Source organism: Medicago sativa, chromosome 3 (assembly GCF_051527215.1).
Source record: "Medicago sativa cultivar Bolivia chromosome 3, Bolivia_mono, whole genome shotgun sequence".
NCBI lineage: Eukaryota > Viridiplantae > Streptophyta > Magnoliopsida > Fabales > Fabaceae > Medicago > Medicago sativa.
This window is the reverse complement of record NC_140751.1, coordinates 2966657-3110835: the sequence shown is the minus strand read 5'-3', so window position 1 is coordinate 3110835 and position 144179 is coordinate 2966657. Positions and strand designations below refer to the sequence as shown.

General features: G+C 34.6%; 10 protein-coding genes, 3 long non-coding RNA genes and 1 other non-coding gene across 18 annotated transcripts; 4 read left to right on the top strand and 10 right to left on the bottom strand.

Moving 5' to 3' along the window:
- Positions 1–19172: 19172 nt before the first annotated feature.
- On the top strand, positions 19173–20266 carry LOC146934935 (uncharacterized). Its single transcript, XR_015033055.1, has 2 exons — positions 19173–19379; positions 19728–20266. It is a non-coding gene; the product is annotated as an uncharacterized LOC146934935 (long non-coding RNA).
- A 6083-nt stretch (positions 20267–26349) lies between these two features.
- Positions 26350–29435, top strand: LOC146934934 (lysine histidine transporter-like 5). Of its 2 annotated transcripts, XM_085750182.1 has the most exons (8): positions 26350–26432; positions 26543–26763; positions 27286–27678; positions 27830–28226; positions 28410–28515; positions 28646–28737; positions 28825–28893; positions 28985–29435. In XM_085750182.1, exons 1-8 carry the CDS (start codon positions 26421–26423, stop codon positions 29081–29083), a joined length of 1389 nt encoding a protein of 462 aa, XP_085606308.1. In that variant the 5' UTR covers positions 26350–26420; the 3' UTR covers positions 29084–29435. The 2 variants fall into 2 exon arrangements, with proteins under 2 accessions (XP_085606308.1, XP_085606307.1); XM_085750181.1 differs by lacking the exon at positions 26350–26432 and having other exon boundaries at positions 26495–26763.
- A 4243-nt stretch (positions 29436–33678) lies between these two features.
- On the bottom strand, positions 33679–41260 carry LOC146934933 (S-adenosyl-L-methionine-dependent methyltransferases superfamily protein). The gene is made up of 11 exons (XM_085750180.1): positions 41052–41260; positions 40887–40967; positions 39899–39977; positions 39488–39629; positions 39295–39364; positions 38882–38946; positions 38721–38799; positions 36279–36366; positions 35543–35607; positions 35333–35422; positions 33679–33922 (listed from the first exon to the last, which is right to left on the bottom strand). The coding sequence occupies exons 1-11, from the start codon at positions 41184–41186 to the stop codon at positions 33809–33811; spliced, it is 1008 nt and encodes a 335-aa protein (XP_085606306.1). The 5' UTR covers positions 41187–41260; the 3' UTR covers positions 33679–33808.
- A 1818-nt stretch (positions 41261–43078) lies between these two features.
- Positions 43079–48882, top strand: LOC146934932 (Thioredoxin family protein). Of its 2 annotated transcripts, XM_085750178.1 has the most exons (10): positions 43079–43336; positions 43547–43585; positions 45163–45286; positions 45624–45685; positions 46101–46168; positions 47033–47082; positions 47266–47335; positions 47428–47551; positions 48072–48188; positions 48610–48882. In XM_085750178.1, exons 1-10 carry the CDS (start codon positions 43112–43114, stop codon positions 48706–48708), a joined length of 978 nt encoding a protein of 325 aa, XP_085606304.1. In that variant the 5' UTR covers positions 43079–43111; the 3' UTR covers positions 48709–48882. The 2 variants fall into 2 exon arrangements, with proteins under 2 accessions (XP_085606304.1, XP_085606305.1); XM_085750179.1 differs by lacking the exon at positions 46101–46168 and having other exon boundaries at positions 45624–45738.
- Positions 48883–49483: 601 nt separating this feature from the next.
- On the bottom strand, positions 49484–50487 carry LOC146934931 (uncharacterized). Its single transcript, XM_085757559.1, has 2 exons — positions 49744–50487; positions 49484–49513 (listed from the first exon to the last, which is right to left on the bottom strand). The coding sequence occupies exons 1-2, from the start codon at positions 50485–50487 to the stop codon at positions 49484–49486; spliced, it is 774 nt and encodes a 257-aa protein (XP_085613685.1).
- Positions 50488–56148: 5661 nt separating this feature from the next.
- Positions 56149–57483, top strand: GXM2 (glucuronoxylan 4-O-methyltransferase-like protein (DUF579)). The gene has a single exon (XM_085750171.1). The coding sequence runs from the start codon at positions 56428–56430 to the stop codon at positions 57322–57324; it is 897 nt and encodes a 298-aa protein (XP_085606297.1). The 5' UTR covers positions 56149–56427; the 3' UTR covers positions 57325–57483.
- A 431-nt stretch (positions 57484–57914) lies between these two features.
- Positions 57915–59769, bottom strand: LOC146934929 (uncharacterized). The gene is made up of 2 exons (XR_015030079.1): positions 59173–59769; positions 57915–58381 (listed from the first exon to the last, which is right to left on the bottom strand). It is a non-coding gene; the product is annotated as an uncharacterized LOC146934929 (long non-coding RNA).
- A 22111-nt stretch (positions 59770–81880) lies between these two features.
- On the bottom strand, positions 81881–83127 carry LOC146934928 (beta-galactosidase-like). The gene has a single exon (XM_085750170.1). The coding sequence runs from the start codon at positions 83042–83044 to the stop codon at positions 82103–82105; it is 942 nt and encodes a 313-aa protein (XP_085606296.1). The 5' UTR covers positions 83045–83127; the 3' UTR covers positions 81881–82102.
- A 7455-nt stretch (positions 83128–90582) lies between these two features.
- Positions 90583–91727, bottom strand: LOC146934927 (beta-galactosidase-like). The gene has a single exon (XM_085750169.1). It carries the CDS (start codon positions 91639–91641, stop codon positions 90700–90702), a length of 942 nt encoding a protein of 313 aa, XP_085606295.1. The 5' UTR covers positions 91642–91727; the 3' UTR covers positions 90583–90699.
- Positions 91728–98945: 7218 nt separating this feature from the next.
- Positions 98946–100192, bottom strand: LOC146934926 (beta-galactosidase-like). Its single transcript, XM_085750168.1, has one exon. The coding sequence runs from the start codon at positions 100107–100109 to the stop codon at positions 99168–99170; it is 942 nt and encodes a 313-aa protein (XP_085606294.1). The 5' UTR covers positions 100110–100192; the 3' UTR covers positions 98946–99167.
- A 9801-nt stretch (positions 100193–109993) lies between these two features.
- On the bottom strand, positions 109994–112182 carry LOC146934925 (uncharacterized). The gene is made up of 2 exons (XM_085757558.1): positions 111450–112182; positions 109994–110061 (listed from the first exon to the last, which is right to left on the bottom strand). Exons 1-2 carry the CDS (start codon positions 112180–112182, stop codon positions 109994–109996), a joined length of 801 nt encoding a protein of 266 aa, XP_085613684.1.
- A 5601-nt stretch (positions 112183–117783) lies between these two features.
- LOC146934924 (uncharacterized) lies at positions 117784–124136 on the bottom strand. 3 transcript variants are annotated; one of them, XR_015030077.1, is made up of 6 exons: positions 123748–124136; positions 123473–123642; positions 122971–123131; positions 121900–121960; positions 121316–121417; positions 119434–119693 (listed from the first exon to the last, which is right to left on the bottom strand). It is a non-coding gene; the product is annotated as an uncharacterized LOC146934924 (long non-coding RNA). The 3 variants fall into 3 exon arrangements; XR_015030078.1 differs by having other exon boundaries at positions 121316–121410; XR_015030076.1 differs by lacking the exons at positions 119434–119693; positions 121316–121417; positions 121900–121960 and adding an exon at positions 117784–118003 and having other exon boundaries at positions 123748–124133.
- A 1219-nt stretch (positions 124137–125355) lies between these two features.
- Positions 125356–126597, bottom strand: LOC146934923 (beta-galactosidase-like). The gene has a single exon (XM_085750167.1). The coding sequence runs from the start codon at positions 126518–126520 to the stop codon at positions 125579–125581; it is 942 nt and encodes a 313-aa protein (XP_085606293.1). The 5' UTR covers positions 126521–126597; the 3' UTR covers positions 125356–125578.
- A 2458-nt stretch (positions 126598–129055) lies between these two features.
- LOC146934922 (small nucleolar RNA R71) lies at positions 129056–129161 on the bottom strand. Its single transcript, XR_015033819.1, has one exon. It is a non-coding gene; the product is annotated as a small nucleolar RNA R71 (small nucleolar RNA).
- Between the last annotated feature and the right edge of the window lie 15018 nt (positions 129162–144179).

The window sequence follows — 144179 nt, the reverse complement described above, 5'->3', positions numbered from 1 at the left end:
AATTAAAAGACTCAGAGACAATTTTTAAGATTTGAACAGAATTTTGACACTTGAAAAGACTAAAATGCCCCTAGGGGCAAAACTGACTTCAAAATGACTTCAAATGCAATTTTTGAAATGGATTTTGACATAGAATTGAAATAAGGACTTATTCAAACTATTTGAAAGGACTCAACCAAATTTTTAAAAGACTGAAAGAAATTTTAACATAGGAAATGACTAAAATGCCCCTAGGGGCTAAACTGACTAAAAAATGACTCAACTGATATTTTTGAAATGAATTTTGACATGAGATTGAAACAAGGACTTATACAACCAATTTAAAAGACTCAAACAAATTTCAAGAATTAAAATGAGTTGAATGCAAGAAATGACTAAAATACCCTTCTATGTGAATTTTGCAAATAACATTGAAATAAAATGCAGAGAAAGATGTAATTGATCAGAGACATATCAAATGGCTTGTAATGCAAGAAAGGAAAAATTGAATAAGTATTTTTAGGTCAAAATTAGGGTATAACAGTTGGTGGTGAAAAATGGAAAAGGGTATATAGAGAAATACAAGAACAAAGAAGCTATACAAACACGTGATGTTTTCACCGTTTGGGGGATTCTGCAATTACTGAGAAAGTACCCTGGTAAAATTCCAGACTTGGAACTCATGTTTGATTGTAGAAAATTGCTGTTGACACATTCCATATGGCTGGGACACACATGTAAAATACCCTTTTACCCCCTCGGCAGTTAACTGCCGAGGAATTTGAAATCCGGCTGCAGTTAACTGCCGAGGAATTCCTCGGTAGTTAACTGCCGAGGATTTCTGAACATAATCAACACGAAACAGAAGCAGTTTCCAATTCTTTCTTTGTCTTCAAACACATCCAAAACCACCCCAAGTGCCCTTCAATTTCGATTTTTGAGCAAACTCAAGTGCATCATCTCCATTTAATCACAAGTAAGTATCTTGACTAATTTTTAATCATAATGTTAGTTTGTGTAGGTTTTTTTTAAAAAAAAAATTGGTAGTTTGCATGTGGTTAGGGTTGATGTTGGAATTGATATTTAGATGATTGCATGTACTTTATAATTGAATGTAGGTGTTGTGAATGTTGTTTGAATGAGTTTTAAGTACAATGTGGTTTTGAATGATGTCAAATTAACACAATTTGAGTTTGTTTGAAACTTTGCACACAAAGTGTTTGAAAAAATGCCCAAATGAGAATTGTATTGATTTTTTAGTTAGTTATGTACTTAGAGATAAATGTAGTTGATGGAAATGATGTTTAGATTATGTTTAAGTCAAATGTGGTTTTAGAATGTGATGTCAATGGTTTTTAGAATGTGATGTCAATGGTTAGAATGTGGTTTTAGAATGTTATGTACTTAGAGATAAATGTATTGATTTTAATGAAGTTTATTTGTTAAATTTTTGTGTAGATATGTCTAATCAAGAGCCACCGATTGATCCATCTAAAATGATTGGTGGTAGGCGTGCGATGACTCAAAGCCACCGGAAGGAGAGGCAAAAGGGGCACATCCCAAAGAGGGGAAGAGGTCGGAGGGCGGATGGTTCAGGGACTTCTCAGGCATCTGAGGCTTCTCAGGCGCATCCTGAACAGTCACAGGTGGTTGACCCGACCCAGGAGGTGGAGTACCTGAACTATCAGGATCACCATGATGTGACTGATGGTGGGTACGATGAGCAGTATATGCCAGAGCCGCCACATATGCCAGGGGAGCCAGACGAGGATGACATTGCTATGGCGGCTGCCCCGGAGGTGTTGCCTACGGACGCTCCCTTTCCTGGAGGACCGCAGGACATATCTTTGCTTCACTCTTATGCCAATCATGTGGCATTGCCGCTTTGGTATAATAAGGATGACGTAAGTATTTTTTTTTTTTTAAATGTTCTTTCTTTATGTTTAATTACGTGTTTTTTATATGTGTTTTTTTATATGTGTTTTTATATGTGTTTTTTTATATGGATGACGTAAGTAAAAACAAGTATGTGTTCTTTCTTTTAGTTAACTTTTATATATGTTTTTTTTAATTCCTTTCTTTATGTTTAATTATTTTCTTTATTTTTCCTTTCTTGATTTAAATTGTTTTATTTATATGTTTAGATTATATGTTTTATTTATATGTTTTATTGATATGTTTTATTTATATGTTTTATTTATATGTGACTTTCTTTAAATATGTTTTATTTATATGTTTTATTTATATGTGACTTTCTTATGTAAAGTATATATCTATCTATATATCTTTGTAATCGAAACTTGAGTTGTTCTTAGACCTTTATTGTATTGAAGTTTCATCCTTTAAAAAGCTTCTCAACTCTGATTAAACATTACCCCACGATCTTTTACAATAATGGTTAATTCCAATAATTTGACTTATTTGGTGTTAACGGATCTTGATTATACACACACAAACACACAAGATCACTATAACTGTAAAATTCTTACGGTATAAAATTATCATTAATTTATTATAGAAAAAATAGTTGTATATCGTTACATGGTAAAGGATATGATTTTAGCTGAGCTATTTGAAGTGTATCATGATTGAATGTTGGTAATCAACAACTCTATTCAAAATGTTATTTGCGAGATAGATTCTTTAGAAGCCATCCATCTTCGTTGACATTTGGAGCACTCGCATAATCATTTATACACATTTTTGTTGGTGAAGATTTTTAATTTAAATGAGCAAATTCTTAATATTTCTTTCCAACATGTAATTAGAAAAGCACCAGATGTGTGAATTTTTGGCCAAGCTTGGGCGATATTCAAGGTTAGGTCTGAGCTTTTGGCAGACTTCTCCATCGAAGTTAAAAACAGTGTTAAGGCTTAATGCCCCAACATGAGCATTTCTAGTTTTTTTCTTCTTCTTTATTTTCTTTGTCATTTTACCAAAAAAATATCACTACAACTCAATACTACTTTTCTCTTAATTTCATTTATTCAATGAGATTCCAAACAGATCTTTGTGCAGAAAAATAATAGTAGGGTGGAACAGGACATCACCACTGAAGAGGTTAATGTGGAGAAAGATGTTATTAATGTAGAAGATAATAATGAAGAGGAACATAGAGTGGATAATATCACTGCATCAGAACTGTTGAAGATGAAAGGAAAGGCAGTAGTAGTTGCTGACAGTCCTTCAGAGATCATGAAACAGCAGGACAATGAGCTTGAAGGAGAGTTGAATTTGGTTTTGCAGAAAGATAGAGATGAAGAATTGGGTATAGATGATGTTAGTTCCAATGAATCCTTTGTAGAAGCTACTCAACATCTAGCAGACTCTCAATCAATGGAAGATGAAGAAGAAGAAGAGCACATTCCAACACCAGAGAGAGTGCAGAAGGACATGGAATTTCTCAATAGTTCTTGGGCAAACATGGTGGATGATGTAGCAGTTGATAACAGTCTTTATGAAGGACAAATTCCACCTGCAATAATTCAACAAAATATAGATAATGAAGGTTTCCAGTTACAGATTTCAAAAGGCAAGAAGAAAGCTCAAAAAAAAGTTAATCAAGCTAAAAAGGCTGAATACACTACCAGATCAAAGGTTCTTCAAAGAACTTCCAAATGAAGAGTCTCTATTGGAATGCAAGGGGATTGGCTAACTCCCCATCAAGGTTAGCTCTCAAGAGGCTTATTCTTCTGCATAAGCCTGATTTTATATTTATTTCTGAACCATGGATGGATTTCAAAGATTTTCCTAGAAGGTGGTTGCTTAATTTACATCTTAAGTTATTTGCAGTTAATAATAGAGTAGATTTACTTCCAAACATATGGTGTATTTGCAAAATTAACCTAGACCCTGTAGTTTTAAATTCTGATTCTCAACAAGTGTCTTTCTCTTTGGTTGATAATGGCAAAACTATTGCTTGCTCAGCAGTCTATGCTTCCACTAGTTACATATCAAGAAGATCGCTTTGGAATGCTTTATCTTTGCTGCAGTCTCAATATGGGATACCTTGGAGTTTTATTGGCGATTTTAACTGTATTTTGGGGGCACATGAGCACAGAGGAAGGGTCAACCCTGCTAGGTTACCTATTCAAGAATTCCAAAATTGGACAGACTCAAACAACTTGATTCATCTACCCACTAGAGGAGCAGAATTTACATGGACAAATGGCAGAGGTAGTGGAAGACATACTGATAGGAGACTTGATAGAGTGATTTGTAATCAAGCTTGGCTTGATATGTGTTGCTCTCTTTCAGTTTCAGCCATAACAAAACATCATTCAGATCATTTCCCCATTTTGTTAGAGTTCAACCTGTCAGAAGTAGCTTTTGCCTCTCAATTTAAGTTCTTGAGAATGTGGTCCCTGCATCAGGATTGTAAACAACTTATTCAAGACTGTTGGAACGACACAGTGATTGGTTGCCCTATGTATGTCCTCAATTTGAAGCTGAAGAATTTGAAAGCAAAACTTAAAGTCTGGAACAAAGAAAGTTTTGGTAATGTGCATGAATTTGTTAACAAAGCTGAACAAAAGTTATAAGAAATACAAGACAAAATTCAAGAAAATGGTAACACTGATGCTTTATTATTAGAAGAGAAAGAGGCTCACAAAGTTCTTGATACAGCCCTGAATAGACAAGAATGCTTCTGGCAAGAGAAGGCAAGACTTAATTGGCACTTAGAAGGAGATAGGAATACCAAATACTTCCATAGAATAGCTAAAATCAAAACATCCTCCAAAGCCATAACCTCCCTCCAAGATGGTGAACAAGTGATCACCGACCAAGCTCATTTATCTGATCATATAGTAAATTATTATAAAAATCTGTTTTGTACTAATGTTGTTTTGTAGGAACAGTCGCTTGCAGATGAAGTCATCCCCAATCTCATCACAGACGAAGTAAATACACTGTTAACTATGCTTCCTTCACATCAAGAGATCAAATCAGCAGTGTTCTCTCTAAACAAGGATAGTGCTCCAGGACCAGATGGGTTTGGTGCTTTTTTCTTCCAAACATACTGGGATATCATTAAAGAAGATGTAGTGAAGGCTGTTCTAGAGTTTTTTACTTCTAATTGGATTTTGCCAGGTTTCAACTCCAACATAATTGCATTACTTCCTAAAACTCCAGATGCAACATCTATTGACCAATACAGACCCATAGCAATGGCTAATTTTAAGTTCAAAATCATTTCAAAAGTCATTGCTGATAGGTTAGCCACAATCATGCCCAAAGTGGTTTCTGAAGAGCAGATGGGATTCGTTCATCAGAGAAACATCAGAGACTGCTTATGTATAGCTTCTGAGGCTACTAATCTCTTGCACAATAAAGCTTTTGGGGGAAATCTTGCATTGAAGATAGATATCACAAAGGCCTTTGATTCTCTAGATTGGTCATTTTTACTGAAAGTTCTCAAAAACTTTGGTTTCAATGAAACTTTTTGCAACTGGATACATACCATTCTTCATTCAGCTTATCTTTCAATTTCTGTGAATGGAAAAGCTCAAGGTTACTTTAATTGCTCAAGGGGGGTCAGGCAAGGTGACCCCTTGTCCCCTCTTTTATTTTGTCTAGCAGAAGATGTTTTGAGCAGAAGTATTTCAAAACTGGTTCAGGAAGGTAAACTTGAACTCATCAGAAGCTCTAGACACCATTCAGTTCCATCACACACTTTCTATGCGGACGACCTGATGATTTTTTGTAAAGGAAAAATGTCTAGTTTGACAGCTCTTAGTGAATTATTTCAGAGATATGCCCTCAATTCAGGTCAAATCATAAACAACTCTAAATCTACTATTTATTCTAGTTCCATATCTAATGTTAGATTAAACAGAATTGTCCAGCTGCTCAATTTCAACATTGGCACTCTTCCCTTTAACTATTTGGGGGTTCCAATATTTAAAGGCAAACCAAAGGCTGCACACTTACAACCAGTTGCAGACAAGATCATGTCGAAGCTATCAGCTTGGAAAGCCTCATTGCTCTCTATGGCTGGCAGAGTTCAGTTAGCAAGATCAGTTATCCAAAGTATGATGATGTACATCATATCTCTTTATTCTTGGCCAGTTTCTCTCATTAAACAAGTTGAAAAAAGTGTCAGAAACTTCATCTGGAGTGGGGACAAAGATAAAAGAAAACTTGTTACTGTGAGTTGGAAGAAGCTTTGTAGACCAACAGCTCAAGGTGGTCTTAACTTAAGATCTCTTCAAAGCTTGAATGCAGCAACCAACCTGAGTCTTTGTTGGAACCTTCTGAACTCAGATAAGTCTTGGGCAAAAATGTTGAAAGGTAGAATCTTAAGGAATGGCAGGGTGATTCAGCACCATATATACTCTTCCATCTGGAGTAGTATCAAAGAAGAGTACACAGTGATTTGTGATAATTCAAGGTGGCTTATAGGTAAAGGAGACAATATAAATTTCTGGAATGATTGCTGGACATGACAACCTCTTGCTGAGATTCTTAATATTCCATATCACATTCGTTCTCATTTAACATCATTAGTGAGTGACTATATTCATGAAGGAAGATGGCATTTACAACCTCAGTTACTTCAAACTTTTCCTATGCTGAGGCAACTGGTTCAGCAAATCACAATTCCTCTAGGGGATCAAGCGGATAGTCTGCAGTGGAAGCATATCAAATCTGGTGAGCTTAGTCTAAAGGAGGCATACACTTTCAAACATCACCAATTTCAGGAGCTTCAATGGGCAAAGGCTATTTGGAATGCAGATGTCCCTCCCTCAAAAACAATGTTCATTTGGAGATTGATGCATAATAAGGTCCCAACAGATGAAAACCTTAAACAGAGAGGCTGCTACATTCCCTCAATGTGCAGCTTATGTTTAAATCAAGAAGAAACTTCTTTCCACTTGTTTTTCAATTGTTCTTACTCAATCAACATATGGTCATGGTTAGCAGTCTCTCTTAATCTTACTTTTAATTTTTCTTGTTTAGAGGATGTGTGGAAAATCTGTGATTTATCTTGGTCCCCTCAATGTAAAGTAGTGGTAACCTCAGCTTTGGTTAATACTTTCAATACTATATGGCATGCTAGAAACCAAGCTAGGTTCACTAAAAAATCCATACACTGGAAATCTTCTATTTCTATGATTATTGCAAACACAGCTTTAGCAGGTAATACAACTAAGAAAACCTCTACAAGATCCATCAGAGACTTCACAGTCATCAAGAAATTTAATGTTTCTGTGCATCATCCTAAGGCCCCTATTATAAAAGAAGTGATTTGGTATCCTCCTCCACAAGATTGGATAAAATGCAATATTGATGGAGCTTCTAATGGCAACCCTGGGAATTCAGCTTGTGGAAGGGTTTTCAGGGATCATGAAGCCAATTTTTTGAGTTGTTTTGCTGAACCTCTTGGTATCACTACTTCCTATCTGTCAGAACTGAATGGTGCCCTTAGAGCTGTTGAAATAGCTCATCAGATGGGATGGAGGAACCTTTGGTTGGAGACTGATTCTTCCTTGGTGGTAATGGCTTTCCAATCGGATAGTCAAGTTCCTTGGATCATAAGAAATAGATGGAATAATATGAAGATCAAATGCAAACAAATGAATTGTTTTGTAACACACATTTATAGAGAAGGAAATGAAGTAGCAGACTGTTTGGCTAATCACGGGTTGACATTGTATAGTTTTACTTCTTGGGTAGACATGCCTAGTTTTATTGGGGCTTCTTTTGTAAAGAACCTGCTTGGTTTGCCCTCCTTTAGGTTTGTTACCTTTTGATTTGGTGGAGTCTTGGCTGTGTCCCCTCCATCTTGTTTTCTCTTTCTTCCAGTAATATATATTTTGGTAGGCTAGCTCCTTGCTACCTACTCTTTTGCAAAAAAAAAAAAAAAAAAAATGAGATTCCATCCGTTTCTAATTGTAGTGAATCACTTCACACATGTTAATACACAAATTTACTTATTAATATCTATAATTATATGTAATAATTTTTTTATAAAATTTGATATTTAAAAAAAATTCGAGACAAATCGAACAACATAATCGAACCTGAGACCTCGAGGAGGAGCACATTCACAGGTTCCAAGCCAATACCAACATGACAACCCAAGTGGGTTAATCGAACAACATATTACTTGCTAACATTTGTAGTTATATATTATTTAAAGGGAAATGCTAACCGGTGCCCCCAGGACACTGGTTAAGGATATAAAAAAGGAAATTATACAGTAGTTAATGCATTGAAATTGTGTAATTAATTTATAATAAAGTCAAAAACAATTCCCATAAATAATTCCCTTTTATGATACGCTTAACCAGTGCCCCAAGAGCACCGGTTAGCAGGACCCTTATTTAAAACTCATGGTTAAAGTAAATTACATGGATAATACACTTATAAAATTACGGCAACATATATTTTTGAAGGAGGCAACATATATTTAAAAACGGGGATTAATGCATGGGTGTGTTCATTAACTCAGGAGCTAAGTGCCAATGTTAATCAAAATGTTTCTACTCAACCTTCCAATGACGTGATCCCTCCAAAAAAATAAAAGTGTCACAAAGTATATAGTTAATTTTATTTTATCTTTTGTATTTTAAAAAAAGTTATTTTATCTTATTTATTAGATGGCATTGTGGCAGTCCCCTTTATGCCCCCACAAGAAATTGTGACAAATGTTATTTTTGAAAAGGGGCAGGATGTTTTCGGTATTTCTTTATTGATAAACTAGTCGAGATACCCGTGCTACAGCACGGGTAGCGCGGCTTCGCCGCGCTGTATGGCCGCGGCTCCGCCGCGTGTCACGTATCGGTTGCGTTTGGCATAATGATTTTTTTTTTGTCTATAGTGAAAATATGTAAAGTAGTTAAAGCATAATAATGTATATATTGACCAAATAAAAAATGACAAAATAATTAAATTTTAATATGAACAAATATATATTAAATTTTAGTATTGACGATATTAAAAAAGATAATAAATAAAAATAATCATAGATTTTATTTACTAATATGTTTTAGTGTGAAAAATACTAATATGCATCCCGTGAAAAATCATAATTAATGTATTATATAATATTGTTATCGTAAAATATATTTCATAAATAAACATATACTAACATATTCCCATAAAAAAAAATACAAAAAAAAATACAGTGAGATATATTTTTGTTAATATATAGTCCATACACTCATATATATTTTATCAATATATTAGATTTCATAAATAAGAATATACTAATATATTCCCTTAAAACAAACATATACTCATATATATTTTTATTAATATATAGTTCATACACCCACATATACTTTATTAATATATTAATAAACTTAGGCAGTCGCGGTGTTTAAATAGAGATATTAAAAAAATACTATTTTTTTGAAAGATTAAAAATACTAATTAAAACTGATAACTCGTTATAGTTACTAAAATGGGTCCCGTGTTACAATTGTACACTTCAACGGGTTTTTTATTGATACATTTAAAAACAACAACGGGTTTTTTATTGATACATTTAAAAACAACGGAAAAAATTGAAGTATGATTAATCATAGTATATTATAATTTTTTTGTTTGTTTTAGTATTGATGATATGAAAAAAGCTAATAAATAAAAATAATCATAGATTTTATTTACTAATACGTTTGAGTGTGAAAAATATTAGAAAGATGAGAACTTAGGCAGTCGCGGTGTTTAAATATAGATATTAAAAAAAAATACTAATTAAAACTGATCAATTGTTGTAGTTACTAAAATGGGTCCCGTGTTACAATTGTACAATCCAACGGGTTTTTTTAGTGATACATTTAAAAAAAAATAGAAAAAATTGAAGTATGATTAATCATAGTATATTATAATATTTTTCGACACTGAGTATTGATGATATGAAAAAAGTTAATAAATAAAAATAATCATAGATTTTATTTACTAATATGTTTGAGTGTGAAAAATTAGATTAGTGTTTAAATTGGGTCTCGTGTATCAATTATACACTCTTTGGATAATTTTGGTAGTGGAAATTTTATAGGGAGAGTTTTTTTTTTCTTTTTATAATATCTTTATAAACTCATAGTTCATTTTATTAGCAAATATCAGAATTAACGCTCAAAACTGAGTTATCGAATCAAACGGAAGTATTAGGCAAGGACAATACAATAGATTTGTCGGTGGTTAAGTTTCTTATGTATTTGTATAACTTTGATTAGTGTTCAAATTGGATCCCGTGTATCAATTATACACTTTTTGGATAATTTTGGTAGTGAAGATTTTATAGGGAGATTTTTTTTTATAATATATTTATAAACCCATAGTTCATTTTATTAGCAAATATCAGAATTAACACTCAAAACTGAGTTATATCAAACAGAAGTATTAGGCAATGACAATAAAATAGTTTTGTTTGTCGGTCGTTAAGTTTCTTATGTATTTGTATACCTTAGATTAGTGTTCAAATTGGGTCCCGTGTATCAATTATATACTCTTTGGATAATTTTGGTAGTGGAGATTTTATAGGGAGATTTTTTTTTTGTTATAATATCTTTATAAACTTATAGTTCATTTTATTACCAAATATCAGAATTAACACTAAAAACTGAGTTATCGAATCAAACAGAAGTATTAGGCAAGGACAATACGATAATTTTTTTGTCGTTAAGTTTCTTATGTATTTGTATACCTTAGATTAGTGTTCAAATTGGGTCCCGTGTATCAATTATACACTCTTTGGTTAATTTTGTTGGTCCCGTGTATCAATTATATAGTATTTTTTTATAAATTCTTAGTTCATTTTATTAGGAATATATAAATAAGTATTCAATTAATATTATTAAAAAAAACTATTCAATTAATATTATTTACCAATTTTTCTCATTTACTACTCCCATCTTATTAACCTTTTTTTAAGAAAGAAATTCTAAAATCTGTAGAGATAACAAAAAGATTTTTTCCTTAAAAAAAAAAGATTTTTATATTTAACATTTCATTAATTAATTACAAAAGTAAATCATTTCTATTCTCTCTCAACACACTGTTGCCCTTCTATCCCTCTGTCTTCCTCGTTTTTCCATTTTCCTCTCTGACTTCACCCCCAAAATCCACACCTCTGGCCACCAAATAATCGTTTTCGGTCATCTTTCTGCAAACAAAACTCATATTTTTCATCCTTTCATCTTCCACTACACTTCCATCCAAAATATAAGAAAACTCTTCATCTTAGAATTATCTACGTTGTTTAGAATTTGTTTGATTTTTTTGTTTGGATCTTAAAACTTTGTAAAGCAAAAGTTTAGAATAAGATATTTTTTATATTAAAAAAGCATTTTTATGTTGCTAAAAAAAAGTAGAAAAAGAATAGGACAAAACTTAGGTGCAGTACCCTAAGTCCTGTTCTTGCTGTTCCCAATTAAATAACTACACGTGTACTCTATCCTCAGTTTACATCTCTTTTTGCGCTAAAATTATCAAAGGCATAAGAAAGCTTTTTTCCAAAGGTCCATGACCATGAGTGTTTGATAACATAAGAGAGTTTCTTCCAATCTTAAATTATGCTAGACTCTCATCATGATCCAAACCGACAAAGCTGTACTGTCGACAAATGTAAACCGCACCTGTAAACACCATGGTTTCCGATGGAGGTTGTTAATGGGTTGTACAAATTTCTTTCGGCAAATCTATGGTTATTATTAATATTAATTTATGGATGGTTCCAAACATGACAAATATATTAAGGTTGTGTGAATTGAACTTGGCTTGTTCATAGAGTTTGTTGTGGAATGAATAGCGGTATCCAAAGGGTATATGGTGTGTTAATGGTGGTGAGTTTCCATCTCATGGGTAAAACTTGAAAGTGTTGCTTCAGTTAAGAACCTGTGTATGGTAGTGGTATTGATTTAATTTAAGATGGATAGATGGTGGAATCAAAGTCTATTCGCAGAGCAGGAAAGGAACAGGAGGACACTATGTGGCAGGTGGTTGTTTTGGATGGAGATAAACCGTGTAATTTTTTGGTGAATAAGAGATGATGAGTACATCTTTCAAAAAAAAAAAAAGATGATGAGTACACGTGTAATTATTTAATTGGGAACAGTAAAAACAGGACTTAGGGTACTGCACCTAAGTTTTGTCCGAAAGAATATCATGTATTTTTTTTCTTCAGCAATTTCTAAATAAAAAAAATTATGTTGCACCTTTTTTTTTTTTTACTGTTTTTGTACTTTTAAAAGACTACGAATTTAAAATTGTCAAGAACATATGAACAAAAAGTTAAATAACATGAAGTTAATTTGCTGAATTTTTTTTAGAGTAATGTGAAGTTACCTTGCTTAATAATTTGAAGAGTAATGTAGTGTTGGAAAACAAAGTAGTTTATTGTAGAAGAACATAACATGAAGAAGAATGAATATTCTTTTAAAAAATTACATTTGTTAGAGAATAAAGTAGTTTGTTAAATACAATATGGAAGAAAAAATAACAACATACCTGTGTGTTTCTTCTTCTTCTTCTTCTTCTTCTTCTTCTTCTTCTTCTTCATGTTTGTTGATAATATTTTTTACTGCATAATATTTGTTTTGCATAAAAAATAAGTTCAATTGATTAGAAAAATATAGTTGTTGATGAGGAGAAAATATAGAAATTATGTGTGAATTTGAATTTTGAAATGGAAAGAAGAAAGGTGGGAAGATAAATATGATCCATAGTGTATTAGGTGAATTGGGAAGTGCATTTTGAGAAGTGAAATGATAGATAGTGTGTAAGTGTAGTAAATCAGCACCATTGGATCTTAAAAAATCTGAAAAGTAAAAATATAATATAATAAGTTGAAGTTGTTAAGAAGCTGCCATGTGTTAAAGTTCTGTACAAAATTATCAAAATAACCTTGAATTGTGATTAATGAAAAAAGTTAAGGTAGGGGCAGTTAGATAATTTTGGTAGTATCTTCTTTTCATATATTGTTAGTAGAAGCACGAAGACTTCGTTCTTTTTTTTTCTTCCTTCAAATAACTTAGTGACTTGAATTTCAGTGGGTGTTTGAAGTTTGGACCCAACTCCTACGTATAACAATGCATTATTTTTAGCAACTAAGTTATTATAACATCTAGGAAGATATTTGATATTAGAGACTGAGATAAATTCAAATAAAATAGAAATAAAATGAATATGATAAAAGTTGAATTCTTTTCGAACCTTTAATACAACAACTTTATAAAATATAATTCAATTATACGACGAAAAACAACATTCTAATTTATGACTCTAATTGTGATTCGGTAACAAAGAAGCTCTACATTGAATTGTTGACGAGTAGTCCGAACATACTTATCAACTTTTCAATGTCAAGCTAGACTTGAAAAAATCACCCTAAACATAGTGAGCACAAAGACTCAAAGACTCAGTAACATAGAATATAAAATGTATTGGATGTTTTCAGCGATGCCTGGTGTATTAGACATGGAGAAAATTCTCTCGTTTATATCACTAAATAATAAATTCTTATACCTATTAAACATATCACAAAATAAACAATGATTTCTATACATAGGAGCCGATATTCTTAAGTGAAATGTAACAGTTAATCACTTAAGCTGGACATTTAGGATTTGCCTTGATTTCTATTGTTGCTCAGGTTTGCCCAGTGTCATTTATTTAAACTAAATACTCATGATTTGCCTTTTCACTAAATTTCCATTGTTTCCCAGATTTGCCCTGCAATATTATATCTAACTGAACACTCAAAATTTACCTTTCTACTGGGGATCCATTGATACCCAGATTTACTCTGCAGTGTTTTCTTTAACATAATGTCAAAGTACTCTGTTTACTGGTTAACATAATCAAATCCCGGTGTCTACCTCACAATTGTTATTATTATTAGCAACTAAAATCTTTACCCTATCTACATATGTTTGCAACATATAGTAACTCAATCATTTTTCATGATACAAGACATTTTCATGTTAACCGTGTATGTCGAGTAACGTTGTTACAATAATATTATAGTAATATCTTACTACTTAGCAAACCAACTCAACATCATCATAAATAATACTTCAAAGTCCTAAATTCTAATCTAAGAATGCTCACTATGAGATAAATGTATTCGTAATCACTTCATATAAGTTAGAGCATTTATAATTATAATGTCACATAAGTACTATTTATGTAATGTTTATTTATACATATAATGAACTTCCTTCAAAAAAAAAAAACTAAAAATGAACTAATTTTAGTATCTAAGAATAATAATGAACTAAGTTTAGTATCTAAAAAATATGAAAGCTCATACAATCGCACATAATTACTATCAAAAAATTAGAGATTTACTCTGGAAATTCAAGTTATATTATTCTAATTTCTCAATTTAATTTCTATAATTCCAAATTTATCTTATCCCTTATATTAACCCTAAATCAAACACATGCAATCCTTTATTAGTAAAAGCCCTAGTACACCTAGAAAGATTTAGATTTTGGGTTAAGACTATGTTATCTTAGATTTTATCCAAAAGAGAGATGGTTGAATCCCTAATTTTAGCTTTATTTTGTAACTTCCATGATGACTATAGCTTATTCAATGGTGACTTCCCCTTTTTCATTTTGTAGGTCCCTCCCTCCCTCCCTCCCCCCGTTCCGTTCAGCACCTTTCAATTAAGGGTCATGTTAACCGGGGGCACTGGTTAAGGAAGCTAAAAGAAGAAATTCTAAGTTAAAAAAGACACATTTTAAGCTTTTAATGCATTGACTACACAACTATCAATACAAATATTACTATATTTGCTTCCTTAACCAGTGCCCCGGGGGCACTGGTTAACATTTCCCTTCAATTAAAGGTTTGTTTTGACTATTTATTACGGGGTCTCTCTCTCAATGTCTCTTGTTCTTTCTCCTTTCCGTTCAGCACCTTCTTTCAATTAAAGGTTTGTTTTGACTATTTATTATGGGGTAATTGGATGGTGGACTTTTACTAAAAATCCTGTTTAGATATAGTAGTTCGGAAATTTTACCATGTACCCTAACATTTATACTTTAACCCCTACAAACCATAGAAGATTCCAATTTTACCCTTTTTATTAATTGACTTAACCCCCACAAAATATTTTCATTTCATAATAGTCTTCCGGTAACTAAACTTTTTTATGTCGGAATACTAAAAATTTCCGAAATTAAAAAACTGCAGAATGTGAAGGCAACTCAAACTCAAACTCAAGCCCTCAAAATGAAAAGCAAAATAATGTACCCAACAACAATTTGTTGTGGTATTTATCCAAAAATCAATTTGTTATGTTAACTAAACAAATAGACAATTAACATGTTTCCATTAACACCATATTTATAACCTTGAGAATTGAAACCTTGAGAATTGAAACGATACAATTATCATCATAAAAATCGCTAAAAAGAAAATCATTTGAATGATTTATACTGTTAATTGTCATCGTGTTATCGAATACAATATGTTGAGCTGAGAATAAGGAAACAAGTGTTCTCCAACATTCCATTATTTTTTGCTTGAAATTGATTTTCCACATCTAGATTCAGATGAAAAAATAGTGGGAGAAGTGGTGGATAGCATCGTGGTGGGGCATTCTTGGATGAAGATGAATTGCCAATTATGGATTTTTTTTATTTGACTTTCAAATTTGCAATTTAGCCAAAACTTCTCAAAACTATTTTGATTCATACTTTGGGCTAATATTTCAAGTTTTTTCGGAAAATTTTATTCAATTCTGGAAATTTTTATGAACCTGAAATGTTTTGTGGGGGTGAAGTCAATTAATCAAATGACAGAAGGGATAATATTGGAAATTTTTATGATTTGTTGGGGTAAAGGTATAAGAGTAGGGGTACATGGTAAAATTTCCTAGTAGTTCCACTTAAATCACATTCTTAGTTTTGGGTTACTAATCAAATGGGTTTGGGTTAGTCTAACATTTTAGTTAGTCTAGTTTTCCAACACTAATCCATATGTTTAATGTGGGTAAGATGACAAACATGATAACATTTTTTTTATAATATCATATTTTTGGTACACACATAATAATGACAATATAAGATATATATATATCATATTTTAAAGATGAATTTATCGTTGTGAAACAATTGCATTTTTTTTTCTTCCAAATTATTGTTTAATGTAAAACTAGATGGGATATGATTAGAAATAAAATATTAGAGAGAAAGTTGGGGTGAGACTTGGTAGGAAAGATGGTTGAAACTAGATTTAAGTGGTTTGAACATGTACAGAGAAGACATGTAGATTCTATATAGTAAGCATGATAGATTAGATGGAGACAATTCAAATCACTAGTGGTAGGAGAAGAGATAAAAAAAAAAAATCATAAAAAACGGTCAAGAAGGAACTAAATATTAATGAGTTGGATAACGACATGGTTAGTTTTGCAATGTGCAATCATAAATCAAAAGTTCATCAAAGACACCCTCTTGTATTTAGCAAAAAAATCATGATATCCATCTAAAGGCCAACAACCCGCCAATAGAAGATCCATGACTTCACATTCTCATACTATAACCATCGGGACAATAATCATCCCTTATGTGTGTACCAAACCAAACCATGTGAGATTGAACTCTTGAATCAAAGCTACATCAAGATTGCATTTCATCACACTTGTAAGAGGCTTTGCTCCATTTCATCTAATGTGCTTTTGATGCTATTTTTGTAGTTCGATGAAACACTACCCATGAGTGTTATAGAAAGAGTCGGTCCAACGTAATTTAAGGTCTTTAAGAGATCATATATATATTTATATATATATATTTTTATTGAAACGACTAAATATATTATAACAAACTCAATACCCAAGCACAAGATGTATAAAGCCGATAACATAAACATCATGGCACTATCTGTAAAGAAAGGAGAAAAAAAACACCCACAACCATACACCAAATCTGCCAAAAAAAACAAGCAATGAACACGAAATCGTATCACATATTCACATGACCCCAAAAATTAACAACACCCGAAACCAAAAAACCCGTTGACACAACCCTTAAAGGTTGGCTGAAAAGCCTAAAACCTAGGGTTCCATCAGATACAATTACCATTCAAAAAGGATTCATTTCAAGTGGAAATTTGATGCACAAGGGATTTTGATCAAGTCAAGAAAGCAAGTGGCAACTTCTTCCATTCTTCCCTTGCCAGATTATTCTACTTACTTTGTGGTTTAAACTTTAAACTGACGCGTCGGGCTTCACCATGGGGGAGATTTTATCAAAGCAGAAAACATCTCATATCTTATCTTATTAGTTATTACAATAATGTCTTTTGTCCACAGTCCACAGATGGACATTGATTCTACTTATCCTTGAATCACATGTTATTACCAGTAGAGTTAAGTGTTGGCGGCAATATTTGTTGGGTGCTTAGACGGGTCATATAAGTTTAAAGGAATTATTCATACAAGTCATTGAAATACTTGAACAACAACACTACCTTGCTAAGTTGTTGGGTACAAGTATGATATACAATACAAGTTGAGAGCGACCAGCATTGTAGTTTTTGCTTTTTCTTAATATGTTCTTGAAAGACCCTAGGGTTTTCAACTTTTCATGATGTATTAGTCACAAACAATTCATTTTTCGAGGATCCCAAATCTGAACTAGCCACTAAACGATTTTTCATTACATGTGTGCCAAATTATAGATTAATTCCATCTTCATTACATGGCTTTAGCGTCAATGATGGGCTCTTAGTTTGCCATGGTAGGATTTGGATGAGCCCTACCCCTAAGTCACATTTTAAGCTACTACTCATGCGTGAATTTCACGAGACCCCGATGGTAGGCCATATTGGACTTGTGAATACAATGAAAGGCCTATCAAATATTTTTCAGGGACAACATGAAGCAAGAGGTTCAACGTAATTTATTCGGCAATATGCAAGATTTGTCAAAAAGCCAAGTATAGCACTATTACCATCTAGATCACTTCAAACATTGTTGTCGTCTGGACAAGTTTGGAAGAATATTTCTATGGATTTTATAACCAACTTTCTTACATCTCAAGGATTCACAGTGATCTTTGTGGTGTTTGATGGCCTCACCAAGAATATTCATTTAGGAACCCTCTCCTCAAGCTTCTAATTAATGTCTCTATCTGCATTAAAGTTGATTGTGTGGCAAACCAAGATAGTCAACTTGGTATTTAGGACATTTATTTTAATGATTCTTGGCCCCTCAATTTATTATACACTCCATTACCTTCTCATATATAGTAGGAATTATTTAGCCATTATAATTTTATTTCTAATAATGACATAAATGACTGTTTTATCTGGCAAGACAATCTAGATGGTGTTTACTCTGCATCATTGGGTTATAAATGGCTATTACAAAAGTAGAGAACTTATCAAAGCACTAAGTATTTTTTTTTTTTACAAAAAACAAACGACATTCATTCATTCAAATTGATAGAGTACATCGATGCAATGCAAATTTGTTAAAAACAAAAAGGATGAATATGTGAACAAACTCACATCATCAATGTTAATGGCATAAAACGGTAAAGTACATAAGCCTACAAATATGACTATATTAAAATCTCCAGAATAGTCATGCCTCCGGATCTGCAACGTTGATGACGCCAAAGTCATTGGTTGGATCTGCACTGGATCGAAGCTGATCTGACAATCTGAACCGAACAAACACCTGAACAAGAGGGAAAAGACGACTAACGTCGCATAAAGACGACAAACAAAACAACGTCACACTAAGACGACGAAATCACAAAAGGAAAACCTAATTCGACGTGAAAATCACTTATTTAAATAAAAGGGAATGAGAAAAACGATTTAGAGGGGTGATTTGGGGTCAAAAATTGACCCTAAACCACCCCTATTTGGTGGATGAAGGAGAAGAAATTAGGGTTTCAGCTAGGGCTGACAATGAACTGAACCAACTCGAATATAGTTCGAAATTCGATTCGGTAATTAATACGTTGAACTTGGTTCATGAACCAAATGAGCCGAACTTGAGCTGAAAATTAAGTTCGTTAATTAAATGAGCTGAACTCGAACTATAGATAGTTCGACTCGTTTGGTTCATGAGTTGGCTCGATTATATATATAAATATTAGTTTTAAAAACTTTTATGTATTTTGGTCAAAAAAAACTTTTATGTATTTTGGGCAAAAAAAACTTTTATGTATTTATTAAATGAATTAAATATTAAAAAAACTTAAGTGCCGTTCCATTTGCCTTTTTGTTTTTTACGCATCTAGTTCCATTCTCTAGGAAGTGGAACTTTAATTTTATTGGCCATAACCTTCATTTCCTTTAATCAATATTCCATTTTCCAATTCCACCAAAATAGAAAACGTTTTTTCCTCTCGGATAGCAATAGGCAAATTCAGCAAGTGGCAAAGCTCAACCAAAAGAGACAGTCATTTCTCTCCTCTTCTCTAGAGGTATTTGCTTCTAATCAAGTTTGTGTTTATTTACCTTACTTTTCTTAGTTTGTCTTTGTTCCGGTGGTTTTCTTGGAATACTTTTGAGTGATTTAGTGTAAAATTTAGGTTGGTTTGTTTAGAGATTTTGGATACCAATTGTAGTATCTATGTTCTTAGATTATTGTGGCTATGCTTTATTGAGCTACATACAATGGTTAAATTCTAAATATCAATAGTTTGTTGTATTTTCTCTTTTTAATCTATGTATTGATGTGTGTTTGATCAAAATGGTGTGCTTGTATTAAACTAGTTCTGTCAATTTTTTATTTGGTTTAACTTATTCTCTCAATTTTTTTTTGTTAATAGGTAGAAGAGAGGAGGTTCCCACAAATAGGTCCCTCGGTTTTTAGAGTATGAGAGTTTGTTTCATGGTCCCTGAGTTGTTTGTATCGAGTTTGTGCTTTTGTTTAGTTTGTCCTCTTTATTATTGGAATAGGTGTGTTATGGTGGTTGATTGATAGCGTTCTTGTTTTGTAATTTTCTTTTCAATGATTTTAATCTACTTTCTTTCTCATTTGTTGTTTAGAATTGTTGTTGCTTTGGAGTCTACATCTTTTGTGAAGCTTGTTGTTGTGGAGTAAAGATTAATTTGAAGGCTATGGCAAATGCAGTTGTAACTGATACAATTTCTCTTGAAGGAGCTAGCTATTGGAGTTTTAAAGTAGAAGAATATTTTGAGAATGTTCTTGGTTCTAATTATTGAATTTTGTCGGCTTTCTTTCTTTTGTAACCTATATCAATTTTTAATTTTCTATATTTTTGTACATATCTATACATCTTTGAACTTTGTATGGTTTGAGTGTATCCTTTGTATGTTTGGGAATTGAGACCATTGCTTTTATTTTAATTCAATTTTTGGATTTCAAAAAAATTTAAAGGCCAAAGATCTATAAAATTTGACTTTTTTTTTTGAGATAAAAAGACTTTAAAATATGTGATTCGAGCAACTGAACTGAACCTAACGAGCCGAACCGAGTTGTTCACGAACTCGTACCGAGTTGAGTTCGAGCTTAAAAAAAGTTTGTAACGAACTCGAGCCGAGTTTCGAGCTGAACCAAATCTTATCGAATCGAGTCGAGCTCAGACAAGTTTGATTCGACTCGGCTCATTTCCAGCCCTAGTTTCAGCTGACGGCTCACAAAAGTGAGAGGGGGAGATAGGAGGTCAAAGCACTAAGTATTGGAATTTGAAAGCTCCAAGCCCCGTAAAAAATTAATTTTTTTTTTATTTGGTGCGTTTGTCACCAAGATATTCCTACCATGTCTATGTTGCATCATAGAAACTTGTCCCAATCAAATTTGTGCCCTAGATGTTTGTTTAGTGAGGAGTCCATCATCTATTGTATTAGAGATTGTATAGTCGCTAAGAGGATTTGGGAAGCATTGAGTTTTTCAACTAAGTCGCTGAATTCATTCTAAATGTAGAGATAGTTGTCTTGGTGATCTGGGCAGAGCTGGATTTGGAGGGTTGATTCGAAAAGGGGATGTCAGTTGCATTATTGGCTTTGGTTGCTTCCTTGGGATTTCTAATAATACTTTTGCTAAATTTATGGCAGTATACCATGGTTTGAAGATGGCTAGGAATCTTGGATACAATCATATAATTTGCTACTCTGATTCTCAAGCTATGCTTGATCTGATTTTCAAAGATCACAATCCTTTTCACTTTTATGCTTTGACAAAAGTGGGTTCGACCAATGATGATGAATTAATTGTTTGGGAGGCCCCTCCTGAAGACTTGAAGACAATCCTTTTGTCTGATCGCCAAGGGTGTTGCACCCTTGAGCTTAGTTTTTTTTTTCTTCTCTATTTTTGGTTTTTCTTTTTTCTTCTTTAGCCAATGTACCAACAAAAAAAATTGCATCATAATCAATTCTTCCAAGTAACATAATCGATTAAGGATTTTTTTTTGAAGGATAATCGATTAAGGAATGAAAATAAGCTCCACACAATTCGGACATGCTTCTTAATAATTGAGTATGCCAAATATACTCCCTCCGTTTCAAAATGAGTGTCGCTTTAGCCAAAAAAAAATTTTCAAAATGAGTGTCGCTTTCAGTTTCCAATGCAATAATAACTTTTTCTTTTCAATTGTACCCTCCAATTAATACTCTGCACACTACTTCCAAAGTATTACTTTTAAAACTAACCAATAGTTAATAAGGATAATTTGGTAAAATAATCATTCTCTTTCTCTTAATCATTGCATTTCTTAATATGTGTGTAAACACCTAAAACGACACTCATTTTGAAACGGAGGGAGTAATAAATAATCAGCTTTGACCAAGATAGGAAAATACTAGAACTTCTCGATGCATGCTATAAGTATATTTTTAAAAGTTGTACTTAATTATGAATTTCTCATAATCAATAATAGTTTTTCTAATAAAAAATATTTTCAAGCAAAATCACATTAAGATGAAAATCATTATGAGTGTATAATTTATTAGGTTAAATATGTTTTTAGTCCCTATTAATATACCAACTTTTCATTTTAATCTCTCTAAAATTTTCCTTCAACTTTTAGTTCCTATAAAATTTTCAATCACTACTTTTGGTCCCTATTTTTGAGTAAAATTTTGTATTTTTTTTAATGAAATTATGCAGAAATGTGTAAAATATTGTAAAAAAAAAAATCCCATAAAAAATTAGAATTTTTTTAACAAAACACAAATTAAATATGAATTTTTAACCATAAAAAATATAAAAATTCATATTAAATTCATGTTTTGTTAAAAAATTCTAATTTTTTTTGGGAGAGATTCTTATAATATTAAGATTTTTTCTGCAAAATTTTATTTAAAAATATGAATTTTACATATGAGTTTATTTTAAAGGAGGGACCAAAAGTGAAGATGAAAATTTTTTGAAGGACTAAAAGTTGAAAACAAAATTTAGAGGGACTAAAAGGAAAAGTTGACATATTTATTGGGAACTAAAAACATATTTAACCCTAATTTATTTTCAAGAAATATTTTTCTAGTATTCACACCTAAGGATCCTAAAATACATGGATTGGATTATACAAGTAAATAAACTCATAACCTTGTTCAAAAAAAAAAAAAAAACTCGTAACCCAAAACATGAAAACTAGATCTTCTTTTCCGCTTTTTGCACTATTACTTTGTAGTTGTTACATTTAATTATTTACGTGTCTTTGTTTGAATATATGAAGTTTTTTTATAGTTTAAATATAATAATATTTTTAAATTGAATAATTTAGTCATTTTACAAATATTTAATTTATTTCCTAAAAATTATTTAATTATCGTAAAATTTCTATTACATAAATTAACATTAACCATTGCAAAAATCAATACATTATTTAACTACTCCACAAATGAACGAATTGTTCGAACGAAACCAAATTTGGCTTCTAGATTGAACAATTTTTTGCAAGAGTTTACTTACATCCCCACCAAACTTTGAATTTTAATGCGTTCATTCTCCTAAAAATCAAAGGGTTAGCAAAAAAAATACATTCCTCGATCAGAACTCAATTTTTTTAAATATCATAGTCAATTTATGATTTTTAGATAAAAAAAATTATGGCAAGTACCGTGAAGGAGCAATAATTGACTATTTGTTATTAGTTTTCCCAAAATAAAAATATATTTAACTTCTCTTTATTATAAAAAATAGAGTGAACAAAAAATGAAGTATTATTTAATTTAGGGTTAATTATGTTTTTGGTCCCTACAAAATGTCGACCTTGTAAGTTTAGTCCTTACTTAATTTTAATATCATTTTTAATCCCTACAAAAAATTTCTGCACTCAATATTAGTCCTTACTCAATCCAAATTTGTTTAATTTATGCCTAAACTCTTAAGTTTTTCAACAATTTTTTTACAGGCGTGTTAAGAACGTTATTAAAAGGTCCTCCGAAAAAAATATCGCAAAAATTTGATTTCTACGTCCATATTTTTGTTACTTATATCTTAAACTTTTGTCGTTTTAAAAAATTCATATTTAATTTATTTCATGTTAAAAAATTATAGATTTTAGTAAATGAACCGTTCATAATGTTCTAAACTTGTATAAAAAGAATCGTTAAAAAATTTAAGAGTTTAAGGATAATTAAACAAAATTTGTTTTAGCAGGGACTAAAATTATAAGTAAATTTTTTTTTGTAGGGATTAAAAATGCTATTAAAATTAAGTAAGGACTAAACTTACAAGGTTGCAATTTTGTAGGGACCAAAAACATAATTAACCCTTTAATTTATAAACAAATGTCAACAATGTTATCTGGAATGTCCCTTATCTTACCAACTGAACAACCTACACGAGACAAATAGAGTGATATTTATTGAAGAAAAAAAAAAGAAATAGTGACAATAGAAAGAAAAAAATAAATAAATATCTGCAAAATAATAAAATATGGATGAAATGTACTTGGTTAGAAGATGTTTTAATAAAGTAGACTTTGAGAAAGCATACGACTCTATTGATTGGGGTTATTTGGATGAGGTGATGTTGAAAATGGGTTTCCCGACTCTTTGGCGTAAATGGATAAAAGAGTGTATTGGGACAGCTACAACATCGGTCTTGGTGAATGGGTCTCCAACAGATGAGTTCTCTTTGGGTAGGGGCTTGAGGCAAGGTGATCCTCTATCGCCTTTTTTGTTTCTTTTGGCTGCGGAGGGTTTTGATGTTTTGATGAGTGCTTTATCAGTAAACAATTTATTTTCGGGTTACAAAGTGGGAAGCATCCAACCGGTTACGGTGTCTCATCTTCAATTTGCGGATGATACATTAATTTTGGGTGAAAAATCGTGGGCCAATATTCGTGCTTTGCGGGCTGTTCTTATTATTTTTCAAGAGATGTCTGGGCTTAAGGTGAATTTTACGAAGAGTCTTTTAGTCGGAGTGAATGTCCCTGGTTCTTGGTTAGCTGAAGCAGCTATGGTATTAAATTGTAAGGTTGGCTCAATTCCGTTTATGTATCTTGGGTTGCCTATTGGTGGTAATGCGCGCCGGTTAGCTTTTTGGGATCCTCTTATTCATCGCATTAATTCAAGACTGTCGGGGTGGAGTTCGAGATACCTGTCTTTGGGTGGTCGGTTGATTTTGCTGAAGTCTGTCCTGTCATCGTTGCCTGTTTATGCTCTTTCTTTTTTCAAAGCTCCATCAGGTATCATTTCCTCTATCGAATCTATTTTTAATAATTTTTTTTTTGGGGGGGGGGGGGGGGGGGAGTGTAGACCACAGGAAAATTACTTGGATTGATTGGCAATCTATTTGTCGGAGTCAGGAGGTTGGCGGTCTGGGGGTAAGGAGAATGAGGGACTTTAATAGAGCGTTATTAGGAAAGTGGTGTTGGAGGTTGTTGGTGGAGAGGGATAGTTTGTGGTTTAGGGTATTGGAGGCTCGGTACGGAGCGAAGAATGGTTATATTTGTGAGGGTGGCCGTGAGGCTTCTAGTTGGTGGAGGGACATTGTCGCTTTTCGGTCGGAGGACTGGTTTTTAGATAATGTCAGTCGGTTTGTTGGAGATGGTAAAAATACTATGTTTTGGACAGATGTGTGGTTGGGAGGGATGTCTCTTAAAGATAGATTTCCTAGACTTTTTGAGTTGTCGTTATTGAAAGGGGAGTCTATTTTTAACATGCACGAGTTAGGGTGGGGGTTGGAGGGAGAGGCTTGGAGGTGGAGGCGGAGGTTATTTGCGTGGGAAGAGGAGTTAGTAGGGGAACTTAGGATTTTACTCCATAATGTATCTTTGCAGGTTGATAGAAGTGATAGAACGCTGTGGAGGTTGGAAACTTCTTCTGTGTACACAGTTCGGAGTGCTTATAATTTTCTGAATGTGAATTCTTCTGTTGATATTGCGGTGTCCGCGTCTTCTTTGTGGCATAAGGAAGTTCCTTTGAAGGTGGTGTTATTTGCTTGGCGTCTGTTTCGTGATAGGCTTCCTACCAAGGATAACCTTTTCCGTCGACAGGTTATTGACTTTGATGCTCAGGCTTGCGTTGGTGGATGTGGGGAAATGGAAACATCTTCTCACTTGTTTTTACATTGTGATACTTTTGGGTCTGTTTGGTTCTTTATTCTTAGGTGGCTTGGTTTTTATTCTGTTATGCCTTCTGATGTATCAAGCCACTTCAATCAATTCAGTTTTATTGGTGGTGCTTCCAAGTCAAAGAGATCTATTTTACAGGTTATTTGGTTTGCAACAGCGTGGGAAATTTGGAAAGAAAGAAATAAGAGGGTCTTCAATGATAAAAAATGCACTATTCAGCAGGTGGTTGACAAGATTAAGTCGTTAACATTTATTTGGTTGAAGGGGAAATATGTTAACCTTTCCCTCAATTATCATGGTTGGTGGCTTAATCCGTTTACCATTTTAGGCATTGGTTAATTGTTATTTTCTCTCTTTTTTGCCCGCTTTTGCGGTTTGGCTTTGCCTTGTAATTATTGTCTTTACTCTGTTTTGGATTCAGGTGTTTCTTCCTTAGCACATCTTGTGCTAGGAAGGCCTTTTTGATGTGGTAATACAATTTCATTTTAGCCTCTTAAAAAAAAAAGAAGATGTTTTAATAATTGTTGAACTTTTCAATATCCCTATTTTGTTGGAACAGATAGAATACTTATTTATCTCGATAGCAAATACTTTCATTTCATTTTTTTTTATTTATTTTCTTTTTATGGTATTTAATCCACTACTACAATCTCAAATTTAGCACCTATCGATCCTCTGAAATCGTGAAATACTCAATATCCCTATTTTATTGGAACTTAAATATTTGGCATTTGAAAAATATGACATATGTTTATTGTGTTGGAGTTTGATGAAGTCACAATCCCTATTATGTCTCAACCGATTTGATTACATCATTGCCATAATCCATTCACTATTATTTCTCTCCTTTAAGTGACTAATTCAGCACTCACAACCTACCATTGCTATATATACATACATTATGTATATCGATAGAGAACTATCACTTCCAAATCTCTTACAGTATAGTTTAACATAGAATTATCACTATAATTCAGCATGGTACTATTGGTAATGTTGATCAATCAATATCTTTACAATTCAGTACTACTTTCAATTATTCAATCATATATATGTGTATATGTGTGATTTTTAATTTGTGGGCGTGTTCATTGATTCAGGAGCAGAATGCGAATGCTAATCAGAATATTGGTCATGATGTTGAAGGTCAAGGTGGTGAGGCTACAGGGAATCAAGGTGCAAATCAAGAAAATCTGGAAAAATGGTTGCCAATTAGTGCATCTAGGAAAGCAAAATGGTGGTATTCAACCTTCCATAATGTGACTGCTATGGTTGGTGCTGGTGTCCTAGGGTTACCATTTGCTTTATCCCAGCTTGGATGGTATTTATATCTTAATTCATTCAATTTCATCACTTCAAACTCTTTAATACTACTGCCTAGGTCACTTACTGAACACCATTGACAAAAACACATTAATCGAGAACATGAGTTAAGGATGTAATCACGTGTGTCGGTGTGGTGTACTAACATATAGACACTTGTAATAATTTGAGAAAATTATTGAATATCATCACATGTGTGTACAGTTGTCGTATTAGTGTCGGATACAATAATAGAAGTGTCTGTATTTTGGGCTTGCTAGCTATCTAAAAATGTAGCACGGACACATCATATTGAAAATTAGTGTCCGACAATAATGGCACGAAACTTTCACATGTAATTATATTCAAATAATTTTTTTTTTTGCCATATTATTATTAGTGTCCATGTGTCAGCGTCATTTCATGTATCTATGTTGGTGCATCTTAGTTAGCTCGATGTGAATTGAATTAAGTAATTAATTTGATGTGAAACAGTATATACTAATTAAGTTTTTTGATCGATATATTTGTATTTGTATAGGATTCCAGGGATTTCAGTGATTTTAGTGTCATGGCTTGTGACATTTTACTCACTATGGCAACTAGTGCAAATGCATGAATTGGTTCCAGGGAAGAGATTTGATCGATACTTTGATTTAGGAGAACATGTATTTCAAGGCAAAGTTGGATTCTGGGTTATAATGATACAACAATTGATTGTTCAGGTTGCTTCAACCATTGTGTACTCAGTCACCGGTGGAAAATCACTGAAGAAGTTCTGTGAAATATTGAATCCAATAATGCCAATGTTTGATGAAATTAGACAAACATATTATATTTGCTTCTTTGTTTGTATACAGTTACTCCTTTCACAAATTCCTAACTTCAATACTTTAAAAGGAATCTCGCTGCTCGCGGCATTCATGTCTGTTTGGTATGTGTTGATCAAATTTAGTTTATGCAGTTTAAAAAAATTAACCTAATTGCCTTAGTGACCGATAATCGGTCGGTAAGGCAATTAGGTTCGATCGGTTCGTTAGAAATACAAAAAAATTTAAGCTATGTCTCTTGTGATGGTTTTGCAGTTATTCGATGGTGGCATTTGGGTCGTCAGTTGCAAAAGGAATTGAACATCATCCAACTCATTATGGTGTTCGATCGCACACTACTCCTGGGAAGACTTTCGATGTATTTAATGCACTTGGAACAATAGCGTTTGCCTTTGCCGGACATAGTGTGGTTCTAGAGATTCAAGCTACATTACCCTCTACAGAAGAAAAACCTTCGAAAGTACCAATGTGGAGAGGTGTTGTTGTTGCATACACCATTGTTATTCTTTGCTATCTTACGGTTGCTGTATCCGGTTTTTGGGCATTTGGAGATTTGGTAGAAGATGATGTACTCGTCTCACTCGAACGTCCTCCATGGGTTATTGCTATTGCTAACTTGATGGTTTTCTTTCATGTTATTGGAAGCTATCAGGTGATTCGAACATTTTCTTATCATCACGGTCTCTCTTATTGAATTTTATTCATGATATAGTAGTAGGACCGACATGATTTCACTCGATCATAAATGAACAAAATTTAAGTCACTATATATCATCAATGTTAAACAAATATTTAATAAGGTTATACAATAATAATTGGTTTCTTTTTGTTCAAGGTTTTCGCGATGCCAGTTTTTGATACGCTCGAGTCTTGTTTGGTGCAAAAGTTTCATTTCGAACCCTCAAGGACTCTTCGTGTCGTTGCTCGAAGCATATATGTGGGTAAGATCAATATTGTGTTAAATACATGACATTTTCGTGTCGTTGCTCGAAGCATATATTATTGACAATAAATTGAGTTATTTATGCATATGCATATTTAATTTAATACGAAATTTTCATTTCTTTACAGTTGTAGTTGGATTAGTTGCTGTAAGCTTCCCATTTTTTGGAGGCTTGTTAGGATTTTTTGGAGGACTAGCATTTGCAGCAACATCATATATTGTAAGAATTAACACTTGTTATTGAATATGGTTTGAAATATTTCATGTATTAGTGTCTTCTTACTAAATTTGGAATTACTTGATACAGATACCTTGTGCCTTATGGCTTAAGGCTAAAAAACCAAAAATATGCAGCTTTCATTGGATTGCATCAGTGGTACATTTTTTTTTTAGCTTATTTAAATATGGTAATTAATGTTCATTGAAAATAATCTATGTATCTAAGTTATTTATTTTTTTTGTTACAGTTTTGTATCATTCTTGGCGTTACAATAGCAGTTGTTGCACCCATTGGAGGAATACGAACAATTGTTGTTTCGATAAAAACTTACAAGTTTTACTCATGATGATGATGATTAGAAGGTTAATTAAATGATGTTCTATGTATTCTTTTTAATGACTAGAACATCATTTGATAGAACTTACTAGTGTTTTTTTTTTTTTTTTAGTTTCTAGTATGTTCGGCAGAAATTTTAGCTGCCTAGTTATTGATGAGATTTGTAAATTATTAATTAATTCTAGATTCTATGTTGGCTTGGCAAATGTTATGCTAACTATGGGGATTAAGGTTAGGTGTTATGCTAGTTATTATGGAAAGAAAGGTAAGGTAGGAGAGACATATTTTTTGTTATGGGTGGTGTAGGAAAGACATATTAATGATGTATTTGCTTTCAATTTGTAATGGAAATATTTATTTTATGCTTTGCTTGTAATCAAGTCAAGCAATGCAAGTTTTTTTTCACGATAAATTGTGTTGAAAATTGTCTTTTATTTTATGTTAGATATTTCATTGTGTTTTTTAAATAATAAACTTGTTTGTACTAAAATTTGAGAATTGATTACATGAAACAAGAGAGCACATAGTTCTCGTATGTATGGTGAGAGTGTATCCCAAACAACTTTTGTACAATTTTCTTTGATATCTAAACCAACTATGGATCAAAGGTTTAATATCTGACTCTTGAATATGAAGAAAATTTGGTTGAGAGAAATTAAGCACTTTTGTCAATTTAAATTTAGATGTTCTATGCCTAAAAAGAGTTGGATGAGTACCAAATTAAAAAGTGCTTAATTTCTAGTTAAAAAAAATTAAAATCCAACATAACCCCAAAACAAATCAAGAAAGAAATATCTGAAGCACATAATATTCAAAGAAGAAACAAAAAATTATTTCATTTTTCCTTAAAAAAAAATTATTTCATTTTGGAGCAAACCAGATAAGGTAGTATAAAAATTTGGTACTGTATCATATTCAGAGAGATTGTAATTTTAAAAAAAAAATTGTTCAAACATTTTTTTATCACCATGCTTTAGATTTGAGAATTCCCCATGAAATTGCGCCACTTGATTGTATCATAAAAAATCTTTCAAATCGTTTCAGGGACTAATTTGCATTTTCATTAAAGACTATCCTGTCTGCGATTGCCTGAGTTGTGGAATCGATGATCCACAAATGCACTAGGTTATTGCATCTCTCCCATGTAACGAAATTTAGGCCATTTTCTTTGTAAATCTTGATCAATACTTCAACAAACTTGTATTTGTTCTTCGTTATCATTTCTCTTTTCATCTTTAACGCCCTCACATGATAGTTTTCCCTCGGATGGAGGATATACACAAATTTTTGTAGGATTCTCTAACGGATGGATGTAATATGGATTAACGGATTAAAAATTGTCTTGAACAAATGCACGATGATTTAAAATTAAATTATGATTCTTATTTTGGTTGTTTCTCACCATGATGCTAGAAAAGAAAGGGAGAAATTCTTCATATCTATGCAATGCGGAAGCAGAGCAAGTTCAGCCTGATCTTATACCATCAAAGTATTTTTAAAGCACATTTTGCACAATAACAAGAATTCAATGAAATCAGAGAATTGACTCTTCTTGCGCTCAATATGCTCTAAAAATACTTTGTTTGACATACAAAACCCTAATATGTCATCCCTAAACTCATTACCTCGTCTTACTCTATCTACTATACACAACTTTAAAAAAGGAATATTAGATAATACAAGCAAAAAAGAAAAAAAAAGTAAATGTTTTAAGAGTTTGTTCTCAATTTTAAGATTGTCTTATCATTCTTTTGTTGAATTTTTTTTTGGATTTTGTTGTCTAATATGAGATTCTTCTTTTCTTTTTGTTGGTGGGACATTGCAATAAAATTTGTTATATATTTTCTTTCTTTCAAATAGCCTAGTGACTAGAAATGTGAATAAGTAGGGTGTCTGGGGTCTGAACCCCGACCCATGCATATATTATCTAATGTCCATCTCCAACTGAGAAACTCACGGGGACAAAATTTGTTATGTATTTAACTCATTGTTTTATGTTTTTCCATATTTTCAATCTTATTTTAGCAAGCCATTTTCTCAATAAAAAAATCAATTATTTTTACATCTTGATTACATAACGAGTCATAAGAATAATATAAGTTTTTAATTTATTTTTCGAATAAAATATGAGACATTTGTTTCACAATATTATGCTTTATTCATTGGTAATACACAAACTTTTGGCACTATTAACTATTATTTATATCTTCATGTAAAAAAACTAGAATATATATTTTAGGAATTTAAAAATATTTTTGTTACTAGTATATATCTTACATTGTTTTACGAAAAGCTAATTAATTATAAATGTGTTGAGTTTTAAGTGTGAGTGGTTAAGTTTCACATACGTTTTGTTTTTGAGTGGGGCTCAGTTGGTTTGAGCTAAGAGTTAAGAAATTGGAGAGGTTTGAGCCAAGAGTTAAAAATTGGAGGTTATGGCTTCAAATCCAAAGTGAATTCTAACAACTAATTATTAATATTTGTCATTAAAAAAACTATAAATGAATGCAATGTTGTTGGATTTATAAATAAAGAATAGGCTTAATACATCATTTAATCCCTTAATTTATTTTTGGTTTTCATTTTGGTCCCCTAACTATAAAGTGTCTCAATTTGGTCCCATAACTCTTCTGCCATTTACCATTTTGGTCCTCTCCGTTAGTTTTTAACCTTAAATGTCTTAGGTGAACCAATTTGTAGGTGGTCTACCATAGACTTTATTAAATGTTTTAATTTTAACCATTTGATCTTTTTTTAAATGAAGATTGTTGGATCATAGAGGGTACAATGAACATCTTTTTATCATCATCTTCAACAAAATTATAATCTTCACCATCATCTTTCCACTCTCAATTTTTTTTTCTATTCACCAACAACAACAATCATCACCGTCACTCACAAACCAAACAAAAACCCAGTTTCTTTTGTTTCTCAATTCTCACATATCTTGTCTTTCACCTTCTTCCTCTATAATTGGATACCTTTAAAAACACAACAGTTATGAAATTTAGTTTGAATTGAATCCATTAGAAATAAAAGCCACTCAAATGTCAGAACCGCAAATCATATAAAATTTAATTACTACTTTGATTTTGTCTCTTTTTTTGGATCTTAAATAATTTTTTTTTTTTTTTGACAAAATGGATCTCAAATAATAGCAACCATTAAATCTATAGTTTCCTTATTAACTATATTCTCTTTCCTTTCCTTAATAAGATGGTTCCCTTGTCTAATGGGTTTTGAGAATACGTCGTTGTAGAGATTCTATGTTGATGATGAGTTTTGTAGTGATAATGGATTTTGAATTTTAAATGGGTTTTGAGAAATTGATTTTGTTTTGTTGATGATGATAGAGTGAGAGGGTGTACGATTTTTTGTGTTGCAATAAGTTTTTTTTTTTTTGTTTGTGTTTTTTGGTGATAATAGATGAGATGAATTTGGGTTTGATTTTATGTGTGTTGTTGTTGCTGTGCAATTTATTTTAGATGATTGGGTTTGATTTTTTGTGTTTGTTGTTGCTGGGATTGATTGGGTTTTTTCTGATTCATGTTGTTGCAAAATTGATGAAGTTTTTGATGAAGATTTGATGATTGGGGTTTTTTTTTTGGTCAGGATTGATGATTGGGTTTTATTATGTGTTTATGATGATTTATTTCTATTAATTGTGTTGTTGGTGGCTGCAATGGAGGTAGAAATTGACATGGGTATCAAATTTGAATAATCAGAGAAAGATTAGGGAAGGAGAGGAAGAATAGGAAAAATTAGATACGGGTGGTTCACCATAATATACTATGAACCTGCAATCGAACGGTTATAATGATATTAAAAATATTAAACATCAAAAAACTAACGGAGAAGATCAAAATGGTAAACGGCATAAGAGTTATGGGACCAAATTGAGACACTTTAAAGTTAGGGGACCAAAATAAAAACCAAAAATAAGTTGAGGGATCTAATGATGTATTAAGCTAAAGAATATTAAGATTTTAGGGAAGATGTGTTGTCTCCCTTTCTGGTGGTCCTAAAGCATTGATATATTTTTGCTCTCATCACTCCTCCAAGCTCCCTAACCAGTGGTACCAGAGTCTTGGTTCCACTTGGTGGGCGAACAGGAGTGAGATCTCTATGTTTGGATCAAGTATGGGAGGTGTGAAATCACACTTGAAAGGGAGATTGTTGAATTTCAAGCGTGAGTGGTTTCTAGCATTACTTACGAAATGGTTTCCTCTTTCAATATAAGATAGATCACCTATATATCTAAAACGTTAAGGTTTCAGATGGAGATGTGACATCTCCTACTTTTATGGTTCAGAGGCTCTACGACAAAAAATGTATTCATCAATCATTTTGTTGTTGTTGTTGTTAATTCCTGACTTATAATAATAATAATTGTTGTTGTTACTACTACTGCAATGCTAGACTAAGTATATTTAATGGTGAATTGGTGAATTTTGAAGGGAAAAATATATATCAAGTAAATATAATGTACTGTGTAATAAAAAATGTTGTGTATCAAACATAACAAGCACCAACATTTGATATCTTAGAAAGAAAGAAAAAAAGGTACCAGCATTTGATATATAACATACTAATGAAGAGTGCTCATCAATTTAAATGTCTTGATACATAAATTAAATTAAAACTTTGATATACAACCGATACTGGGAAGAGTGCTCATAAATTTTATTGCCTTGATACATAAGGGAGAGAATCAAGTGAAAGGAAAAAAAAAAAATCAACTCTGGTTGCCAAACTGCTTTTGAATATCCTTGAAAGAAACAGTAGCTGATCCTCTTCGTTTTGGTTTCTGTTGAGAAGAATGTTCCTTCCACCCCGTCATGTATATAACCTATATAAACATATTAATGACCATATTGTTTATAAATTTTTTTGATAGGAAAGGCTAATTTATTAATGATAAACACCACCAGCGTCACACGTTACAATAAGCTGTACGCATAGGCAGGAACATAATCAACTACGGTAATATGAAATTGAGTTGAATGCCCATATTGGACAAGCATATGAGCACAACAATTTGCCTCTCTCGGAGCAAAAGAAATGGAACACGTCTAGTCTTCTACTATGAAGTAGAGTATGAATTTCGTTGAGAAGAAAAATCAATGGAGTATAAGTGGTATGGCATTTCGTTGATCATATTATAATTAGTAGTATAAACAAAACTATAAGGTTATTATTTTGCATCACAACATCCTATGCACAAGACATATTAACATATTCTGGTTCTCTGTTCCCTGATTTTGTCCTTCCATACTTAAACCCTGTTGTATAAAGATTCATTGTTGGTTTATGGCTGATTAAATTTTCAAGGAGTTAAACGACCGGGTTTAAATATGGAAGGACACAACAAACCAACAACAACCAATCCTTATCCCACTAAATGGGGTCGGCTACATTGGTCAAATTACGCCATAATGTTCAATCATAAACCATGTTTGGATCCAACTCATTAACTTTATGTCAATTAAATTTTCATGGAGTTTTTTTTTTTAACTTTAACAAGCAAAGAGAGTAGAATATTCTTTTGAGCATTTTCATATTCCCTAAATTATTTGTGTGTACTGAACAGAATGTTTGGAGCAGGAAGACCAAGAATTGGTCCATTGACCATAATCAAACCTCAGAAACCTGGTGTTCAATGGCTCAACCCATGCAAACTGGTCCCAGCTGAATTGGTTCAGTTTCTTTTGGATATAATGGCCATAAATACTGTTTTCATATCTAACACATGCTATACTGATCTAAAAACTAATAGCAATTTTACGATAGAAAGCATGAAATACTAGATTTCTTAAGGTACTTGAATCAAAAGATGTAGCAATAATCATCATCAATTACACGACTCAAAAGGATTGGAAGAACCCACAAATATGAATGTACTTTATCTTTTGTCCTACTCAAAAATAAAAAGAGGAAAGATTGTTGTCCCTTTGGTCATGATGTGTACTTTCATATTTTTTTTTGACATTGTATGTGGTATGAAACAATTTGATGATTTGATCACGTTAGAGTTAGAGATATAATGTCCTTTTCCATGATTTTACTTTGATATAAATCTTATTTACTGTGTAAAAAATACATGTACTGAAAAAACCCAGTTGAAAATTATAAGCTTGAGCCACTCTTCTTACTGGTTTTTGGGACTAGTCTGGTTTCTAAAACACTAGTGTTATAAAGATAGTTTTGATAAACACGTCTGGTTTTCTTATGCAAAAAAATATGCTTCTATTTTGATTACCTGGAAGGTTGCAGGTACAGTGCCATCTTCTGAAGCAAACATTGAATCATAAATCGCTGCAGTTGCTAAGGCTGTGTCCCGCTTCAGGATCTGTTTCATTTATGCACAACTTCATTTCAAGATTAGATAAAACAAAAACCAAGGTTCACCATTTGATAAAATGAAATTCTATTCAGCAATCATTGGTATGAAAGAAAAGAAAAACTTTACCGCATTCATTTCGGAAAGTGCATTTGTTTCACCCATTGCACGGAGATGCTCTATAAGCTCGAGGGCTGCACTAAGAAGAGATGAGAACCGTTACAAATATGAATCACAAGAGTAAGAAGGTTATTGAAGTCATATATTATAAAGAACTGGTGACAACTTGAAAGAATCTTATTATAACTTAGGCTAAACTGTACTTTTTGCCCCTTAAGTTTCAAAATGTTGCAATTTTGGCCCCCTATTAAAAAAAATGGCAAAAGTGACCCCCCATGTTTAGGGAAATATGCTCTTTTGACCCTTTAACATAAGGGAAATATGCTTTTTGACCCCTTATCTTTAGAAAAAGTTGCAATTATGGCCCCTTTTTTTGGGACACGTGGCCTCTTCTCAGCAATTTTTGGACGAAGGGGGTCAAAAATGCTATTTTTTTTAATAGGGGGCCAAAATTGCAACATTTTGAAACTTAGGGGGCAAAAAGTGCGTTTTAGCCTATAACTTATATAAAGCCACCATACTCCTTATGACCATTATTTACTTCCTATACACCTATTTCGTCAGCACTAAACACAGCCCTGCTCATATCACGACAATTAACTTCTAATTTGGTCATCAACCATAGCTGGAATTCCAAACTACGGAAGTATCTCAGTAGATAAACTTTGAGGAGATCTCAAAACTTGATTAATTCAGGTCATGCATTTACAATAATTCAATTATAGAACCAAGTTGAAACACTCACCACTTGGATATTTAACTGTATACTCATCAACATCAACACCTGGAAGGTTGAAACCTGCCCTAGTTAAAAGATTCCCAGCATCTCGAACCTAAAAATGGAGGACAAAAGGGGCTCTCAGCTGAGGCTTCCAGCTTTATATTTTTACTCATAAGAAATACAACTATTCTTTACACGCATTAAAGTTAAAACTAGCCAGATTAAGCAACAGATCATAAAAAGGTAAGCAAGACTAATATTACAATGAAAGATACTGACAAACAAGCTTACGCAAAATTATATTTTGATACACAAATTTGAGAACGAATTGTGACAACTTAGATGGTTAACGCATCAAAAATATGTGATTAATTACGTTTGGTAGATGGTTAATGAATATAACTAGGTGCTGCAACTCATTAACCATCTACTGAACGTAATTAACCGCGATTTTGAAAGTCATTCACCATGATATTGATGTGTTCAAATCTATGTAGTCAGTAGCATATAGCATAGCATAGCAGCTGACCCCCAAAACACTATAGCTATGTTGAATCTAAGGAAATAATATAAACATTTCATACAGTACACATATGATGATGTCTAAAAAATTGAATAATACACAACTAAACGCATACTCATAACTAACCATCAAAGTACATTGGTACTAATATTCAGACATAATATAATGCAAAACAGAAAGTAAGTTTTAGCCTACAAGGCTAAAAAATAAAACAGAAAAACAGTGAACAAAGAATGTTTAAAAAAAAACAGAGCACAAAGAATGTTTTAAAAAAAACAGACCACAAAGAAAGGATGCGCAGAGAAGAAAGGATCAGGGAAGAAAAAAAATGGTTGCAGAGAAGAGCGAAACTTTGTAGGAGAGAACAGGGAATGGATGCAGAGAATGTGAGAATGGTTGCAGATAAGAGAATCAGGTGGTCGCAGAGATTTCCTTTAAAGCAAAACTGAGCGCTGCATATATGAAGAATGGTCATGATAAGTGATACTCCCTCTGTCTCATATCAGGTGTCCCATTTGGGTTTTACACGGGTATCAAGAAAATTATTAATAGTGTTGATTTCAATGGTAAAACATGTTTCATTTACTAAAACACCAATCATAGTTAGTGAAGTAGTTATAGATGATTGAAGTGCAATAAATAAGGGCATGTTAGTGGAAAAGAATAATAAATGTGGTATTGGTATTATAAAAGGGACAAATAATTTGAGACAAAGAAAATTAGAAAAAAGCACACCTATTGTGAGACGGAGGGAATACTTAAAAAATTACAAAGGTGAAAAACTCAAAATAACCCTAAACAGTTCAAAACCGAGGAAACTTCTGACATTTTGCATTTAAATTACTGAAGTTGCTTCTTGTCGCGTTTCTGGTTCACGCCATATCTGTGATTGTCCTGCCATGAACAGCGCTACCACCACAACCCTAATACTGGATATGACACCGTATTGAGTAGTGTATGGCTGCCGCGGCAGCCGTGATTCACTAGAGGTTCAGATATACATGATATTCATTGACCACGATTTGTGTTCTCAGAAAATCAAGGTTAATGATGTTCAAATCAAAACGATGGTTAATTGTGTTCAATGGATGATTAATTAGTTATGACACCTTGTTATCTTCATTAATCATCGACTAATGTAATTAACCATGTATTTGAATCCCACTTGGGTTGGCCTGGTGGTGTTTGCTAGGGACCTTGGAGTATTCTCCTCCTCAAGGTCTCAGGTTCAATTCTCCCCGGTGCCAATCTGGGTGTGCAGTTTAGCTTCTTCAAAACAAAACAAAAAACCATGTATTTGGACTGTGTTAACCAACTAAATTGTCCCATTTTGTTTCAAATAACATAGCTCCAAACTAATTGCTTCTAAACTAAGTTCATTTTCAAACAAAAACGTGAACTTCATTTTTTAAGAGTGCCAACTGACAAGGATTGGTCATCATTTAATATGACATTAAGTTAGCTATGTTGTTTTGAAAAAAACAACTTTATTGCATTCTGCAAAGCTTACAATAACAATGCAGCGAACTTGTACACATCAATCCCCAGAGCTAAGCTCTCACGAGGAAAGTGACATCGGTTTCTACTAGACACCCAAAAAGTTCCCCATAAAGATTACTATGGGATCCCTGTAAATTCCCGCTCAGCCAAGGTAAGATAACTACCTCAGAAAATTCAGGTAACAAAATGACAGAACAGAATTACAACCTATTAAATGATAAACAAAATTAACTGTGTAACCGATCTTCACTAGTTAACCCACCCCTGTTTACAAATCCTAGATTTCCTTGTCTACACTCTCCAAGTGTGGGTCTTAGTATTATGAATCGGGGGTCTAAGTCTAACAGAACCACACTATTCTATTTGAAAGAAACATCATTACATTCATTCAAAATGCTAAGGATCTTAACTACTAAATAAATAGGTTTTGCAATAATGCATACCTGTGCTAAAGGTGAAATTCGGGGACTGATTCCTCCTTCACGTTCCATTTGTGCTATAGTACAAGCTATTCTGAGTTCCCTGATAGCAGCACAAATGTCATAAAAAAGCTCCATACATACATTGGTGTTCCAAATAAATCTCAAAATATAGTAACAGTCACTTTAATGTTTCTCCTCCGAGGATAGCTGCTAAAAATAGGCCATCAGGCTTCAATGCCAACATAGACTGCCAAACAGAAATATCACATTAGAATAATAATATATGACATCATAACTGAAATTTGGATAACGTGAAAGAAAGGAGATTTGCATATAAAAGTTTCGTATGTACGGCTAAAAGCAAAGACATACAGCTGCACTTAAGGTGCACAAATTCCACTAGATTGCATTTGGAATAGCCGAGGTCAACCTTTATCTAAGATAGAAGAAGGAAGTGATAGAATAAATATTGCCACCATGCATTTTTCTAGCATCATTTGATGCTCTTTTTGAGACAATAACAGAAAACGGTGAAGTCAAATACAAATCAAGCCAATAAGCACATCAATGACCACAACAGTATAAGAAAGTTTACTTGTATCATTGCTCCTGGCAGATCATTAGTCCAGTGTAGCCCCAAGCAACTAACAACCAAATCCACTGAGCTGGAATGATACATGTAACACAATTCAAAAGGAAAATTGTAATATCAAACCAATGTCAAGTGTAAAATCATCATTACACATTAAGCATAAAATTATAATTAAATACAAAGCTAACTCTTTTACCTTTCTTTGATAGGCAAGAATTTTTCGTCACCAACCACAAATGTCGTCTCAATGGTTTCATTGTTAGATGCAAGGTAATCATTTTTACAACGCTGTACCATGTCATGGGATGCATCCATGACAATGAGCTTCTCTATGCCACCTGGAATCAATCATTTTCACAATAATGTCACCCTACTCAATTAGTTGAAAACTGAAAAACATTCCACAATTAGGTACTATTGGAGCAAAAAGCAACACACTCTCTGTTACCATCTTTTCAATACTCTAATAACAAATCATGAGAGTAATGTTACTCATTTTCAAAGTGGTGACCTACATGAAAATAGTTGTGTTGCTGCTACACTACAATTTTAAAGCGTGGTACTACTGCAATGTAGATTAAGGCACTGGATGAAGTTAATTCATTACCGCGGCCGCGAATAGAACGTGTGACAGCTTGCAATGAGCCTCCCAAACATAAAGCTGAAGGAAAAGTCTTCTTACAATCCTAAACAGAAAACACAGATATTAATTGAAGTAGATAATAGTAATATAATGTTTGTTTTAGTCCTTCCAAATATATCATTTTTTATGAAGGAATAAAAACAAACAAAATTTTACAGGAACTAAAAGCAAAAATCTATATTTGTAGGACTAAAAGCATAATCATACCATAATAACATAATGGTTTAAACACGATTTTAGCCATTGGAATTATTGTGTTTTTTGGTTTTACACCTATAAGGTGTTTTTGTTTTGATTCAAACCCTACAAATTCAAAATTTGTCTGTCTTTTACGTCAACTTATTGGGCATCTGACCTGATTTTTATTGGATCCTGATGACGTCTATACTATGTTTGGCAAATCCCATTTTAGCTTATAATATATGTCTTATAAGCTCATTTAACTAAAAAATACATGTTTGGCAATTGTCACTTTCTCGTGAGCTTATAGTTTATAACTTATTTTTACTAGCTTATAGCGTTTTTGATAAGCTAATTCAAGTAACTTATGGGCCTGTTTGGATTAGGCTTATTTTAAGCTTATGCAAATAAATAAGTTTGTATGTTAATTTATAAGTTCTCACTAACAAAAATTGTTTCTTTATAAAATGTTTTTTCATAAAATACATTTACAAACTTATGAATAATATACATAAAAGCTAACTTATTTGCATAAGCTCAAAATAAGCTTAATCAAAACCAGCTCTTAAAGCTTATAACTTGTCAATATTTATCTCAATTCTTCTACCCTTACAATCTTAATTGAAAAAAGATAAATTAATTAAATATATTATTTCATATTTATAATCTACTTCAGACAGTTAATTTTACTAAACTAGTTTATTAGTTGTTATTCAGAAAGATAATGGAATGAGTAAGGATAAGGAAGGAAGGAAGGAAGGAAGGAACTTGCCTGCAAGCGATCTAGTAGATTATCAGCAACGGTGTGAAGTAAAGGATCTGTTTGAGGCATTAACCATGCGGCACGATCACGCTGCATCAATTACAACATATATCATCAAATCAATCTAACGCAATGAATGAAAATGAATTTAGAGAGAGAGAAAGGTACACCTACCTGTTTGCGTTTGAGTTGGCGATCGAAGATGTTAAGTTTAGAGGTTGATGTTGTTGAGAAGAAAATAGGAGCAAAGAAAGAAAACGGTGACTTGGTTTTGCGGCGAAAGAGGGAGAATAATGCTCCTCTCGTCATTTCCACTTTGCAGAGACACAGAACAATCACTGTTCATTTCTTCCACATTCTCTCATCCCACTTCTTCTACTCCTTCCTGCAATGCCATATACGCCTGTTTACTTTCAACTTTAATTTTTATATTTTATTGATTTTTTTTTTTTTTTTAAGGAATTGATATTTTTTTTTTTTGTTATTGTTAGTAATTTTGATAAAATTAGTTGTTTTTCATATTAACACTTTTAATTATCTATTATTATTTCATATTAGTTGTATTTTATTATATATACAAGCAAGCTTAACTCAGTTGGTAAGAACAATGCATAATATATGTAAGGTTTCAAACTCCGACCACTAAAAAAAAATACGCAAGCAAGAGTATATGTTTGAATTTCAGATTCCTATTTATTTATCTTAACATAATGGAATTTTAGTCTCAATATTACTGAGAAAACAAACATAAATGTTTTATTCATCTCAGAAAAAAGAAAGAGAAGGAAATAAAAATAACTTTTTTCTACAAAAGCTAAGAGTAAAAATGAACTAAGGGAATATTTTCTCATGTATTATACATAAGTTCATTTTATAAAAGTAATAATAAGTAACAAAAAATGGGAAAAGCCTCCCCATGGCTCAATCAAGTGTAATGTTGACGCAACTTTTCTCAATGGCAACTCGGTAATGTGCTATGGTTTTTACTTTCGACACTCTTCAAGTCATCTTCTTTTTGGTAAGTCCGATTTCAAACTCTTGTCGACCACCGTCCTAGAAGCTGAGGCTATAGGTTTTTTGGAATCCCTCAGAATGGCAATCTCCAAAGACCTACGCAATGTTGCTTTTGAAACAGATAGCAAACTTTTGGTTGATTTACTAGGAAATACTAATCTTCCACTCAACGAAATTGGTGATTTAGTTTCAGAATGTAAAACTCTCTTGTGAAGTAACCCTGACTATGTAGTATTGTTTGTTAGGAGGTAAACAAATAGTGCGACTCATAACATTGCTAGAGCTGCTCTATCTAATCCTAGCCCCCATGTATTAGCTTGTACTATCTGTTTATGAATTAAATGCAGTAAGTTTGTCTTTGCTAAAAAAAATAAGTTACAAAAAAAGAAAAATATGACATTGGGGTGAGGATCTAGTTGATAAAAAAAAGTGATTTTTAAGTACACATGACATGATAACGTTCGTGTGAGCCTGTGAAGCACGGATACAAGATACGATATGGATGCGATACTGCACTGATACGGTAAAATTTCAAAAATCAATATATGATACGGCTAAGATACGTTAATAAAAAAATTATATAATTAAATGTACAATATAATTATAACCATTTTTTTAATATGCAAATATATTAACAAACAAAAGAAATCAGTCATAGACTTGTAGCACATCAACATAAATATAAATAATATTGACGATTAAGAGAGTGATGATTAGTCAATTACATACACAATATATCCCAAAAAGAGCACCATCTGTGTTATACTATATCCGTTAGTGTTATACTTTATCAATCCAAAAAAGAAGCACTATATCCAACAAAGAACACATCAGTACTCAAGAGTTAAGTTATTTTAGTTAACATTAATTGGGAAATATTGGGACAGGTATCGGTGCATGATAATTATCGGATACTCTCCTGATACGTATCGGGAAGTATCAGATAATTATTTTTTAAAAAAATAAAATTTAATCTTCGGATACTCTCCTAATACGTATCAGGAAATATCGGACAGATATCAGTACATGATATGCAGGGGATACGATATGTCATCCATTTTGAAGTATCGGGGCTTCACAGGTGTGAGCCTTTATATTTCAAATTACCCAAACTAACCTTTGGGAAAGGAGAACAAAAAGAACTAAAAACAAATATAAAAAATATCTTGAGAGACTTGTTGTGCCTTGTGTTGTGTGTCCCGCCCCCAAAAAAACAGAACATGTCCTTCCACTGCACCAACTCATGCTCAGTTCCCAACACTCTCTACGGCATAACTTCACCCAGCATACCAATTCCAAGTCTTAAACTCAAATGCAAAACCAATATTAACAGATTCAAAATTCTTGCAAAATCAAATTCAGATGATGCACCACAACAATCCACTTCAAGTTCAACTCCTTCCTCCTTTCTCTCCTTTCTCTGTCCCTTGCTCAAGCTTTTCTCTGTAACTAACTCTTTCTTAACTCTCTATGCCTGAAATGCAAATTCCACCAAATTAAACTAATTAGTAGTTAAATTTTGTGTGTTTTCTGCATGACATAATATGTTTTAGAATATAGTTTATTTTTCTTATTCATACATACTACTACATTGATTATCTTCTCTTCTTTATTATTTGTTGCTACTGTTTCTCATCTAATGATTTTATTGGCAGGGAGGAGATCCTTCTAGACAACGTAATTTTGCTTTGGAGGTGAGTTAACCCTTTTAACAATCTAAGAAATTTTATTTTGTAAGGCTCTCTTTGCTTTGGTTAAGTCTCACATCGTTTGTCAATAAGTAAAATGTTAAATATATAAGGGAGATACTCGTATACATAATGCCTTAAGGTTTTAGGTCGGAATGTGGCGTCTCCATCCAGGAGCATTGGCCTGTTTTTACTCCTGCGCGCCTGCGGATTCCCCAACAGTTTGGGAGCAGGTTTAAGAGGGGGATGGGAGGGCTATGAAATGTTTCTACAAATGAATGGAGTATGATTGAAATGCTATATGATCATATATCATGATATTCTTTCAATTATTTTAAAATATGAAGTATATGTTAAAACCCGGCGATGTTGTATGGAACAAAGTGTTGGACGGTTAAGAACCAACACAAGAATAAAGTAAGCGTAGCGGAGATTAGGATGTTATGTTGGATGTGTGGTAAGACTAGACAAGATAGGATTAGAAATGATGACATTAGAGAGAGTTGGAGTAGCAACTATAGTGGAAAAGATGGTAGAAAATAGTCTTAGGTGGTTTGGTCATGTGGAGAGAAGACCTGCAGATTTTGTAGTAAAGAGAGTAGATCGGATGGAGGATAGTCAGATTACAAGAGGTAGAGGAAGACATAGAAAAACTATTTGGAAAGATTTAGAGATTAATGAGTTCGATCCAAATATGGTTTATGATAGACATTATGGCGTAAATTAATCAATGTAGCCAACCCAACTTAGTAGGATAAAGCTTGGTTGTTGTTGTTGTATATTAAAATATGGACTTAGCCCTCTTAAAAAACCCTTCCAAACCGACCCCAATTTTTTTGTAACCTCTCTTGTTTTGCCCTTTTACGATTTTAATTAAAGGTTTAAATACTATTTTGGTCAGTCTATTTTGTATGGATTTTGGTTCCTTGGGTCTCAAACTGTCTGACTTTTTTTTTTCCCAGCTATACATTTTAATACTAAATTTTGATGATGTGGATAACGTGAACATATATTTTAATACTAAATTTTGATGATGTGACATTGTCTAGGTCGATTCTCACTTAACAACAAACATCCATTTCATCGAGATATACATTAATCTACATCGCAAAAACAGCTAAATTTGTTGCAAGACACTCTCTAGTTGCATAGGTGGAGAAAATGTCACATAAACATTTCACTTGCCACATCATAGAAAACCAGTCCTAAATGCATAGTTGGAGAAAATGTCAGATATTTTGAAAACTGAAAGAACAAAATCGTGAATGAGGGAAAATACAGAGAATAGAAATTATATTTAAGTCTTAATAACTAGTTATTGGCTTTATATGCAGTACTACTTTGTTAGTAATCCAGAGCCCTTTTGTAGTGCTATTGATATTTTTTTCTGAATATGAACTATTGGTATTAAAATCATAGCAATGCACTTTACTTTATCACATGTGTATTTAGTAGTACATGTGTTGTAAACGGCTTAAATGTTTTATAAAAACTATAGGAAGAATGAATTTTTTGGCCAAAATATTCTAAAACATTTGCATGCACCGTGTAACTGACTAAACCTCTTTGAGTTTTGATGATAGCTAGCGACATCTTCCTTGGCCAGCACATCAAGGTTTGCATGGGGAAGAAAATCTGTAATTGAAAGTGCATCGAGTAAAGGGATAGCTTCAGAACCTCCTATTAGTTTGCAGCTTTTTGAATTTGGTATGTTTTTGCTACCGAAGAATCCTTGGTGATGCTATTGCTAATAACAGGCCAACATTTTTTGTATTCTTCTTTGACTTAGTTATTGAAATTTGTCAACATTCCAGAAGTTAATTTATTTCTTTTTTAGTGCAAGCATCAGGCTTGGTCTAAATGTTGATATGCAATATCATTTTAGAAGAAGTTTCATTTATTAGTACTACAGCTGAACCTTTATTCAAACTAAGATTCTCAAACTTATAAATTTTTTGTTTTTTGTTTTTGTTTTTACTACTATTCTTTTATCATTGAAGTTTTTAATTGTCCTTTTTAAATCTTTCATACTATTTGTCAACAGAGGCATGCCCTTTTTGTAGAAGGGTACGGGAGGCCATGACTGAACTAGATCTTTCTGTCGAGGTTAGCCGCAGATTCATCGTATACACAACATTCAATATCTATTGTTCTTTTGAGTGAGTTTTGTCTCTCATTTGAGCACTATTATTCAATATCTAGTGTTTTAGCTTTTAAACAATTTAATCCTTATGCTATTAAGTATGAAACACTGACAAAGACATGGATACAAGACACGACATTGACACTTTTATTCCCGTAATAATTTGAGAAAATATAAGTAATTGGATGTAACCACATGTGTCAGTGTCGTGTCGGTGTCCGACACTTGAAACACCTTCAATCTGAAGTGTTGGTGCTACACACCAATTTCAAAAGAATTTTATTGAGTGTTATACTTACCTGTGACTTGAGAAATGATTTATGGTTGACTTATGGCTATCAGCTCCCTTAATATTACTACTGTTGGTGTTATTAATAGGTTTATCCTTGTCCTAAAGGTTCTGTAAGACACAGAGAGGTGGTCAGAGAAACTGGTGGCAAAGAGATGTATGTTGTTCTTTATGATAATTTTCTTATGTCTTTTCATCTGTTGAGTGTTTCTGATTTTATTGAAGTATTGTCGAGTGTTGAAAAACAAAAGCTGTTTTTTTGGGGGTATCTGTTAGGAATCAGAAACAAATTCTGAATTTCCAGAGAGATAAGAAAAAAGATAAAGGGAAAACATGAAGAATACTTTATTGTGTTGACAATCTCTTCTTCCAAAAATACTTTGTGATGGAATGGAGTGGATTTAAATGGAATAGAACGGAGTTATCACTCTATGATGGTGCCATGGTAGATTACAGTGGCGGATTTTATGACAACTTCCCTGGCCAATTTGTGAATGTTGGCTGCAAAATGGCATTTTATGGTGGGTTTTGGCTTTCCTCCATTCGCAATCGATAACACTAGTTTCAACCCATTCCCTGCAATTGACACGCTGATTTCATCATTCCCTTCCACATCATTCCATCCCTTACCGCCAATCCAAACATAACTGAGCCCTTTCTATAGTTGAGCTGATACTCAGTTTCCAAATGATAAAAATTCAACGTGTCGCCTCTGCTGCCCTCTCCCCTTATTAAACTCGTTCTCTACCTTTAACACTAACCACCCAAAAATAGCCATTCTAACTAACTATTCTCAGGGCATATCAGCATCTCATCTCAAATTTTTAGATTTCATTTTTTTATTTTATATGCTGATTGACCCTGGAATAACAACTTCAATAGGACTAGCATCTTGATTTCTATTACGTTTTTGTTGCATGTATGCATTTTCAACATACTCATTCTTGGTGTAATACGTTCTCCTTATCTTTTAAAATATTTTGTCTGTATAAAATAAGTCATAATGTTGTCCTTTTTGTAGGTTTCCTTTCCTCATTGATCAAAATAGTGGTGTTTCCATGTATGAAAGCAGTAAGTAAGAAAGGATGCTTTCTCCTTATTCTTTCTACTTATATTTAGTGGCATTGCCATAAACCACCTTCATTTTCATAGTTGTTTACTAGTTCGGATTAGTCCTTCTTAATGGTCCATTTTAATGATTTTAACTAATTCAATCCATTGAATGTTGTGTACTTTCTTGGTTTCTTGTTGTAGGCGATATTGTAAAATACTTGTTCGAGCGATATGGAGAAGGGAGAAGTCCATCATTGGGACTTTTAGAGAGGTATACATATTTTAGGGAGGAAAACTGAGTTCAAATTTCATATGTTGATCAATGTTTGATTTATTTCCTCATAATAACTCACTCTTGCGCAGCACTATCTTCACTGGATGGATGCCAACAATTCTACGAGCAGGTAGAGGAATGACATTGTGGGAACGTTCTAGGGTTGAACCTCCTCCTAGAAAGCTGGAGCTGTTCTCCTATGAAAATAACCCGGTAAGATAATGTTCTTCTATCTCCAATTTATGGAGGAAATGCAAACATGTAGAGGACTTTGTCTGTTTGGTTTTTTTGGACAAAAATTGATTTTGAATGAATCGGAGTTGAATGTGAAATGATTTATGATTGGATACGTAAAAGTAAGTTAAAAAATAAATTTGAGTGTAAAAATCACATTTGGAGTAACTCAAACATGTCAAAATCAATTTTATGTGTCTCAAATCACTTTCGGCTCTCCCTACCGTGAAACCAAACGCACACTTTGTCTATGTGCTCAACCTTGGGTTCTTTATCATTCCTTTCAATTGAACCTTGATCGAAAGAACACATTCATATAATATGCTCATGAGATGCATTTGATTTGTAACAATGGGGTTAGTATTTAGGATCATAAGATTTGCTATAATTGTCATGGTTTGACCCATGCCCGAGTAGAATCAACTATCTTAATTTCTCACTTTGTTTTGGGGTATATTTCTTCTTCTAACTTTATACATTTCAAATTTCATTTTTCTAGAATGCTCGTATTGTGCGTGAGGCATTATGCGAATTGGAACTTCCTTACATTCTTCAAAATGTAGGAGAAGGATCACGACGAACGAAGTTACTCTTGGATGCTTCTGGATCCAAAGAAGTAAGAATTTATTTGAACTTAAATTGCATATAACTTAAATACATCTTTTGCTTATTTTCCAAAGTTGGAAATTCTGGTTTTTTTTTGCCGGCATATCACTACATTTGTACCGTACTAGGCACCCTTCTCAAGGATGATTTGGCTTTGTAAAATACATACAAATGTGTAACAATCTATGACCTTGTTGAAATCCACTTCCTTCATTCTCTTATAAATCATGTGTTATAAACTCTTACCTTTTTTATTGAAATTGAACCATTCATTTTAGAAGAACTAAAGTAGAAACCAGTTATGTTTAATAATTGTTGAATAATACTTGGCACTTATTCCGTATCTTGCTAGCGTTTTTCTGATATTTCTTGGTCATGCTCTACTTTATCAATTTAAATCCTTACATGAATATGAAAGTGGTTCTCTGCAGGTTCCTTACTTTGTTGATCACAACACTGGATTTCAATCTGGAGACTACAAGATGATCTTACCTTATTTGTTCGAAACCTATTCGTCGGATAATTTATAGTTTCCACTTTCTTCAAACGAAATTTTTTGTTCTTTCAAATCACCACAAAGGCTATTTAAAGTTGTATTAATATGTGATGAACAAAATCACAGGTACGTAAATGCAATAGAGAGTTGTAAAGAACTGATTATTCAAAATGGTTAAGTTGAATGCATCTCTTAACAGTGTTTCCTAGATATTCTTGTCAGATTATTTTGCCACTTGGACTAGTTAAAGCTTTTGTTCAGGGACTTAGATCAGTGGCTATATTGTGCCAAAAAGAAGGAAAATTATGACAACTTCAATTATGAGAGTCCTACAGAACTCTGTACCATTTATTTAGTGTATGTTTGGTATTACGGGGTGGCTTGCCGAAATCATGGTGCCTCAATGTGGTTCCAGCAGACTCACATTTTTTTTTTTTTGCTTAAACTGGGTATCTCAATGTGATTCCATCGAACCTCGTGGAATTTAAGTAGACGGCAAACTCTCTTTAAGAATTTTAATGTTGTTGCATGTCCAATGTTGGATTCGAACCAGGACCTTGATTAAGGCAAAAGAGACCCGTGTCATTTCATCTAAGGGATCTTGGATTATTCTAGCAGAATCACCCTGATATCAAATATGCACTTATTCCTTTATCATTAACATGACGCAGATCAGAAGTTAGGTATGCCAAGTGCCATAAATTTTTTTTTTTTTTGAACAAGCCAAAATGGAAAATATTATATCACCAAAGATGGTTCATCTCGCACAAGATGTGCAAAAGAGAACCACCCACCAGAAAAAACAACAACTAGATGTCTGGTGCCATAAATGAGCACTCCTGAAGAAAAACAGAACAAAACAAGGCTACAATAAAACACCCATACAAAGTAAAGGGTGCCGCCACCAGTCGTGGTAACTAAAAGCATAAGTAGGCTTGTTTGCCTTTAACCAAGAAAAAGACATCAATTTAATATTATCTACTAAATGATCCAAAGTAGCAATCTTCTGATTAAAAATCCTGTTGATTCTTTCCTTCCAAATAACCCAGACCGTAGCCATCCAGATTACCGATAGAAAAGAGTGAATAGCTCGCGTGAATCCCGCCAAATGGCAAAACTGATGAAGATGATCGGAGATAGACGCCGGAGCAATAAAAGAAATGCCTAACCACTGACAGATACGATGCCTAACCACTCCAAAATGAGGACAATGAAATAGGAGATGGTCCACAGTCTCGGTAGAATCACAGCCAGTAGTGCAAGAAATGTCGTCGAAGGGAATGATGCGCCGACGGAATAGGTTGTCTTTAGTTGGAATTCGATTGCGGAGAGTTCGCCAAACAAAGATAGAGACCTTTAGCGGAGCTTCCTTCACCCACACATCATCGAACCGACCACGCTCGGTAGGCACGCCTTGCGTCGTGAGATAAGCATAAGTACCTTTCACAGAGTAGCCATGCAAAGGGTCCAACATCCACCGCCACCTGTCAATAGTATGGTCCTGCAAAACAACATTATGCAACAGAGATGCACACTCCGATACCGTCTCCTCCTCCCACACCAAGAGACGTCTCCTCCACTCCCAAGCTCCTCCACCAACCACCCATCCCCTGCTCTCCATTTGCTGCACCGTAACCCATTTATCAACCGCCAAATCAAAAAGTCGAGGGAATTTTACCCGTAAAGGCACATCCCCTACCCAATTATCTGACCAAAAGAATGTGCTACCTCCTCCCCCTACAACCCTACGCACATTATCTTCAAACCAACTCCCCTCCCACAGCCCCACACCACGGCGGATACTAGTAATCATCCGCCACCACGAAGAACTATCTCTCCCACCCTCCTTCAGCCGCCCCCTTCCTCCCCATATCTAGCCTGCAAAACTCGATACCATAACCCCTCCTTATTGACCAATATACGCCAACACCACTTCCCTAACAAAGAAACATTAAACTCCCTCAACCTCCTCACGCCTAGTCCACCCTCCTCCCTCGGCAAACAGACAGAGTCCCAGTACACCCATGAAATTTTCCTAAAATCCTCACCATGCAAATGTTTGGATTCAAATCTAAGCTTTTGCATGTCTCCATCTTGTTTTTTTTATTTTTTATTTTTTTTATTTTAGATTTCTCACTTTCATGTTTCATACTCTTGTTAAAATAACTGTGCACTCATAATTTGGTTTGGTTGCGCGCAATGCTCTTTATTTAAGGTTGAATTGTCCTTGTAATACTCAAGTATGATCTATACATGAAACAATATCTTATCAAACTTTATTTATCTTCCCATCAAAGTTTAGATTAATCTAAAGTCATTTTTCATTGGATAACGGTAGGTTAAGACAAAAATTATGTTCATTTGAATAATTTTTTGTACATGTTTGTTTCATCTTTACCTTACCATAGTAAAACTTCGAAGTAACACTTAGAAAATACCAATTAACCTGGTTTGGTTCAGTCAAAACTAAAATGATTGTTGTGAATTCCGGACTCAAATTTCACACCAATACAAACTATGATGTGTGGAGCAAGTATCAATGACAACCAACAACCAAAATTAACCACAAGCAACAACAACAATATAAACCTAGTCTATAAACCAAGTGCATAGCAAAACCACAATCCAACCAAGGAATAAACAAGATAAAGAGAGTAAAGAAAAGATAACAACACCAAGAAATGTTCACCCAGTTCGGTCCAACTTGACCTACTCTGGGGGAGAGATTGATCTCTCCAATCCACTATCAATGAGTTCTTACAAAGAGATACAAATGAGTGACAAGAAATTAGCTTCAACAAGCTCACAAGAACAACCCTAATTTCTACCCATTTTCCCAATCTCACCAATGAACAAGACACTCATGAATTTTCACTCTCCCAAGGTGTTTACAATTGTTTCCCAACACTAGAATCTAACCCCCAAAAGAGAACCAACCCTTAGCCTTTGATTTCACTAAGGATCTTCTCTTTTTGGTTTCACAAGACTCACCCATGTTGCTTACTAAAGACTCTTCACTCATGTGTTTCCCAACCCCATGAATCTTCCCCAAAAGGCACCAACCCTTTTCCCAAGAGCCCCCTCTTTTGGTTCTCCAAGATTCACATCTTGAAGCTTTGAACCTCACCCAAAGACCCTCAACCTTTAGTATCTAAAACCCTAAAAGTTCCCTCCTTTGGTTTCCATGAGATTCACCAAGCTTACTCAACAAAATGGGCCATGGAGTGCTTAAAACGTGTTTCAGATCTGTCAAAATCGTGTCACGTTTTCCAAAATCGTGTCATGTTTTCCCTTCAGAACCAAACATGCATTCGGCATCAGAAATCGTGACACGGTTGCCAAATCGTGTCACGATTCTTCACTTTCATGAAGACTCAATTTTGAGTCATATACCAACAATGATAATATGAAATACAATTCCATTAACTTTGACTTAATTAGAAATCTTTTGAGAAATGTTCTAGCTATACTAAATTAGAGCCGTTTGATATATTTTATGAAATACTTCATCCATTTTATAATGAGCGTCAATTTTTGTTCATTTGATACACCTAAGAAAAAAAATCATAAATTATAGAAAGATAACAATTTTACCAAATTATCCTTGTTAAACATTCGTATGTTCATAATTATTATAAGGCTAAAATGTGGTATTGGTCCCTGCAAAATGGGCTAGTTTTGGTTTTAGTCCCTGCAAAAAAAATTATAGTTTTTGGTCCCCGCAAAAATAGGCCAGTTTTGGTTTTAGTCCCTGCAATTTTTTTTTTTATAGTTTTTGGTCCCTGCAAAAAATTTTGTTTTTGGAAATAGTCCCTGACCCCAATTATGTGATGATTTGTCACTTTTGTGCATATGTGACATATGTCTATACTTAATAAAAAGAATATTATTTTTTATAATTTATATAACAATAATTATTTTTTAATTAAAAAATAATAATAAAACAGATACAATAATTATTTTTTAATTTATAAAAGTGACAAATCATCACATAACTGGGGTCAGGGACTATTTCCAAAAACAATTTTTTTTGCAGGGACCAAAAACTATAGAAAAAAATTGCAGGGACTAAAACCAAAACTGGCCTATTTTTGCAGGGACCAAAAACTATAAAAAAAAATTGCAGGGACTAAAACCAAAACTGGCCCATTTTGCAGGGACCAATACCATATTTTAGCCTTATTATAAATGCAAAGTAATACACACACATAGATAGATAGATAGTATTAAGTGCGATTAATGTAAATAAAAAAGTCACATAAAATAATTTTGTATAAAATGTTATGTAATATTTGAATTTTATATATTGAATATTATTCTATATTGATTTTTCATTTAAGTTTGTTTAAAATTAAATAAAAATATATAAATCAATTGATAAGCAAACCATATTTTTTTTGTGGTGGCCGAAGTTCGAACCCCAGACCTTGCATATTTTATGCATTGTCCATATCAACTGAGCTAAGCTCACGAGGACGATAAGCAAACCATGTAATAAAAATCAATAAATTCATTTTTGCACTACAAAACATGAAATATTAATGATTATTCTAATGGATTTGTTATCTATAAATATATATTTTTGAACGAGGTTAGTGGCGAAATTCGTACATACAACGTGCAGAGAAATGAATTTTTGAAAAATGTCTGTTTTATCTCGTATTCCAAAACATCTATCAAATGTTCTTCTCGTATTTTAGCATGTGAACTATACTCTCTCTAGTCTCAAGTATAAGCGACATTTCACATTTTACGTTCATTAAACAACCGATATAGTGTACTTCCGAGGTGTTTATTAAGAATTGTTTTAATTTGTGTAATTTATTATGAAATTAATTACTAAAAAATTGCTATAAATACACTTTATTTAGGGGCTATAAATACACTTTTTTTAAGGATATAAATACACTTATTAATTAGGATATAAGTGGTCAAAGAAATTGCTCTAATAGTAAAATTTAGGTCAATTAATTTTTTTTTGTTGACAAAATTAGGACAATTAAATTTATCTATCCGTTTTGACGAATTGGTAGTTTTAAAGAAACTCATTATGTCAGTCAAGAATAGGTTGGACTTAAATTCTTCACTTTTAAAATTAATTAAAAGAAACAGAGAGAATTAGTTTTTTAGTGAGAGAAACTCCAACTTCTCTCTAAACTTTCTTTCTCTTTCGTTCATCGAGGAGGGGTGGTTTTAGGTTATTTTTTGACCTAGAATCACCCCTCGACATCTTTTTTCCCTTTTCTTTCACTCTAAATAAGTGGTTTTCACATATATCAAGTTTTTTCTTTTGTGTTTTTTTTTTTGTGATTTTGTCGTCTAAGTGCGGCGTTGTGTTGTTCGTGGTCTTGTGCGACGTTTGATTTCGCGTCTTGTCGCGCTGTTTGTTTATTTTCTATTGAAAGATCGGCATCAGTCAATTACAAATCCAACCAATGATTTGGGCGTCAACGTTGAAGATCCGGAAGCATGTGAATTTTGGTGACTTAAGTTTTATCATATTATTTGTAGGCATTTTGCCGTTTTATGCTATTAACTTGGGTGTTGTGAGTTTGTTCGCAGATTCACCCTTTACGTTTTTAGCGATGTTCGTATCTGATGTAATCTATCGATTTGAATGAATGAATATCGTTTTTTGTCAAAAAAAAATAATTTTGAAAACGATCATGTCAATTATTTATTTTTTGACCAAACGATTATGACAAATTAACAACGGCTAGACAAACAAGACATATACTCTTCGGTCACTATTATAAGCAAAAATCACTATTTTAGATTTATTCATTAAATAATGTATGTGGTTTATAATAATGATCATATACATTATTAATTGAATGAATTTAAAATGTAGATTTTTGTTTATAATAGTAAACGGTAGGTGTATTTATTAACTCAATTTTCAAAATAATTGTCTTTTATCTCTCTTACTTTTCATCATGTACTATGAAACTACAACTTACACATATCAAAAGTACACATATAATACAACTTACACATATCAAAAGTACACATATAATTTAAGGATCAAGTTAACAATTACTTTATCTGGTCATATTTATAAATAAAAAATAACTTTATAGATTCATTGAATAACTAATATATCTATTTTGTAAATGTGACAGGGTACATTAATATTAATGAATTTGAAAAATTGTTTTTTGTTTGTAAATGTGACCGGAGGAATTATTTTTTTTTCACGTAATCCGGTGACTGAAAATTTATTTCTTAAAGTGAAAAATAGGTAATATGAGGTTCAAACTTCGAACCTTATATATAAAATATAATATTTTTTTACCAATTGAGTTAAGTTCATTAGACTCAGGCTAACAATTGTTTTAATGACATTATTTAAGAAAATCTAACCAGAAAATATTGTATCAACAAAATAATAAATTCATATTTATACAAAATTTGTCTATTTTAATTTATTAAACAATACTCTAAAAATACTTGTTATAACATTTCTCAAAATCAAATTACATCACCATGTTTCACATCAAAAATTTTGATATTCTATCATTTCTCTTTTCAAAACTAACAAGTCACTTGAAAAATACTTATTTGATCATAAACACAAATAAAAATGTTTAAACACACATAAATAAATAAAAAATTAAAAAGATAGTTGAATGATGTGATTCAATTATTTCTCTTTTATTTATTTTATTTATGTGAATATGTCAAAATATTTTTTATTTGTATTTGTCTCTTTCTTCTTGTTTTTTTTGTGACAAATCCTCTTTCTTCTTATTAAATGGGATGGGATGATTGCATTGCACGTGAAACATTCCATTTATTATTGAAAACAATCGAAAAAAATATTATTATTGTTATCCACCAAATTTAACTAATATTTAAAGAATCAAATGTATTCAGATCTTGTCGATAAAAAATTACACCCAAGTAGCTTTCTCGTCATAGTCATGGGGCCCAAATTTCGTTCCTTCATATTTAATCAATAAAATTATTAGAATTATTAATATATTTTCCAATTTATACCATATCACTTGTACTCACTTTTTTTTTTTTGAGAGAAATCACTTGTACTCACTTTGTCACCTTACAATGTTGCCACTATTATTATCTTTAACATAAACTGTATATACAGTTGAGGTAAAATTTTTTACACCATCACCCATCACAATAAATAGTATATTCAACTTTTAGTTTTTTTAAAAAAATTCCACAATTTTTTTAAAAATAATTCAAATTAAAGTCAAATATTTTCAATTACCCGACATTTATAATTAATTGAAGTAAAAAATATTATTTATATTACAAAACAAAACAAGTTAATTAAGTTAAGGATAAGTACTATGATATTCTAAAATTTTGTAACGTACATTCATTTCATTTTATACTATTTTTTTACATTTAATTATTTTAAAATACAAAAGAATTCTCCTTGAATTAAATCTATATAATACACCATGACTCCTCCACAATCTCCAAACACTACCAAACGTTAGGTGTTTTATTCTCACCAAATGAATACTTTAGTAGGTGCAATCCAAACAATATATGACACCTCAAAAGTCAATATCATCAATCCTTTGCTATGAGCTTATGATTCTTACCCATTTCCTTCACTTTACTCTCAAGCAAATTCATATTTTCAATTTCCAACAAACACCTCTCTCACATAAATGTTCAAAATAAAACTCATATGATATATCTATCTCTCAAACCTTAATAGTTGAGATCCAAAACATACATTTTTTTTTCCTTCTATCAAAATAATCAAATTGAAACCATGAGATCCAAAACACAACTCTCATCCAATCTCAAACTAGTCATTATCTCTCTTGTATTTCTCTTTTTCTTCATCATGCTATTCAAATCATCCATTTTCTCATTTTCTCAACCACTCACCACAACTTCAAACACCAACGACCACTCAAAAATCTCATCACAAGAAACAGAAAAAACCACAAAATCTGAATGTCCTTCACTCCCTATAACACCAACATGCACAAAAAACCCACCATCATTAGCCAATGCATTAATCCATTATGCAACAACAAAAATCACCCCTCAACAAACCATTCAAGAGATCTCAGTCTCAGCCAAAGTTCTTCAAAAAAAATCACCTTGCAACTTCTTGGTCTTTGGATTAGGTCATGATAGTCTCATGTGGACATCATTGAACTACGGTGGCCGGACCGTTTTCCTTGAAGAAGACAAGACATGGATTGAGCAAATCCAATCAAAGTTCCCAACGTTGGAATCATATCATGTTGTGTATGATACAAAAGTACATCAAAGTGATGAACTAATGAAAATTGGAATGGAACAAGAGGATTGTAAAAAAGTTTCTGACCCAAGATTTTCAAAATGTGGATTAGCACTTAAAGGATTTCCAAGTGAAATTTATGATGTGGAATGGGATGTGATCATGGTGGATGCACCAACGGGGTACTTCGATGGCGCGCCGGGGAGGATGAGTGCTATTTATACAGCTGGTTTGATTGCTAGGAATAGAGAAAATGGTGATACTGATGTGTTTGTTCATGATGTTGATAGGAAAATTGAGGATCAATTTTCAAAGGCTTTTCTTTGTGAAGGTTATTTGAGGGAACAAGAAGGAAGGATTAGGCACTTCAATATACCAAGTCATAGGGCACGTTTGGGTAGACCCTATTGTCCATGAAATTGATTTTGGATCAGATCTCATTCAAACATTCAGCTATTATTAGTTTAAAATCATATGTCTTTGTTTTTTGGGATTTTATTATGGAATTGATTCTTATCTTTTTCATGTTATTATTAATGGAGAATGGAATAATACATGTTATTATAAATTTGAAGACATCTTTGCACTTTTAGTCTCTCAAGTATGCGATTTTGCTCCCATTTTTGAGTGATTTTAACATTTATTTTTTTTGAAGGAAGTGATTTTAACATTTATGTTTTCTCCTTTTGTGATTTGGTAATTTCCTTCCTAATTTTTCTCCAAATTTACATACAAGTAGAGACGGATCTAAGATTCAATTTTTGGCGGGGGCCAAATAATAGTATCAAAAAAATTTGCAGGATTGCTGCGCAACCAACCCAAAAAATGGCGCTGGGCTGGAGCGCGGCAAATTTTTGCGGCATAGACACTAATACATTTAAATTTAACTAGATAGCCGACCCGTGCGCCGCACGGGTCTGATGAGCCAGAATAAATTGATGTACTTTGTAAACAATCTATGTTGGAATGGAAAATTAAAAGTGACATCAAAACGACAAATTTTAACGGAGTCATGAAATCACAAATTTAAGTTAGAGAGAATATCGTATCACAAATATAAAAGTACATATATAAACTGTTTTTAAAGAGTATTAAACATTTCGAAACACCTCCTCATACACAACATTAGATGTGACATCTACATCTTCACCATCTTCATTGTTAATCAATATCTTCAGTCTTTCTCTGGATGTGACTCTTGAGACAGTAACATACAATTGTCCATGTGAGAATACGGATGTTGGGAGATACAATCCAACATGTTGCAATGATTGCCCTTGACCCTTGTTAATAGTCATGGCAAATGAGAAGGCTAAAGGGAACTGTCTTCTTTGAAATTTGAAAGGAATTCGGATGTCTGAAGGTTGCAGATAAACGGGGAATATATACCTTTTCTCCAATGTTACTACCAGAAATCATTGTGTATGTGGCCATCAAATTAAACGTTTACTCATTCAAACCATTGCATAACCACCTATCAAGACAAATAAAACTTAACAAATAAATTTATTTGTTGATTCATAAATTAGATCAAATCAGGGAAAATAAAACATAATAATTGATTGAGAGATTTAAATTTAAAAAAATTATAAATGATAAACTTTGGAATAATAATTTCTGCCAATTACAAATGAAACTGTAAAAAAAATTGATTGAGAGATTTAAATTTAAAAAATTAAATATATAACATTTATATGAAATATACTATTATCAAATTTTGCTTCCTTACTTCTTTATAAAAAAAAAAAAAAAACCATGTTCTAAAAGGAACTCATATAGCAATCAATGGCACCTAAATTGTTCACCATGTTGCATCATCTTCTTTGACGTAAAGAAGACAAACGTTTCAAATGAATTTCTCGCTAATAAAATATGTTCTCTCAAAGATTATTTATGATTATTAGTTGTTTAAATAATACTATATGTTTTCACTATAATAATTTCAGACTTATGCTTGGAGATACTGTGTTTTTTGCAATTAGTTGCTAGGCTTCTGCATTAAGGCGCTGTGTTGTATTAGAATTATACATGCAAATAGAATGCCAATACATATAACCAAGTAGTGATACATAGCTTGAAAATTGCAACTTTAATTAAATAAAACCGCTAATTCATTACATTGACAACTGAAGCATATAATGCTTGATTCAAAACTGAACAACAAAATTAAAATACATTTGCAAATGTATAAAAAAAACAATTGGCATCATCATACAGTTTAAATCGCATTAAATTATTAAATTTAATTAAGTTACAGTTCCATACCAGGAAACCTTTGGTAACATCATACTCAGTCAACCTCTTACCAAAATCTATCTGCATATCATTAACGTTGTGATGGTAAGACAGAAGAGAAGTAAAAGGAGGTAGATGGTCATTGAAGGTGAGCTGAACACTTGTTCTGTCAACAGCAAAACGCATAGGAGGATAAAAAATAGGAGGCTTAATTGTCTTCCCAATCTTACACGTATATATAGCATGAGTGGAGAGTGGAGAGATATAGATAAATTCATGCATGTGAAACAACAAAGGTTTCAAAACTGATTGGTTTGCATGGGGAAGGAAAAAGGACGGAACTAAAAGGCTAGAACGTTCTTTGTATGTGACGCTCCAACAAACACCACTATCACCAAGGCTGAGTTAATGCTCCTGAAAAATAGGAAAAGAAAAAACAGAATTCAATGCAAAGCTTAAAATTCCGAAAAACAGGAAAACAAAAAACAGGATGCAATGCAAAGTTTATGGTTCAAATTCAAACTTAAGGAGGGAAATATTTTTAGGGTTGATTAGCAATTAATTGTAGGTGATTAGAGGGAAAAATTAGGTTTAGTGATAAGCTAGACCTAATAAGCTTTAAGAGTAAGTGATACTAAAATACCTACTATAAAAAAACTAAAATACCTAAAAAATTACTCAAAGTAATATATTATATTTACTTTTTTTTTGAAAGAATAATATATTATATTTACTAAAATACCATAACATATACACCGTCCTGTCACTATTATAAGCAAAAATTAACATTTTAGATTCATTCATTAAATGATGTATATAGTCTTTATTATAGACCACATACATTGTTTAATATAGTCTTTATTATAGACCGCATACATTGTTTAATGAATGATATAAGCATCCAGATAGTAATAACAATGTTAGGCCCTGTCACAACCTAAGTATCTAATCTAGGGTTGCGTTTACTACAAAAATAAATCTAAACTAATAAAACTAAATAGCGAACAGAAAATAACTAAATAAACGACATATAATTAAATAATTATCCAACAAAATAAATAGGAGTTCATACTCTAACCTATAACTACTTAGTTACACATGGTAAAAGATAAAAACATACCCTAGAAAAGATAAGAGAAAATATAACTCCTTGGCTCCTAGAATCGCCTTCCTCTTGAACTGCTCCAATTCTGAACAAGAAATTATGAATGAGGAAGGCGATATTTATAGGGAAAGTTTCCAACTGACTTGGGTTAAAAACATGGAATTCCAGGGGTGAAAAAGTCACAAAAGCGACTTTTTTCGCAAGTTAGAAAGCGCAAGGCACTTTTTCCATGCGCCTGGGCGCATTAGGCTAAAGTAGCCATGCGCCAGGCGCTTTTCTCATGCGCTATGCGCTTTTTCAACCGCCCAGGCGCTTCAGTGTAAATTAAGTGATGAAATGTCTGTTTTCTTCGCCCATTTTGGTGTTTTATTCAATGTAAGATGTCTTGGAACTTGGGAACATAATTTCTCCCTCTGTAACGTTTTCTGAAGCCTCTTGAATCTTCAATCTTCAACTTCCCAAGGACAACATAAATCTTCGGATGTCTTGCTTTGCCGATTTGCATGATTTCTTCATGAATTACATCAAAAACACCCTAAAATTGCTATGTTTCAGGAAAACTCTGATTACAGACTCAAATATAGAAAACGTTACAAATGTATCGAAATCATTGGCAATTGCTCTAATATTCCTTTGTTTTGCTGGTAAAACCTAGGTAGTTGGTTTGATTGCAGAAACAGTAAATAAATTGATAAAAGTTGTTTTGAAAATATAAAGAGAGATGAGACCAGGTCTTTCGAATCCTCTAATTACTAGTGTTTGGTAAACTACACCTATTTCCTATGAATATTATCTCTAGTTTTACAATGATTAACTAAATTAGTTCTAATCAATCCCTTGTGTAACACCCTATTTCTATTAAAGCGATAAAACACGCGAATATATAACAAATATTCAAGAAATACACGCTACGTCTCATCTAAACAACAACCAGCATGCATATATAATAATAATAATATATATATAAAAGCGTCATGTGATGATATCTTCATGGATATGGATCAAGGTATCTTAGTTTGCAAGAAAAGCGTCATGATAGAAAAGGTTTGGGCAAAGGAAGCAAGTGAAGCAAAGCTAGGGTTTTTGCTTGGAACTTGTTGATGCTTCAAGATTATTGTTAGGTGAGTTCCATAGACAGTTTTCCCACCCTTTGGGATTATGATTATGCCATGTTAGATTAATATGAAGCTATGAAAATTCTAGGGTTATGTAAGATGCTAGTTGCCCCTTTTCTTGCCATGCATACTAAACATGTTAATACTTGCCATATGAATGTTTTACAAGTATTCTATGATCAAATATGTACCAAAATGCTTAGACACACTTGGTTTGAGGTTTTTGGGTCAAAAATACCATTTTTAAGTGTTCTGGACTGTCATAACTCGTCGGGGCGAGCTATTTCTCGCCACAGCGAGCAGAACAAGGCAGAACCAAGGTTCTGCTCGCCACCAACTCGCCATGGCGAGCTGCTGCTCGCCTCCCCCATGACGTTACTCACCTAGGCGAGCAAGTGGTGGCCTCTGGTCCTACTTGCTCGTTCCGGTCAGTTTCGTTGTTTTTCGTTCCAGACTTTCTTATGCAGTCTTTTATGAAAGGAAACCCCTCAAATCAAGGTCCTAAATGGTATTCAATGAAAGCAAGACTATTATGATATGAAGCAAGTATTAGACATGTTAGTAAGGCATGGCATACGAGAGAATCATGTCATGAATCGGGTAGCAAGTTATTCATTAAGCAAGGGAAAACTAGAGCCTCGACATAGTTGTCGAGAACTAGCAAGATAGCAAGAATCCCTAGAATGATAAGACGCGAAGCATGTTGTCTTCGCACATGATTAAGAATGAGATAACAAGCATGCTAAGTTGTGGTTTGATTAGTTGATCACTCCACCATGATTAAGAATGTACAAGCATGAACAAGTAAAACTTTACCATTAATCGGATCGACCAAGGTTCCGAGGTAAACATGTAAGCATGAATAGGTTAATCCTATATGAACGACAAGACTATGATTAATATTATGTAGGTGGCATGTCTCTTGCTATCCACGCCAGGGGGATACAAGGGGTTCTCATAATGAGAACGATTCAAGCCGTAAGGGACCCGCATGTCACCGAGTAAATAAGACGTAGGTGTTCGTGTCTCTTGTAATCCACATCAGGGGATACGGGAGGTTCTCGACTCAAGGGGAACGGTTCAAGCCGTAAGGGACCCGCACGACATCGAGGGAGTCCGATGTACGTACATCGGTCATGATGGGATTGTTCTCGGGGTTACTCCACCCGGGACTCTCCGAAAAATGAATCAAGATAATAACTGTTTGTTCAACGCTAACATAATAATGAATGAACTTATGCACGATCGTGTAGCTTATGTCATGATTAGGTTTATGATTATGCAATAATGATTTCATGTATGAATAAGTTATAAGCAAGAGCACTAGATGCTACAAGTAAGTACAAGTCATGAGTAGAGCAAGTAATGAACATGATACCGATGACGATCTTAGGTTTCCCCTAATCGTCCGGTTTAGAATCGTGTCATGATATGTTATGTTTAGGCCTCGATACGTAGAGCGTATTCTTGGCAATGCGGTCCTAGATTCCCCCTCGACCGCCATGACATGTATAGGAAGTGAAGCCTATAACAAGTAAGATGAACCTATGACGGGTCTAGCATGCACTACCGTCTAGGAAAGCATGACCACACACGTATAATCAACCGTCAGGTTGTATTGTAGACACGTGGTGACCGTAGGTTTCCCCTGAGGTTACCTATAACCTAGGATTTAGGGGAACTCACTGAGACATTATGTCTCATCCCAATCCTTATTTGTTTCAGATATCAGGTTGGACGTCAAGGTAGTAGCCGAATGGATTATTCAGCAGGAGCTCGTTCATACCCGAAGCATGAATAATATGGATCTCAAGAATGTATTTATTTTAAATCAGACAAGATATGATGTATTGATATTGTACGAACGCGTTTTGTTGTATATAAATTCATTCGAAGCTTTTATGTTGTATATTTTAATGTATCCAGTACTAAATTCAACGCACATGCTAGACTTTCTAGATACGTCTAGTATAGGTGTTACAATAACCCCACCCTTTTTAGCGGGCATATTTATTTTTATGAAAAAAAGGTATGCAAAGAATTGAATCGGGTAGCACATGAAAATGTCATTTTTTTTAAAGTCGCTAACGCCATTGCAATTTTTTTTATAGCAGTTTATTTTCATTATTATTTTTTCTTTCAATTACCACATAACGGTTCCTTTTTATTATTACTAGACTTTCAACCCGTGCGACGCAAGGGTCCTATTGACAGTTATAATGATCAATAAGTTATGTTTGACATGTGTCATGTATGTGTCTATTGAAAAACACAAATGTGATTATTAGATGATTGTATCCATCATGTGCAAATTTGCACATATTAAGAAGTTTAAAATAATAAATTTGTATTTTTTTAAACAAAATAATAAGTTTGTATTGAAACGTACATTTTATATTAAATATATAATTTTTTAATTAAAAATATATTTTTCAATTTTTTTTTTACTTTTAGTTGTTTTAACATGTGAAATGTTGCACATGTTAGACAAATCCTTATTAGATATACAATATAGCGATAAAATGTGCCTTAATATGTCCTTCAACGACATATGAATCGTACCAAATTTGTAACGTATTTGAAAACATAATTTATTAAATGATTTGCTTGCATTTGATAATAAAAAAGAAAAATAAGAACTATTACCTAATTTAGAGTAAACCCAATTTATAGCCATATAAGAAATGAAAATGGTAAATAAGCACAAATTGCATCACAATAATTAAAGTTCGATTAAAAAATGTGGTCAAATTGCAGCTTAAAAAACTGAATAAAAACTAATTATTTAGAGTACAAAGTTAATAATACATATCAAAAACAATTATATAACCTGGTAGATCATTATCTTTGCCTCCTTGCTTTAAGTTGACAACAAAAAAACTGAATTTGGATGTTCTTTTATGGAAACTGTTCGATCCGAATATATAAGTATATATCTATATGTATTTATTTATTTTACATGTGCTCATTCTTTTTGCACTAAATACACAAAAGAATATATTTATTTTTTTTAAAAAAAAAACTCAATGATTGCAAGTCCTTTTCAAAAACTCATAAGTTGCAACAAAACATGACACTACAACTTAAAAGTGTAAACATTTAAAAGCATTCATACATAAAACTCAAACAAATTTTGTGTCTGGCTTACAATCTTAATAGGAATGATTATTTATAACATTTTTTTCTCTTACAAATGCTACATAACATGAACAAAGGATAGCAAATATGACAAATATTGGCTTTACAAAATCAGGTATGTTATCAAACATCTCTTTTGGATGGTACTATATGTGACAGGTAGGTCATTTGAAAACGAAAATGCAGATAAAGATAGCATCTTTTGAGGGAAAAAAATCTCTTTGGCAGTGAATGGGGAATTTTGTGACATTTATGGCAGATTGGATGTCCATCATGGCTACCTCTTATGTAAAGGGGTATATTTTTGTTGTTATGGCAAAACAAATCTATGTGTGTGTGTGTGTGTGTGTGTGTGTGTGTGTGTGTGTGGTACTTGAAATAAGTCAATTGTCCATTAAGCTCATTCATTTCGTGGTCCTTATAGGCATTCATCACTAATAATGATACTTAATGTGCATGTCTATTTCCAATGTTAATTAATTATTTTGTTATATAACTTCCAAAAATGGTTTGAATGCCATTAGTACATATTTATATCGAGTTTGTATATTCCAATATACAATTAAAACACACATTCATTTGCATTAAAAGGATTTAACAGTCACAATTGCTTTTAAATGAGAGTCAAAGGATATTATGAATGATGATAGGAGTGAATTTTTGAATTTCAAAAAATGGATGATGATTAAGATAAGAGTTTATGAGCATTTAATTTCTTTTAAATGAAAATGTCAAACAGATGAATGATTTGAATGAATTAAATGCAATAGAAGAAAGTCAGATCGGCAGGAGTGAAAGGTGCGTGGGATTGAAACATAAATTTTCAAATGAACTGCTGATTAGGATATGCATTTAATAGAAATTAATGCTTGAACATTGGAGGGAAAATATTAGGTTAAGAATTAGGAAATGCAATTGAATAAATTCAGATCGACTGATTAGGAAATGCTCTCAAATTTGAAATAAATTGCCGTAAATTATTTAATGAATGACAAACAATTTGAAATGAAATGAATTTATTGCGTGTTAAAAGGGTGAGAAGGTCAAACCTGCGAATTAACTGCGTTAGAATGGGAGGGAAATTTCTAGGTTAGATTTAAGGTTAGCTTAACCAGACAAGCTTTAGTAAGTAAGAAAGTCAGATCGGCAGGAGTGAAAGGTGCGTGGGATTGAAACATAAATTTCAAATGAACTGTTGATTAGGATATGCACTCAATAGAAATTAATGCTTGAACATTGGAGGGAAAATATTAGGTTAAGAATTAGGAAATGCAATAGAATAAATTCAGATCGACCAATTAGGAAATGCTCTCAAATTTAAAATAAATTGGCTTAAATTATTTAATGAATGACAAACAATTTGAAATGAAATGAATTTATTGCGTGTTAAAAGGGTGAGGAGGTCAAACCTGTGAATTAAATGCGTTAGAATGGGAGGGAAATTGCTAGGTTAGATTTAGGGTTAGAGTTAGCTTGACCAGACAAGCTTTAGTAAGTAAGATTTTTCCTTTCGGTTACCACATAGCAGTTCCTTTTCATTATTATTTTTTTCCTTTCAATTACACATAGCAATTTCTTTTCCTTTCATTTTTATATATCTAACGGCCTTTGCGGTTATGACCAAATTTTGGTGCAGACTTTTGTATATATATTTTCTATTGATTTGTCTTTTTTATAGCAGTCCATCTTTTGTTTTTGTTGCTTTTTGAGGTAGTTTGATAACATAATACTGAATATAACTATAAAAGTAATAATATAGTCAATTTCATAGTTATATATGAAGATTACAACAGAGGTTAATTTCTTTTCAATATCTATTCCACTTCCAATCAATTTAACATTCAATTCATTTAGTCTTCTAATTTCAATGCACAAGAATTTTAGTAGATATTTTATTTTATTTTTACTAAAAATGACTTAATTTTACCAATGACATATGATATTCACGCACAATGAGCTCAATTATCCCACTAACAAAATCTTTTATAGATCATAATGTGCCTCTAATTTGCAAGTAGAAACTGAAATTTGAAGAGAAAGATGGATGAGAAACAAACCAATGAAATAAAAAAAATTATCCTCAAATCCTAACTCCCTAAGGATAAATATTTGTCGATGTGTAGAAATGAAAAATAATGGATAAAGAGTGGGAGAAAAACAAATGATCAAGAAATGGAATGGAGAAAGAAATATGAGAAAGAGGCAAAAAAAAAAAAAAAACAAAGGGAAGAAAGATAAATGAGAGAGAGAAATTGAATCATGACAAAGTGATATGTGGAAGAGAGATGAACCTGAGATGTCAAGGAAGATTTTTCAATGGGAATCAAGGTTGCAATGACCATTAGTAAAAGTCAAGGACAATCACTTAAACATGTTGGAGTATATCATCCAAAACCAATATTCTCATATGGTCAATTATATGTTGCAATTTCAAGAGTGACCTCAAGAAAAGGTTTGAAAATATTGATAACCAATGAAGATGGTGAAGATGATACTGTTACATCAAATGTGGTTTACTGAAACAGCATTGATAACTAAACACAGAATTTTTAACACAAAAAAGATACCATGGACAATTTTGACATTTCGTTTCTTAAAAAAGGGGTAGTTTTGTAAAACCACACACCCTCTTCTCCCTCTTGTCTGTGTATGTGCTATTCTCTGTACTCTTCCACCATCTTGTGTCCTCACTACCACCATCCTCCCCGGCCACGATTCTCACCACCACACCCTCCATCCTATTCAATAACCACCACCATCGTCGTTGTCCTTCAAATCCGTAGAACTGACAGCGATGACGATCTCCCTTACGTCGGCGACCTCATGTGTCTTCATCAGCCACCATCACCACCATCCTTACCATCGTCGTCGTCCTTTAGATCGGTTCAGATCTGGAAATATCATGTCGTCGTCAACCTCATCTTCTACCTTACACCGTTGAAGATTCGTTCGCGTCACTGATTGCCTCTGTCTCGCAGCCGACTCTGATCTCACAGTGGTGGTTCGGTGAGTGGTTTTCGGTGAGATAATTCATGGGTGAGATAAGTTGCAGAGGAGTGTAGAAGAAAAGAGGGAGGGATGAGAGAGAGAAAATTGAAGATAGAGAGAAAGAGAGTTGCAGAAGAGGAAAAAAGAAAGGAAAAACGGGAAAATACGGTGTCAGTATTGTGGCCAAAATTTTGTGTCCAATTATCATTTTTCTTACTGAAAACATAGTATTAAGTATTACATCAAACCTAACCCGTGCGTCGCACAGGCGTAGGTCTAGTCATATGTAAAACCTGTAAAATAAAAACCTTCCTTTGACATAATTAATTGAGTACACATGGCTAGATTTAATAGGTGTTGGGTTATTTACCCATAATTTTTTTAGTGTAATCTAGGCCTTACCTTAAAATTATAGTAAAATCAATTGAAATTTAATTAATAAAAATTTAATTAAGAGATGAAGATATCACACAATTGTCACATTTTATATAATGTGGTAACTGATGTAGTTTTTCTACATGTCATATAACTATGTACACGTGAGTATATATAGGATCGTTTTCCACAGGGAGTTGCGTTATATCATAAGCGTTTTCACAATAGTTCACATTAAGGGTTTGGATATAATTTGTTTGTTTGTAACACTATATCCACAATTGACATAAAAGTAAAAACGAGAGGGGATCGAACTATTTCACTTGCGGTATAAGATAACGAGCAAGCATAACAGCAGCAATCTCTCGATCGATTAACAGACTCTAGCTTTATAACCAATATTATTACAATCATTTCTACAACATCCTTCGTGTCCAAAGCGACATCATTATTTCCAGGTTAGCGTTTAAACATTCGTGTCCAAATTCCTTAAACGATAACAAAGTCGATCGGATAACTTAATCGACCGTGTCCAGCCTGATTAAGTATCCGAAAGCATTAAAATCTTGATTAAAAGTAATTATCAAAGGTTTACAAACTTGTCAAGAGTGATAAAACATAAGATAGATTGTTATTCTAGTTCTAGATTCAAGAGTTTGTGTCCAAATCATCTTGAATCTCTTTGAAAGCATTAAAAGCAAGAATAACAACAATATTGAATCATTAAGCTAGAACCTTATATATTAAAAGATCAAAAGATTACATAATAGCTTGGTTGTTACCTCAATACTACAAAGAAGGTGATAGTTACACATAGACATGTAAACTAATGCAAGGAATGAAGGAAAGATGAAGATTCCATGCCAAGATCCTTGATGTCTCAATGAATCTAGGGTTGAATCTACTCCTTAATCACTTGCTTTGTGTTTCTCTCTATGAAATAGCTCTAACCTCTCTCTAGAAATGTATCAAATGTTTTAATGGAATAGTGAATAATTTTAGAGAGAGGGAAAACTTGTATTTAAATGGCCTGAAAACGTGTAATCTTGCTTAAGCGAGATACATCTCGCTTAAGCGAAAAGACAAAATATCTAGTCATGGCCAATAAAGTATTGCCACGTAGCCCTGATCCTTGATGTGTCGCATCTCGCGTAAGCGAGTTGGTAGCGAGCCAGAAGCGAGTGATCCCTGGAGAAATCTCGCGTAAGCGAGTTAGAACTCGCGTAAGCGAGGTTGCTTCAAACTTAAACCGCCTTTGAATCCTGCTTGAGCGACTTGGAAGCGAGATGGGAGCGAAATTTACAATTGATCCCTGGAGAAATCTCGTGTAAGCGAGATTCTAAAATCCACAAGCGACCCTGGAAGCGAGATGCAAGCGAAGGTTGAGCTTCTCTCTGGAGGAATCTCGCTTAAGCGAGATGACCTCGCGTAAGCGAGATTTGCTTGGTTCACACACTTAAGTTTTGGTCCTTGCTTGTCATTTCCTGCATAAATTGGGTAGAATTAGGCATATAAAGCATAAATGGTATAATTACAACAATTGATTGCTTTTCCATAGATAACTTGCATAACAAGTCACTAAAAATGCCTTTTTTAACACATGAAATATATTACTTTTGAGTACTTATCAAACTCTCCCCAACGTAGCTTTTTGTTTGTCCTCAAACAAAAGAATCAAAAGGAAACTCACAAGGCTTTGGACAAGCTTTCTTTCTAGCACAGTACCAAACAATTCACATCAAATAAAAATTTTCAAGTGGTGATTCAAATGTGAATGCACCGCAAGCATGAAGTTCTTTATTATTCCTAGCACAGCTATAAATGTGAAACAAGTCCTAAGCACAAAATATACATCATAAACTTCAAAGCATAAACATAACTATCTATGAACCACACCTAACACACTTCTTTAAAAGTAAATGGAATACCAAGATAACAATGAGTAAGGTAATGAACACACATCCAACAATCATGCTAACATCCTATTTAAGTTAGGTGTTCATCCAAATATCGTCTCAAAAAGCATAAAAGCATGGATCAAAAGGTCTTGCAAGGGTTATAACTCGGCCGGGCTGCAAAAGAAATGTCATATGTGTGGGCAATTGATCAGAAAGCCTATCAAAGAGGAACATTCTTTGTAATACAACTTGAAATTCAAAATCTTCCCTACCAAAAATTACAACCTTTGATGATTAACAATCAAACCAATAACCTTGACAACTTATTCTATTTTTGATTTTTTCTTTCTTTTTCTTCTTTTTCTTTTCTTTTCTTTTCTTTTTCAACTGTACAACTTTTTCTTTGATTCAATGTTGTCAGGTTATTTTACAACTTCACCAGAACTTGACATATAATGCCTCCTTTTTCTCCCCAACTTGAATACAACAAAACTCTAATTGAATGTTCCCCTATCCTAAGGCAAGGGACAAAGTACAAAAAGGTTAAGGGTTCAACAAAGTAAAATTATCAAAGTCCTATAAGATTCAACCATGAACTGGATTTTTGAAAAATTTCAGGCAAATTCAACAAGCATCGTGCTTATGAATATTGACAGTTCATGTTTGAGGACTTGATTCATTTGGCTCAGATTGGGGTATCAGATACTCGCTCTTCTCACAGGTAGGCTTTATGTGGTCAAGTAGGTTACTCTCGATTCAAAAAGTGTCTTGATCCTTTCCATGCTTTCAAACAGTTCAAAATAATTATCAGATTTAACATAACTAAAACAAGTTAGACGGTGATTATCAGTCTCCAGCATATATACAACAGATTGAAGCTACCTCACATTTATGTTAAGTACTAAGTGGTTCAAAATTTTTTATGTTTATGACAAGAATTAAATGATATATATTTTGCGCAAAGTACAAATTTCACATTCATAGTAACACCTAGAACAACAGGAAACCAATACCTTGGCATTGCGCTTTCTCACAATTCATATCATTATCACTCACCTGCTTTTGCTCAATAATTGGCTCCATGGAGCACTTTAAACTTTGATGTTCATGAGCAATTTTTCTTTTGACGAAACACAAGCAAGATTAAGCAAAAAATTTCATCCAAAGCAATAAGTTAAAAACCAAACAACAAGCTAAGCTATTTAACCCAAAAGGAAATTAAAATTAAACCAATGTATTGAACACCCAAAACCGTGCTCAAAAAGTATAAGTTCAAAAGCGATAAATTGTTCCGGCATAAAAATAAAAACATAAACTAAAGAGTCAAAGCAGAAGTCAAAACAAACTAAGCATCACTAAAAACATCAAGAAATATGGTCAGTGTGCCGCATCATCATCCATATCATCCTGAGATAAATGGACACTGGCTGTCCTCTCTGGATCATGAGCACCATGCAAGCTAGCAGTCCTCTCTTGGGTATGAGCTGGTCCTGCTCCACTGCCCCCTCCTGGGTAAATTGGCCTGTCCCTAGGCCACATGCAAGAGTCATAGTACTGTGCCGGAGTGAACATGAAACACCCAGGGTCCATGTGAGAATCATAAAGATGAGAATAGATGCCCTGGTTGCTGCGGAAGATAGCAGCCTACTGATCCATTATGTGATTATCTCTCAACTCTTGCCTCAAAGCTCTATTCTGCGCATTCTGCTCATGCTGAGTCATCCAAGCCTGCAAAGAAGAAAAATCAAAAGTGCCGGGCTGCTGAGGTGGTGGCATAGTCTGGTGAGGATCTTCATGCTCTGGAAAGTCCTCAGGTGGGGGTACATCCTCAGGTTAGGGTACTTGAGAAGAAGAAGCAGCACCTTTAGAAAGTGCTCTGGAAATGTAACCCCGAATGTACTTGTCATCAATAGGAGAAACCAGCTCTTCTGAAAAAGGCTCGGTGACTGGCACCTCATGATGCCTAAGTAATCCCATAATAAAGCCCGGAAAAGCAAGTCTGGTCTCTGGGCCAGCTATACCACCAAGAGCTACATGCTTCAGCTCTCTTGAAATAATCGAAGCCAGATCTACCGGCCTTCCTTTGCAAATATGCCAAATCAGAGGAGGCATCACTTTCTTGGGAGTTGTGGTGACATGGCTCTTTGGCCAGACATTATGAACCAAGAACTTAAAAATAATCCCAGCTTTTGGCCTCATATCTGTGAAAGCTGCCAAATTGCGGTTACCCGCTTTGGACTCGGTGTATGTCCTTCCCGGTAGCAAAATTTCCCTCTCAATCTTACCAAGATTCCAATCAGCAGCCTCTTCTCTTTCCCCATAAGGACACAAGGCAGGGGTGTCAGGGTCCTCGGGCTCAGGTAGGGTGTAAGGGTTGCCTAGATACTCATTAATCGCATCCCTATCAAAGCGGATGGTTTTTCCTCTCACCATGGTAGTGTAAGAAAACGCAGCATGCATTTCCTTAGCATCACAATCTGGTAAAGAATTGGCATAGAACTCTCTCAAGAGATCCAGGTTGATTTTGGGGTATGGGTTAAGGAGTTTCTCCCACTTTCTCTCAGTGAAAACTGCTGCAATGTCAGCATACTCACCCTCAGGGTTAATCCGGAAAATTTTATCATGCCAAGTTTTCTCTTTTTTCAGCTCGAGAAACCTGGCATAGGTTTTGTTGGAAGTGTAAATGGTACGGTCCGGGTTTCTAGGTAAGGGTGCAGGACGGTTTACAACACCGGATGAGGAAGCGGTGGTTTTTCGTTTCTTGGCTGGTTGATTTTTGGGGGCCATCTGCAAAACAACCAGAAAAACCATATACAGTATAGCAACAATTGATCAGCACAGTATGGAATTAAATGGAAGTACACAGATTAGATTCACACAAAAGTCAGAAACAACAATAAGGTACTGGGCTATCTCGCTTGCAACTCGCTTAAGCGAGACCAGAAGCGAGATATTGAAGAAAATCTGGGCAAAAAATATGAAGTATCGCTTAAGCGAGAAAAGTAACTAAGAACTTCGCTTAAGCGAGGTTCTTCTGAACCTGCGAAAATCAACCCATTTCCAGAATTTTCAACCAAACCCACAATATTTTCAACCAAAATTCAATCTCAATTCTCTACCCACAAAACCAACTCATAAAAAGAAACCAAAATCAAGACTTGTGTTCAACATTGAATCAAAACCCTTATTTTCCAAAGATTCCAAAATGGGTCAAAATTTACAAAATTGAATGTTGAAGAAAAACAGTGATGATTTTGATTCATTTTCATTGTTATGAACCTAAGGAAACAGTCTCTAGTCACAAACACCTACATCTAACCCTAGCCATTCTAAATTTGCAAAAAGCATGAATTTTGAAATTGAAAAGTATGAAATAGAAGGAGAGAAATCAAACCTGTTAAATCAATTAAAGACAATGCAAGTGCAAGATGAAATTGTATGCTAATGATGAATGCTTGACTTGAATCAAAGAGGAATGATTTGGTGATTTAGGGTTAGTGTTTGTGAGAGAAAAGAAGTTTAGAGAAAATGGAGAGAAGAGGAGTTGGGAAACGTAAAAGGAAAAAATGAGTGGATGGGGGAGTGGTTAAGGGGAGTTAATCCCCTTGGAAACCGTTACACTTTTTGAATTAAAAACTCATCTCGCTTGCGCGAGATTAACTCGCTTAAGCGAGATTTCTCCCGTAAACAAAAGTTCAAAAATGCAGCAATCTCACTTAAGCGAGATGAACTTCGCTTGAAGCGAAATTTACCCAGATATGCTTCTTATTTTGCTTTGCAATGCTCATGATATTATTCTACATGCTATAAAACATAAACATACTTACAAAACTGGGTGTGCCTCCCAGCAAGAGCTTGTTTTACGTCATGAGCTTGACGCATTTTGAAGAAATCATGGTTCGCTTAGTGAAATCGTCGACAAACACCGATCAATTTCACCACCGAAATAGGGCTTAAGACTTTGCCCATTAACAGTCCAGTTGGCTTTGGTGACTGGGTCCTCAAGCTCAACAGCTCCATATGGTTTGACCTCTTTAACCATGAAAGGTCCGGACCACTTTGACTTCAATTTGCCCGGAAACAGTTTTAGTCTTGAATTGAAAAGTAACACCATTTGCCCCGGCATGAATTGTCTCAGAATGATCTTCTTGTCATGATACTTCTTGGTCCTTTCTTTGTAGAGCTTTGAAGATTCATAAGCTTGATTTCTCAATTCTTCAAGCTCATGCATTTGAACTTTTCTTCTTTCACCGGCCTTCTCTTGATCAAAGTTTAGGAACTTCAATGCCCAAAATGCTTTATGTTCGAGCTCGACCGGTAAGTGACAAGATTTGCCATAAACCATTTGGAAAGGAGTGAGGCCTATAGGAGATTTGTATGCAGTCCTATATGCCCACAAAGCTTCATCAAGTTTAGCCGACCAATCCTTCCGAGATGTAGAGACCGTCTTCTCAAGTATTCGTTTGACCTCCCGGTTGGAAACTTCGGCTTGTCCATTCGTTTGTGGATGATACGGTGATGCTACTTTGTGCTTGACTCCATAATGATCTAGGGCCTTGGCAAGTTGTGTGTTGCAAAAGTGTGACCCTCCATCACTAATAAGAACTCTTGGTGTACCAAACCGGGTGAAAATATTCTTCTTTAGGAACTTCACTACCGTCTTGCTATCGGCTTTAGGCGATGCTACGGCTTCCACCCACTTTGAAACATAATCAACAGCTACCAAGATGTACTCATTTGAATATGATGAAGGAAAAGGGCCAACAAAATCTATACCCCAACAATCAAACACTTCCACTTCAAGGATGAGTTGTAGAGGCATCTCATTTCTCTTTGACATTGATCCGGTTCTTTGGCATTCATCACAATGCTTGCAATGTAAGTTGGCATCTTTGAATAAAGTTGGCCAATAGAACCCAGATTGAAGTACCTTTGCGGCTGTTCTCTCCCCGTTGAAGTGACATCCATAGGGCGAATTATGACATTGCCATAGGATCTTCTTTGCCTCTTCATCATCCACACACCTACGCAAGAGATTGTCCGCTCCAATTTTGAACAAGTAAGGCTAATCCCACACATAGTGGTTAGCATCATGGAGGAACTTCTTGCGTTGTTGCCATTCAAAATCTTCCGAAATGAACCCGGTTGCTTTGTAGTTCACCATGTCGGCAAACCACGGTCTCACATTGATTGCAAGCAACCTTTCATCGGGAAATTCTTCACGAACTTCCGATTCATTCTTGGTTACCTCATTGTTCGTCAACCTTGAAAGGTGATCAGCTACAAGATTCTCCGTGCCTTTCTTATCTTTGATCTCTAAGTCAAACTCTTGAAGTAACAACATCCAACAGATGAGCCTTGGCTTTGAGTCGGACTTAGTAAGGAGATACTTGATAGCTGCATGGTCAGTATAAACAACAATTTTGGAACCTACAAGGTAAGAGCGAAATTTCTCCATGGCATAAACTATTGCAAGTAACTCTTTTTCAGTTGTGGCATAATTGATTTGTGCCTCATTTAAAACCTTACTTGCATAGTGAATAGCATGAAAATTTTTATCCTTACGTTGACCCAAGACCGCACCAACAGCATAATCACTTGCATCACACATTAATTCAAAATTTAAATCCCAATTAGGAGCAATGATTATTGGTGCGGTGGTCAACTTTTCTTTTAAAGATTCAAATGCATCAAGACATTCATTATTAAAAACAAAAGACTTATCTTTGTTGAGCAAGTTGCTCATAGGCTTTGCAATCTTTGAGAAGTCTTTGATGAATTTCCGGTAAAATCCGGCATGACCAAGAAAACTCCGAACACCTTTGACATTCACCGGTGGTGGAAGCTTTCCAATAACATCGACCTTTGCTTGGTCTACCTCAATACCCTTGGCAGAAATCTTATGACCAAGGACAATACCCTCGGTAACCATGAAGTGACATTTCTCCCAATTGAGCACCAAGCTAGTTTCAATACACCGCTTCAGCACGGCATCCAAGCTATTCAAACACATATCAAATGACGAACCGAAAACTGAGAAATCATCCATGAACACCTCCATGCATTTACCAATAAAGTTGGAGAAGATTGCTTGAACACACCGTTGAAAAGTTGCGGGTGCATTACACAAACCAAATGGCATTCTTCGATAAGCAAAAATACCAAAAGGGCAAGTGAAAGCCGTCTTCTCATGATCATCTGGGTTCATGGCAATTTGATTGTAACCGGAGTAACCATCTAGGAAGCAATAAAAGGATTGACCGGAGAGTCTTTCAAGCATTTGATCCATGAAGGGCAAGGGGAAGTGATCCTTCCTTGTTGCTTGATTGAGTCTTCTATAATCTATACACATCCTCCATCCGGTGACGGTCCTAGTTGGGATCAACTCATCTTTATCATTAGTGATCACCGTCATTCCTCCTTTCTTGGGAACTACTTGAATCGGGCTTACCCAAGCACTATCCGAGATAGGATAGATCATGCCGGCTTCAAGCAACTTCACTACTTCCTTTCGCACCACCTCTTTCATGTTTGGATTTAAGCGGCGTTGTGGTTGTGCTACCGGCTTGAAGTTTTCTTCCATCATAATCTTGTGCATACAATAAGATGGACTTATCCCTTTCAAGTCGGATAACTTCCACCCTATCGCTTCCTTGTTGGCCTTGAGGACCTTTACCAACTTTGTTTCTTCATCGATGGACAAGGAGCTACTAATGATCACCGGTTTTGTACCATCTTTCTCAAGAAAAACATATTTCAAATTAGATGGTAAAACATTTAATTCTACCTTGGTGTCATCAACTTTTGCTTCTTCCTTGGATTCTTCTTTCAAATCTTCAAGTATGGCTTGATTAGGAAGAACCTCCTTCAAGGAATCTAGCTCCTTCAAACACTCTTCAATGGCACTTGCTTCGTCTTCATCAATAGCATTGAGTGCGTCCACCAAAGCACTCTCAAGGGGTGTTCTATTGTGCAATTGCTTCTGAGTAGTCAAGATGACTTCTTCGGTTGCATCCATTTTGAAACATGCACCCTTGTCTTTCGAGTACTTCAAGGCTTCTCGGATGTTGAAAGTAACCTCTTCATCATTTACCTTGACCTTCATGATATTATCATCAAGATCAATCATCATCCGAGCCGTTTGCATGAAATTCCTTCCCATTAAGATAGGCACATCCTCATCTTCTTCGACATCCATAACCACAAAGTCAGCCGGAAAAATAAATTTGTCCACTTTTACAAGAACATCTTCGGCCATACCTAGTGGTTTTGCAAAGGATTTGTCGGCCAATTGCAACATCATCCTAGTCCGCTTTATACAAAGATCACCAACTCTTTTGGCAACGGACAAAGGCATGAGATTGATGCTTGATCCAAGATCGAGTAGTGCTTTACCTACATGTGTTGTGCCAATAGCTACCGGTAGAGTGACTCTTCCCGGATCTTGCTCTTTCTTAGGCAACGTTCTTTGAATAATAGCACTACAATTGGCATCAATTTGGATCGTCTCTTCATCGTTGACTCTTCTTTTCTTGGAAAGGATATCTTTCATGAACTTTGCATAGACCGGCATTTGCTCCAAGGCTTCTGAGAATGGTATATCAATTTGCAACTTCTTGAAGAGTTCAAGAAACCTTGCATATTGCCGCTCTTTGTCTTTCTTCGATGGAGCATGTGGGTATGGTAAGCGTTGAGCCACCACTTGCTTCTCAACTTCTTGTTTCTTCCCTTTATCTTTCCCCACATCTTTATTCTTCCTCTCCATCTCCTCTTGTTCCACTAGATCTCTTTTTTGATTTTTTTCTTTTTCAACTAATTCTTCTTTATTCTTTATATACACTTCCTTCTCTATCTCTACACCATCCTCCTCGAACTTCTCCTTATCCTCCTCATTGACAACTTCATCATCCTTCTCTTCAACAACAATATCTTCACCTACCCCTTTACCTACTACTCTACCACTCCTTGTAGCAATAGCTTTTGACTGCTATGCTTTGTGGTGCTCCTTAGGATTTGGTTGAGTGTTAGCAGTGAAAGTTCCCACTTGCGGAGGACCTTGAGCCATTTGTTGTGCTAACTGACCAACTTGTGTCTCAAGGCCTTTGATGGACGCGTCGGTGTTTTTCTGGTTAGCCATGGACATTTGCATGAATTGCTTCAAGGTTTCTTCGGTGCTTTGGGAATTGTTAGGTTGTTGGGGGTTATTTGGTGGTGGGAATTGGTATTGATTATTGAATGGTTGTTGGAATTGAGGGTAAGGTTGTTGGTAGAAGTTTAATTGTGGATATTGGTAGTTATTGTTGTAAGGTGCCCTCCATGGCCTTTGAAAGTTTTGATTGGCCGGATATCTTCCTTGGAAGTTAGAAGTACCCGGATTTTGGGATTATTGTGAGGTTCCGGCTTGTTGTGGTTGGTTAGGTCTTTGTTGGTTTCCCACATAGTTGACCTCTTCCTCTTCAAAAGAACCGGGAGCGGGACAATAGCCGGTGGGATGATCCCCCGTACAAAGTCCACAAGTATTGACTTGAGCGGTTCCTCCTTCTTGCTTGAGAGATTCAAGAATTTGTTTTGGCATAGCTCTCATCTCCTTTTGCATAGCTTCTAATTGTTGAGTGAGAAGCTTATTTTGAGCTAAGACCGCATCATTTGCTTCTAGTTCAAGGATACCGGCTTTCCTTTGTTGAGGATTCCGGTTGTGAGAAGATTTTCTTGTGTTGAGGGCCATTTGGTTAATGATTTTGACAGCATCAGCTGGGTTTTTCAAAGCAATAGAACCTCCAGCACTTGCATCTAGCATCGTCTTGGACATGTCTTGAAGCCCTTGACGAAAAAGATATAGCTGCATTTGGCTATCAAAACCATGCTTTGGACAATTCCTTAGCAATGATTTATAGCGCTCCCAAGCTTCACAAAGAGACTCACTTTGGCCTTGAGCAAAAGTTGTAATTGAAGTTTTAGCCTCAAGATGCCTATCCTCCGGAAAGAATCTTTCTTGAAACGCTTTCTCTAGCTCCGTCCAGTCTTCCATCAAAGAAGTTGGTTGATCAATATACCACTCCTTTGCCTTCCCGATCAAAGAATGAGGAAACAATTTCACAAACATACCCTCTTCCTCATCTTCCTTCAAACCAAGTGTCCCGGCGATACCATAGAAATTGGTTAAATGTCTATATGGATCCTCATGATCCATACCGGTAAACTGGTTATGAGTTATCAAGTTTATCAACCCCGACTTCAACTCAATTGATTTGGCATTTTGATTTCCAAGATTAGCTAGCCTCCTCGGACTAACCCACATTGGTAGAGCATCATTTTCACCTTCATTAGCCATGACTACTTCTGGTTCACTCCTTGGAGATGATAGTTCAGAAGAGTGTGAAGAACCACTAAGTGAAATAGTATGCACCGAACCGGAAGGAGAAGGAATAAAAAGTAAAGATTCTGGCTGAGCCAGCCTGGCTAATCTCCTAGCTTCCTTTGCTTGCTTCCTAAGTAACCTAGCAGTTTTCTCAATCTCAGGATCAAATTGTAGGTCTTCTTTAGCAATGGTACCTCGCATAAACAAAGTTCACCAAGACTATACCAGGTGGTTAGCATAAAAAATAATGAATGATATAAGTGTATAAGTATATGCATGAAAGAATTTTGTGCAAAATTGACTTAACATGGAAAAATTGTTTCAAAACTTATAATATAAAATACGCTACTCCCCGGCAACGGCGCCATTTTGATGTAGTTTTTCTACATGTCATATAACTATGTACACGTGAGTATATATAGGATCGTTTTCAACAGGGAGTTGCGTTATATCATAAGCGTTTTCACAATAGTTCACATTAAGGGCTTGGATATAATTTGTTTGTTTGTAACACTATATCCACAATTGACATAAAAGTAAAAACGAGAGGGGATCGAACTATTTCACTTGCGGTATAAGATAACGAGCAAGCATAACAGCAGCAATCTCTCGATCGATTAACAGACTCTAGCTTTATAACCAATATTATTACAATCATTTCTACAACATCCTTCGTGTCCAAAGCGACATCATTATTTCCAGGTTAGCGTTTAAACATTCGTGTCCAAATTCCTTAAACGATAACAAAGTCGATCGGATAACTTAATCGACCGTGTCCAGCCTGATTAAGTATCCGAAAGCATTAAAATCTTGATTAAAAGTAATTATCAAAGGTTTACAAACTTGTCAAGAGTGATAAAACATAAGATAGATTGTTATTCTAGTTCTAGATTCAAGAGTTTGTGTCCAAATCATCTTGAATCTCTTTGAAAGCATTAAAAGCAAGAATAACAACAATATTGAATCATTAAGCTAGAACCTTATATATTAAAAGATCAAAATATTACATAATAGCTTGGTTGTTACCTCAATACTACAAAGAAGGTGATAGTTACACATAGACATGTAAACTAATGCAAGGAATGAAGGAAAGATGAAGATTCCATGCCAAGATCCTTGATGTCTCAATGAATCTAGGGTTGAATCTACTCCTTAATCACTTGCTTTGTGTTTCTCTCTATGAAATAGCTCTAACCTCTCTCTAGAAATGTATCAAATGTTTTAATGGAATAGTGAATAATTTTAGAGAGAGGGAAAACTTGTATTTAAATGGCCTGAAAACGTGTAATCTCGCTTAAGCGAGATACATCTCGCTTAAGCGAGAAGACAAAATATCTAGTCATGGCCAATAAAGTATTGCCACGTAGCCCTGATCCTTAATGTGTCGCATCTCGCGTAAGCGAGTTGGAAGCGAGCCAGAAGCGAGTGATCCCTGGAGAAATCTCGCGTAAGCGAGTTAGAACTCGCGTAAGCGAGGTTGCTTCAAACTTAAACCGCCTTTGAATCCTGCTTGAGCGACTTGGAAGCGAGATGGGAGCGAAATTTACAATTGTTCCCTGGAGAAATCTCGCGTAAGCGAGATGATCTCGCGTAAGCGAGATTCTAAAATCCACAAGCGACCCTGGAAGCGAGATGCAAGCGAAGGTTGAGCTTCTCCCTGGAGGAATCTCGCTTAAGCGAGATGACCTCACGTAAGCGAGATTTGCTTGGTTCACACACTTAAGTTTTGGTCCTTGCTTGTCATTTCCTGCATAAATTGGGTAGAATTAGGCATATAAAGCATAAATGGTATAATTACAACAATTGATTGCTTTTCCATAGATAACTTGCATAACAAGTCACTAAAAATGCCTTTTTTAACACATGAAATATATTACTTTTGAGTACTTATCAGTAACGAAGAGACATCTTGAAAGATCACCAATCATAGGGTTTTTCTTCTTCGTAATTTGCAATTGCACATATAAAACCAATGGTAAACATATGCAAGCTATGTACATTGAGGTCACCTGACTGCAATCTTTACTTTTTTTTACAACTAAAAAAGGGGTATTTAATATGTTGACTATATCTAAAATCTTGTGTTGACCCCACATAAAGACAAATCAATGCCTTATAACAATCATTATAGGAGTATCATACTTCACTAAAAAAAATTATAGGAGTATTATACTTGTTAAAATAGTACTGCTTTGTACCGCGTTTTTAAAAATAGGACCAGTGTTATCACCGTTTGCGTATAGACATTTGTTTTTCTCTTTTTGACAATGGCATTCGGGTTTTAACTTGTAAAAAGAACATTGTTTTTTTTTGTTTTTATTTTTTTGATTAAGGTTTTTTTCTTTCTTTAAAACAAAGAGAAAATGCTAAAAAAAGATTAAAAACAAAAAATTGAAGTAGCCTGTAGACGAAGAAATGCTTAACAACAAGAAGCCTATTTTTAAGAGTTTTTTTTTTCATTTGACAAGGAGAAGTTGATTAATTTGGTCGATTTCACCCATCATAATTTTCTTCTTCGGAGATCATGGAACTCAACAATCAACTTGAAAATTATATCATGGATGTTCATTCTTTATGGCCACTTTTCTAATTTAGATGTGATTAGTGAACAAAGTTAAGGGAAAATAGACAACATATTGCTTATCCAATGATGTACTTAGTTTTGAAGCTATCATTATTGCTGCTTGTGGCAAATGCAAATGATGAAAGGAGGAGATTCTCTTCTAGAAATTTTGTGGATAATCAAATGTGCAACCGTATGGAAGATAAATTGTTAATGATTTATTTGTAACATACATACAGAGTGGTATATTTTATTGTATTGAAAGAAAAAAAGTCCTACAACACTTTTAAATAGAAAGACATGTAGAGTGAAGTTATAACTATTCAATATCAAGGTGTCTAAATTTCTCTAATTATTTTGCTTAATGATAATGATGTCATCATTTTATTAGTTATACATTTATATATTTTCTATAAATATTCATGATGAACAACCTTGATCCCACTTATTGAAATTTTTGGATCCGTTTGGGACTGTTTGGACAGACACATTGAAAGGGCCTTTAGACCCGACACCCAGTTCCTCAAACAAGACCAACGTGTTTACACCATTATTTAAGAATGACCTTGGCACTTCGTAAAACCTCTCAGATGGATCTTTAGAATACAACCAAGGCCAATACCTTCCAATACTTTGACCATTAACCCATGCTTGTCCTCTTAGAAGGTCTGCCACATCGAAGACAATAGGGTTGGTACCTTCCGGGGTCTTGAAAGTGGTCTTGTACCATGTCATTGGTTCTCCTACAGAAACATTATTTTTTTTCCATTGAACTCCATTTGTGGTTTTGGGATCATAGAACTTTCTAGCCATACCATTCATCCCAACTTTGTATGACCAAGTAGATTTTGATAAATCCAAAATAGCGTCTTCTTTTTCATTTGAAAAGAGTTTCACAGGACCCCCAACAATACCAGCTTCTTTCGTTTCAGGGAACCTTTTACAATTTGATTTACCAAATGTAATACTTAATAAACTTAAAATATTGGTACCTTTTTTCAAAGAAACATACTCTTCATATAGAAATCCAGGTTTATCAACGGTGCCAATTTGTACACCCCACCAAATTCCATTAATAAATGAATGAATAATATGACCTGTTGTATTCACTTGCAACCTTGCTTTCCCCCAAAGTTCTGTGTCATTTACGACTACTTCGGTCATGTACCATAAATAATCACTTGCCCCAGCGGTAACATTCTTTTGATCTAAAAGTTGAGATGCAGTAAATGTCCCTTTTCCTTTAAAGGTGTCTTCCATTGGTTCAGATGTCCATTCCCACTTGAGTGAGTTTCCTAATGAACGAGTGCAACACAATGCTAAACATGCTATAAGAAAGGTCCTAAACCTCATACTAGACATATTTTTCAAAGATGCAATTAGAAATTTCCAAACCTTAGGATTGGATGTCTCATCTAGGGTTGATGAACAAGTTTTTTATAAGCATAATTTCATACAAGGTTTTCTATTTTTAATGTATTTGTAAATTATGGATAATGTCCACACAATCGGATTAGGATTAATTTATGTCTATAATTAGACTCCCTTCCTACCTTAAAATTGTCTTTTGGTTGAGGTTTTCTTAGTTAAAAATAATGGTTGATTTTGAATTGTCATTTCCTAACTTGATGATTGGTTTTGTAAGAAATATAACGATTGGTTAACAGTTTTTATCTGCATTAATTATGCACTAGAATTTACATGGTCATATTTTATCCGTACTCCAAAATATAGTCATGTTGCACTTGTTATACATTATATTATTTTATGGTACAAACTTGCTATACATTATGTAATTATATGTAATATTAAAATTTTATATAACATTAAGAAATAAATTAAGAAATAATTTTCAAAATTGATTTAAAAGAAAATTGATTTTTTTTATTTTTATAAAAGTTAATTTTATGCATTCAAAACAATGTCATTTATTTACAAGATTGCGTCCGTTAACGCTTATTGACAATATGTTTTAAAATAATAAAAAGGAGGAAGAAAATGATGCTAGGTAGAGATAAAATGGAAAAAAAATAGTTACAATGAGGAATATAAATGGGAGCTTCTACCGCCATCACATTTTAACGGACTTAAATCCGTCACCACTCCCAACTAATGAGAAAGAAGTATTTTTTCAACAATCCATATCATCAAAGTCAATACATTTTCTCTCTTCCATCCGTTAAATACCTTTTCTTTTTATTTTTCGGTTTTATATTCAAGTATATTCATATTTTTCTATTAATGTTATGAAGGGAAATTCAAGTATATTCTATCAAATCATTTTATTATTACACGATCGATTAAGCTTTTTGAAAACTATAAATGAAAACAACATTAATAATGTTCCACTCAAAACAAAAAACATTAACAACTTAGCTCCAGAAAAATTCTTTCAAAATTCGGTTATTGATTATAGCGCCGGATTCGTGATCGTCGACAGAACGGAATGTAACGCCCTGGATTTTATTGAAGACATAAATTCAAAATTATTTATTCTTCAAAAAACATGTATATTTTTTTTAAATAAACTATTAAACGAAAATTGACGGAAAAGATATCTAGAAGGAAACTAATAAAATAAAATGTTATAAATTATTCTTTAAAATTCATTATCCACATGCTCATTTTCTAATTAAAATCCATTATCCACATCCTCATTTTCTAAAGAGTTAATAGGAAAAATAAAATAAACTTCGAAAAATATTTAAAATTACATGCTAAACATCATTCTTTCTTCAAAACTTCGAACTCATCAATACCTAAAATGTTGGTTGAAAAAAGGTTAGTATTCCTAAACCACAAAAATACAATCATACAAACATAAAAGCACAGGATAAGAAGAACTGTAAAACACTCACAACGTAAGAGTCAAAAACTCAATACAAATAAAAGAAATTAAAATATAAACTTTGTGGAAATGATGCATGAGATGCAACTAGACCATGATCCGGATATCTCCCCCGATTGGCATATTATCATAGTCGCCTCATTTGGCACCTAAAGATAAATAGTCCCATTTGAGGAATAAAAAATTGCCCTATTTGGCACAATGATAAATCGCCCCATTTAGCACCTATGGCACAACTATATGCCATGCTATACATAATGTATACTCTTTTAAATCATCATCACTTTCACAACTTCAATAAAAAATTCACACTTTCTTCAAACCTCTTTTCTCAAAATAACAAGCAAAATTACAACATAATGCCATGCTATGCCAAAAAAAAAAAAAGAGCCTCTCTCACACTAGACATGATATGCCACAAAAATTATTCACTATCTCTTTATTTATATGAAAATCTTCATCATTTTATTAGGAAAAGAGCTCTACTACCAACTTAGCATATGATTTTATAACTACATGATTGTATGGAATACCGCCCTTACCTCTTGGTGATTTTCCTTCGACACAAGATGTTGGAACAAAATGTGTTTGACAATGGCACTTTAAGTTTTGATGATAACAAGGTATGTAACGCCCACACTAAACGATCTAGAAAGTTTAGCATGTGCATTATCTTTAGTACTGGATATATTAAAATTTACAACTTAAATACATTCGAATGAATATCTTATACAACAATATGCGTTCGTACAATACCAATACAACAAAACTTGTCTAAAACATAGTAAATGCGTCCGTGAAATCCATATCATCCTGCAGCGGGTACGAACGAGCACTTGCTGAAATATCCATCCGGCTACGAGCTTGCAATATCAACATGTTTATCTGAAACAAATAAGAATTGGGATGAGACATAATGTCTCAGTGAGTTCTACCTAATCCTAGGCTATAGGTAACCTTGGGGAAAACCTACGGTCACCGCGTGTCTACAATACAACCTGCCGGTTGATTATACGTGTGTGGTCATGCTTGCCTAGACGGTCGTGCCCACTAGATCCGTCGTAGGTTCATCTTAACTTGTCATAGGTCTTGCTTACATCATACGTGTCATGGAAGTTAAAGGGAACCTAAGACCGCTAACTCAAGATACGCTAAACGCATTAAGAATTTACATGCTTATTCATGACAAGATCCTAAACCGGACGATTAGGGAAACCTAAGATCGTCTTTGGTTTAACATTCATAACTTACTCTATCTCATAAACTTGTACATGTCTAACATCATATCATAATCATACATAGTCATATTCATGCATACATAGATGTTAGCATTGAACAAACATATTATCTAAGTTCATTTTACGGAGAGCCCCGGGTGGAGTAACCCCGAGTACAATCCCATACATGACTGATGAAAACCTAGCTAAAGCACATCGTACTCCCTCAGTGACGTGCGGGCCCCCCTTGCGGAGCTTATCCCGTTCCCACGACACCTACGTTTTACATACTCATTTACCACGGATCCTTGATCGATCTCATTAGTGGTAAACTACACATACATCATAGACTTGATCATACATACATGAAGGTTTAAACCTATACATTCTTGCTCGTTTGCCACGGGTCCGTGATCTACCCGTCTAGTGGTTAACTACCTACGTAGACATTCTCTGAAGGGATTAGCTTATCTATTCACGGCTTAACATGTTTGCATGGTCATTCTAGTTCATGTGCGAGGAGAATACACTAATCAATTCGCGTCTTATCATAGATAGGACTCATGCTTAGCATTCTAGTTCTCGACCAACTATGTCGAGGCTCTACATTCATTCCTTTCCTTAAAGATTAGTTTGCTACCCAACTTATATCATATCATTCTGTCGTATGCCATGCATTACTAATTATGTTAAAAACTTGCTTCATTCTCAAGAAAACCTTTTAAATGATTATCAAAGAGGACCTTGGTTTGAGGGGTTTACTTTTATAAAAACATCATAGAGAAAACCTAGCATGAAACTGCCAAAAAATTGCCTGGAACGAGCCAACACCACGTTTTGGTGGTGTCAGCTTGCCATGGCGAGTTGGTGGTGAGCAGACCATGTGTTATGTGATCTAGCTCGCCATGGCGAGTCCTAGCTCGCCTTGGTGAGTTGTGATAGTCCAGAACTTGTAAAAATGGCATTTCTAGCTCAAAAACCTCAAAACCAAGTGGCCTAAGGTATATTTTAACTCTATGGATCATAGGATACCTGAAAAACATTCATATAGCAAGTATTTACATGTTTAGCAAGCATGGCATTAAAAGGGCAACTAATCACAATACATAAAACCCTAGAAATTCATGTTTTCCTTAAAAAGTTAAACACATAGTCCCAAGGGTGGGTAAACTATCTATAGAACTCACCTAATCATAATCTGCACATGATTCTCAAGCATCCAAGCATCACTTTCACTTCACATCTTTCAAACCCTAGCTTCTTGATCTTATAACATGAGGTAGGAAGTGGAAATCAAGCTTAAACCCAAGTCCAATATTGCTCCTTTGATCATGAAGAAACCATAACATGCACAAGTTCATGCTCCAACTTCCAACTTTACCAAAGACCAAACCCTAGCCTTGAATCTCTTCTTGTGAGAAGGAGTAGAGAAATCAACCCAATCCAAGCTTCCAAGTACCATAAAGATCTTGAAGGAATCTTGTACAAACATGCATCTTGATTTGGAATGAGTTTTTGGGAGGATTGAAGAAGAGAGGGAGGGCGGTGGGTAGAGAGAAGAAGGAGAGAATTTCCTTTCTCAAAACCTAGAGAGAGAAAGAACATGAAATTATGAAGATTTTGGCCCCAAAATCACTTATATACCCCTTTTACGTGAAAGTACCATTATGCCCTTCGCCTTAAACGTGTTTATACCGACACTGGTACTTAACTCGTGCTTGACTGATGTCATTAATAAACATTCTCCGTTACACTTACTTTCCATGAACATTCGTCCACTGGCACGTTTGACTGGTAATATCCCAATACCAACGAGCGGGATATTACAAGGTATTAAAAATATCAATTGGATATGTTAAATGTTTGTTCAAGTTTGCAGGACCATAGACAAAGAATTTAGTGTCTTTAAATCAAGCATAGGTTCTGAAAGAACAAATGAGAGCAATGGAATCTACAAAAAGGAAGCTTAAGTTGCAAGGAAGCATCTGAAGAAAAGAGGTTCTGAAGAAGAGAGTTTTGAACATCATCAGAAGCTGACGTCATCAGAAGTTGAAGATCATCAGAAGCTGAAAGACTGGAAGCTTTAATATTTGTCAAGAGTTGTGCTTAATCATGCCTATCATTGCAGAAGGAATTGAAGCCTGGAGCAACAGCTAATTCAGAGGAATTTGAAGTCATTGGATGCTTATTCCTTGAAGAGCGTTGGAAAAGGACAATAGTACAAATTGTACAACCACCTTCTCCATTACTATGTTTTGTGTCTGCAATAGTACAAGAACAACAGCTGTGACTTCGCTGGTATTCCTCTATACAAGGAATGAATTTGAAATTGTTCCCTCTTAGGACAATAACCAAATCAAGCAACAAATCATTGGTGATTTGATCAAGCTTCAACAACGACTCTTTTGATGTGCTGGCAATCAACAACGTATCTTTCACACCTCTATATAAAGGAGTGAAGACTTGAAGATTTGCAAGACTCTCACAACAATTTACTAGAGCCAAACCTCTGCAGAATTTGTTCCACATCAAAGTTCACTTAGAGTTTCTTAACAACTTTCATATCTTAGAAATTCTAGAGTCTTAAAGAGTCTTATCTGATTTGTATTGTGAACACCACTGATTGTATATCAAGTGTTCAACCTCAAACATTTTCTTTGTAATTCTGTTTGAATAAAAGTCTCTTGTAACGACCCAATATTTTATATACTTTATAAATATTCTTCTTAGTAATTTTATTTTTGCTTTATTATTTATTAAATAAATAATTTTACGTGTAAAGAACTAAGAAAGTTTTAGCACTTTTCCTTTATTTAAATCATTATAATCTAAAGTTTATTTATTTTATGAACATAACCTATGGGATTTTAATTAACTAATTAGTGTAATACATTATTCTATCATATTGGCAGTTCTACATTAGTTCACATGCTCCTTGATTTTTCTCCAATTACTCCGACCATGCAATTTCTTCCAGCACTAAACACAATTTAATTTTCTTTGGATACCTTTGACTAGGATGATTCTATCTTGATACTACTTTCATCCCCATTAATTTCTAGCTTAAATTCTCTTTGATCTTGTAACGCTCTCTTGTCCCTTCAGCATCATCTTGTTTTTCAAAGTATTTAACAAGACATTAATAGTCTTGTATAGCATGGTCTCCCTCCATTCATCCCCTTATAAGTTTTCTACATCAATAAGTATTACTCCCTTTCCACTTGTATTTCGATATACATGTCAATTACCAAATATATCTAGTTGACTGAATTAACTATAAAGATTAACTCTAATTACTCCTCTTTATTTTCTTGTTAGTACAAATCTTCCATGCCATCATTCCTTCATTAGGAACTCGTTTGACCTGGGGGGGGGGGGGGGGGGGGGGATAATTCATGGGTGAGATAAGTTGCAGAGGAGTGTAGAAGAAAAGAGGGAGGGATGAGAGAGAGAAAATTGAAGATAGAGAGAAAGAGAGTTGCAGAAGAGGAAAAAAGAAAGGAAAAACCGGAAAATACGGTATACTGATACGGTGTCAGTATTGTGGCCAAAATTTTGTGTCCAGTTATCATTTTTCTTACTGAAAACATAGTATTAAGTATTACATCAAACCTAACCCGTGCGTCGCACCGGCGTAGGTCTAGTCATATGTAAAACCTGTAAAATAAAAACCTTCCTTTGACATAATTAATTGAGTACACATGGCTAGATTTAATAGGTGTTGGGTTACTTACCCATAATTTTTTTAGTGTAATCTAGGCCTTACCTTAAAATTATAGTAAAATCAATTGAAATTTAATTAATAAAAATTTAATTAAGAGATGAAGATATCACACAATTGTCACATTTTATATAATGTGGTAACGAAGAGACATCTTGAAAGATCACCAATCATAGGGTTTTTCTTCTTCGTAATTTGCAATTGCACATATAAAACCAATGGTAAACATATGCAAGCTATGTACATTGAGGTCACCTGACTGCAATCTTTACTTTTTTTTACAACTAAAAAAGGGGTATTTAATATGTTGCCTATATTTAAAATCTTGTGTTGACCCCACATAAAGACAAATCAATGCCTTATAACAATCATTATAGGAGTATCATACTTCACTAAAAAAAAATTATAGGAGTATTATACTTGTTAAAATAGTACTGCTTTGTACCGCGTTTTTAAAAATAGGACCAGTGTTATCACCGTTTGCGTATAGACATTTGTTTTTCTCTTTTTGACAATGGCATTCGGGTTTTAACTTGTAAAAAGAACATTGTTTTTTTTTGTTTTTATTTTTTTGATTAAGGTTTTTTTCTTTCTTTAAAACAAAGAGAAAATGCTAAAAAAAGATTAAAAACAAAAAATTGAAGTAGCCTGTAGACGAAGAAATGCTTAACAACAAGAAGCCTATTTTTAAGAGTTTTTTTTTTTCATTTGACAAGGAGAAGTTGATTAATTTGGTCGATTTCACCCATCATAATTTTCTTCTTCGGAGATCATGGAACTCAACAATCAACTTGAAAATTATATCATGGATGTTCATTCTTTATGGCCACTTTTCTAATTTAGATGTGATTAGTGAACAAAGTTAAGGGAAAATAGACAACATATTGCTTATCCAATGATGTACTTAGTTTTGAAGCAATCATAATTGCTGCTTGTGGCAAATGCAAATGATGAAAGGAGGAGATTCTCTTCTAGAAATTTTGTGGATAATCAAATGTGCAACCGTATGGAAGATAAATTGTTAATGATTTATTTGTAACATACAAACAGAGTGGTATATTTTATTGTATTGAAAGAAAAAAAGTCCTACAACAATTTTAAATAGAAAGACATGTAGAGTGAAGTTATAACTATTCAATATCAAGGTGTCTAAATTTCTCTAATTATTTTGCTTAATGATAATGATGTCATCATTTTATTAGTTATACATTTATATATTTTCTATAAATATTCATGATGAACAACCTTGATCCCACTTATTGAAATTTTTGGATCCGTTTGGGACTGTTTGGACAGACACATTGAAAGGGCCTTTAGACCCGACACCCAGTTCCTCAAACAAGACCAACGTGTTTACACCATTATTTAAGAATGACCTTGGCACTTCGTAAAACCTCTCAGATGGATCTTTAGAATACAACCAAGGCCAATACCTTCCAATACTTTGACCATTAACCCATGCTTGTCCTCTTAGAAGGTCTGCCACATCGAAGACAATAGGGTTGGTACCTTCCGGGGTCTTGAAAGTGGTCTTGTACCATGTCATTGGTTCTCCTACAGAAACATTATTTTTTTTCCATTGAACTCCATTTGTGGTTTTGGGATCATAGAACTTTCTAGCCATACCATTCATCCCAACTTTGTATGACCAAGTAGATTTTGATAAATCCAAAATAGCGTCTTCTTTTTCATTTGAAAAGAGTTTCACAGGACCCCCAACAATACCAGCTTCTTTCGTTTCAGGGAACCTTTTACAATTTGATTTACCAAATGTAATACTTAATAAACTTAAAATATTGGTACCTTTTTTCAAAGAAACATACTCTTCATATAGAAATCCAGGTTTATCAACGGTGCCAATTTGTACACCCCACCAAATTCCATTAATAAATGAATGAATAATATGACCTGTTGTATTCACTTGCAACCTTGCTTTCCCCCAAAGTTCTGTGTCATTTACGACTACTTCGGTCATGTACCATAAATAATCACTTGCCCCAGCGGTAACATTCTTTTGATCTAAAAGTTGAGATGCAGTAAATGTCCCTTTTCCTTTAAAGGTGTCTTCCATTGGTTCAGATGTCCATTCCCACTTGAGTGAGTTTCCTAATGAACGAGTGCAACACAATGCTAAACATGCTATAAGAAAGGTCCTAAACCTCATACTAGACATATTTTTCAAAGATGCAATTAGAAATTTCCAAACCTTAGGATTGGATGTCTCATCTAGGGTTGATGAACAAGTTTTTTATAAGCATAATTTCATACAGGGTTTTCTATTTTTAATGTATTTGTAAATTATGGATAATGTCCACACAATCGGATTAGGATTAATTTATGTCTATAATTAGACTCCCTTCCTACCTTAAAATTGTCTTTTGGTTGAGGTTTTCTTAGTTAAAAATAATGGTTGATTTTGAATTGTCATTTCCTAACTTGATGATTGGTTTTGTAAGAAATATAACGATTGGTTAACAGTTTTTATCTGCATTAATTATGCACTAGAATTTACATGGTCATATTTTATCCGTACTCCAAAATATAGTCATGTTGCACTTGTTATACATTATATTATTTTATGGTACAAACTTGCTATACATTATGTAATTATATGTAATATTAAAATTTTATATAACATTAAGAAATAAATTAAGAAATAATTTTCAAAATTGATTTAAAAGAAAATTGATTTTTTTTTATTTTTATAAAAGTTAATTTTATGCATTCAAAACAATGTCATTTATTTACAAGATTGCATCCGTTAACGCTTATTGACAATATGTTTTAAAATAATAAAAAGGAGAAAGAAAATGATGCTAGGTAGAGATAAAATGGAAAAAAAATAGTTACAATGAGGAATATAAATGGGAGCTTCTACCGCCATCACATTTTAACGGACTTAAATCCGTCACCACTCCCAACTAATGAGAAAGAAGTATTTTTTCAACAATCCATATCATCAAAGTCAATACATTTTCTCTCTTCCAACCGTTAAATACCTTTTCTTTTTATTTTTCGGTTTTATATTCAAGTATATTCATATTTTTCTATTAATATTATGAAGGGAAATTCAAGTATATTCTATCAAATCATTTTATTATTACACGATCGATTAAGTTTTTTGAAAACTATAAATGAAAACAACATTAATAATGTTCCACTCAAAACAAAAAACATTAACAACTTAGCTCCAGAAAAATTCTTTCAAAATTCGGTTATTGATTATAGCGCCGGATTCGTGATCGTCGACAGAACGGAATGTAACACCCTGGATTTTATCGAAGACATAAATTCAAAATTATTTATTCTTCAAAAAACATGTATATTTTTTTTAAATAAACTATTAAACGAAAATTGACGGAAAAGATATCTAGAAGGAAACTAATAGAATAAAATGTTATAAATTATTCTTTAAAATTCATTATCCACATGCTCATTTTCTAATTAAAATCCATTATCCACATCCTCATTTTCTAAAGAGTTAAAAGGAAAAATAAAATAAACTTCGAAAAATATTTAAAATTACATGCTAAACATCATTCTTTCTTCAAAACTTCGAACTCATCAATACCTAAAATGTTGGTTGAAAAGGGTTAGTATTCCTAAACCACAAAAATACAATCATACAAACATAAAAGCACAGGATAAGAAGAACTGTAAAACACTCACAACGTAAGAGTCAAAAACTCAATACAAATAAAAGAAATTAAAATATAAACTTTGTGGAAATGATGCATGAGATGCAACTAGACCATGATCCGGATTTCTCCCCCGATTGGCATATTATCATAGTCGCCTCATTTGGCACCTAAAGATAAATAGTCCCATTTGAGGAATAAAAAATTGCCCTATTTGGCACAATGATAAATCGCCCCATTTAGCACCTATGGCACAACTATATGCCATGCTATACATAATGTATACTCTTTTAAATCATCATCACTTTCACAACTTCAATAAAAAATTCACACTTTCTTCAAACCTCTTTTCTCAAAATAACAAGCAAAATTACAACATAATGCCAAGCAAAACCTCTTTGTAACTACATGATTGTACGGAATACCGCCCTTACCTCTTGGTGATTTTCCTTCGACACAAGATGTTGGAACAAAATGTGTTTGACAATGGCACTTTTAAGTTTTGATGATAACAATGTATGTAACGCCCACACTAGACGTATCTAGAAAGTTTAGCATGTGCATTATCTTTAGTACTGGATATATTAAAATTTACAACTTAAATACATTCGAATGAATATCTTATACAACAATATGCGTTCGTACAATACCAATACAACAAAACTTGTCTAAAACATAGTAAATGCGTCCGTGAAATCCATATCATCCTACAGCGGGTACGAACGAGCACTTGCTGAAATATCCATCCGGCTACGAGCTTGCAATATCAACATGTTTATCTGAAACAAATAAGAATTGGGATGAGACATAATGTCTCAGTGAGTTCTACCTAATCCTAGGCTATAGGTAACCTTGGGGAAAACCTACGGTCACCGCGTGTCTACAATACAACCTGCCGGTTGATTATACGTGTGTGGTCATGCTTGCCTAGACGGTCGTGCGCATTAGATCCGTCGTAGGTTCATCTTAACTTGTCATAGGTCTTGCTTACATCATACGTGTCATGGCAGTTAAAGGGAACCTAAGACCGCTAACTCAAGATACGCTAAACGCATTAAGACTTTACATGCTTATTCATGACAAGATCCTAAACTGGACGATTAGGGAAACCTAAGATCGTCTTTGGTTTAACATTCATAACTTACTCTATCTCATAAACTTGTACATGTCTAACATCATATCATAATCATACATAGTCATATTCATGCATACATAGATGTTAGCATTGAACAAACATATTATCTAAGTTCATTTTACGGAGAGCCCCGGGTGGAGTAACCCCGAGTACAATCCCATACATGACTGATGAAAACCTAGCTAAAGCACATCGTACTCCCTCAGTGACGTGCGGGCCCCCCTTGCGGAGCTTATCCCGTTCCCACGACACCTACGTTTTACATACTCATTTACCACGGATCCTTGATCGATCTCATTAGTGGTAAACTACACATACATCATAGACTTGATCATACATACATGAAGGGTTAAACCTATACATTCTTGCTCGTTTGCCACGGTTCCGTGATCTACCCGTCTAGCGGTTAACTACCTACGTAGACATTCTCTGAAGGGATTAGCTTATCTATTCACGGCTTAACAAGCTTGCATGGTCATTCTAGTTCATGTGCGAGGAGAATACACTAATCACTTCGCGTCTTATCATACATAGGACTCATGCTTAGCATTCTAGTTCTCGACCAACTATGTCGAGGCTCTACATTCATTCCTTTCCTTAAAGATTAGTTTGCTACCCAACTTATATCATATCATTCTGTCGTATGCCATGCATTACTAATTATGTTAAAAACTTGCTTCATTCTCAAGAAAACCTTTTAAATGATTATCAAAGAGGACCTTGGTTTGAGGGGTTTACTTTTATAAAAACATCATAGAGAAAACCCAGCATGAAACTGCCAAAAAATTGCCTGGAACGAGCCAACACCACGTTTTGGTGGTGTCAGCTTGCCATGGCGAGTTGGTGGTGAGCAGACCATGTGTTATGTGATCTAGCTTGCCATGGCGAGTCCTAGCTTGCCCCGGTGAGTTGTGATAGTCCAGAACTTGTAAAAATGGCATTTTTAGCTCAAAAACCTCAAAACCAAGTGGCCCAAGGTATATTTTAACTCTATGGATCATAGGATACCTGAAAAACATTCATATAGCAAGTATTTACATGTTTAGCAAGCATGGCATTAAAAGGGCAACTAATCACAATACATAAAACCCTAGAAATTCATGTTTTCCTTAAAAAGTTAAACACATAGTCCCAAGGGTGGGTAAACTATCTATAGAACTCACCTAATCATAATCTGCACATGATTCTCAAGCCTCCAAGCATCACTTTCACTTCACATCTTTCAAACCCTAGCTTCTTGATCTTATAACATGAGGTAGGAAGTGGAAATCAAGCTTAAACCCAAGTCCAATATTGCTTCTTTGATCATGAAGAAACCATAACATGCACAAGTTCATGCTCCAACTTCCAACTTTACCAAAGACCAAACCCTAGCCTTGAATCTCTTCTTGTGAGAAGGAGTAGAGAAATCAACCCAATCCAAGCTTCCAAGTACCATAAAGATCTTGAAGGAATCTTGTACAAACATGCATCTTGATTTGGAATGAGTTTTTGGGAGGATTGAAGAAGAGAGGGAGGGCGATGGGTAGAGAGAAGAAGGAGAGAATTTCCTTTCTCAAAACCTAGAGAGAGAAAGAACATGAAATTATGAAGATTTTGGCCCCAAAATCACTTATATACCCCTTTTACGTGAAAGTACCATTATGCCCTTCGCCTTAAACGTGTTTATACCGACACTGGTACTTAACTCGTGCTTGACTGATGTCATTAATAAACATTCTCCGTTACACTTACTTTCCATGAACATTCGTCCACTGGCACGTTTGACTGGTAATATCCCAATACCAACGAGCGGGATATTACAAGGTATTAAAAATATCAATTGGATATGTTAAATGTTTGTTCAAGTTTGCAGGACCATAGACAAAAAATTTAGTGTCTTTAAATCAAGCATAGGTTCTGAAAGAACAAATGAGAGCAATGGAATCTACAAAAAGGAAGCTTAAGTTGCAAGGAAGCATCTGAAGAAAAGAGGTTCTGAAGAAGAGAGTTTTGAACATCATCAGAAGCTGACGTCATCAGAAGCTGAAGATCATCAGAAGCTGAAAGACTGGAAGCTTTAATATTTGTCAAGAGTTGTGCTTAATCATGCCTATCATTGCAGAAGGAATTGAAGCCTGGAGCAACAGCTAATTCAGAGGAATTTGAAGTCATTGGATGCTTATTCCTTGAAGAGCGTTGGAAAAGGACAATAGTACAAATTGTACAACCACCTTCTCCATTACTCTGTTTTGTGTCTGCAATAGTACAAGAACAACAGCTGTGACTTCGCTGGTATTCCTCTATACAAGGAATGAATTTGAAATTGTTCCCTCTTAGGACAATAACCAAATCAAGCAACAAATCATTGGTGATTTGATCAAGCTTCAACAACGACTCTTTTGATGTGCTGGCAATCAACAACGTATCTTTCACACCTCTATATAAAGTAGTGAAGACTTGAAGATTTGCAAGACTCTCACAACAATTTACTAGAGCCAAACCTCTGCAGAATTTGTTCCACATCAAAGTTCACTTAGAGTTTCTTAACAACTTTCATATCTTAGAAATTCTAGAGTCTTAAAGAGTCTTATCTGATTTGTATTGTGAACACCACTGATTGTATATCAAGTGTTCAACCTCAAACATTTTCTTTGTAATTCTGTTTGAATAAAAGTCTCTTGTAACGACCCAATATTTTATATACTTTATAAATATTCTTCTTAGTAATTTTATTTTTGCTTTATTATTTATTAAATAAATAATTTTACGTGTAAAGAACTAAGAAAGTTTTAGCACTTTTCCTTTATTTAAATCATTATAATCTAAAGTTTATTTATTTTATGAACATAACCTATGGGATTTTAATTAACTAATTAGTGTAATACATTATTCTATCATATTGGCAGTTCTACATTAGTTCACATGCTCCTTGATTTTTCTCCAATTACTCCGACCATGCAATTTCTTCCAGCACTAAACACAATTTAATTTTCTTTGGATACCTTTGACCAGGATGATTCTATCTTGATACTACTTTCATCCCCATTAATTTCTAGCTTAAATTCTCTTTGATCTTGTAACGCTCTCTTGTCCCTTCAGCATCATCTTGTTTTTCAAAGTATTTAACAAGACATTAATAGTCTTGTATAGCATGGTCTCCCTCCATTCATCCCCTTATAAGTTTTCTACATCAATAAGTATTACTCCCTTTCCACTTGTATTTCGATATACATGTCAATTACCAAATATATCTAGTTGACTGAATTAACTATAAAGATTAACTCTAATTACTCCTCTTTATTTTCTTGTTAGTACAAATCTTCCATGCCATCATTCCTTCATTAGGAACTCGTTTGACCTGGGGGGGGGGGGGGGGGGGGATAATTCATGGGTGAGATAAGTTGCAGAGGAGTGTAGAAGAAAAGAGGGAGGGATGAGAGAGAGAAAATTGAAGATAGAGAGAAAGAGAGTTGCAGAAGAGGAAAAAAGAAAGGAAAAACCGGAAAATACGGTATACTGATACGGTGTCAGTATTGTGGCCAAAATTTTGTGTCCAGTTATCATTTTTCTTACTGAAAACATAGTATTAAGCATTACATCAAACCTAACCCGTGCGTCGCACCGGCGTAGGTCTAGTCATATGTAAAACCTGTAAAATAAAAACCTTCCTTTGACATAATTAATTGAGTACACATGGCTAGATTTAATAGGTGTTGGGTTACTTACCCAGATTTTTTTTAGTGTAATCTAGGCCTTACCTTAAAATTATAGTAAAATCAATTGAAATTTAATTAATAAAAATTTAATTAAGAGATGAAGATATCACACAATTGTCACATTTTATATAATGTGGTAACGAAGAGACATCTTGAAAGATCACCAATCATAGGGTTTTTCTTCTTCGTAATTTGCAATTGCACATATAAAACCAATGGTAAACATATGCAAGCTATGTACATTGAGGTCACCTGACTGCAATCTTTACTTTTTTTTACAACTAAAAAAGGGGTATTTAATATGTTGACTATATTTAAAATCTTGTGTTGACCCCACATAAAGACAAATCAATGCCTTATAACAAACATTATAGGAGTATCATACTTCACTAAAAAAAAATTATAGGAGTATTATACTTGTTAAAATAGTACTGCTTTGTACCGCGTTTTTAAAAATAGGACCAGTGTTATCACCGTTTGCGTATAGACATTTGTTTTTCTCTTTTTGACAATGGCATTCGGGTTTTAACTTGTAAAAAGAACATTGTTTTTTTTTGTTTTTCTTTTTTTGATTAAGGTTTTTTTCTTTCTTTAAAACAAAGAGAAAATGCTAAAAAAAGATTAAAAACAAAAAATTGAAGTAGCCTGTAGACAAAGAAATGCTTAACAACAAGAAGCCTATTTTTAAGAGTTTTTTTTTTTCATTTGACAAGGAGAAGTTGATTAATTTGGTCGATTTCACCCATCATAATTTTCTTCTTCGGAGATCATGGAACTCAACAATCAACTTCAAAATTATATCATGGATGTTCATTCTTTATGGCCACTTTTCTAATTTAGATGTGATTAGTGAACAAAGTTAAGGGAAAATAGACAACATATTGCTTATCCAATGATGTACTTAGTTTTGAAGCTATCATTATTGCTGCTTGTGGCAAATGCAAATGATGAAAGGAGGAGATTCTCTTCTAGAAATTTTGTGGATAATCAAATGTGCAACCGTATGGAAGATAAATTGTTAATGATTTATTTGTAACATACATACAGAGTGGTATATTTTATTGTATTGAAAGAAAAAAAGTCCTACAACACTTTTAAATAGAAAGACATGTAGAGTGAAGTTATAACTATTCAATATCAAGGTGTCTAAATTTCTCTAATTATTTTGCTTAATGATAATGATGTCATCATTTTATTAGTTATACATTTATATATTTTCTATAAATATTCATGATGAACAACCTTGATCCCACTTATTGAAATTTTTGGATCCGTTTGGGACTGTTTGGACAGACACATTGAAAGGGCCTTTAGACCCGACACCCAGTTCCTCAAACAAGACCAACGTGTTTACACCATTATTTAAGAATGACCTTGGCACTTCGTAAAACCTCTCAGATGGATCTTTAGAATACAACCAAGGCCAATACCTTCCAATACTTTGACCATTAACCCATGCTTGTCCTCTTAGAAGGTCTGCCACATCGAAGACAATAGGGTTGGTACCTTCCGGGGTCTTGAAAGTGGTCTTGTACCATGTCATTGGTTCTCCTACAGAAACATTATTTTTTTTCCATTGAACTCCATTTGTGGTTTTGGGATCATAGAACTTTCTAGCCATACCATTCATCCCAACTTTGTATGACCAAGTAGATTTTGATAAATCCAAAATAGCGTCTTCTTTTTCATTTGAAAAGAGTTTCACAGGACCCCCAACAATACCAGCTTCTTTCGTTTCAGGGAACCTTTTACAATTTGATTTACCAAATGTAATACTTAATAAACTTAAAATATTGGTACCTTTTTTCAAAGAAACATACTCTTCATATAGAAATCCAGGTTTATCAACGGTGCCAATTTGTACACCCCACCAAATTCCATTAATAAATGAATGAATAATATGACCTGTTGTATTCACTTGCAACCTTGCTTTCCCCCAAAGTTCTGTGTCATTTACGACTACTTCGGTCATGTACCATAAATAATCACTTGCCCCAGCGGTAACATTCTTTTGATCTAAAAGTTGAGATGCAGTAAATGTCCCTTTTCCTTTAAAGGTGTCTTCCATTGGTTCAGATGTCCATTCCCACTTGAGTGAGTTTCCTAATGAACGAGTGCAACACAATGCTAAACATGCTATAAGAAAGGTCCTAAACCTCATACTAGACATATTTTTCAAAGATGCAATTAGAAATTTCCAAACCTTAGGATTGGATGTCTCATCTAGGGTTGATGAACAAGTTTTTTATAAGCATAATTTCATACAAGGTTTTCTATTTTTAATGTATTTGTAAATTATGGATAATGTCCACACAATCGGATTAGGATTAATTTATGTCTATAATTAGACTCCCTTCCTACCTTAAAATTGTCTTTTGGTTGAGGTTTTCTTAGTTAAAAATAATGGTTGATTTTGAATTGTCATTTCCTAACTTGATGATTGGTTTTGTAAGAAATATAATGATTGGTTAACAGTTTTTATCTGCATTAATTATGCACTAGAATTTACATGGTCATATTTTATCCGTACTCCAAAATATAGTCATGTTGCACTTGTTATACATTATATTATTTTATGGTACAAACTTGCTATACATTATGTAATTATATGTAATATTAAAATTTTATATAACATTAAGAAATAAATTAAGAAATAATTTTCAAAATTGATTTAAAAGAAAATTGATTTTTTTTTATTTTTATAAAAGTTAATTTTATGCATTCAAAACAATGTCATTTATTTACAAGATTGCATCCGTTAACGCTTATTGACAATATGTTTTAAAATAATAAAAAGGAGAAAGAAAATGATGCTAGGTAGAGATAAAATGGAAAAAAAATAGTTACAATGAGGAATATAAATGGGAGCTTCTACCGCCATCACATTTTAACGGACTTAAATCCGTCACCACTCCCAACTAATGAGAAAGAAGTATTTTTTCAACAATCCATATCATCAAAGTCAATACATTTTCTCTCTTCCATCCGTTAAATACCTTTTCTTTTTATTTTTCGGTTTTATATTCAAGTATATTCATATTTTTCTATTAATATTATGAAGGGAAATTCAAGTATATTCTATCAAATCATTTTATTATTACACGATCGATTAAGTTTTTTGAAAACTATAAATGAAAACAACATTAATAATGTTCCACTCAAAACAAAAAACATTAACAACTTAGCTCCAGAAAAATTCTTTCAAAATTCGGTTATTGATTATAGCGCCGGATTCGTGATCGTCGACAGAACGGAATGTAACGCCCTGGATTTTATCGAAGACATAAATTCAAAATTATTTATTCTTCAAAAAACATGTATATTTTTTTTAAATAAACTATTAAACGAAAATTGACGGAAAAGATATCTAGAAGGAAACTAATAAAATAAAATGTTATAAATTATTCTTTAAAATTCATTATCCACATGCTCATTTTCTAATTAAAATTCATTATCCACATCCTCATTTTCTAAAGAGTTAATAGGAAAAATAAAATAAACTTCGAAAAATATTTAAAATTACATGCTAAACATCATTCTTTCTTCAAAACTTCGAACTCATCAATACCTAAAATGTTGGTTGAAAGAGGTTAGTATTCCTAAACCACAAAAATACAATCATACAAACATAAAAGCACAGGATAAGAAGAACTGTAAAACACTCACAACGTAAGAGTCAAAAGCTCAATACAAATGAAAGAAATTAAAATATAAACTTTATGGAAATGATGCATGAGATGCAACTAGACCATGATCCGGATATCTCCCCCGATTGACATATTATCATAGTCGCCTCATTTGGCACCTAAAGATAAATAGTCCCATTTGAGGAATAAAAAATTGCCCTATTTGGCACAATGATAAATCGCCCCATTTAGCACCTATGGCACAACTATATGCCATGCTATACATAATGTATACTCTTTTAAATCATCATCACTTTCACAACTTCAATAAAAAATTCACACTTTCTTCAAACCTCTTTTCTCAAAATAACAAGCAAAATTACAACATAATGCCATGCTATGCCAAAAAAAAAAGAGCCTCTCTCACACTACACATGATATGCCACAAAAATTATTCACTATCTCTTTATTTATATGAAAATCTTCATCATTTTATTAGGAAAAGAGCTCTACTACCAACTTAGCATATGATTTTGTAACTACATGATTGTACGGAATACCGCCCTTACCTCTTGGTGATTTTCCTTCGACACAAGATGTTGGAACAAAATGTGTTTGACAATGGCACTTTTAAGTTTTGATGATAACAATGTATGTAACGCCCACACTAGACGTATCTAGAAAGTTTAGCATGTGCATTATCTTTAGTACTGGATATATTAAAATTTACAACTTAAATACATTCGAATGAATATCTTATACAACAATATGCGTTCGTACAATACCAATACAACAAAACTTGTCTAAAACATAGTAAATGCGTCCGTGAAATCCATATCATCCTGCAGCGGGTACGAACGAGCACTTGCTGAAATATCCATCCGGCTACGAGCTTGCAATATCAACATGTTTATCTGAAACAAATAAGAATTGGGATGAGACATAATGTCTCAGTGAGTTCTACCTAATCCTAGGCTATAGGTAACCTTGGGGAAAACCTACGGTCACCGCGTGTCTACAATACAACCTGCCGGTTGATTATACGTGTGTCGTCATGCTTGCCTAGACGGTCGTGCGCACGAGATCCGTCGTAGGTTCATCTTAACTTGTCATAGGTCTTGCTTACATCATACGTGTCATGGCAGTTAATGGGAACCTAAGACCGCTAACTCCAGATACGCTAAACGCATTAAGACTTTACATGCTTATTCATGACACGATCCTAAACCGGACGATTAGGGAAACCTAAGATCGTCTTTGGTTTAACATTCATAACTTGCTCTATCTCATAAACTTTTACATGTCTAACATCATATCATAATCATACATAGTCATATTCATGGATACATAGATGTTAGCATTGAACAAACATATTATCTAAGTTCATTTTACGGAGAGCCCCGGGTGGAGTAACCCCGAGTACAATCCCATACATGACTGATGAAAACCTAGCTAAAGCACATCGTACTCCCTCAGTGACGTGCGGGCCCCCCTTGCGGAGCTTATCCCGTTCCCACGACACCTACATCTTACATACTCATTTACCACGGATCCTTGATCGATCTCATTAGTGGTAAACTACACATACATCATAGACTTGATCATACATACATGAAGGGTTAAACCTATACATTCTTGCTCGTTTGCCACGGGTCCGTGATCTACCCGTCTAGCGGTTAACTACCTACGTAGACATTCTCTGAAGGGATTATATTCACGGCTTAACATGCTTGCATGGTCATTCTAGTTCATGTGCGAGGAGAATACACTAATCACTTCGCGTCTTATCATACATAGGACTCATGCTTAGCATTCTAGTTCTCGACCAACTATGTCGAGGCTCTACATTCATTCCTTTCCTTAAAGATTAGTTTGCTACCCAACTTATATCATACCATTCTCTCGTATGCCATGCATTACTAAAGAGGACCTTGGTTTGAGGATTTTACTTTTATAAAAACATCATAGAGAAAACCCAGCATGAAACTGCCAAAAAATTGCCTGGAACGAGCCAACACCACGTTTTGGTGGTGTCAGCTCGCCATGGCGAGTTGGTGGTGAGCAGACCATGTGTTATGTGATCTAGCTTGCCATGGCGAGTCCTAGCTCGCCCCGGTGAGTTGTGATAGTCCAGAACTTGTAAAAATGGCATTTTTAGCTCAAAAACCTCAAAACCAAGTGGCCCAAGGTATATTTTAACTCTATGGATCATAGGATACCTGAAAAACATTCATATAGCAAGTATTTACATGTTTAGCAAGCATGGCATTAAAAGGGCAACTAATCACAATACATAAAACCCTAGAAATTCATGTTTTCCTTAAAAAGTTAAACACATAGTCCCAAGGGTGGGTAAACTATCTATAGAACTCACCTAATCATAATCTGCACATGATTCTCAAGCCTCCAAGCATCACTTTCACTTCACATCTTTCAAACCCTAGCTTCTTGATCTTATAACATGAGGTAGGAAGTGGAAATCAAGCTTAAACCCAAGTCCAATATTGCTCCTTTGATCATGAAGAAACCATAACATGCACAAGTTCATGCTCCAACTTCCAACTTTACCAAAGACCAAACCCTAGCCTTGAATCTCTTCTTGTGAGAAGGAGTAGAGAAATCAACCCAATCCAAGCTTCCAAGTACCATAAAGATCTTGAAGGAATCTTGTACAAACATGCATCTTGATTTGGAATGAGTTTTTGGGAGGATTGAAGAAGAGAGGGAGGGCGATGGGTAGAGAGAAGAAGGAGAGAATTTCCTTTCTCAAAACCTAGAGAGAGAAAGAACATGAAATTATGAAGATTTTGGCCCCAAAATCACTTATATACCCCTTTTACGTGAAAGTACCATTATGCCCTTCGCCTTAAACGTGTTTATACCGACACTGGTACTTAACTCGTGCTTGACTGATGTCATTAATAAACATTCTCCGTTACACTTACTTTCCATGAACATTCGTCCACTGGCATGTTTGACTGGTAATATCCCAATACCAACGAGCGGGATATTACAAGGTATTAAAAATATCAATTAGATATGCTAAATGTTTGTTCAAGTTTGCAGGACCATAGACAAAAAATTTAGTGTCTTTAACTCAAGCATAGGTTCTGAAAGAACAAATGAGAGCAATGGAATCTACAAAAAGGAAGCTTAAGTTGCAAGGAAGCATCTGAAGAAAAGAGGTTCTGAAGAAGAGAGTTCTGAACATCATCAGAAGCTGACGTCATCAGAAGCTGAAGATCATCAGAAGCTGAAAGACTGGAAGCTTTAATATTTGTCAAGAGTTGTGCTTAATCATACCTATCATTGCAGAAGGAATTGAAGCCTGTAGCAACAGCTAATTCAGAGGAATTTGAAGTCATTGGATGCTTATTCCTTGAAGAGCGTTGGAAAAGGACAATAGTACAAATTGTACAACCACCTTCTCCATTACTCTGTTTTGTGTCTGCAATAGTACAAGAACAACAGCTGTGACTTCGCTGGTATTCCTCTATACAAGGAATGCATTTGAAATTGTTCCCTCTTAGGACAATAACCAAATCAAGCAACAAATCATTGGTGATTTAATCAAGCTTCAACAACGACTCTTTTGATGTGCTGGCAATCAACAACGTATCTTTCACACCTCCATATAAAGGAGTGAAGACTTGAAGATTTGCAAGACTCTCACAACAATTTACTAGAGCCAAACCTCTGCAGAATTTGTTCCACATCAAAGTTCACTTAGAGTTTCTTAACAACTTTCATATCTTAGAAATTCTAGAGTCTTAATGAGTCTTATCTGATTTGTATTGTGAACACCACTGATTGTATATCAAGTGTTCAACCTCAAACATTTTCTTTGTAATTCTGTTTGAATAAAAGTCTCTTGTAACGACCCAATATTTTATATACTTTATAAATATTCTTCTTAGTAATTTTATTTTTGCTTTATTATTTATTAAATAAATAATTTTACGTGTAAAGAACTAAGAAAGTTTTAGCACTTTTCCTTTATTTAAATCATTATAATCTAAAGTTTATTTATTTTATGAACATAACCTATGGGATTTTAATTAACTAATTAGTGTAATACATTATTCTATCATATTACCTTAGCATTACTAGTGGCAGTTCTACATTAGTTCACATGCTCCTTGATTTTTCTCCAATTACTCCGACCATGCAATTTCTTCCAGCACTAAACACAATTTAATTTTCTTTGGATACCTTTGACCAGGATGATTCTGTCTTGATACTACTTTCATCCCCATTAATTTCTAGCTTAAATTCTCTTTGATCTTGTAACGCTCTCTTGTCCCTTCAGCATCATCTTGTTTTTCAAAGTATTTAACAAGACATTAATAGTCTTGTATACCATGGTCTCCCTCCATTCATCCCCTTATAAGTTTTCTACATCAATAAGTATTACTCCCTTTCCACTTGTATTTCGATATACATGTCAATTACCAAATATATCTAGTTGACTTAATTAACTATAAAGATTAACTCTAATTACTCCTCTTTATTTTCTTGTCAGTACAAATCTTGGGGGGGGGGGGGGGGGGGGGGGGGGGGGGGGAATCACCACTTTTATCTCCTCTTAACTCCAGTTTATTCCTCTTTATTTAGCCAACCGTTTTTCTATATTTTTTGTAGCCTCATCAAATTATAAATTCACCTTGACTATTCCAAAGTTCAGCCACGCCTCCACTGTAGCGTAGCATGAATACTACAAGATCTGAATAATTCACCTAATTCCAAAGCAATCAGCTAACTAAAGGGACATGACGACCCCTAACCCTCTCAGACATTACACGCCTAAACCATCATCATCCAACATCTCCATGTTCATGCAACCGTTTTACCTCTGCGCAAAATCATAAGAACCTCAAAACTTGTTCGTGCGTTCAGTTCGGAATCAACCTTAGGGACGTCTTTTGTCAAAGGAAAATCACCCAAAGGTAAGGGTTGTATTCCGTACAGTCATGTATTCATAATCTCATAGGCTAAGTTGGTAGTAGAGCCCTTTCCTAATAAAAGGAGGAAACTTTAATATAATGAAAGTGATAAAATATTTTTCTTGTGGCATATATCATGTGTAGTGTGAAAGAGTCTCATTTTTGGTGGCATAGCATGGCATTACGTTGTAATTTTGTTTGTTGTTTTGAGAAAAGAAGTTGATGAAAGTTTTGGAAGAAAGTGAAATTTCTAGTCAATTTTGGTAAAAGTAGTGATGATTATTAAAGAATACATAACATGTAGTTGTGTCATAGGTTGCCAATGAGGGCGATTTACTCTTGTACCAAATGGTGCAGATTTACTCTTGTGCCAAATAGGGCGATGCATTTCGTGCATCATTTGCAGGGTCGGACCTTGGGGAGTGCAAGAAGCGCTACCACACTGAGCCTCTAAAAACTATGGGCCTCAAAAAAATTAGGCTTAATTGCACTTTTGGCCCCCTATCTTTCTAAAAGTTGCGATTTTGGCCCCCTAACTAATTTAAATACAAAACAGCCCCTTAAGTTTTGCAACTGTAGCAGTTTTGGCCCCCAAGGCCAATTTTGACTGGGTTAACGCTGACGTGGCACGCTAAGTGAGGTGCCACGTGTCATTTTTTTATTTTTTATTTGGCCTTGAGGGCCAAAACTGCTACAGTTGCAAAACTTAGGGGGCTGTTTTGTATTTAAATTAGTTAGGGGGCCAAAATCGCAACTTTTAGAAAGATAGGGGGCCAAAAGTGCAATTAAGCTAAAAACTAATAATACCACCCCCATTGAAAGAATTACAACAATTATTTCTTTTTCGCATAAATCATTCGTTTTCCCCTTTCGTACGATGTAGGAGTGACATTCCAAACGACACTGTTAGGTAAATTTCACCTCTCTTTCACTTAATTTTATTTTGTTTTGTTTCATGTTTAAAAGTTTTCTGATTCTCATTTTTTAATGAAGCTTAGCTACACAAAAAGAATTGCGTTTTGATTTTACTGGGGCCTATTTTAAAAATAGAACCGAGCCTCCTATTTCATTGGAACGGCCCTGATCATTTGCATAAAGTTTATATTTCTATTTATTTATTTGTGCTTGGTTTTTAACTTTTATGTGGTGAGTGTTTTATTATTCTTCTTATCATGTGCCTTTATGTCCTTATGATTGTATTTTTGTGGTTTAGGAATACCGACCCCTTACAACCAACATTGTAGGTATTGATGAGTTTGAAGATTTGAAGAAAGAATGATGTTTAAGCATGTACGCGCGGGGGAATAAATTTGGGTTTTTCTTAAATTGTAATTTAAAACATTTTTGAGGTTCATTTTAATTTTCTTGTAATAATCAATTTTAATGAATAATTTCTAATATTTTATTTTTAATAGTTAGCTTGTAGATATCTTTTCTATTGACATTATTTTATTAATTTATTTTTAAAAGCAAATATGCTCATATTTTCTAAAGAATAAAATTATATTTACGTAATGTCTTGGATTAAAATCTGGGGCGTTGCATCTCTTGCTTTTGTGCTTGAGCATATGAAGTCTCTTAAGTGTGTTCTTGAGCACATGAAATCTCTTGCAGTTGTGCTTGAGTAGTTTGAAGTCTCTTGCTATTGTGCTTGAGCAATTGTAATCAGATATTGATTTAGTGAACTCTCCTTGGAAGTGCAAGGGGGACAGGACTACTTCCGGATTGTGGAAGGAACTTGTATAATTGTTTTGTGTCTTTCTTCTTTCTCTCTCTTTACTTAACCGCTGCACTTAGACTCTGAACACTACTTCAAAAGATGAACTCTATCAGAGGTTCTGAACAGTGAATTCAGTTTTAGGAGAAGAAAAAGAAAACACAATTCAACCCCCCTTCTTGTGTTTTTCTCACATTCACGAGACGTCCCTAAAATTGGTTACACGCCGAACGTACGAGCAAGTCTTTGAGGTTCTTTATACCAACTACAAGTAGAGTGGATGGAGACTTAGAATTTTGATGAGCAAGATGAAGATGGGAATGGTTTTGGGGCGTGAGATTTCTAAATGTAAGGATATTCAGAAGGCTATGTGAGGTTTGTTTTCTGATTACTTGCGCATGCAATATTATTGGTGTTGACTAAGGGAAATAAATTCTGCATAATATAAATGCTGCAGAAGAATTGAAAATGTATGACATTTTAAGAGGGGAATAAATTGAAATTAAAGTGGAGGTTATTAGAGTATTATGGTTGACTGTTCCTAGAAATCAAGAAGGCATTCAATGGCTTCTATTTTGTCAAAATCTTTAGAATGAGAAAAGATTATACACTTGTAAGGAGGGAGAGAGAAACCGTTGGATGAAAATCAAAAGCCAAGAAAAATGGTTTTCATTGGATTTTGGCAATATGAGGAAACAAATTGATGAAATTTATAATTTTTTCGGTTTTTTAGTGAGTGAAACTCAACGTTCTCTCTAAGTTCTCTTTCTCTTTCGCATATTGAAGGGAGGTTTTAGGTCATTTTTTCGACCTATAATCACCCTTCTGCATCTCTTTTCTCTTTCTTTCATTCTAAATAAGTAATTTTCACATACATCAAGTTTTTACTTTCGTGATTTTAGGTCATTTTTTTTGTAATTTCGTCGTTCGAGTGCGGCGTTGTGGTTTTCGTTGTCTTGTGCGACGTTGTTTGATTTCATGCCTTGTTGCGGTGTTCATTTGATTTATATTGAAAGATCAACGTCAGTCAATCACAGATTCGATCAATGATTTAGGTGTCAATGTTGCAGATCCATAAGCATGGGTATTCTGGTGATTTAGATTTTATTGTATTATTTGTATGCATTTTGTCGTTGTATGCTATTAACTTGGATGTTGTGAGTTTGTTCGCAGATTCACCCTTTACGTTTTTAGTGATGTTAATCATGTTATTGTATCTGATGTATTCTATCAATTTGAATGAATGAATATCATTTTGCTTTTATAAACAAATTGAAACAACTTGATCAATCTCTTTTATTTGACGTAAAATGACGTGGGTATGGATTTAAAATGGGGAATGATTACAATTTTTGATTCAGGAAAGTAACATTTGGTCTACAAACTTGGTCAAGAAGCGAGCAAAACAAATTAAAATGTGTTTAGTTGATGTAGGAGGGTTTTCTTAGTATTTTATTATTTCGGCCCAATTTATTTCATTTATGTTTTATTTTCTATTTTGGATTTTTGGCCCATTAGAGTTTTATTATTTCCCTATTTAAGCATAGCAGTTGTAGCCTAAGAGGTAATTTTTATTTATTCAATAATATTTTAGAGTTTTTCAATTTCTGGTGGATTCCAGAACCCTATTTTCACAAGTTTGTCGCTTGTAAACTTGTTTCTTTTCAATCTTGGTTTAGCGCTTGCTAATCCTTGCTTGCGTTCTCTGTTAGTTGGTATCATAGCAGGTTTCTCCTGTTCTTTTACTAACGTTATTAGCCATGAGAGATCAATTGATAACGAGGGCAGAATTTGACGGCATAACCGTGACTCTTACCACGACCATCAATGGTTTGACTGCAACATTGGTAAAGTTAACAACACAGATGAATAGAAACGCCAACGACAACAATAATAAAAGCAACAACTTGAAGAAAAAAAAACATAACAGAGGATGTGGACCAATTAGGGTTCCACATAGTGGAAACAATCGAATTATTGAGGATTCGAGTTCTTCAAAGGTGGAGAAAACTGATGCAATTGCAGAAAACGTTGCTAGGAATATATGGTGTTAGTAAACATTATTTACTAGATCCGGAAGCTGGTGAACTTTCTTCATGTGTTGTTCTGGGAGAAACTCAAGTGATTTCAGAAACAAAAATTGCATTTAAAAAAGCTGGAGTGGACGTGGAGTCTTTGGAGGAGCTTGCGAATGGTAAAGTTGATGGCATGAAAAGAAGTAATTGATCAGTGCATTTTTGCACATATTTTATAACATTGCATTTTGATATTTTAAGAGTTTTTTTTTATGCATAACATTATAATTTTAGCATGTTTTCGTGTTTTGGGTCTAATTTGAGCTTTAATATAATTTGTGGATTAATTTCTGTTTTTAATGTGTTTTGACTCCTGTTCACTGTGCAGGCCATAACATTGGCTGTGGTTATCTGTTTGAGGCGTACAAATAGGTGTTGGAAAGCTAAGGAAAATAACTACAACTCTCATGTTGAGCACGAAGCCCAATTTGGACGTCCTCCTGATCAAAAATGCCTTTCTCTGAAGAAGTTGTGTTGACTACGAATTTGGGTCAAATGTTTTTACGGTAAATGGGTCGATTATCCGTCTTTTGGCCCAACTATTGCAAACTATTCCGTGAAGTAAACAAAAACCCCAATTTATATTTTTGAATTCGTAGCTGCTGTTCCTGTTATTGGCAATTGTTAAATCAGAAATCTTCGAGAGACGACCAAGGTTAACTACCTTGTACTACTTGTTTTAAAATACTTATTTTTGATCGTGCACGACAGCGATCAGTAACCATGTACTTTTAGCAAAAAATTACCATATGGTGCTACAAAAAATGAAGATTTCTGCTCTCCCCTTGTACTTTTCGCTCCCACCCAGCCAAACTGGCCAAAATACCCCTGTGTTAGTTAACTAACGCCGCGCAACTTAACTCATGATGGAATTAACACTTGCATGAGTTGACTCACGCTGGAATTAACACTTGCATGAGTTAACTCATGCTTACAATAGAATTTCTGCAGAAATATTTTTCCATTTGAATTCACGCAGCGATTGCTAATTCCAGATTCCAGTTTCTTATTGTTATCCTTTTATTCCAATTTAGTTGCTTCCCCTTAATTCATGTATGCCCTGATTGTTGCGCTTTTCACTTCAATCCCAATTTTTTTTTTGAAGGAAAGAAACTTATATCATTTCATTACTTAAAATGTGTTCAATACAATCTGGTATTTCTACCAAAATTTGGAAACTAGTTGAGGATGTGGCCGCCTTAGCTAATCTATGGGCAGCCTCATTTGCTTGTCTCCTCACAAACTCGACACTAGAGTTGACATAGTATTGTTCAAAGATAGTTTTACAATTATGAATAATCATCCCAAATTCTGTAACATCCTGATGTGCAGATGAAAAACTATCCACCACTTTTTTAGCATCAAGCTCAAAATCGATAGGTCCTAATTGTAGGTGATGAACCCATTCTAAAGCTGATAATAGTCCAAGATCTTTGCCAACGTGTACCTCACAAACTGGAGTAAACCATTCAGTTTTTGCCAAAACAAAAGTGCCTGTATCATCCCTTATACAAACTCCTATTCCCACTCTATTAGAAAGTTGGGAGAAAGAAGCATCAATATTGCACTTAAATCTTCCTTCAGCTGGTTTGATCCATTTCACAGTTCCTTCTTGTCGTAGATGTGCACAAGATGTATTACAAATCCTACGTGCATCTTGCCAATCATGAAGCATAACTTTTGCTCTCTCGACAACATAAACTGGGGCATCAATTACCTCATTCCACACTCTGTTGTTTCTTTGTTTCCATATACTCCATAACACACAACAAAATAAATCTGCATCATCCTTAGATAAATCCTGTAATGCTTTGAAGATAATATTCTTGCTATCCAGATCTTGTTGTAGCAAAATAGAAATAGATGAAAAGAAAGGAAGCATACTCCAAACATTTAAGCTACTTGGACATTGAAAAAATAAATGAAGTGTATCCTCATTGCTCACCGTACACAGTGTACAATTCATAGGGCATGTGACTCCTTTATCTTTTAGACGTACACGAGTTGGTAAGGAATTCCTACAAATTCGCCAAATAAAATTTTTTACCTTTGGAGGAATCTTGAGCTTTCAAATTAGATTCCAAGAGCCTTGTACCTTGAAATGGGATGTATCAAGTAATTCTTGCACACAAAAACGGTATGCACTACGAACAGAGTATTCGCCATGATTTTCTTTTTTCCAGATGAGTCGATCTTCCGTCACTGATTGTCATACCCTAATTTTGGACCTAAAAATACTTGCTCAAAATGTTTTTTCATCTTTGATATGTGTCTATTACTCTTGGGAAATTGCCAATTTGATATTGTTTTACCCTGATTTTTTTACCATGCTTTATCTGCATATTTTACTGTGTTTGTTTTATTTTCAATTGTGACTTTGTCTATGTTTTCTTGCATTTCAAGCCATCCAAAAGGGCTTTCTTGCATTCCAAGTCATTTGAAGTTGTCTTTGATCAATTGCATATTTCTCTGCATTTTATTTCAACTTTATCTGCAAAAATCATGGAAAAGGGCATTTTAGTCATTTCATGTATTAAATCCCATTTTAGTCCTTGGAACTTGTCTCTGGGTCTTTTCAATTAGTTTGTATAAATCCTTGCTTTAATTCCATGTTAAAATCCATTTCAAAAATTGCATTTGAGTCATTCTGAGTCAGTTTAGTCCCTAGGGGCATTTTGGTCTTTTCACATGAAATTTTGACAGAGAGAGGTTACTTTAAAGTACCTCATTTTGTAGTTGGTTCATTTTGGTCCTTTTGTTGATTTTATTTTTGTTTCACTTTACGTTATTTTCAAATTACCAATTTTAACAAATTTTATTATTATTTGCATTTTAGTCCCTATTTTCTGTTATTTTCATTTTAGTCCTCCAAGTTGTTAAAATTTGCATTTTGGTCCTCTTTGTCCATTTTTGTATTTTGTCCTTTATTTTCAAAATTGCAGAACAGTCCTTAGGGTTCCAGTTTTTGTTTTTAGTCTTTTTTTTCAAAATTGCAGTTTGGTCCTTCAATTTCCAGAAATTGCAAAAAGGGTCTTCAAGTGTTAAAACTCAACAAAGCCGAGCTCAAAGTTCAAATCCAGGTGGCAGAATGGCGTTGGCTTACAAGTACAAGTGTCAGCCTATAAAAGGCCTAATGATTACAGGTCCCATTCAGAATTCAACAACTCATCAAAAACAAATCATTCACGCCACCTCATAAACAAAGTCAGAGTTTCTCTCTCTTGGCAGTTAGATCAAAAATTCAGAAAAGCTCAAGAACACAAAGAACACATTGAAACCCTAACTTTTCCAGAAGCAAAATTGAACCAAATTGAAGCTATTTCTTCACCATTCTCAGTGATTCAAAGATGAATCTTCATCATTGAACGGTGCTCCTCTGCAATTCAAGCACAAATTCTCCACCGGAGGTGTGAATTCGTACGATCACAGAGAGTTTGAGAGAGGAGAAGAGGGATCGAAGCCAGAATTGAACCAGTGAAGAAGAAGAAGAGAAGAACACCGATTTATTTCAGGTTCAAACTTACCAGAAGCTTTTACGGATCTTTTGTTCGAATCTCCAATTCAAAATTTAGGTAATCACAAAAAATCTTCTCATTTTCATCGCAAAGGCTCAACGAAGGTTCATAGGAACAGATAAACGGTGAATCAAGGTAGATAAACAATCAAAAAACTTTGCAAAAAATGAAAACCGAACCCTAAAACGTAGATCTACGAAGATTCACCGTTTATTTGCAAAATCTAAGTTCATATTCGTAATCAGTGTGAAAAATAGGTTAGATTAGGGTTTCGTTTCAAGAAGCTTTGAAAAAATTCGAAAACGTTGAAACAGAAAGGTTTAAGTATAGCTCTGCTCCTATCTAAGCTTCGTTTCAAAAAACTAGTTTCAGAACCATAAAGAGGAGACAAAGACGAACACAACGATGTAATTTTTTTTTCAGAAAACGTTCAGGTACGGTGGCGCCACCGGCGGACCACCGTACCTCCGCCGTTGTGTTCGTCGGAGAAGAAGAGAGAGGTGAGAGCTTCTCTCACAAGGAGAGGAGTTAGAAAGAGAAGTGAACGAAGGAAATGAATTGAACCGGTAGGCTTAGGGTTTTATAGACACCCGAACCGGTCTGGTTCAGCTTTGGTTCACCTTCCCTTCATCCTCCACCGATAGATCTAGGTTTTGATCCGTATGGATCAATCCAACGCTCCAGAACCTCCCTGGTGGTCCAGAACCCATATGCGTGTGGGCTTGGGCCTAAGTTTGCTGATTAATTTTGTTTTGATCTTTTTTCTTGCTATTTTGACACTGTATATTGTTGTTTACACCACTGTTTCACCTAAAAATCTTGTAAAAATTCCTAAAAAAATTTCCTATGTGCTTTTGATGTGTTTCTTGATATTTTTGTGAATGTTTTACATGTTAAAAATTGATGAAAAATATATGTGATGTCTCTTGTGATTTGTTTGCTTTCTTTGTTAAATTTTTGCAAATTCTTGCTATGTTTTGCTATGATATCTTGTCGATTTGATATTGATACTTGATATGCGATCTTGTGATATGTTTGCCTCTGATTTGTGTCTTTTTTACTGTTTGTGAATGCAATTTGTTAATACCTTGTCTTACAAGTTATGTGAATACTTTAGTATGTGAATAAAGTGTAAAATGTGTCTATGAATGTATCATAATTCTTGGCTTGATACTTTCTCCTAATTCTCATGATTATGATTGAAATAAAACCTTTGAAAAATTGTCATGATGTGAGGATTAGAGGTCATGTATTTGCTTTGTTTTTGTGATGCATTCTTAGATGTATTTTGCTTCTTTTTGTTAAAGTTTTGATGCTTTCTTTTTGTTGTTAATTTTGTCATTTTGTTATGCCATTTTTACTTGCCTATACCTCTATTTCCTTCTGCCTTATATTACTGACATTTTCATCATGTTTCATACATTCCATGAGCATCTCATCCTCCATCTTATATTCTTAGCTTTTATTTCTTGCACTTTAAATTTTGCCAAGACTTAGCATGTAAAGATTTAGGGATTTTGTAATTTTATTTATGCTTTTAATTTCTTGCAAGACCATAGCATGTAAACTAGGACCAATGTAAAAGGACAATGGACTCTAAAGATGTACACCGACACTCACCGACACATGCACACACATCACATGTATGCTTTAGATGTATGCTTAGGGAATGTATGCTTTAGATGTATGCTTAGGAATCTCGATACTTAGAAAAATTCTCTTTTCCAAAAAATATGAACAACTTCACTCAAATAATTTTCCAAAGAAACCTTGGGATCAAAATCCCATTGAATTTTCCCTTTATTTTCTTAAACAAAAAACCTTAATGAACTTTAATCATACTTAGACTTTTTTTTTGCAAAGTAACTAATCACACCTCACATTTTCCAAATCTTATGCCCTTGAGGCCTCTCTCTCTTATTCTTCAAAATTCCATTTTCAAAATTAAAATCAACCAACAAAAACAAAAACTTTTTTTGGAAGAGAACTACATGGATTTTGATCCCTTAAAAGGGTATGTAGGCAAGAAGTCAAAACTTCTCCAATTCCAATAAAACAAAAATTCAAACACCTTCTTCTCCCTCCAATTCTTAACCTAGCAAACCCTTAGGTGTAAATAACATTTTCAAATAGCATTTAAAAATAAAGCGCGCGCGTAGAAAGTAAAGACGGTTCCTATAGGATACTATAGTCGTTATGGGTGCCTAACACCTTCCCATGACGAAAACAACTCCCGGACCTCGATTCTCAAGGGTTTTTCTTATTTTTCCCTTCCCAAGAAAAAATGAGATATCAAAGGTTAAAAAGGTTCAAACTTAATCAATGTTTGACACCCGAAAAACCAAGATAAAACAGCTGTCGACTTCACTGGGGACATTCGAGAGTTACGCCTAGTCTTTATTTTCACGCTTGCGCTTTTGTTCTTACTTGATTCTTTTATTTGCTTTCTTATGTGAATAAATGTTTAAATTCTTGCAAACGTGTGGGGGTGAGAATATTAAAGCCCTACACCCGGGCTGAGTGAACTTAGGATTTAGGGGGGATATAATCGACAATTCATTCTGAGGGTTGCCTCGTGTATTGGATTATGCGATCAATCCCACATAGCTGAGGCATTTTGGGGGTGATGTTGTCGGCGCGTGTTGTCGCGTTTAGGCACTTTGCTTCCAATTGTTCTATGATGCTATGGACCGTAGATAACCGAACCCATCCATGGCCATTTTCTAGGATGTAGTGCGGAGACTAAACTGAGTGTTTGTCTCAAGTTTTAGTCGTCACGCGATACTACACTCAAGTTAAACCTTCTTACGGATAATCATGGAGCGAGTGTTTGTCTCGTGGCACCATGATATACGTCGGAGAGGTTGCGATTTGGGAACCTTTTGTAGAACCCGGTTACTATTATCCAAAGCCCTAGTTTCACCGGACACCGTGTGAGATCCGGTATTGCTCACAAGGCCTATACTCAATGGGTAATAAACCAGGTTAAGAAGATTGGCATGCCTTACAAAAGGTTCTATCATATTTATTTTATGAACATAACCTATGGGATTTTAATTAACTAATTAGTGTAATACATTATTCTATCATATTACCTTAGCATTACTAGTGGCGGTTCTACATTAGTTCACATGCTCCTTGATTTTTCTCCAATTACTCCGACCATGCAATTTCTTCCAGCACTAAACACAATTTAATTTTCTTTGGATACCTTTGACCAGGATGATTCTATCTTGATACTACTTTCATCCCCATTAATTTCTAGCTTAAATTCTCTTTGATCTTGTAACGCTCTCTTGTCCCTTCAGCATCATCTTGTTTTTCAAAGTATTTAACAAGACATTAATAGTCTTGTATAGCATGGTCTCCCTCCATTCATCCCCTTATAAGTTTTCTACATCAATAAGTATTACTCCCTTTCCACTTGCATTTCGATATACATGTCAATTACCAAATATATCTAGTTGACTGAATTAACTATAAAGATTAACTCTAATTACTCCTCTTTATTTTCTTGTTAGTACAAATCTTCCATGCTATCATTCCTTCATTAGGAACTCGTTTGACCTGGGGGGGGGGGGGGGGTGGGATAATTCATGGGTGAGATAAGTTGCAGAGGAGTGTAGAAGAAAAGAGGGAGGGATGACAGAGAGAAAATTTAAGATAGAGAGAGAGAGAGTTGCAGAAGAGGAAAAAAGAAAGGAAAAACGGGAAAATACGGTATACTGATACGGTGTCAGTATTGTGGCCAAAATTTTGTGTCCAGTTATCATTTTTCTTACTGAAAACATAGTATTAAGTATTACATCAAACCTAACCCGTGCGTCGCACAGGCGTAGGTCTAGTCATATGTAAAACCTGTAAAATAAAAACCTTCCTTTGACATAATTAATTGAGTACACATGGCTAGATTTAATAGGTGTTGGGTTATGTAACACCCATACTAAACGTATCTAGAAAGTTTAGCATGTGCGTTATCTTTAGTACTGGATACATTAAAATTTACAACATAAAAACTTCGAATGAATATATTAGACAACAATACGCGTTCGTACAAAAACAATACTACACCTCTTGTCTGAAATATAATAAATTCATCCTTGAATCCATAATCATTCTGCAGCGGGTACGAACGAGCACTTGCTAAAATATCCATCCGGCTACTTGCTTGCAATCCAACCTGTTTATCTGAAACAAATAAGTATTGGGATGAGACTTAATGTCTCAGTGAGTTCCCCTAAATCCTAGGCTATAGGTAACCTCAGGGGAAATCTACGGTCACCACGTGTCTACTTTACAACCTAATGGTTGATTATACGTGTGTGGAGACTTGCATACTTAGACGGTTGTGCATACTAGGGCCGTCATAATTCATCTTACTTGTTATAGGCTTACCATCCTACGTGTCACGGCGGTCAAGGGATCCTAGGACCGCTAACTCAAGATATGTTAAACGCATCAAGACTTAACATAACATATTCATGACACAATCCTAAACCGGACGATTAGGGGAACCTAAGATCGTCATCGGCATAACATTCTTTACTTGATCTATTTCATATCTTATACTTGTCTAATAGCATCTCGTGCTATTGCTCATAAACATAATCTTACATAAATTCATTTCTTGCAACATAAACATAAATAAAGTCAGGGTCATACTTGGTTAGCGTTGAACAAACATTATTATCTTGATTCATTTTACGGATAGTCCCGGGTGGAGTAACCCCGAGATCAATCCCATACATGACCGATGTACGTACATCGGACTCCCTCGGTGTCGTGCGGGTCCCTTGCGGCTTGAACCGTTCCCCTTAGGTCGAGAACCTCCCGTATCCCCCTGGCATGGATAACAAGAGACACGAACACCTACGTCTTGCTTACTCGGTGACATGTGGGTCCCTTACGGCTTAAATCGTTCCCATCATGAGAACCCCTTGAATCCATACCTTCATGGATTGCAAGAGACATGTCACCTACATATTCATTTTTAATCATAAATCTTAATCTTAAACATATCATGAAAGGTTAAACATTTTCATGCTTACTTGTTGATTCTTACATATGTGAAGAGATTAATCATCAATTCACGTCTTAACATAATGCTTGATTATCTTAAACATATGCGAAGAGATTACACTTCGCGTCTTATCATACTAAAAAAAGGTCATTTTCGGACGAAATTTCGGACGGTTTTGGGACGGAATTTACGGACAATTCCCACGGAATTCGGACGGAAATGTGTTTTCGGACGGAATTCGGACAGATTGAGCGTTGTCCGAAATGACTGCGTCGCAAATAAGATTTTCGTCCCAAATTCCGTCCCAAATATCTTTCAGACGGATTTCGCACGGTTTTCACACAAACTCTAAAATTTAAGTTTGTGGGATATTGGACTAAAATTCAGACGGATTTCGGACGGAATTAAGTTAAAATTTCTACGGTTTTCGGACGGAATTAAGTTAAAATTTCCTACGTTTTTCGGACGGATTTAAATTAAATATTCCAACGATTTTCAAACAGAATTATGGGTTTATTTGCGATAGAATTGCCACAAAACTAATAATTTAATTTGCTTTAAATTCAAATCTGTAAAATTTATATTAAATAATACATACTAGATTCAAATATAAATAAATAATAATTCAAGAGTAAACAAATGCTCATTGTCTGGCACAATTATACAAACTAGATTAATATATGTGCTCAATGTTCTAGCACAATATATCATAAAATAACAGGACTAAAAGTCAAATACAAGACAACAACAATGAAACACATAATTCATAAACCCAGCTAGGCCAAACTCATTTTTTTCCCGCTCCTCCTCATATGGTGTCATCTTTTTCACAAGGTTGAGGCTCCAAACACACTCACACTGCAAGCATTGATGATAAACAAGTCAAAACTATGTAAATAGCTATGCATAATAGGATAAGAAAAAACTAGAAAAATAATTAAGCTCTATGTGCAATGGAGACAATACAACCGCGTTTAGGCTATGTGCAGGTCCTTCAATATATCAAATGTACAAGTCCTTCAAGAACTGTGTTTAGGTTCTGTTCATGTTATGTGTATTTCTATTACACGAGCTTAAAGAACTCTCCCCATGTGAATCCCAAAATAGGGATTGGGATCCCAAAATTCTGAACTTTGAACAAGCCTAGTGTTAATGATGTCCTAGATCTTACAAGACTGTTCACAATGTGTTAACTTGTTATGCAAGCATGCAGCTCACAAAAAATGAGCACACACATGACAGTACAAAATACAACTACCAGGGGCTGAAAAACACAACATGCCTGGATATATTATAGTATTCATGAATATATTAAAGTATTCACGCATGCTTTATGCCTAGCATATATATGGATATGATAATAGAATATATGGTATGGTTTCAAAAAAATAAAAACAGAATATGTTATATACCATGTTTAATATGCCTAGTGCTATGTTTTTATCATCAAAACATAACACGTTTGAACATACCAGCTGAATAAAAAATCATGAAAACAAGCAAAAAAAGTTCATGGTTGTGTGGAGACAAATCTCTTTTGCATCTCTAAAAGTCTCCCCAGTAATGTGAAATTGTAAATATCAATGTGGCTGCAACTAATATACGACATAGTGTCAAAAGCACTGAGAAATAATAAGGTATTATTTGAAAGCCATTATCAATGAAACAGAGATATGTTTATTGAAAGTCACAAACAAAAGCACTTTCTGCATCAAAAGAAAAATGAAAAACAAAAGCACTTTTTTGTTATATAAAATTAAAAGGCATCACCAATTGCACTAAAATAAGCTCACAGACTATGTTATTTGCGAAGAGCTGCAAGAGCATCCATGTTCTTTGTTATTTCTCAAATGGAAACTTCAGAATGTTAAAATGAGGAGAGATGAGTGTTTTTAGAAAACTAAAGGGGGTGTGAGTGACATTTTGACATATCTCAAGGGAGGTTAGTATAATTTTCCCTTTATTAAATGATAAAAGAAATCAAACTATTTTTTGGACAATACAAAATACAACTAGCAAGCTTCTAAGAGCAGGCAAAGCAATTGGCATACCAGTCCCCCACCACTAAAACTGAAACAACATAAAGCTTAAAACCTATACCAGAAAAACAAGACACGCCTAAACAAAATACAACTAGCAAGCTTCTAAGAGCAGGCAAAGCAATTGGCATACCAGTCCCCCACCACTAAAACTGAAACAACATAAAGCTTAAAACCTATACCAGAAAAACAAGACACGCCTAAACAAATAGCAATGTCTCTGCCCTGTGTAAACCCCTGTGCAAATAATCTGAGCATTTCCTATCCTTTAATCAATTGTTTTTTTAAAGACAAAGTTACACCAAGACTCTAGCCCGAGCACATATATTATAACCAATCAGCAACCAACTTAAATATATGCAAAAATTCGAAAGACCCGTATTTAGATAATGAAAACACTTAAATCCTATCTAGTTGTTGATAACAACAAAATGAACAAACCTTAAGACACCCAAGAGTGTAGATTGCAAGACCACTGAGATTGGAAGACAACAAAGTCGCGGCTGATTCTTCGTCGCCTGGTTCGCCTTTCTTCACTGTTAGCTTCAATTATGGATTCAAAAAAACCAAAACACATAATAAAAACAAGAAAACAAAAGAATATGAACAAACATGGTTTCAAAAGCGACCCATTTGAGAACAAAAGCAATTCAGAGAACAAAAAAAATATGAGTAAAAACGAACAAAAAAGCTGAAACTTAACTAATGGGGTTCAATTTTAGTTGATTCAAATCCAACTTTAATCTAAGAAAACCAAACCAATTTATTCAAAAAAAAAAAAAAGACAATTTCATGAGCTAACACTAAACTTTGTTCAAATCAAACACATACAGTCATGGTTATTATTCAGAAATTGTTTTCATTATTCTTAATCCCAAATTTTCATAGAAATAAAAAACGACCCATATTCAGATAAATGGTTTGATAAGGGATTCAAAGAACAAAAAAAGTGACCCATATTCAGAGGATACAAAAATGACCCATTTGTGATATAATGAACATGAACAATGAGATGAGGAACAAACCTGATGAGATGAAAACAATAACAGTGAGATTCTATTTCAGGAACTGGAACAGCAGCAACGCCTATGTACGATGAGAACACGAACAGAAACAACACAGTGAGAAGAAGAGCAGGAACAACACAGTGAGAACAGAAGAGCTAGAGCTTCACTAATGAGGTTCGATTTCATGATTGATTGATTCAATTTCAATTGATTTTCATTTTGATTTTGATTTCAATGAAAAGGGGAAATTTTGTTGTTGGGTTTAGGGTTAGTGTTCTTTTGAGTTCAAGTGAAAAGAGGGAAAAAGATGAAAAAGGGGTAACATTAGGGTTTAATTTTTTATGTAAAGATGAAGAGGGAAATTCATTGAAGGGGGAAATTTTTTGCTTTCAATTTTGATGAAAATATCAAAGGGGGAAATTCATCCGATCAAATGAAATTGTTCTTCAAGCTTTGTAGGTTTAATAATTATAAAAATAAAAATAAAAATATTGGCCGTCCGAAATCCGTCTCAATATTTCACACGGATTTGGGACGGATTTGTTTTTTTAACAAAATCCGTGCGAAATTTGTGGGAAAAAACCTTGTTTGAACATGTCATAAACATTTCACACGATTTTGGGACGGATTTGGGACGAAAATTACGCAACTTAAAAACCGTCCCAAATCCGTCCGAAAAATTCAGACGAAAACTCATCCGTCCGAAAATTCCGTCCGAAAACGCTATTTTTTTTAGTAGTGATCATCTGGTATATACTAGTCATACTTAGGAATTCTTGCTATTTTCTAGTTCTCGACAAACTATGTCGAGGCTCTACGTTCAATCCCTTTCTTATATCGTGCTACCCGGACATAATGAATATTATTCTCTCGTATGCCACACTTTACCAACATATTAAATACTTGCTTTATTCTTAAGTAACATATAAAAAAAAACATGTAAAACATCTCTTCAGCAAGTATTCATGAGTTATCAAGCAAGGCATAATCTGGGTAACTAATCATAACATATAAAATTCCTAATATTCATATTATCCTCACAAGATAAAACATAATCCCAAGGGTGGGAAAACTATCTATGGAACTCACCATAAAAGTTCTTGATTCTCTCAATATCTTTTGCCACAACTCAAAGCTCATATCATTTCTTTCCCCTCAACCCTCTTCTCTTGCTCTTAGAAGCCTTATTTTCAGACCTCCGCTTCAGTCCTTGTCCATTCAATATGACTCACTTATGCAAAACCCATATCCTACAATATCCAGCATCAATGCCTTAACTTTAACAATTTAATTAAAATACCAAACGATATCGGTTTTGAGCAAACGACCACTCGTTGGAAAGCTTAGGGCGTCAGGATTCCAAATATAATTTTTGTTTTGAGGTTTAACCATCCAATTTGTACATTTTAACAAAAGAGTGGACATTGGTACAGAAACGAGACTGAAATTTTCCTTAAACTTGCAGATAGATTTTCTCCTACTATACTTGATAGAATTTAATAATTCTTGTGTCTAAACTGTAGGGAATTTTGTTAGCTATCCACAGAAATAACAACCACTCAATTCAGAGTTACATGCAAAGAGTTCTTACCATTTTAATGAAGCCCTGTTCCAAAATCCGCAGCCAGAATCCAGCAGAAAATACCAAACTTTAAACATGTTTTCCGAACTCGTTTCAAATCCGAATCATACAAAATTTGTGTCCAAACTATAGGGAATTGAATGAGGAATCCAAAACTTCAGCAATTATTCAATTCCAAGCTACATAGAAACAGGTACGAATTAAAAACCAGAACTTGAGCTTACCACTATTTCATGAAATTCATTCATAATCAACCTCAAATTCAAAATTAATGAAACACTCACCTAGAATTCTGCCATAACAAGCTTCCATGTATCCTCCTTACTTCCCATCAACAAACCCTAACATGCTTCCAAAGTTCCAAACTTACCAATAATCACAATCCATACTCTAGCTTATGCATCAATCTTCCACAAGTTGCTTCTAATTTGCCATACACACCAAAAAGAATCAAGAGGCTAGGGTTTTGGTTTGGCAAAAGTTGGAAAACAAGCTCAATAGAAGCTTCTTCTTGTTCCTAATTCTTGTAAGTACCATATCTTAAGCTTATTCCATGATAGAAAGAAGTTTTGGAAGATTTGTGGATAGAAGGAGGAAGAGGGCGATCGAGAGTAGAGAGAGAGGGAGGAGATATTCTTTTCCCACCAAGAGAGAGAAAGAATGAGATAAAATGAGATATTTTGGGACACATATCAAATAAATATCCTTTTTGTGTGAAATTACCAAAATACCCTTTATCTTAAGCGTGTTAAATACGACTTTGAGATTTAGCTCGTATTTGACTGTCATCACTTAATAATATTCTCAATAAACTTACTTTCCTTTATATTAATCTTATGGCACGATCGACGGTAATATTCTGATACTGACAGGCGGGATATTACAGGTTACTTACCCATAATTTTTTTTAGTGTAATCTAGGCCTTACCTTAAAATTATAGTAAAATCAATTGAAATTTAATTAATAAAAATTTAATTAAGAGATGAAGATATCACACAATTGTCACATTTTATATAATGTGGTAACGAAGAGACATCTTGAAAGATCACCAATCATAGGGTTTTTCTTCTTCGTAATTTGCAATTGCACATATAAAACCAATGGTAAACATATGCAAGCTATGTACATTGAGGTCACCTGACTGCAATCTTTACTTTTTTTTACAACTAAAAAAGGGGTATTTAATATGTTGACTATATTTAAAATCTTGTGTTGACCCCACATAAAGACAAATCAATGCCTTATAACAAACATTATAGGAGTATCATACTTCACTAAAAAAAATTATAGGAGTATTATACTTGTTAAAATAGTACTGCTTTGTACCGCGTTTTTAAAAATAGGACCAGTGTTATCACCGTTTGCGTATAGACATTTGTTTTTCTCTTTTTGACAATGGCATTCGGGTTTTAACTTGTAAAAAGAACATTGTTTTTTTTTGTTTTTCTTTTTTTGATTAAGGTTTTTTTCTTTCTTTAAAACAAAGAGAAAATGCTAAAAAAAGATTAAAAACAAAAAATTGAAGTAGCCTGTAGACGAAGAAATGCTTAACAACAAGAAGCCTATTTTTAAAGAGATTTTTTTTTTCATTTGACAAGGAGAAGTTGATTAATTTGGTCGATTTCACCCATCATAATTTTCTTCTTCGGAGATCATGGAACTCAACAATCAACTTCAAAATTATATCATGGATGTTCATTCTTTATGGCCACTTTTCTAATTTAGATGTGATTAGTGAACAAAGTTAAGGGAAAATAGACAACATATTGCTTATCCAATGATGTACTTAGTTTTGAAGCTATCATTATTGCTGCTTGTGGCAAATGCAAATGATGAAAGGAGGAGATTCTCTTCTAGAAATTTTGTGGATAATCAAATGTGCAACCGTATGGAAGATAAATTGTTAATGATTTATTTGTAACATACATACAGAGTGGTATATTTTATTGTATTGAAAGAAAAAAAAGTCCTACAACACTTTTAAATAGAAAGACATGTAGAGTGAAGTTATAACTATTCAATATCAAGGTGTCTAAATTTCTCTAATTATTTTGCTTAATGGTAATGATGTCATCATTTTATTAGTTATACATTTATATATTTTCTATAAATATTCATGATGAACAACCTTGATCCCACTTATTGAAATTTTTGGATCCGTTTGGGACTGTTTGGACAGACACATTGAAAGGGCCTTTAGACCCGACACCCAGTTCCTCAAACAAGACCAACGTGTTTACACCATTATTTAAGAATGACCTTGGCACTTCGTAAAACCTCTCAGATGGATCTTTAGAATACAACCAAGGCCAATACCTTCCAATACTTTGACCATTAACCCATGCTTGTCCTCTTAGAAGGTCTGCCACATCGAAGACAATAGGGTTGGTACCTTCCGGGGTCTTGAAAGTGGTCTTGTACCATGTCATTGGTTCTCCTACAGAAACATTATTTTTTTTCCATTGAACTCCATTTGTGGTTTTGGGATCATAGAACTTTCTAGCCATACCATTCATCCCAACTTTGTATGACCAAGTAGATTTTGATAAATCCAAAATAGCGTCTTCTTTTTCATTTGAAAAGAGTTTCACAGGACCCCCAACAATACCAGCTTCTTTCGTTTCAGGGAACCTTTTACAATTTGATTTACCAAATGTAATACTTAATAAACTTAAAATATTGGTACCTTTTTTCAAAGAAACATACTCTTCATATAGAAATCCAGGTTTATCAACGGTGCCAATTTGTACACCCCACCAAATTCCATTAATAAATGAATGAATAATATGACCTGTTGTATTCACTTGCAACCTTGCTTTCCCCCAAAGTTCTGTGTCATTTACGACTACTTCGGTCATGTACCATAAATAATCACTTGCCCCAGCGGTAACATTCTTTTGATCTAAAAGTTGAGATGCAGTAAATGTCCCTTTTCCTTTAAAGGTGTCTTCCATTGGTTCAGATGTCCATTCCCACTTGAGTGAGTTTCCTAATGAACGAGTGCAACACAATGCTAAACATGCTATAAGAAAGGTCCTAAACCTCATACTAGACATATTTTTCAAAGATGCAATTAGAAATTTCCAAACCTTAGGATTGGATGTCTCATCTAGGGTTGATGAACAAGTTTTTTATAAGCATAATTTCATACAGGGTTTTCTATTTTTAATGTATTTGTAAATTATGGATAATGTCCACACAATCGGATTAGGATTAATTTATGTCTATAATTAGACTCCCTTCCTACCTTAAAATTGTCTTTTGGTTGAGGTTTTCTTAGTTAAAAATAATGGTTGATTTTGAATTGTCATTTCCTAACTTGATGATTGGTTTTGTAAGAAATATAATGATTGGTTAACAGTTTTTAACTGCATTAATTATGCACTAGAATTTACATGGTCATATTTTATCCGTACTCCAAAATATAGTCATGTTGCACTATACATTATATTATTTTATGGTACAAACTTGCTATACATTATGTAATTATATGTAATATTAAAATTTTATATAACATTAAGAAATAAATTAAGAAATAATTTTCAAAATTGATTTAAAAGAAAATTGATTTTTTTTATTTTTATAAAAGTTAATTTTATGCATTCAAAACAATGTCATTTATTTACAAGATTGCATCCGTTAACGCTTATTGACAATATGTTTTAAAATAATTAAAAGGAGAAAGAAAATGATGCTAGGTAGAGATAAAATGGAATAAAAATAGTTACAATGAGGAATATAAATGGGAGCTGATGACATCCTGTCATTACGTAATATTAGGGACTTATTGTGACATTTTGATAGAGTTCTCATGCAATTTATACTGTTCTGGAGTGCAAAAAGCTTAAATATTGAAGTCTGTTCGAAGGAAATCACGCCACGCCAATTTCAAGCCGTGCTGCGATTTTTGAAGCAAAATTACATCCTCCCTGTTTGAGGGAAATCGCGGCACGCCATTATACAAGGCGCGACGCGATTTTGATGGGTCAGGCCCATGACTTCTATAAATACTGCACTAATCCTGAAGAACAAGGGTTACGATTTTGGAGAGCAAAGTGCGATTTTGAGACATCAGAGACGGCTAGAAGGGCGATTTCTTCAACCTTTTACCAATTCATGTATGTTTTAATTATTTCATTGATTATGCTATTTGTAAACTCGATTATGAGTAGCTAAATCTCTCAGAGATTAGGTCAGAGATGAATCTATGTAACCCTAATTGATACATGTTGCTGTGAAACTCTATTACTTATTAATGATATTCTAGTTTTCATTCAATTCAATTGTTCTTAATGCTTTTTATATCCTGATCAAATATAAACATGATTTTGTGAGAACGAATGACTACTGACCATAGCTTTCGACTTAGACCTAATTGAATTGTTCTAATAAACATGGTTAGTCTAGGAATGGATAATCGTTTTTTAGTGATATTAGGTTAACGTGCTTAAACCTTTGATGATTATTAGACCACCTAAGGAATTAGGGGCTGTAGTTTAAAAAGAGGGTCCTAACTCAAGGGATTGATTAGGGCTAATTTGTTAACTATCGTGAAACTAGAGAATCATTAGTAATAATAGGTGCAGTAACCAATTAGGGGAAACATAGAGGATTCGACAGACCTGATCTCATCTCTCTCTCCATATTTTCTTAATCAACTTTATTTCTTTTATTTGATTTCGTAAAATCAAACCAAATCTACTGCCTAGTGGCAAACCAAAAATAACTTTTATACATCCTAATTATATAACGCAATTGAATTATTGAAGTTAAAAACAGTCCTCGTGGGATCGATATTTTTACTACTTCGATAGTATTTGGTGCACTTACCAGAGATCTATCAAGTTTTTGGCGCCGTTGCCGGGGACTGTTGAATTATTTCAACAAGGCAATTACGTTATAATTTAGGGTTTTTGCAATTTAATTTTCTGTTTTTAATTTTTATTTTTCTGTTTTCATATTCACTTGATTACTTTGCGTTGTGCAGTGCTACTAAGGTATTTTGCTGTTTATGCGAGGTAAACAGAGCTTAGACGACTTAGAGTACGATCCAGAAATTGAAAGGACTGCTAGAGCACTTCGGAAAGCTGTCCGATCGCAAAGGTTAGCTCAGTCCATTCCACCGGGTGTTCGAGAACAAATACCGGAGCCACTCTCAACTGAATCTGAAACGATCTCTTCTCCTAAATCTGCAACTATGGAAGGAGAAGGAGTTGTACCACCGAGACCTAAGCTAGGAGACTACGGGTTAGCCACTCATCGCGGTCAATTGACCCACACTTTTCAACCCGCTAACCCCGTAGCTTTCGACATCAAGACAACTGTCCTCAACGGTTTGAGGGACAAGCAATTCGATGGGACTGAAGCTATGAGTCCTCATGAACACTTGAGCCGCTTTACTGAAACCTGCGAGTTTTGTGTGCAACCAGCCACCGTGACTGAAGCACAAAAGAAGCTAAGGTTGTTTCCTTTCACCTTGACGGGAAGGGCAAAAGATTGGTTGCTAACAATACCAAACGGGACTGTCCAAACATGGGAAGAGTTAGAGCTGAAGTTCTTGGAGAAATATTTCCCTATCTCTAAATATTGGGAAAAGAAGATGGAGATCTCTAACTTCAAGCAAGGAGAAGGTGAATCATTGTATGATGCTTGGGAGCGATTCAATTTGCTTCTTAAGAGATGCCCTAATCATGAGTTCACCGAGAAACAATACCTCCAAATCTTCACTGAGGGGGTAACACCAAACACTAGAATGTTCTTAGATGCTTCCGCGGGAGGTAGTCTCAAGAGCAAAACTGATCATGAAGTTCAAGCTCTAATTGAAAACATGGCTGGCAATGAGTATCGTGATCAAGCTAAAAAGAAAGAAAGAGGAGTGTTTGGGGTGAGTGAACAAACTGCTATCCTTGCTAACCAAGCAGCTATGAATAAACAAATCGAAGCTCTAACTAAGGAGTTTCAAGGCTTCACTTTGGCTCATAAGCAACAACAAGTGGCTGCAATCAAATGTGACTTATGTGGTGAAGAACATCCCAACGGTGAATGTGTTCCGGAAGGATCAAGTGAAGAAGCTAACTTCATGGGAGGTTATCAAAGGCAGAATCAATACTACAATTCAGGCATTAATAAGCATCCAAATCTAAGCTACTCAAATAACAATGCTTTGAACTCTCAGATGCTCACCCCTCCTCAACAACAACAAAGGAAGCCATCAGCTCTTGAGGAAACTATGATGAACTTCATGAAGATGACTCAAGGCAACTTTGAAGAGATGAAGAAAAGTCAAGAAGCTGAAAGAAAGAACAATGAAGCTTCTAGGAAGATGCTTGAAACTCAACTGGGGCAATTAGCTAAGCAGTTGGCTGAACAAAACAAAGGCGGATTCTCAGGTAACACTAAAGATAACCCTAAGAATGAGTCTTGTAATGCTATTGAATTGAGGAGCAAAAAGGTTTTGACACCTTTAGTTCCAAAAGCTCCAAAGAAGGTTGATGAAGTAGTTGAGGTGGAGGAGAATGATGTAGTTGAAAAAAATGATGAGGGTGTAGTTGAAAAAGAAAATGATCATGGAGTAGTTGAAAACGAAAGGAAGAAAAAAATAGAGGGAGAAAAAAGTGAGAAGTTAATTGATGAAGATTCAATCTTGAGGAAGTCGAAGAGTCAAATTTTGAAAGATGGAGACAAACCACAGGTTATTCCATCATATGTGAAGCTTCCATACCCTCACCTTTCGAAGAAGAAAGAAAAGGATGAAGGTCAATTCAAGAAGTTCATGCAACTTTTCTCACAACTTCAGGTGAATATTCCTTTCGGCGAAGCTCTCGATCAAATGCCGTTATATGCTAAGTTCATGAAAGACTTGTTGACTAAACGAAGGAAGCCTAAGGATGATGAAAATATTGCACTTTCTGAAAATTGTAGTGCTATTCTTCAAAAGAAGCTGCCACCTAAGCTGAAGGATCCTGGTGCATTTACTATCCCTTGTTCAATTGGACCGGTAGACATTGGAAGAGCTTTATGTGACTTGGGAGCAAGTATAAATCTGATGCCTCTTTCAATGATGAAGAAGCTTAAGTGTGGGGAAACAAAACCAACAAGAATGACCATTACTTTAGCTGATCGGTCAATCTCTTATCCTTTCGGTATACTTGAAGATGTGCTAGTCAAGGTTAATGACTTGGTATTTCCAGCAGATTTTGTGATCTTAGATAGGGCTGAAGATGAGGATATGCCACTCATTCTAGGAAGACCTTTCCTTGCAACTAGCCGTGCTTTGATTGACATTGAGAAAGGAGAGCTAATGTTGAGATTCCATAAGGAGCAAGTAGTGTTTAATATATTTGAGGCCATGAAGCACAAAGATGAAAATCCCAAGTGTTACCGGATTGACATTGTTGAAGAAATAGTTAAAGATGACTCTTGTGAACATCAACCAACACACCCTCTTGAACGTGCAATTGTGAAATCTATAGCAAAAGATGAAGATGATGAAGATCTTGAAGTAAGTGATTGTGTGAAGCAACTAGCAGCAAGCAAGCAAGAGTTGGGTCCGGTAAAAATAGAAGAATTAATGGGTAAGCACTCTATGGATGCTCCTATTTTGAGTGGAGAAGGAGAGAAAAATCCAGAATTAAAAGAACTCCCTTCTCACTTGAAATATGTTTTTCTCACTAAGGATGCCTCTAAACCAGTAATCATCAGCAATACCTTGACACCTTTGGAAGAAGAAAAAATAATGAGGGTGTTAAGAGACAATCAAGGAGCTTTGGGGTGGAACATTTCTGATTTGAAGGGTATTAGTCCAGCTTATTGCATGCATAAAATACACATGGAGGCTGAATACAAACCGATGGTTCAACCTCAAAGGAGACTTAACCCAACAATGAAGGAAGTGGTAAAGAAAGAGGTGCTGAAGTTACTAGATGCAGGTATGATCTACCCTATCTCAGATAGCTCATGGGTAAGTCCAGTTCATGTGGTACCCAAGAAAGGAGGAATGACGGTGGTAGCAAATGAAAAAAATGAATTGATACCTACCCGCACCGTCACTGGTTGGAGAATGTGTATAGACTACCGGAGGTTGAATACCGCAACAAGAAAGGACCACTTTCCATTACCATTCATGGATCAAATGATTGAGAGATTGGCTGGCCAAACCTTCTATTGCTTCTTGGATGGGTATTCAGGGTATAATCAAATTGCAGTAGCTCCGGAGGATCAAGAAAAGACTGCCTTCACTTGTCCATTTGGAGTGTTTGCTTATCGAAGGATGCCCTTTGGGCTGTGTAATGCGCCGGCAACCTTTCAAAGGTGCATGCTTTCCATCTTCTCTGATATGATAGAGAAGAACATTGAGGTATTTATGGACGACTTTTCTGTTTTTGGTAAGTCTTTTGATCAATGCTTGTTCCATTTAAATGCTGTACTTAAAAGATGCACCGAAACTAACCTTGTTTTGAATTGGGAAAAATGTCATTTTATGGTAACTGAAGGTATAGTTTTGGGACATAAAATAAGTGCTAAAGGCATTGAGGTGGACCAAGCCAAGATAGAGGCTATAGAGAAACTTCCTCCACCCGTCAACGTTAAAGGAGTGAGGAGTTTCTTGGGGCATGCCTGTTTCTATCGGCAATTCATAAAAGACTTTTCTAAAATTTCCAAACCCCTCTGTAACCTCTTGGTCAAAGAAAACGAGTTTAATTTTGATTCTGAATGTCTAAATGCTTTTTCTTTGATTAAAAACAAGTTGGTAACTGCACCAATAATCATTGCACCCGATTGGGATTTACCTTTTGAACTTATGTGTGATGCAAGTGATTATGTTGTTGGTGCAGTCCTAGGCCAACGCAAGAAGAAATTTTTTCATGCAATTTACTATGCAAGCAAGGTTTTAAATGAAAATCAAGTTAACTATTCCACAACTGAAAAGGAATTGCTTGCGGTAATCTTTGCATTGGAAAAATTTCGTTCTTATCTAATAGGCTCCAAAGTCATCGTTTTTACAGATCATGCAGCTCTCAAATATCTCTTAACTAAAGGGGATTCAAAGCCTCGACTGTTGAGGTGGATCCTATTATTGCAAGAATTTGATCTTGAAATTCGTGACAAGAAGGGAGTCGAGCTGGAGAATGATGAGGTAACAAAGAAGGAGAAGGCCATCAAGGCCGAGTTCCCCGATGAACAGCTGTTTGCTATTGGAGAAAGACCTTGGTTTGCTGACATGGCAAACTTTAAGGCCGGCAACATAGTTCCTGATGATCTGACCTACCCTCAGAGGAAAAAGTTCTTCAAAGATGCAAACCACTACTTGTGGGATGACCCATATCTGTTTAAGGTAGGTACTGACGGTTTGATTAGACGTTGTGTTGCAGGTGAGGAAGCACATAGTATCATGTGGCACTGCCATAGCTCAGCTTATGGAGGCCACCACAGTGGAGAAAGAACAGCTGCAAAAATTTTGCAAAGTGGATTCTGGTGGCCCACCCTTTTCAAAGATTGCCACGACTTTGTCACAAGATGTGACAGATGCCAAAGGACAGGTAACATATCAAAGAGGAATGAAATGCCCCTAAAAGGAATCATTGAAGTTGAACCATTTGATTGTTGGGGTATTGATTTTATGGGACCATTCCCTTCCTCTTACTCTTATCTCCATATTCTAGTCTGTGTTGATTATGTCACAAAGTGGGTTGAAGCGATACCATGTGTTGCTAATGATGCCAAAACGGTTGTCAACTTCCTTCAAAAGAATATTTTCACTAGGTTTGGAACCCCTAGAGTATTGATCAGTGATGGGGGAAAGCATTTTTGCAATAATTTTCTTGAAAATGTGCTCAAAAAGTATAACATTAAGCACAAAGTTGCAACTCCCTATCACCCACAAACTAGTGGTCAAGCAGAGGTTTCAAACCGACAGCTAAAACAGATTCTGGAGAAGACAGTTGCGTCAAATAGGAAAGATTGGTCTAGGAAATTAGATGACGCACTGTGGGCATATAGGACAGCCTTTAAGACCCATCTTGGGTTCTCACCCTATCAGTTAGTCTATGGAAAGGCGTGTCATCTTCCAGTCGAGCTAGAACATAAAGCTTATTGGGCCATTAAGGCCATAAATTTTGATCAAATAGCCGCTGGTAAGAAAAGAATTTTGAAACTTAATGAACTTGAGGAGATGAGGCTTAGAGCGTATGAAAATGCGCTCATCTATAAAGCCAGGACAAAAAGGTATCATGACAAAAACTTAGTGTCTAGGGATATTAACTGTGGACAACTAGTTTTGTTGTATAATTCCAGGTTGAAGCTGTTTCCTGGGAAGCTCAAGTCAAAATGGTCTGGACCATTCTTGGTCAAAAGTGTGTCACCATATGGAGCTGTTGAACTACTGACACCTGAAGGAGATCGAAGTTTCAAAGTAAATGGACAAAGAGTTAAACCATACCTAGGTGGCGACCTACCAAAAGGAAGGGTGGCACTCATTCTGAAGGACCTCTGAGGATCCTTAGCAGTGAAGCTAGTGACGGTAAAGAAGCGCTGGGTGGGAGGCAACCCACTAGATTTACTTTGTTTTCAATTTATTTTCTTTATTTTCTTTTTAATGTCGAAGTCCATTGAACTTATTTCCCTATTGTAATTGCTCCTGCACTTGTTTATTATTAATGAATTTGTTTTGTTTCATGTGACCTATTCCAGTTTAGTAACAGTTGTTTGATGAAACGGTATTCCAAAAGTTCTAAAGGAGGGGTGACTTGATTCAAAGGCGAAGTGTACGGCGTTGCTAGGTAGTCACATACTCCCAGAAATCTCAGCCATAAGGTTCATTGCCAAATCTTGTTTTTCAATTTACTTATATTTAGATTAGTTTTCCATGCAACTACATTTCTAGAACTTGCATTGTTTCTCTATTATTGATTGGTCTTTGTCAATTACACACTGAGGCAAAAGTGCTTGGTCCTGTGAGCCTTTTTGAAGCCTACCCTGTTTTAAATTGTTAAATTTATCCTTTCTTAACCAATTGTGAGCCGGTAGGATTAGAACTTTTTGTTCGGTGACAAACTACATTACAAGCCTAGAGACTTTTAGGACTTGTCCCTTAATGTATTTTCTGAGTTAAGGCATTGTAGAATGTTGCTAAAGATTAAGTTTGGGGTTGCCATTGGAATTTGCAACCAACTAAGTTTGGGGTGGGGGTACTAGAGAATTAGAGAACAAAAATGAAAGAAATATGAAATTGTCATGCAAAATACACACAAAAATGGTGTATATAAAAAAAAAAAAAGAAATTGTATGGTGAAAAAAGGGACAAAACATTGAAAATCCGAGTAACTTCAAACTCGATTGTCCCTAAATGTTAAAAATGTTCTCTAGTACCTTTGCATTGATTGTATTTCCACAAGGTGAATGATTAGAGGATTGAATTTTGTGCTTTAACTTCCGTAGGAATGCCTAACTCAAATTTTGTGTAGCCTACTTATCCAAATATATCCCACCTTTCACCTAAGCCCCGTTATAACCCTAAAGACCTCAAAAGTGTGTAATGATATTGACTTTGATTGATGTTTAGATTTCAAGCGTATGGTAATATGTAGACCTGCATGTCGACTGGTAGAACCCTATTTCATATTGATGCGTGGAGTTGTGAACTGGTGGATGCGAACAAGTCAAACTAGCTCATCTTTAGCTAGAAGGAGAATGAACTTTTGGGTACTATCGTTTTGTCAGGTAACTGTTATTTTACTGTCATTTGTCACTGTTGCAAGCAAATTCCTTGAGGACAAGGAATGGTTTAAGTTTGGGGTTGTGATGACATCCTGTCATTACGTAATATTAGGGACTTATTGTGACATTTTGATAGAATTCTCATGCAATTTATACTGTTCTGGAGTGCAAAAAGCTTAAATATTGAAGTCTGTTCGAAGGAAATCGCGCCACGCCAATTTCAAGCCGTGCTGCGATTTTTGAAGCAAAATTACATCCTCCCTGTTTGAGGGAAATCGCGGCACGCCATTATACAAGGCGCGGCGCGATTTTGATGGGTCAGGCTCATGACTTCTATAAATACTGCACTAATCCTAAAGAACAAGGGTTACGATTTTGGAGAGCAAAGTGCGATTTTGAGACATCAGAGACGGCTAGAAGGGCGATTTCTTCAACCTTTTACCAATTCATGTATGTTTTAATTATTTCATTGATTATGCTATTTGTAAACTCGATTATGAGTAGCTAAATCTCTCAGAGATTAGGTCAGAGATGAATCTATGTAACCCTAATTGATACATGTGTTGGAACAAAATGTGTTTAACAATGAACCTTAAAGAGTTTTGATGATAACAGGGTATTAAAAATTGTAAATTGGACTAGCTAATATTTGTTCAAGTGTACAGGACCATAATTATAAAGTTACATCATCATTGGTTCTGAATGAGCAAATAAAGAGCAAAAGAAAATGAAGCTTAGATGATTCTGAAGGCAAAGCGCTCCTGAAGTCAAGCTGCTCCTGAAGAAATAGCGCTCCTGAAGTAAGCTGCTCCTGAAGAATAGTGCTTCTGAAGACAAGAGGTCCAGAAGCCACATCATCAGAAGCTGCGTCATCAGAAGCTGCAGAAGTCACATCATCAGAAGCCGCATCATCAGAAGCTGCCTCATCAGAAGCTATTTCACCAGAAGCTGAATCTCAACTGGATTTGCAAAAGATTCAAGAATTGAAGAATTATCAATGCAAAAGCGGTCTATTGGATTCGAAAACACAAACAAAGGATTAGTGGAGTTTTGCAACGGTCATTTCAAAGGTGTTTGAAGGCTTGTGCTTGCAATTTGGACGAAAGCGTTGACATTGTACTTTGTACGAATTGTACAACCACGTTCTCCACTACTCTGTTTTGTGTCCACGCTTCAAGACAAGAAAACAGCTCCAGAATACGGTCTCGCCTGCATATATGTTCCTTTGGATAAGGAATGGATTTCAAATTGGTTCTTCATAGGACAACAACCAAATCAGGCAAAAGATCAGTGGTGAAAGATCAAGCTTCAACTAACGACTCTTTGGTGTGCTGGCAATTTCACAACGTCTCTTTCACACCTCTATATAAAGGAGTGAAGACCTAGAGAATTGGTAATGCAAGAACGCTGAACGAAAGACTCACAAGATTTTCACAAGTACCAAGCCTCTGCTGAAATTGTTCTGCATTCACTTAGAATTTCTGTGTCTCAAAGTCATATCTTAGAAATTCTTAAGTCCATTGAGTCTGTATCTGATTTGTATTGTGAGCACCTCTGATTGTATATCAAATGTTCAAACTTAAACAATTTTCTGTGTAATTTTGTTTAGTTAGGAAGTCTCTTGCAAGTGTGCTTGAGCAGGAAGTCTCTTGATTGTGTTCTTGAGCAAAGGAAGTCTCTTGCTTGTGTGCTTGAGCATTGGAAGTCTCTTGCTTGTGTGCTTGAGCATTTGTAATCAGATATTACTCATAGTGAAATCTCCTTGGAAGTGCAAGGGGGACTGGACTACTTCCGGATTGTGGAAGGAACCAGTATAATTGCTTTGTGTCGTTCTTCTTCTCTCTCTCTTTGTTTTATTCCGCTGCATTTAGATTCTGATTATCACTTCAGAAGCTGTCTCACCTAGCTTCTGATCAGTGTGTTCAGTTTTTAGGAGAAACGAAGAATTTTTCAAAACACAATTCAACCCCCCCTTCTTGTGTTTTTCTCACCTTCAATTGGTATCTAGAGCCTTGGTCTGTTGTGTAACACTTAACCGTGCAACAGTCAAAGATCTGAGAAAAACATGACTACTCCTCCTCCTAATGGTTCTGGTTCTAGTGATACTAGCTATAAAAATGTCTCACATGATTATAGTGATAGTAAGAAAACCAGTGTTGGAAAAGTTCCAAAGTTCAATGGAGATGCTGAAGAGTTCTCTTGGTGGAAGACCAATTTTTACAGTTACATCATGAGCCTGGATGAAGAATTATGGGATATTCTGGAAGATGGTGTTGGTGATTTAGTCCTTGATGAAGAAGGAGCTGCTGTGGATAGAAAGAAACATACTCCAGAACTGAGGAAACTCTACAAGAAGCATCATATTATCAGAGGAGCTCTTGTCACTGCCATACCCAAAGCAGAGTACATGAAGATGAGTGACAAATCCACTGCTAAAGCTATGTTTGCTTCTCTCTGTTCAAATTATGAAGGGAGCAAGAAGGTCAAAGAAGCAAAGGCTCTTCTGCTTGTACATCAGTATGAGCTATTCAAGATGAAGGATGATGAAACTATTGAGGAGATGTACTCAAGGTTTCAAACCTTAGTTTCTGGGCTACAGATTCTAAAGAAGAGCTATGTTGCTTCTGATCATGTAAGCAAGATTCTCAGAAGCTTACCTACCAGATGGAGACCCAAGGTGACTGCCATCGAGGAAGCTAAAGATTTAAACACTTTAAGTGTCGAAGATCTTGTTAGTTCTCTCAAAGTTCATGAGTTAAGTCTTAATGAACATGAGTCTACTAAGAAGAGTAAATCAATAGCTCTTCCATCCAAAGGCAAGTCATCAAAAGCTCTCAAAGTGGTTGAATCTGAAGAGGAAGAACAGTCAAGTTCAGATTCTGAACCAGATGCTGCTGAAATGGCCATGCTCTCAAACAGACTTCAATATCTGGCCAAGAAGAACAGAAAGTTTCTCGCCAAAAGGGGTAACTCCAGAAGCTCAAGGAAAGAAGATCAGAAGGGATGCTTCAACTGTAAGAAGCCTGGACACTTCATTGCTGAATGCCCTGATCTTCAAAGAGAAAAGTCAAAGGACAAATCAAAGAGGTCTACATTCAAACCAAGCAAATTCAAGAAGCAGATTAAGCAGAGTTTAATGGCAACCTGGGATGACTTGGGTAGTGAATCTGGATCTGATAAAGAGGAAGCTGATGAAGATGCAAAGGTAGCTGTTGGGTTGGTAGCAACAGCAACTTCAGAAGCTGGATCAGATTCAGACTCAGAAGATGAAAACGAGGTATATTCCAAAATTCCCAGAGATGAACTTGTTGAGTCACTTAAAGAACTTCTTACACATTTTGAAGTAAGAACCAATGAGTTGAAGGATTTAAAAGAAAAATATGCTGATTTGGTACAACAGCAAAAATCAACTCTATTGGATCTGAAAGCTTCTGAACAAGGACTTAGGGGCTTTGACTTCATGTGTAAAACATATGAAGATCAGCTCAGGTTCTTATGTCAGAAGCTACAAGAAAAGTGTAATGAAAAACCTTTAAGTAATCATGAAATTGCTCTTGAAGATTTCATTATATCTGGCATTGACAGAAGCAGAGTAGCTTCTATGATTTATAGCATTTACAAGAACAATGGCAGAGGAATTGGTTTTCCAGAAGTGAAACTTGAGAAAACCAATCTAAAGTCTTGTTGTGAATGCATCAAGGAAGGTCTGAAAACATTCTTTGTACCAGAAGGGGCTGAGTTGGAAACTGTTGTTCAATCAGAACCTGAAGCTTCTAGTTCTAAGGCTAAGATTATTTCAAAGCCCAAGAACTCTAAGTCAAAGGCTATGATCAAATCTGATTCCAAGACTTCAAAGGTTAGGATCCTGAAAAGATCAGAACCTATTCCTCAGAGTCTGGTGAAACCAAAATCTGGGGTTCTGAAGTCTAAGTTTCAGAAGAAGACAGTTACTGCTTCTGAAGTACCAAAACCTAAGGTGATGGTTAATCAGAAGCAACCCAACTCACAGCACAAGGTACAAGAAGTGAAGAGTAAAGCCTTAAGTACTAACCTTCCAGGACCCATAGAACAATGGGTACCTAAAACTAAAAATGTCAATGATGCAGGTATGTCTAAGAGCAGTGCCAAAGCAAAGATCATGGTACCTAGACAGCGGTTGCTCAAGACACATGACAGGAGACAAGTCCATGTTCCTCAGCCTAACAATGAAAGAGGGAGGAAATGTGAAATTTGGAGGCAACCAGTCAGGCAAGATCATAGGTACAGGAACTATTGGTAATTCCTCTACCTCAATTAATAATGTATGGTTGGTAGATGGTCTTGAACATAACCTTTTGAGCATTAGTCAATTTTGTGATAATGGTTATGATGTGCTTTTTGAAAAACCCAACTGTACAGTAATCAACAAGGAAGACAAATCCATTGTGTTCAAAGGAAAGAGAGTTGACAATGTCTATAAAATCAATTTTTCTGAACTGGCTGATCAGAAGGTGATTTGCCTACTATCAGTGAATGATAAGAAATGGATGTGGCACAGAAGGTTGGGACATGCTAACTGGAGGTTAATCTCTAAGCTTAGTAAGTTACAACTTGTGAAAGGGCTACCAGACATTGACTATCATTCAGATGCACTCTGTGGTGCATGTCAGAGAGGGAAAATTGTGAAATCTTCTTTTAAAACCAAAGACTTTGTTTCAACCTCAAGACCTTTAGAATTACTCCATATTGATTTATTTGGACCAGTAAGTACTGCATCCTTATATGGAAGTAGATATGGATTAGTCATTGTTGATGATTACAGCAGATGGACTTGGGTGAAATTCATAAAGAGTAAAGATGTTGCGTGTGATGTATTCAGTAGCTTCTGCACTCAAATTCAATCTGAAAAAGAATCAAAAATTTTGAAAGTCAGAAGTGATCATGGTGGAGAATTTGAAAATGAGCCATTTGAAGCTTTTTGTGAAAAACATGGAATTTTCCATGAATTCTCTTCTCCTAGAACACCACAACAAAATGGGGTTGTAGAGAGAAAGAATAGAACTTTACAAGAAATGGCCAGAACCATGATTCATGAAAACAATTTACCAAAACATTTTTGGGCAGAAGCAGTGAATACAGCATGCTATGTTCAAAACAGGATCTATATTAGACCTATTTTGGAGAAAACAGCATATGAACTCTTTAAAGGAAGAAAACCCAATATCTCTTACTTTCATCAATTTGGATGTACTTGTTACATTCTGAACAACAAGCTCTACCTAAAGAAATTTGATGCCAAGGCCCAAAGAGGAATCTTTTTAGGTTACTCTGAAAGGTCAAAGGCATACAGAGTGTATAATTCAGAAACACTCTGTGTTGAAGAATCTATGCACGTTAAATTTGATGACAAGGAGCTTGAAGATAAAACTTCAAAGCAAGGTGAAAGTTTTGCAGAGATACAGGTTCCTGAAGCTATTCCAGAACCTGATCAGATAGCTGAGTCTGAAGATAGTCCAGAAGCTGAACCCACATCAGAAGCGCAAGATGAAACTGCTTCTGATGAAGCACAAGATGGCTCACATCAAGCAGATCCTCCCAGAAACACATTCAAACACAAGTCTTCACATCCTGAGGAGCTAATCATCGAAAACAAAGATAGTCCAAGAAGAACAAGATCACATTTCAGACAAGAAGAGTCAATGATTGGACTAATCTCAATGATTGAACCTACAATAGTTAATGAAGCACTTTCAGATGATGGATGGATCCTAGCTATGCAAGAAGAGTTGAATCAATTTCAAAGAAATGATGTGTGGGATCTGGTACCCAAACCTCAGCACAAGAACATTATTGGAACAAAATGGGTATTCAGAAACAAGCTGAATAAGCAAGGTGAAGTAACAAGAAACAAAGCCAGGCTTGTTGCACAAGGGTACAGTCAACAAGAAGGCATTGATTACACTGAAACGTTTGCTCCAGTTGCAAGATTGGAAGCAATCAGGTTACTTCTTTCCTATGCAGTTAATCATGGCATAATATTATATCAAATGGATGTCAAGAGTGCATTTCTAAATGGTGTCATAGAAGAAGAAGTGTATGTCAAGCAACCTCCTGGATTTGAGGATATTAAATATCCTGACCATGTGTTTAAACTCAAGAAATCACTATATGGCTTGAAACAAGCTCCCAGAGCTTGGTATGATAGACTAAGTAATTTCTTAATCAAAAATGATTTTAAAAGAGGACAGGTTGATACTACACTCTTCAGAAGGACCCTTGAGAAAGATATTCTTGTTGTGCAAATATATGTTGATGATATAATATTTGGTTCTACTAATGCATCTCTTTGCAAGGAATTTTCTGAGTTAATGCAGGATGAATTTGAAATGAGCATGATGGGAGAGCTGAAGTTCTTCCTTGGCATTCAAATCAATCAATGCAAAGATGGAGTCTATGTTCATCAATCAAAGTACACAAAGGAGCTTCTGAAGAAGTTCAAACTTGAAGATTGTAAAGTGATGAACACTCCAATGCATCCTACGTGCAACTTGAGCAAAGAAGATGAAGGAGCTAAAGTAGATCAGAAGCTGTATAGAGGTATGATTGGTTCTTTGTATACCTCACTGCATCTAGGCCAGATATTTTATTCAGTGTATGCTTGTGTGCAAGATTCCAATCAGATCCTAGAGAATCTCATATGACTGCTGTCAAGAGAATCTTCAGGTATTTGAAGGGAACAACTAATCTTGGACTCCTTTATAGGAAATCCTTAGATTATAAGCTAATTGGATTCTGTGATGTTGATTATGCTGGTGATAGGATTGAAAGAAAGTCAACCAGTGGCAATTGTCAATTTCTGGGTGATAATCTTATATCCTGGGCTAGCAAAAGACAAACAACTATTGCTATGTCTACAGCAGAAGCAGAATACATTTCAGCTGCAAGTTGTTGTACACAACTACTTTGGATAAAACATCAGTTGGAAGATTATCAGATAACTGCCAACAGTATTCCCATTTATTGTGATAATACTGCTGCTATTTGTTTGTCTAAAAATCCAATTTTGCATTCAAGAGCCAAGCACATTGAAATCAAACACCATTTTATCAGAGATTATGTTCAAAAAGGAATTTTAGATATACAATTCATTGATACTGAAAATCAATGGGCTGATATATTTACTAAGCCTTTAACTGTTGAAAGATTTGATTTTATAAAGAAAAATTTGAACATGCACTTTGTATCTGATTAAATGCTTGCTTGCTCCTGAATAGGATTTTAGGTTCTGAAGTCAGTTCAGAAGCGGTAGTCCATCAGAAGCTCTTTATTGAGGTTCTGAGGAAAACTCGCTTCTGATGATGACGTCAGCATCTGAAGTCCAGAAGCTGGATTTGTTGCTTCTGAATAGTTGAATTAGTGGAAACGTTGGAAGTTACCTTTTAAAAAGTAACTTCTGGCCCACTAACTTGGTAGTTACTCTGTGAACTTCTTACGTGGCCTGTATGTATTGGTGTATAACAAAAAGGGCAATGATGATTTAATAGCTTTAAAAGTACTTTTCACGCGCCCCCAATTTTGTCATTAATGTTATGTTTGTTTGTCTCTTTTGAATTGCAATCGTTTTACTTTTAACACTTTGACAATTCACACACTATTCACTCACAACAAACACATTTGCTCTCAAACCTCTTGCGAAGTAAGCGCATTCTCTCAACCTTAGAACCCTAAAATCTTCATCTTCTTCAAATCTTCGTCAATCATCAAATGGCATCATCAAGCTCAAAAGTTTCAGAATCTACTTCAAACATGCAAAGAGCACCAGAATCTGAGTCCATCTACAAAGAGAAGACTATGGATATTCCATGGGAATCCCTAATAGTTCAAGTTGAATCACCAGTGGACTTCACTTCACTCAAGAAGTACGAAGTGGACATGGAAGGCTACGTAGAAACTCAGAAACTATCTGGCTACTTCAACATGCTAAATGGGCCAACATATGTGAACTTGGTCAAAGATTTCTGGTTAAGGGCCGAAATTGTCAATGAAAAGCCTGTGAAGGTAGCAGGTAAACAAGCTGGGTCGAAGAAAGGAAAGAAGGAAATTGACTTGAATCCCACTTCCTTCAGTAGCCTTGAGATAAGGTCTGAAGTGATAGTTGCTAAAGCTTGTAGAATGGATGCAGAAGGAAGGTTTCAAGAAATTGTTAAGAAGGATGATGTCCTGCTGCAAAACTACTACAACACTCTTCTGGGTGGTAACAAAGATGCTAAGCCTTCTGAAATGGAGATTCACAACAGAATGTTGGTGAAATTCAGCAACGATTGCTTCTTTCAAAGAGCAGGTGGGTCTGATCAACCCAACAACCAACAGAAGCTAGCAATCTATTTCATGACCAATCTGGAAAAGATAAACTTTCCAAGATATGTATTGGATCATCTCTGCTGGGCTATCAATGAAAGCACAGTCAAAGGAAGGAAACAAGTGCCCTATGGAAGATTGCTCTCTGAGATCTTTTATCAAGGGAAAGTGCTGGATCTTTTGAGAAGAACAAGGGATGCTTCTGATAAATGCTTCGAAGTCTCTACTGCAGAGAAGACTATCAGTAGCAAGACCTTGCATTCTATGCACTTATTCAAGACAGCTCCTAAAGATGAAAAGTGGTTGGAGATGACCACAGAAGAATCTGAGATTATCAGGGACTTTCCTTCCATTATTAAGGAAAGTGATCCTGAACACTTAGCTAGATTAGTAGCTGAGTACATCTTGGAGGAAGCTGCTTGTGCTAAAGGGAAAGGCAAGAAGGCCAAGGCAGTTGCTGTGTCAGAAGCTGCTGTTTCTGATGCACCTAAAGGGAAGAGGACCAGAACTAGTTCTGAATCTGATGCTGCTCCTACTAAAGGAAAGAAGGCCAGAACCAGTACTGAGTCAGAAGCTGCCATTGCTAAAGTTGCTAAGTCTGAATCTAAACCTATTTCTATCAAGGAGAAAGGAAAGATGCAGAAGATTGGTGCTGCTTCTATT

Excerpts from the sequence above, each read along its gene's own strand:
- LOC146934934 (XM_085750181.1), top strand. The coding sequence starts at position 26,495 with ATGTGTATATGTGTGATTTTTAATTTGTGGGCGTGTTCATTGATTCAG. Across the intron at positions 28,227-28,409 it reads ATGTTATTGGAAGCTATCAG|GTTTTCGCGATGCCAGTTTT; the intron begins GTGATTCGAACA and ends TTTTTGTTCAAG. Across the intron at positions 28,738-28,824 it reads TTGCAGCAACATCATATATT|ATACCTTGTGCCTTATGGCT; the intron begins GTAAGAATTAAC and ends TACTTGATACAG.
- LOC146934931 (XM_085757559.1), bottom strand. The coding sequence starts at position 50,487 with ATGATTACTAGTATCCGCCGTGGTGTGGGGCTGTGGGAGGGGAGTTGG. Across the intron at positions 49,514-49,743 it reads CTATTCACTCTTTTCTATCG|GAGTGCTCATTTATGGCACC; the intron begins GTAATCTGGATG and ends GTTTTTCTTCAG.
- LOC146934928 (XM_085750170.1), bottom strand. The coding sequence starts at position 83,044 with ATGTCTAGTATGAGGTTTAGGACCTTTCTTATAGCATGTTTAGCATTG.
- LOC146934932 (XM_085750178.1), top strand. The coding sequence starts at position 43,112 with ATGTCCTTCCACTGCACCAACTCATGCTCAGTTCCCAACACTCTCTAC. Across the intron at positions 43,337-43,546 it reads CCTTGCTCAAGCTTTTCTCT|GGAGGAGATCCTTCTAGACA; the intron begins GTAACTAACTCT and ends TTTTATTGGCAG. Across the intron at positions 45,287-45,623 it reads TTTGCAGCTTTTTGAATTTG|AGGCATGCCCTTTTTGTAGA; the intron begins GTATGTTTTTGC and ends ATTTGTCAACAG.
- LOC146934926 (XM_085750168.1), bottom strand. The coding sequence starts at position 100,109 with ATGTCTAGTATGAGGTTTAGGACCTTTCTTATAGCATGTTTAGCATTG.
- LOC146934933 (XM_085750180.1), bottom strand. The coding sequence starts at position 41,186 with ATGACGAGAGGAGCATTATTCTCCCTCTTTCGCCGCAAAACCAAGTCA. Across the intron at positions 39,630-39,898 it reads ACGTTCTATTCGCGGCCGCG|GTGGCATAGAGAAGCTCATT; the intron begins GTAATGAATTAA and ends GATTGATTCCAG. Across the intron at positions 35,608-36,278 it reads TACAGTTAAATATCCAAGTG|CCCTCGAGCTTATAGAGCAT; the intron begins GTGAGTGTTTCA and ends TTCTTAGTGCAG.
- LOC146934925 (XM_085757558.1), bottom strand. The coding sequence starts at position 112,182 with ATGCTTCCTTTCTTTTCATCTATTTCTATTTTGCTACAACAAGATCTG. Across the intron at positions 110,062-111,449 it reads TTTGGTAGAAATACCAGATT|TCAAACCATTGATGGTCGTG; the intron begins GTATTGAACACA and ends CCAATGTTGCAG.
- GXM2 (XM_085750171.1), top strand. The coding sequence starts at position 56,428 with ATGAGATCCAAAACACAACTCTCATCCAATCTCAAACTAGTCATTATC.
- LOC146934923 (XM_085750167.1), bottom strand. The coding sequence starts at position 126,520 with ATGTCTAGTATGAGGTTTAGGACCTTTCTTATAGCATGTTTAGCATTG.
- LOC146934927 (XM_085750169.1), bottom strand. The coding sequence starts at position 91,641 with ATGTCTAGTATGAGGTTTAGGACCTTTCTTATAGCATGTTTAGCATTG.